The 142,784-nt window shown below is 34.7% G+C and overlaps 12 protein-coding genes and 1 long non-coding RNA gene across 17 annotated transcripts in view; 6 read left to right on the top strand and 7 right to left on the bottom strand.

Annotated features, from left to right (window-relative positions):
• Nucleotides 1-3,527: 3,527 nt before the first annotated feature.
• Nucleotides 3,528-13,240, bottom strand: LOC146162883 (E3 ubiquitin-protein ligase TRIM71-like). Its single transcript, XM_083384293.1, has 13 exons — nt 12,899-13,240; nt 11,778-11,956; nt 10,862-10,999; nt 10,087-10,199; nt 9,281-9,455; nt 8,768-8,891; nt 8,048-8,285; nt 6,917-7,059; nt 6,246-6,433; nt 5,528-5,710; nt 4,767-4,962; nt 4,079-4,251; nt 3,528-3,818 (listed from the first exon to the last, which is right to left on the bottom strand). The coding sequence occupies exons 1-13, from the start codon at nt 13,101-13,103 to the stop codon at nt 3,609-3,611; spliced, it is 2,265 nt and encodes a 754-aa protein (XP_083240419.1). The 5' UTR covers nt 13,104-13,240; the 3' UTR covers nt 3,528-3,608.
• A 1,525-nt stretch (nt 13,241-14,765) lies between these two features.
• On the top strand, nt 14,766-22,681 carry LOC146162884 (hatching enzyme 1.2-like). Its single transcript, XM_083385349.1, has 10 exons — nt 14,766-14,879; nt 15,332-15,406; nt 15,662-15,757; nt 16,916-17,071; nt 17,748-17,873; nt 19,296-19,459; nt 19,931-20,066; nt 20,540-20,672; nt 21,530-21,630; nt 22,100-22,681. The coding sequence occupies exons 1-10, from the start codon at nt 14,834-14,836 to the stop codon at nt 22,117-22,119; spliced, it is 1,053 nt and encodes a 350-aa protein (XP_083241475.1). The 5' UTR covers nt 14,766-14,833; the 3' UTR covers nt 22,120-22,681.
• A 7,304-nt stretch (nt 22,682-29,985) lies between these two features.
• Nucleotides 29,986-31,254, top strand: LOC146162885 (uncharacterized). Its single transcript, XR_014494647.1, has 3 exons — nt 29,986-30,057; nt 30,323-30,383; nt 31,188-31,254. It is a non-coding gene; the product is annotated as an uncharacterized LOC146162885 (long non-coding RNA).
• On the bottom strand, nt 30,449-40,963 carry LOC146162886 (uncharacterized). 4 transcript variants are annotated; one of them, XM_083383858.1, is made up of 17 exons: nt 40,822-40,963; nt 40,148-40,226; nt 39,831-39,931; nt 37,814-37,905; nt 37,542-37,745; nt 37,235-37,479; nt 37,086-37,124; nt 36,733-36,801; nt 36,365-36,412; nt 34,479-34,609; nt 33,803-33,919; nt 33,080-33,171; nt 32,814-33,014; nt 32,512-32,756; nt 32,400-32,435; nt 31,551-31,592; nt 30,449-31,333 (listed from the first exon to the last, which is right to left on the bottom strand). In XM_083383858.1, exons 2-17 carry the CDS (start codon nt 40,161-40,163, stop codon nt 30,561-30,563), a joined length of 2,451 nt encoding a protein of 816 aa, XP_083239984.1. In that variant the 5' UTR covers nt 40,164-40,226; nt 40,822-40,963; the 3' UTR covers nt 30,449-30,560. The 4 variants fall into 4 exon arrangements, with proteins under 4 accessions (XP_083239984.1, XP_083239982.1, XP_083239981.1 ...); XM_083383856.1 differs by lacking the exon at nt 40,822-40,963 and adding an exon at nt 40,529-40,616 and having other exon boundaries at nt 37,235-37,476; XM_083383855.1 differs by lacking the exon at nt 40,822-40,963 and adding an exon at nt 40,529-40,616.
• A 7,783-nt stretch (nt 40,964-48,746) lies between these two features.
• LOC146162887 (phosducin-like protein 3) lies at nt 48,747-52,747 on the bottom strand. Its single transcript, XM_083383376.1, has 7 exons — nt 52,691-52,747; nt 52,200-52,308; nt 51,801-51,882; nt 51,551-51,694; nt 50,647-50,855; nt 49,861-50,029; nt 48,747-49,441 (listed from the first exon to the last, which is right to left on the bottom strand). The coding sequence occupies exons 1-6, from the start codon at nt 52,694-52,696 to the stop codon at nt 49,878-49,880; spliced, it is 702 nt and encodes a 233-aa protein (XP_083239502.1). The 5' UTR covers nt 52,697-52,747; the 3' UTR covers nt 48,747-49,441; nt 49,861-49,877.
• On the bottom strand, nt 52,747-54,355 carry LOC146162888 (cyclin-C-like). The gene has a single exon (XM_083383375.1). It carries the CDS (start codon nt 54,308-54,310, stop codon nt 53,456-53,458), a length of 855 nt encoding a protein of 284 aa, XP_083239501.1. The 5' UTR covers nt 54,311-54,355; the 3' UTR covers nt 52,747-53,455.
• Nucleotides 54,356-55,636: 1,281 nt separating this feature from the next.
• On the top strand, nt 55,637-65,330 carry LOC146162889 (polyadenylate-binding protein 1-B-like). Of its 2 annotated transcripts, none has more exons than XM_083385593.1 (12): nt 55,637-55,805; nt 56,228-56,426; nt 56,984-57,177; nt 57,730-57,813; nt 58,009-58,173; nt 58,442-58,577; nt 59,154-59,359; nt 59,786-60,001; nt 60,589-60,732; nt 62,111-62,242; nt 62,802-62,985; nt 64,557-65,330. In XM_083385593.1, the coding sequence occupies exons 2-12, from the start codon at nt 56,234-56,236 to the stop codon at nt 64,841-64,843; spliced, it is 1,941 nt and encodes a 646-aa protein (XP_083241719.1). In that variant the 5' UTR covers nt 55,637-55,805; nt 56,228-56,233; the 3' UTR covers nt 64,844-65,330. The 2 variants fall into 2 exon arrangements, with proteins under 2 accessions (XP_083241719.1, XP_083241720.1); XM_083385594.1 differs by having other exon boundaries at nt 59,786-59,995.
• A 1,292-nt stretch (nt 65,331-66,622) lies between these two features.
• LOC146162890 (peroxiredoxin-2-like) lies at nt 66,623-67,805 on the top strand. Its single transcript, XM_083385596.1, has 2 exons — nt 66,623-67,023; nt 67,416-67,805. Exons 1-2 carry the CDS (start codon nt 66,644-66,646, stop codon nt 67,627-67,629), a joined length of 594 nt encoding a protein of 197 aa, XP_083241722.1. The 5' UTR covers nt 66,623-66,643; the 3' UTR covers nt 67,630-67,805.
• A 1,084-nt stretch (nt 67,806-68,889) lies between these two features.
• LOC146162891 (centrosomal protein of 152 kDa-like) lies at nt 68,890-90,819 on the bottom strand. The gene is made up of 29 exons (XM_083384499.1): nt 90,671-90,819; nt 88,191-88,302; nt 87,728-87,837; nt 86,980-87,096; nt 85,688-85,978; nt 85,188-85,266; nt 84,426-84,584; nt 83,834-83,973; nt 83,290-83,490; nt 82,205-82,336; nt 81,203-81,304; nt 80,012-80,185; nt 79,447-79,545; nt 78,836-78,925; nt 78,116-78,315; nt 77,379-77,507; nt 76,661-76,784; nt 75,444-75,569; nt 74,677-74,777; nt 74,458-74,551; nt 73,945-74,058; nt 73,180-73,320; nt 72,568-72,680; nt 72,360-72,477; nt 71,680-71,768; nt 71,119-71,264; nt 70,769-70,894; nt 70,161-70,335; nt 68,890-69,357 (listed from the first exon to the last, which is right to left on the bottom strand). The coding sequence occupies exons 1-29, from the start codon at nt 90,773-90,775 to the stop codon at nt 69,273-69,275; spliced, it is 3,792 nt and encodes a 1,263-aa protein (XP_083240625.1). The 5' UTR covers nt 90,776-90,819; the 3' UTR covers nt 68,890-69,272.
• Nucleotides 90,820-113,367: 22,548 nt separating this feature from the next.
• LOC146162892 (ribosome biogenesis regulatory protein homolog) lies at nt 113,368-119,591 on the bottom strand. The gene is made up of 13 exons (XM_083385394.1): nt 119,431-119,591; nt 118,396-118,468; nt 118,207-118,245; nt 117,978-118,016; nt 117,647-117,697; nt 117,373-117,423; nt 117,144-117,222; nt 116,614-116,774; nt 116,098-116,163; nt 115,625-115,666; nt 114,719-114,811; nt 114,028-114,062; nt 113,368-113,951 (listed from the first exon to the last, which is right to left on the bottom strand). The coding sequence occupies exons 1-13, from the start codon at nt 119,583-119,585 to the stop codon at nt 113,876-113,878; spliced, it is 960 nt and encodes a 319-aa protein (XP_083241520.1). The 5' UTR covers nt 119,586-119,591; the 3' UTR covers nt 113,368-113,875.
• Nucleotides 119,592-121,356: 1,765 nt separating this feature from the next.
• LOC146162893 (dual specificity protein phosphatase 22-like) lies at nt 121,357-128,708 on the bottom strand. Its single transcript, XM_083383749.1, has 8 exons — nt 127,036-128,708; nt 126,136-126,169; nt 125,727-125,809; nt 125,149-125,198; nt 124,985-125,029; nt 124,541-124,570; nt 123,704-123,875; nt 121,357-123,272 (listed from the first exon to the last, which is right to left on the bottom strand). The coding sequence occupies exons 1-8, from the start codon at nt 127,054-127,056 to the stop codon at nt 123,021-123,023; spliced, it is 687 nt and encodes a 228-aa protein (XP_083239875.1). The 5' UTR covers nt 127,057-128,708; the 3' UTR covers nt 121,357-123,020.
• Nucleotides 128,709-140,233: 11,525 nt separating this feature from the next.
• Nucleotides 140,234-141,700, top strand: LOC146162894 (deoxyribonuclease TATDN1-like). The gene has a single exon (XM_083384637.1). The coding sequence runs from the start codon at nt 140,280-140,282 to the stop codon at nt 141,195-141,197; it is 918 nt and encodes a 305-aa protein (XP_083240763.1). The 5' UTR covers nt 140,234-140,279; the 3' UTR covers nt 141,198-141,700.
• LOC146162895 (5'-AMP-activated protein kinase subunit gamma-1-like) overlaps nt 141,698-142,784 on the top strand; it is a 10,505-nt gene continuing 9,418 nt past the window's right edge. The window contains exon 1 of the mRNA XM_083384634.1: nt 141,698-141,761. The gene's annotated coding sequence lies outside the window, so the exon portion shown is untranslated. The remainder of the gene's footprint in view (nt 141,762-142,784) is intronic.

Below are 142,784 nucleotides of genomic sequence, written 5' to 3' on the forward strand. Positions count from 1 at the left end.
TAAAAAAATTCATTTCGTTAGACATTTTTGTTCTTCTGACTGTTGTAATTGTAAGCTGCAGTTAATTTTTTTGTGCAACTTACGTTTTTTCACATTAACCCTGTCGGCCTTGTAAAACACTCGCACGAAACACACCAAACGTTGCCGACGTTTTATTGCGCGCACATCGTTCGTATCTTTACTACGTCATAATACAAATTATGCGTCACGTCAAGCCTGAGAATTAGTTCGTGACGTCATACAAGAGTTTGAAGCTGGAAAAAAACGAAATTGGTGTTTTTAAAAAGTAAAAATCCGTTTTACAAGTCCAAAGTTTAGGTGTTTCAGATCTAACAAATAATATCACAATGTGGAAAGATTTTAACAACATTTTGGAAATAAACGTTTGTTGGGTCACCCTGAGATGACGTCAGACGGTGCTTCTCAACCCTTTGAGATTGAAAAGATTGATTAAAAATTTAAGAAAATTGCGGAAGCCGTCGAAGACATGGATCATAATAAATAAATTAGAACTAATTTTAGCTGGGTTATTTCGGTAACAAAAGCATCAATAAAGAGCATTGAGTCGCCAAAGCTTGGCTGTTTAAAAAGGTTGAGAATCACTGATGTAAGAGAACCGGGTTAGAGCATTTTTCAGATTTTTTTGTATTTTTAGGGTTTTCCCCGGAGGTAATTCCCCAGCAAGCAGGACGACTGGAACTTGGTAAAGTTTGGAACTGTACAAAGGAGATACGCGGGTGGTTGGAAGCGGTCAAGCACAGGTCGTTTGTACATGCTGAGGTATGCGATCACACGAAGAGCTACAATAAAGCACGCCCCAACAAGGATGACGTCACGCTACCACGCGAGCTACTTTCGGCTTTCTTTGTCGTAAAAGTAGAGAAAAAAATTACAAGGTCGTCGCGAATTAAATCAAAATTTTAGTTTCATTCTGTGTAAAAAAACAACTAAAAAAGACGAATTTTACAAATTAATTTGATCCTTATACGCGAAAACGTAACTGTAGGTGCGTGATGCTACGTAAATACGTTACGTACGCATGCGTAACGCAAAGTCATCCTCGTAAGAAGCAAATAATTCCGCCAATGTTTCAGTAAAATGTACAAGAAATGCGTTTATACAGCGACACAAATAACGCGAGAAAGTAAGCTGCTTGAAATCTAACAACGGAGCTACGATAAATTTGATCAACCAAATCAGCTGCTTTGAAAACAATCAACTCACACATAAAAAATCATTAAAGGTTTCGTCCAGTTCTATTGCCTACTAAAAATTCCGATGAAAAAACACCAAAAACTTGATAAAAAGGTGTCATAAAGCAGTAGTTATGATAGTTTGTCGGTTAAGAAGTCTTATGGGCGCAAAAAAGGTGTTTTTTTTTCTCGAGGTAGACGAACAATTGAGTTTTTGAGCCAGGCTGAGAAACAAGATGGTTAATTAAAGTGACTTTGTCACGTTCTTTCGCCAGAAAAGAGATCGGCATTTATTCCGCTGAGGTATAGTTATTCGTTGAGATCAGGCCCTTTGAGGACCGCTGGTCGTATGAGGTATTGTGGATAGCGCCGTGATATGACGAGGTAGACGACAACGCACTTCGCTTGAGATTTCGGTTAAAAAGCTTTTGTTTGTCTTGGACAAAGTCGGACAACTTTCCTGTTGAATTCCGTTTTTTTTCCACTTTGTGGTCAATTTTAAGCGCGGGACATTTTTTGCAAAAAAATGCGTTTTTTTTACAGATGACGCAACAGCTTAAGTTTTTTATAGATTTCTTAAAAATGCCACATTTTTCCTGCGATAAAATGAAACACCTTAAATCATAGAAAGGTGCAATTCGACATTTCTTGATTAGCGACCAAAAAGCGGTTTACAAGCCCTTTAAAGGCAATTTGGCGATTGGTAGATTAGTATTGCGCCGAAAGCTGATTTTGTACAAATACAACGATTATTTGACTGTTTTCAACAAAAAGTTCAGTCGCACGCGAATAAAAGCGACAGATTTTGCCCTGAGAGCAAAATGCAACTTGGGATTTGAAAAGAAACAGCATCACGACACAATTCGCTCAAGTTGGAACATTCCACCGGCAAACAGTGCCGCTTCGACATTCTCATGTAGGTGTACTAATAAGTCGAGACAGTTAAACTGAAATATTTAACTTGGAACTTGAAAGAAATCGATTACAGAAGCACACGGCTATTTACATTTACGCCAAGTCGACATATTTGAGCAGTTTTACAAAAAGCGTCTTCAGAAAACAAAAAAATCATTTTTTTGGAAAAACCTAAAATCTTTATACAAAAAATATTTTTTTTTGTTGTTTTCAATTCTAATCTATTCGTCAAAAGCAAATTCCGAGTTTAATAAATATTTTCAGGAATGGAACTTCTATTAATTGTTTTACAACATACAAGAAAATATTAGGAGACTAACTTCGATTAAAAAAGTATCTACAGTGACATAATTGACCTTCTTCGACCTTTTAAAGGCGTTTTTTCTCTGTTTAACAATAAAAACATCTTATGTAAAGATAAAAGCTCGTAGCAAACAAAAAATCGTCGCAAATTAACAGTTATGGTGTAAAAACAAAAATCTTTATTTTTGGCTGTTTTCTTGTTTCACTTCGGAAAAGTAACATTTTGCACAAAGTGCTTATCAGCTGTTCTCAGTTAGTTTTTGTTTAATTTGCCGAAACGGCAAAAAGAATATTTGGCGTCACATTAAAAGATTCACATTTATCGCATTTTGTCTAAACTTTTAACGTTTTTTTGTGAGTTTACAAATAAATAAAGATTGCCAGGAATTTAGAAAACTTTTGGGTTTACTGAGGTTTTTAATCAAGTTGAGGTAGAAAAGAAACAGGTCATAAAATAAAAGTTGTGTTGTTTGTCGCATAAGTTTAAGTTTAATGGTAATTGATGAAACTTGTTAAAAATATACCTAAATTTGGTTCAATTTTTCGGGCAAATATTTTTTTTCACTATCAGCATTGCTGTGGTTATTTTGTCAATAAGGGCGAAGTAGAACTTTTTTACAACAGAAAAAACTTAGTTTGTTTAAAGCCATCTATTTTACTTTGGGGTTTTGGAACCTATTTTCTTAGAAATTGAATATGGTCAGGAATGGGCACAAACAAATAAATAAACAAAAATTACATCTTTAGCATTAAGCGTGCACCATCGCCATCAACTTGTGATAAGGGACAAAATTAAGCCTCAAAAATGTGAAATGTTGTACTTTATCTTTTGCTGTTGACAAATTAAAGATTAAGGCGAAATATTATACAAAAAACATATATCTCAATTTTTTTGAGTCTACAATGGCGACCCTACTTACGATTGGCTGAAGGTTCTACAAAGTAAGAATGTCCGATAATATCGGGTCGCAGCCGATATCGTGTAAGTATCGCTATTCGGCCGATAAGAACGAATTGCGTCTAAAACATAACTAAGGTATTTTGGGTGCGACCTATTGTTCGCAGCATATTTATATGACCTTCTGGTTAAAACATTGACTTCACTTTAATTTTTGGCGCAAAAAAAAAGAAATATCTAAATCAAACACGCGGTGTCGCTAGAGTGCTAGCGAGCACAGAGGTAGGGGAATAACCGGATCAGAGAACAACGACCCTATTGTTGCCGAAATCGACGACAGCGATGCGCCCCTGGGGGGTCACGACCACCCCCGAGGGACGGTCCATCTGGAAGGGGGAGATTTGCCCCCCGAAGACGGCCAGGAGGCCACCAGAGGGCGTAAACACCTGCAATCTGTGGTTGCGTGAGTCGGCGACGATTATGTTGCCTTCCTCGTCGATCGTTACTCCCTGCCAATAAATATTACACATAAATTTATTTGGTCAAATATACGCAGAAATAATAAAGTTAGTTACATTTTGAAATTACCACGTTCTTAGTTTAAAAATTTTTCTACGTATTGGTAAAAAACTTAAAAATAAAATTGGTTGAACGATTTAAATAAAAACAAAAACAAAAAAGAAATGTTTTGTAACGACTTTTTTTAATCAAAAAAATATATTTCGAATTTTCGCGATTTTTTAAATTTCCACTAAAAAGTTGCACTGACCTGCGGCCTGAGGAACTGCAGCGCTTGGCTTCCTTCCGAGCCCAGGTACCTGGCTGACGTCATATCCGGTTCGATGATGACGAGGCGGTGATTGTTGAAGTCGGTGACGATGAGACGACCTTCGGGGGAGAAGACACAACCGCGGGGGGAGTCGAAGTGCTTCCACATTGAGCCTGTCACGGTCAGAACAAACATAAGTGGCTTTGCCATAGTTGTCTTAAAAATAAAATAACACTTTTAGGGGAATTTCAAGTACATCTCGTTTAAATACTGTTGGGAAGACTTCACCTAAAATGACAAAATGATTTAAAACTTGAAAGAACCTTCAAGCTAATTTTTAAATCTGAAATTATTTTTTCTATATACCGCAACTTTTAAACGAAACTGCAAAGCCCTGAGATTCTTCAGGCACCTAAAAATAACCACGAAATTTGTTGTAAATGATGTCTACACTGCAGCCATATACAAGCATAAAAAATTGGCACCCGTGGTAGCCACTTTTACTGTTACAACTTTTATTTATGTAGAACAATTAGCCGAAACATAAAATATTTTAAAACATCATATCGTTATGCAGCACTTTGTCGCGAACGAAGTATTTTTATAGATTTTTTTAAACAGTAATGCTATGAAATACTTTTTTCTGTCAAGCATTATTTGATCACAGATTTTTAAACCAAGCTTTTACCTTCGAATCCGTACTTTGCGAGGAAGACGCCGTCGTAGTTGAAGATCTGCACGCGGTGGTTCCTGGTGTCGCTCACCGCGATCACCTGCTGCTGCTGCTTGCACAAGACCGCCACGTCCCACGGGTAGTTGAACTGGCCGCTCTTCGAACCTCGCTCGCCGAACGCGCGGATGAAAGTTCCCTCCAAACTCAAGATCTGGAGGATTTAAACAAAACATTAACACAGATTGTAAACCACCTTGAATATTTTGAGTACTCCTTTTTTATTGCAGTGGTTAAAACATTGGCATCAATTTATTTTTTTGCGCAAAAAATGTTTGTTTAAAAAACTCAAACACGCGATGTCGCTAAAGAGCAAGTAGTAGGCTAGGGGAATAACCGGATCATAGAACATATATTTTTTTAATTTAGATAATTAAAATTAGTAATTGGATTTTATAATTAAAACTTCTGACAGAACTTGAATTTAAAACAAGTTTTTTTTTAATTTAAAAAAAAAAAGTCAGACAAAATATTTTTAAGCTAATATTTTTGCACCCTTTACGTTAAACAAACTATTCCAAACAGACTTTATGGGAAAAGTGGGTTTGGAGTTAGAGACTGAAGTTTTTTTAAACCCAATTGCTAATCAAAAGTGAAAAACTGAACACATCATAAAAAATGCAGAATTTTGATTGATTCATCGAATATTTTTCTAAAAGTGTAAAAACTAAACAAACTCTTAAAATTTAAAAAACTTTAAAACAAACATTCTTTTCCACCTGTATCCTGTGGTTGTCCTTGTCAGCGACGATAATATTTCCATGGTTGTCAATAGCAACACCGGCGGGCCGGTCAAACTGGCCGTGTCTCTGTCCGTGTGTGCCGAACTTGTGGTGGAAGGTTCCGTCGGGCCGGAACACCTGGATCCGGTTGTTGCTTCGGTCGGCCACGATAAACCGGCCCTGGAAAAAAACTGATGTTTAGAAGCGTTTAACAGAAGAAAAAATTTTTCTTTGTTAGTGTTACTTTTTTGCCTAAATCGTTTAAAGATAAAATTGTTGTCAAAAAACAAATAACACTTTAAAAAAATAAAAGTATTTAGCACAAAAAATGTTGAATTCTTTCTTTGTTTGTTGATGCGACCTTGAAATGATAAATAAGTAAAGCACACCAAGATTAAAGAAGAAAATGCAAAGTTACTTGAAAGACTGAAACATTTTTCTGTGAAAATATTAAAAGCACAAGATTGCACAAATCTTCATGAGGTAAAATCATTCCAAAAAGAAAAACATTTTGGTTAAAACCACATTGGTTTTAAATCAAAATGACTTATTATATGGAAAAAAGTTACCAAGTTTCCCTGCAGCAAATGCAAAAATTAATATTTCAAATTAAATATAAAAATATATCCTGTAATTGACTTGGGTTTTAAAAGAAAGTTAATTAGTTGTAAATTAATACAGTTAATTAATTACTCGTAAGCACTCCTATTTTTACCTGTGCGTCACAACAGATGCCCCAGGGTCTACACAGCTCCCCATTCTTGTCACCCTCCTTCCCGAACACGAGGCTCGGGCTGCCAGCGCTGGCCCGTGTCGCGTAGTTCACCCCCGGTTTCACCCGCACCACATAGGGGCTCTCACACACTGGCACACCGTTGAACTGCGCCGATATCACGTACTGACCTGTCATATAATGGATATAGTTCAGCAATTTAAACGAAATCTATAAAATATGTTTTTAGGTTTGCAGAATTGTTTGGGGGAGAAAGTTTGGTTTGATTCAGCGAAAAAAGTTTAAAAATAATGTCTACTTTTACCATGAGTGTACAATACAAAACCTAAAAAAATAAATAAAATAAACTTAGATTTTAATAAATAAAATAAACTTACATAAACTTTTTATTTGACCAAATGGGTAAAAAGTTTTACAGAAATTTGGTTTTATGCACTTAAAGAAAAATTCCTTAAGTTTAAAAGTGAATTTTTTACCAAATGAAATCACAAAAATAACTAAAAAAATAAACTGAGCATGTTTTTTTCCTTAGCCTAAAAATGTGCTTACAAGGGTTTAAATTACTGTATAATGTTTGGTTTGAATCCATTAGCATCAAAACCATGCACAACTTAGAACAAATACTAAAATTGAAAAGAACCAATAGCACGAACCTTCGGCTACAAACTGGACGTGGAAGTGATACCTTCCATCCCCTGAATCGTTAGTTTTGACGCGATAAGTTGTGTTGTCTGGTCGTTTCACCAACACTTCGAACAGATCACCCCCGGTTTGCTTTACGGTGCCGCTGTGATCTCTACGAGAAAGTTAAAAAAAATATTTAAAATTTTGCCAACAGGCATAATATTAATCAAATGGAATTGCATTGTATTATGATGCTACAGTGAAATTCACTTTGAAAAAGGCGACTTGAATAGGTTGCTGTAATGTCGGAGAACAAATAATTACCAGAGGAGAAATTTTAATAAAAAAATAAAATTGCTTGTTAATGAGCAAAAATTTTAACTTTTGTTTTAAAAAAATTATCTTATGTGTAGAACATAGTGGACACAAAAACGTCTTATGATGTTTGTAGAATTTTTGCCGAAAGATCGGTAATTCAGGTTTCTCAGCTTTATTTTGATAAGATAAATCAGGAAAATGTTTTAATATTCCCGGACATGAAGGCATAATAAAAAAGGTGTTAACAAAACCTACAGTATTATATAATATCAAAGTGCTGACTTCTGGAAGTGTTAAGCTCTGTAATTTTATTAGTTTTACTAAATACACTTAATTTTGCATTTATAAAACATTATGGGAGGAGACCTAAATTATTTTATTATGTAAACCTAGAATACAAAAACTATAAACTTTGTTTTTAAAGAGCAGTAGATTTAATTTAAAAATGCATTCCATATTGGCTTGCTAAAATGTATTTTTTTTATTAATTTTTTTAATTGGATATATTGTAGCATTTTTTTTATTTGTGTATTGCATTGAATCTGCAACAAAAAGTTTTAAATCTGCTAAAAAATTATTCATTTTTAAATTAAATTCATTAAACCTTGATGTAATAGTGTGTTTTTTTTACCTAAACTCACCTTGTGTGTATTAGAAAAATACATTATTAAATTCTACATTAAATTCATTGAATCTTTATTTAGCAGCCTGTTTCATATATAATTATACACAATGTGCAATGTGCATCCTTTAATCAAGCCCTTCTGGAGTCGTACTGACAACGGTAGGCATCTGTACTATATAGTTTGTGTAGCAGCATGTTAGTTTTCACTTCAACCCACCTTGCATGTATAATGAATGCAGCGTTGCTCCCACAAAGTGCAGTGTGCGAAGCCGAACCCTCTCTACTGAGCAGTGATTGGGGGGCACAAGCGCTAGACTTAACGTCACCCATCCCTGCTATGGCGTGGAATAGGGGGAGGTCTGGGGGGGCGAACAGCATCCGGTCGTCCTCATGGGGGAGCGCACTTGACGTCAGGCTGGCCGAGGCCGCAACAAGAGACTGGAGCTTTTCTTTGGCTAAAAAATTTAAGTTTAACATGTATACTAAAAACAGTTGGATTTTAAATAAACTAAAAAAAACCCTAATAAAACAAAAGCATATTTTTAACAAAAACATGTTTTTGCACACTTTTTAAAAAAGCAACAACTTATAATAAAATTAATCAAAAATAAAATAATAATAATAATTAAAGGCAAACTTCAAGGCACAATTTTTTTACCTAAAAATTTGAAATTTGAGCAATTATTTTACAAAAAAACTCATTTGTACAGTTTGTCTCAGTAATTTTACTGGTCCTTACCTAAAAAAAATAATTTATTTTTATCATATTAGATAGATAGATATGTTTATTGTTTGGGAAGCAGATTCCCAGGGAGCAGCGAAAGACCGTTAGGTCATCAAAGTCAGCCACTCCATATTACGATACCGAGAATATGCTTGGAAGACAAATCACAAAAAGGTTATGTTTTTAACAAATATTTCAAAATAAAAAATGCACCTTTAATAATCTCCAGGTCAGAATTAGAGTGAAATGCGTTCTTGGAATCTTCCATTGACGTCTTGAGGAGGTTCGCGGATTGCTGGAGGGAAGTTAGTTGCGAACTTAAGATCTGACATTTCACCTGCAAGAAAAGATTAAGTATTTCAAATTTTTGTGGTATTGTTTAACTTTTTGATAAAAATAGGGAAAACAAAATCTTCATTTGGTTGTTTGATCACAAAAAAATATTTTTGTTTTTTTAAACTGGCAGTATTGCAAAATTAAAGCCAATAATGTTAAACTATAAGAGCATAATGGCTGGAGGTTGTAGTAAGACGTAATAAGAATATCAAAACCCATAGAAGTAGATTGCATTTTGTAAAAGTTTCAGATAAGTTTTAAATATTTTTAACATAGTTTATGTTTAAAATGAATTAACAAATATATATTCAAAGCGTACAAAATGATACTTACTTCTGTATGGGCTTTGATAATTCTTAAACTGTTAAAAATTATTCCAGAACACTGCACCTGTCTAATTTGATCGACTTTTCCGACAAGATCGCGTTCCCTCTGCTCTAGCGCCATCATGTGCTTCTGAACAGTGGCGTGAATCTCGGACTTCACAACTTTGCTCCGAGTGACGACTCGTTCGGCCATTTGTTGGATGTTAACGATGCTTTTCTCCAACGCTTGATAATTGTCCCTGTTTATAAATAACTGTGTGAATAAACAGTTTGGGATTTAAATTAAAGGTAGACCATATTACTATGTTTGGTGTTAAGTTGTGAATAAAAAACTATCATAAATAAAAAATTATAAAAAAAACATTGCAACATTTTAATTGTTAAATTTTATGAAAACAAACAGGGTATTTATTAGGCAGGAACTTATGACTTAGCAAAAGTTAAATACACTACATTTGCTGTTTTTGATAAAGTTAGCATAGACAAGAATAATCCATACCAAGTTTTTACATTTTTTTCTAATTTCTATACTAACTAACAAGGCAATTCTTTGTAGACTGTTTGTGAAAGCAGTTAATGGGTTTTTAATGGAACCTAATTTACATCTTCATTAAACTATACATTATTAAAATGATATTGGAAGACTAACAACGATTCAATGCCACAAAGAAATGTTTGCGACTTTCCTGTTAAAACTACGATATATACATACATTTTGGCAACAAGTGTAGACAAGAATCATTTATACCACGTTTTTATTATTTTTTTTATTTTATGGATTTTTGCAATAATTCTTTATTAAATATTTTTCTTAAACAATATTGAAGTTTAATACGGATTGAATGGTTTAAATGAATATTTACGGCTTACCTGGCTTCAGCGAGCAATGTTGAAGACACAGTTTTACTGCTTTCAGCTACTGATTGTAAATATTGGAAGTTGTGGCCGTTGTGCTCGAACATTGTACACTGGGTGCAAATCGCCTGCAATTAATTCAAGAATTTAATAATATTAACACAATGATGTATCCTTTGTGGCCAATAAAATACCAATACATGCATCATTCACACATACTGAGAAAACCGCATTAAAAACAAAACAATTTTTGTAAGAAGATAAACCCTAAAAAATAATTTTCTGATGCACACAATAACAACGTATATACCTTGGCGTTTTTTACTTAACCTGGTGCAGGGATTTTTAAACAAATCACAGTATTTGCTACATATATGTGACCGCTAAACATAAGATAAATTACTACATTAATTCCTACTTGCATTTAAATTAATTAATGCTTTATGCCCTTTTTAAGATATAGGTATTTTTACAACTGGTTATTCAATGAGTTAAACCAGTGGTTCTCAAATATTTTTTCTTTAAAATTATTTTTTTTCTTTCTTAATATTTTTTTCTTTTCTTTGCAAAACTCTGTTGGACTTTGGAAGCACTAAACTATAAAAATTTCTTAAAAAAGCTAATAAATTTATTTGTTTGTTTCTGACAATTGTAAGGAATTTTCTGCAAATTTATTTTGTAACAATAAGTTCAAATACACATTGTAAGGATTAATAATATTGGTAAGCAGATATAACCACAATTAAGTTTAAGATCCTCAGATTTAGGCATCTTTTCACAACTTGCTTACCTTGGAGCAGTTTTCACAGAAGAATTGATATACTTGGTTTGAGTGGACGTTGCAGAAGGTCTTTTGGTTGTTGACGGGAGGAGGTAGTAGGTAGGGCAAAGTGCGACTGTGTGACTCGCTCAGCAGAGAGTTGTCACACTGCAACAAACACATAAATAACACTTAATAAGAATATCAAAGCCCATACAGAAGTAGGTATCATCTTGAACGTTTCGAATAACTCTTTATTGATTTTCAACATAGATAAATAACACTAAACAAGTGTTTTAGCAAATTAGTAATGCATATGTTTGTATACTGAGGAAACTTAAAAGCAATGTTTAAAAATCTATACAAATATAAACAGAAAGGTTATTTTTAAAGTGGTTTGTGAAATTTTACAAAAATGATTTTCATATTTAAAAAAACGTGTTTAATTATCCACAAACAAAATAGAATCAAAACAACACACAAACATAATTTATTAGAAAGGTAACAAAAGTTTTCAGTAACCAGTTATGAAAATGGGTAACAAGACAATTTCAAGCCAGAGCTGCAGAGTCTTATTCAAGGCTCAACTAACATGGTTTATTTAGTCCAAGTCAGGACTAGAGTAATTCTACCAGAAACCAATAACATTTATAGTTGAATATTTTCCACCAACCTATTGTGAGTGGATAAGTTATATGACCACCCCTATTATGAGTCGATTGCTCAATATCCACCGTATTTTAATTAGGAAAATAAGTGAAATACAGGTTGTAGAGTCGGAGCTGGACTCCACTCAATGGTTGGCAATTCAGGTCAGTGTCAGACTCAACGTTTTTTTAACCAGAGTTGGGTTTTTTCTAACCAACTCGGTCTTGTTTTAAACTATGGGTTACCAACAAATACAAGTTTGCCAAAGAGTTTTGTATTATTAATAAATTACACTCACCTTAACAATGACGTGGTCCTTTGTGAGAGTTACTCGGTAGTGGGCCGACACGCACCTCGCACACAAGTGCTCCTTGCAATCGTGGCAGTAAGAATCGGCTTTTATCCCCTCATTGCAGGTGCACGAGCGGTTGGAAGGATCCTTGATGTCGTCCTGCATTGACATCGCAAGAATGTTGCCTGCAAAATATTTTTACAATCGTATCTCCATACCATAAAATCTAAAAAGAACCACCAAGGTTCAAAACAGTGATGCTCAAACTGTGTGCCAAACCTTTTTGTAATTTTGGAAAATAAGTTATTTGTATTAGCAAAAGTCCTACAGTAACATGCAAGCTTTTCAGACTTATATCTGCACTATCCATAACAAATAATAATATTGAGACACTTGCATATAGTTTGTTCTGAGTTAAGGGCGATAGTAAGGTTACTATATTGTTGTTCTGTAAAGAGTGTGTCGTGAAAAAATAATGAAGATCTTTTTTTGTGTGCCACAAGCTAAAAAGTTTAAGAACCACTGGTTTAAAAATATAAAAAAGTATATTATTTAAGGGACACAAATATCACTGGGAAACATTAAGCGACATCATTAGACTGTCAAAAAGCTGATAAATACAATTGCATAAAATAAAATATTGAAATGAAACCTTTACATGTTGAATGTAAACTCGATACTATGGAAAATAAACAAAACTAAATTCAATTGGTTGCCTGCTTCATTTGTGATTTAAATACAACGCAAAATTACTTGTTTTTCGCAAATACACAACAAACAGGATTGATCGATAAAAGCTTAACAACAGTTTATAGATATGTAGGTGTTGCCGTTAGGATGCGAATGAATATTTAAAAGGCAATATATAAAAAAAACTAGAAAAACATTTTGCTACTAGCCTTAAATAAATATTAAGATAAACAATGGGCAAAAATAATTAAAATTACATGCAAAACAATTAAAATTAAATGATAGAAGGTTAACTATAAACTGATAATAAATTCCAAAGCCAAAAGGAGTGGAAATCCTATTGGTGTTTTAAATTTATTTTCAAGCTACTTTACAGATCCGTGTACTTAACCATGATATATAAATATAATAACAAAACTATGCAGTTGGTAACTCACCGAGAATTGATGTCAATGTTGCATCGTTTGCCGAGTTAGAGGCAACGGAGGTTGAAGGTGGCAGAAATAGGGACGATGAGCTAGCTAGAGGTTCGTGGATGGAATTAACTGGGCTGAGAATGGAGGTAGAGGGGGGACTTGACGTACGTTCTGAGAACGAACCAAGCAACGATCCATTGCGGACCAAACTGTATGGGTCGCTCATGTTTTTTGTTGGCGTACAACAGACGGTTACATAATATAAGGGCCGGCTTTTCAGCTAAAGTTTATTTCAACCAGGTTGAATGCTGTACACCACTTGGTGGCGCAAGCAACAATAAACAAACCCATAATTTTGAGGTAGAAAATGATCTGCAAAATACAGCGGTAAAATATTACTTTGAAATTTATAATACCCTGTCCATATATGTTTAAAAACAAAAACATTAAATATTCATAATGGTGTAGGTTAGGAAGAAGCACATTACAAAACAAAGTTTCAATTTGTGCATTTTATTGCAGCCACTAAATAGTCCTGTTTACAGAATTTCATACAAATCTGCATTATTTAATTAACCTTAGGTAGGGGGTCTCTTTATGGTTTAATCAAATCTGAAACTAGTAATGGAAAGAGAATTATTTATTTAAATGATAATGTGAATCTTAGCCACATTGTTTTTGTTTAAAACAGTTTGTTCATAAAAAAATATATTTAATTAGTTTATATTCTAAATAATACCGGACATAATATTAATCTATGTTTGCTGAGGTCTGTGACTTAACTGGAATCAAACCCCAGAACGTGTAAACAATTTTGGAACTGGTCTAGAATCCTACCACAGTATTACAAATCATTTGACACGTTCTAGGGTTTGATTCCAGAAAGCAACGCACAATATTTGGGTCAGGGTGTCGTTTAGTGTTTGGGTGAGGGTGGTTCAAGTATTATTATTTAATAATATTGATTAACCTACCCAAACCCAAATACTAAGCCGCACCCTAACCCAAAATATGTTCGTTGTGTTAGGAATCTAGACCAGCGCCATTTTTATCTATTATTCCACTTTTTAAGTAATTAGGCTCAGTCTTATATTACTATAATTTTTGGAAAATATTAACAAATCATAGAAATGTTGGAGATTGTAAACAGGACGAATGACATATGAGCATCTGTCAGAAGAGCATACATTATTTATAATTAAACAAAACTAAACCACATTGTTATTTAGAAAAAAACAAAAACATTTCCAATGGACCAACGTGAATCAACAAAATATTTTTCAGACGTTCATTAACTAAAAACACAATTAACAAGAAAACGAAAAAGTGATTAATAGTGACATGTTGTCATAACAAGGATTTTTTTATTCTTTAATGTTCACTCAAGTAATAAATAAATTAAAGTTTTTCCAAAAAAACGTTCTTCGAAAAGTTTCTCAAAAGTCGGAAAAGTTTTTGCAGCAAACGTTATTTTCACACGAGGCGCTTTTATAAAATTATTCAACTGGGGAAACTTTCGGCAAAACGCGAAATAAGAAATCCCGATCATATCTTTGCGTTAATTCCCAGTTTGTCGTTCCTAATCATTTCGACAGGTTGAGTCATCAAAATTGTTGATTGTAGCTCTTGCATGCTTACCGAATTTTTCAATACGGGTTATCTTACTGCGTTTGAAAAGGAAATCTTGAAGTTTGATTGAAACGTCCGCATGTTAACGAACTAATGTTGCCGACCATGGAAAAGGGAAACGTCAGTTTTGATTTAAACAGAAACTGCCTTATTTGCAATCTTACATGAAAAAGGATTGTTTTTGTGGAGTGAGCTTGTAGGAAGTAGGAAATCATATATAGCGTCTTGTTGTGATCAAATAATCATTCAGTGTCCAGCAACTTGCCTGATAGGGTTTATTTCAAGCGAGAATTAAAATCCCGTCGGGTGCTGCAAAGAAAAAGTGAAATGAAGGTTTTTCTGGTCGCAGCGCTGCTGACTTTCAGCCTTTGCGGTAAAAGTTGCTTTAGTTTCTTTAATTTGCCGAGTTTGCATTGTATAGCTGGTTTGTTTTTGTCAGAAATTATATGAATAATTTTGAAGTGCAACTATCGACAAAAAAATACTCATGGTAGAGAAGATTCATTTTAATCGATTTTTTGATATAAGTTAAACTATATGATAGGTTTTTATAAGCGTTTTATAATTTATATATGCGTTAAGATAAAATTTGACAGATTTTTCTGTTTTGCGTGGTTTTGGGTGTTTGAAATAAATCTATTATGCCAAGAAATATTTGCGCAAACCCATTAAAAACACGTTTGCTGTTTTTATGTTTCCTCTATTATTTTTTCGCGAGGAATCCTACATTGAAACGTACACAGAGAAAGATTGACAACTGTACAGCAAATGGACGATACATGTTTCAACCAAATGATGATTTGTCGTGTTTTATTTTTTTCACAGATGCGAGACCATCTTCATACGAAATGGAGGATTTAAAAGAGGAACTTCTCAGACTTTTGACACACAAAGTTGTGGGTAGGACACATTTTTAGCAATCCTTATAAAGATATACCTTAAATAAACAGCCACTTTCTGAAAACAACTTTATTATTTAAAATGCAAATTTAAAGAGAGAAATTGCACAAAATATGCCAATTAAACATTCTAGAAGCAGGCCGTATTTTCAACCACCTAATCGCCATACACAGCTAAAATATTAGGCACAATCTGTATGACCCAGTCCAAACTAACTACATAGCTTAAATTATCAGCTATATAACAGACAATTAGTGTTTGCAGAGCCGATGTGTAAGATTGCGGATCCACTTGACTTAAATGTGGATAGCAGCGAAGCTCCTAACGCCCTGGAGATCAACGAATGTACAGGTAAGTTTGCTAGATACAAAATGGCAGTCAAAATGTAGAATTTACATAAACAATGCGATGGCTTTTGGCGTTAGATAAACAATTAGTAAATTGTAATCAGTTTTGAATAAATTTAAACTGCCAGGTCTTGAAGTAAAGTTAAAATTCTGCAAAATAAGGTTATTCACTAAAGATACTATTTAAATACTTAAGTTGTAATGAAGAAACCCTAAGTGGCTTTCTTATAACTATAGTTCGGTAAGTTTCTATGAGTTTTACCTGCTTAACGAACCAAACCAGTATCATGCACCAGGTTGGAAAGTTTGGCCTGGATAAATGCCCCGCGCAGTAGCACTTTCAGCCGCGGTCACAGCCGCGCATTTTATAGAAAATGTGTTGAGCCGCGCAAATCTGACTCGAGCAAACGCGCAAAACTTCAGCCGCACAAACTTCCGTATGAAACTTAACAAGCACAAAAAAAATTGGCGGGCCGCATACTGAAGTTGAATAACATTTTTTAACGCTAGTTTATAAGACGTATATAATATAATGCATCATATAGAATCCCCTGCGAAACACTAAAAACGCACAGTTCTGCGTTTTGGTCACGCATCAGTGGACTACGGTCACGTGTATAGTGACGTCAAATTAGGCAATATCGAGTAATATTGCATATTAAATGCCATATCAAACTTTTTAAATATTTAGCTGCGCCCGCACACCAAACAAAAATTGCGCAAAAGTATTCTATGAACGCTGTAAGTTTAATATAATTTCGCAATTTACAACTTTCGGTAGCCTGATGGTTTATTTTCAGCCGCGCAAGTTCAAGTCGAAATTTTATTTTCAGCCGCGCATTTTTTCAGCTGCAAAACATCTCCCCCGCGCAATATCCAAAGTTTCCAATCTGGTGCATATAGGCACTGATAAAAGCAAGTTAGTTTTTAATTAGTCATCGCCACTGTTTTATAGCATGAACAATTAAAGTTTCTAAGTAAAATGTCACCAACGTATAATCTCACAAACAAGAGCATTTAGCTCAGTTTTAATAAGTGTTTTTAGTTCGGACAAATCGAAAACATTTCTTAAGTTTCTAGAATTGCAACACATTTTTAATTGGACAAATTCAAGCGTGTATTAGTTGTTTTTCTAAGCTAAAATATCCCAATTTTTTTACAGAAAAGCTCGCGGCGTCGAAGAAGGGATGCGCCGACTTCGATGTTTCTCGATGTGGGGAGGATTGTCTCCTAGGTTACGAAACAAACGACGATGGTTGCGTCATAAGCTGCAATTGCAAAACCGAGGGATTGTTCGATGGTGACGTCATGATGACTGGTGAGGTCACGTTTCTTTTTTCGGGGGGGTCGTTTTATTTTTAGTTTGACATTAAAACGCTGGAAATAAAACCATTACGTCTACATTTAAAATGTATTGCCATTTGTGTGCTAGGGTTTTAATAGGTTGGTAAAATAAAAACCTTCGCAGGGTTGTTTAATATTGGCACTAAAATCATTTTGTAAATTGTTTTTACAACGCACAAAATGTATTTATCTTATAATGTAAAACACCCGTTTCGAGGAATCTTTGCAGTTTTTTTCGGTGTTCATACGCATTGGAAACTACTATTCTCATTAAAATCAAATATAAAGCGCCTAACATGACGGAATTCTGTAAGTTCAAATCGAAAATTTATAACTCGATAATCCCAAGCTGTGTTCATGAGCAAAAATTAGCCCACATGTAGGCCTAGTTGGTGGGTTGTATGATACCACTGGATAGAAATGTAGTCTACTGTACAATCCACCCTATTTTGGTTGAGGGGATAGGTGAAATATACTGTAGGGCATGAATTTGAAGGCAGGCCTCGACGAAATCGGGTAATTTGACTGGAGCCTTAGTCAGGTTTACATTTTCGAACTTAGCCCTGATTTCTACTAAATCTGGTAATGCCACAGAATTTGCCTTAAGGTAGTGATAACAGCTTTCTGAACTTGTAGTTGTCTTGTTTCAGCGGAGGATGTAGCAAGTTACACAGGATCATCTGACAAAGCTGCGTCTCGTTGGTTGAGAAGATGGGACAACAACCAGCAGGCTGACGGGACGTACAGCGTGCCTTACGTGCTAGACTCCTCCATTCGTGAGTGTTGCTTACATAATTATGTAACTGCTCAATTGTTTATATAAGAAGTTAAAGTCTACATAAGTTCTCTATTTTAGCATCGGGTTTTACCTTAGTGTAGAAAGGTGGCAAAGAGCATACATTTGAGCAAAGCGCAGACTGAATGTTAATAGCATATCGGCTCGCCTTTTGCGAAGCTGCTTGTATTGGTCGGTTTCCAGTGTTGTAAACAAGTCATTTGAAAAATAACTTAAGTCCAAGTCAAGTCTTTTGCAAAAATAGCAAGTCAAGTCCCAGTCCAAGTCATTGGTTGCCCAAGTCAAGTCCCAGTCAAGTCATTATGAGAGCAAGTCAATTTCAAGTCATGTCATTGACATAAAAGTAAATTATTAAACTATTAAAATTGGTAAACTCGTCCGATTACAAGCAAAAATTTAACTAAAAAAACACACAAACGCAATATACAGCAATAAGAGTGTTTAATGTGCAAAACTTAAAATAAATTTTAATGAAAAACATTTAATTTACTCCCAAGTTATTTGCCAAAATGACTTAAGTCAAGTCAAGTCATTTGAAAACAGTGACTTAAGTGCACTTAAGTGAAGTCATTGACTTAAGTCATTACAACACTGTCGGTTTCTCACCGGAGCATGTTTGAGTGCATTTATCACACTTTACTAACTTCAAAAACACAAGAAGAAACTAGACTTTCTTTGCTTACACTATAATCCTGATAAAGCTGGCTGATTTCGGTAAGCTTTTTCGAAGGCCAGTACGACTCAAGAAAGACTAAGTTGCGTAATATACGCAAGACGCAAGTGCATGGTCATTTTTTTTTCTAAAGGCCTAATACAGAAATTAATTAAATCCCGTGACAAATAACAAAACAGAGATAAGAGCGCCTCTTGAAAGACGAAAACGCACAAAATTATCAAATTACAAAATAGGAAAGCTCTCATGCAACTAACGACCATTCACTTTTGTGTATTTTTAAAGCCGAATATTGCTCGGAAGTTCGCACAGAAGATAGCATCGCGAAAAATCGTACCATAGTCTGTGACACTTTCGGCACATTTATATTGATAAATAACATACCTGCTGTGAGCGTTCTGATAATTTCGACCCTAACACACGGACCTATTGTTACGTGCTTAATTAGCACTACAAAATTATCACCGGTTGCTAATTACGCCGACTGTTAATTCTAACGTTCATTATTAATTTAGCGCCTTGGTTTTTAAATGTAGGGCTAGGAATTAGGTTTTCGCATTTCGAGACATGTATAATTGTATATTAACGCAATATTCTTGTGCGCTGTGGTGTTCGCCGTTAATTGGACTTTAGACATGTTTTTTCTAACACGTATAGCAGAAGTGTCCACATGCGGCCAAAAATGTGTTAACATTGGAGTACTTTAGGTAACTTATGTTACGCTCCCAGATCGCAATCCACGTGCTGCTGCGGCCATATCAGCAGCTATGGGGGCTTACAGTGAGCAGACGTGCCTCAGGTTCAAACCCCGCACCATTGAGAGGGATTATCTTTACTTCTACCAAGGTCCTGGATGCTGGTCGTACATCGGGAGGAGGTTCGGTAAACAACAGGTAAAGTTAGGCGCGATACAAACATGTTTATTATTACAGTATTGGGGTGGTTAAAGTTTCATTATTTTTGTAAGTTTTTTGTTTATATTGGCGTACTGGTGAGGGAAAAAGGGTATAATTCACGAATTTAAAATTTTTTACCCGCGCAATAAACTACATTTTTCATGAAGAAATCCATTTTTGCACTTATTTGTTTTGTTTTTCGAAGTTTATATATTTTTTGTCTTTACAATTTATTACCTTTCTTTCGGCCTTTTCTATTTTTTATTTTCGTTTTTGAAATTTTTATTTGTTTTTATAATTTTTGTTTTGTATTTTAAACTTAATTGGCGTTTTAAACTTTATATCGTTTTTATACTCGTTTTTCGTGGTAGATTTTATATTATGATGTTTTTATGCTTTTTTGTCTTCATTTCCATATTCTTTGTTTTTTACTTGTATTTCTTATTTTTATAACTTTTATGGTGGCAGGTGTCGATAGGGCGGGGGTGCGAGTGGAAGGGGATCGCGATGCACGAGATGATGCACGCCATGGGATTCTACCACGAGCAGTCGAGGCCGGATCGAGACGAGTTTGTCGAAATCAAGTTCGAGAACGTGAGGAGAGGTGAGGGAGTCCATAACGTGTCCCTGAAGTCCACAACTAGTCCTGTCCCTGGCATCTAGTGGTGTCTTTAGAGTCCACAACTAGTCATGTCCCCGGCATCTAGTGGTGTCTTTAAAGTCCATATCGTGTCACCTTCTCGCCATCTATTCCTTGGTGTCCATATTTGGTAGTGTTTATATATAGTCCATATCTAGATGTGACCTAGAAGTCCATATTTGGTCGTATCCTTTCAGTCCACAATTGGTCATGTCCTCAGAGTCCTTATAAAATAATGTCATTGAATTTCATATCTATAATCATCTCATTTAATCAATTAACTCAAGTAGGGTAAAGTAATTTCGCTTAGAAAACTCAAGTAATCCAAAAACACTTTAAGCCAAGTCATTTGTCCGAAATACTTAACCCAAGTCATTGCAACACCCATGAAATATTTTTATGACGTAACAAGTACCAAGTGACGTCATTGTTTGCAGGTAGGGAGGGCAACTTCAGAAAGCAGCCCGCCTCGTCGATTGACTCGATGAATTCACCTTACGACTTCGGGTCAGTGATGCATTACGGAGGTTATTCGTTCACCAAGAACAGGCAACCGACTATCGTGAACAGGTATAATACTACTTTGCAAATGTTAACTCAACATTAAATACTATTTTTCAATGTCTAACTAGGGATGTCCGATAATATCGAATCGATGTCAATATTCAATGTCAACTAATAATATCAATACTCCGACAGTAGGGTGGTATCGGGGCCTAATGTCTGAGCAAAAAGCCCAAAAATCATTATCATTGCACTTATCCATTTGATTAATTTGGATTTTTTAACATAGTAAAGACTTCAATTGGTAATTAATGACTTATCTGGCTGTTTAACACTAATTTAATTAGCATTGAAATGGACTAAAGCCTAAGTGTCATTGCTTTAATTTCTAAATAGTTACGCCAAACTTAAAAATAAAACATATTTTGTCATCTTTAATTTATTTTTAAGTTGTTCTGTGTTAATATTTTCACCATAATGTTTAAAATTAATAAAAAATTGTAAAAGTTCATACTCCTGCCCGCGACATCTGAAGCACCATGGAACAAAATATCTTGTTTGTAGCAGGGGAGTATTGGCCACAGGTTAAAGTAGGCCGGTGCGGTCCGCAATAATTTTTAGGGTACTCCCACCAATATATAAAAAAATGTTATCGATTAACTAAGGGAAAATACCTGCTAAAGTAAAATGCACCAGAATTGGGGATGCGAGCATTGTTTTAAATGTGTGCGAAAATAAAACGCCTTTAAAAATGTGCGCACAATTTGAGATAATTGATGCGGGCACAACAACTCTAAGTACAACTTAAAAAATAAGCGCACTTTTTTTGCAAATTTTTTCGCACATCGCCAACGCCTTCTGGGGGGGGGGGGGTTGGCGTAATTTTGCGACCTCTCCTCTAAACAAACTGACTTCCACCACAGGAAGACTGGCTTACCAGTGAAATCTCAACGTAAGGGATTCTCAGAGGAAGACGCAAAGCAGCTCAACTCAATGTACAAGTGCCGATCGAAGTCAATGAGCGGTGAGTGAAGTTTGTGAACCATAGGCTGAAGGCGGGGTCAAGGAGGCCCCCCTAGCTTGTTGCCAAATTTCGAAAACGGAGATCCTTAATGAAATCAGACTCCAAAAGACTGAAATTAAAACAAAAAAACGTTGCAAAAAAGCCTAACTTTCTGAATGTGCTTAAGATAGCACCTTAACGGCGCCATTTAAACTAGGGCGCCCAAACGTCGACACCAACACGGCCGATGCCAGACAGGTGTCTCCCGATCGCCCCATACGCTCTATCTACAGTTTTCAAGCATTTTCGAATATTAATCTGTTGATGGTATTACTGTGTATTTGGCTTTATTATGTCGTCGGTCTAATACTTTGGATTATTCAGCTTTAGATATTGTTGTTTTGTGGTTACTATTGTGTGCCACTGGAATCATCTATTTACAATTAATTCGAATGTTATTTGCTTTTAGTTTAATTTTATTTCTTTACAGAAAGCAACGAACTCGAATAGACTCAACAGCGACCCCCATCGGACAGATCTACCACGACACGATTTTTGCCCCTTTTTACTTCTTTGTTTTTTTTTTGTATCATTCGCGTTAAAAAAGAGTCGTGGCAGCAAACAAACATTCCATGGCGTTGTCATTTCAAAAAGACACTAAAACGATGACGTAACAACTGATTGTCGTGCACCTTAATTAAAAGTTACGCCATACTTTTATATTCAGTGGCAAAAAATGCCAAAATGAAGCGTGTGAACAAAATCAAAAACATAATTTTTTTAAGAAAAACATAAACTGCAAGATACAAAACCTGGGACCAATATATATGTATTTTAGCAATTTAATCTTTCCAATAAACTGTTAAGGCGGTAATATTAATTATTCGAAGTTTTGGCAGAAAGTTTAAAAAGAAAACATCATAAAGCGGACTGTTTTGCGAATTTTGCTGTTTTAAATGAATGAAGTATTTTTTTACTTTTTGCACCAAATAAATCGCAAACTAGCACCTTTGTACCTTAAGTTGTTGCGTGTAAGTTTACGAAACAAGTATTTTAAATAAACGACTGCACGACAAAACGGATCTGATGTGTTGTTTTTAGTCAGCAATTTAAAATACTGTTTAGAGAGCAAATAAATGTTAAAAACATGGCAATATCTAAACAAATAATCGCAATGATATTAAATGTAAGTTTAGTTATTTCAAGGAAATGTTATATGTTTTGTTACAATTCTTTACAAGAGTTCTTACGAGCCGTTGAGGTGCAGGCAACGACCATGCCAAAAACGTTATACGAAATACAGTTTGCCTAAAGGGAACCAAACAAACACAATCCACCAAAAGATACATTTACGATTCAAGAATTTAGACCAGGGGTTGGCAATCTACGGCCCGCGGGCCGGATCCGGCTCGCCGATGTAATTCATCCGGCCCGCCGCCTTTTTAAAAAAAAGTATTAAAACAAAAACAAAAAAAAAAACTATTAAAAAATATTGGATATATATTTTTAAACATTTTTCTATTTTATGTAATAAAAACTTGCCAAAAATTTAAAGGAAATACCGGTCTATCAAAAAAAATCGCGCTTGCTTCGCTCGCCAGGTTTGCCTTGACTTGAAACAGTTAACAAACACTGAGCTACATTAACTTTAAATGTTATCGCGTTCCCTCAAAGTAGTTTTATTACACTTTTCATCCGCTTTTCGTCAACACTTTGCTGCCTCTATAAATGAAATTAAACACGTTAGATGATCGATGGTGCCGGTATAACAGAGGTCGTAAGTTCGAACCCCACCACCGCCTAGTTTTACGAGCAGGATTCAGTCGGCAACGGTGCTATGGTTATTTTGCGACTCGCTCCTCTGTAGCTCTGTCGGTAAAAACGACGGTCCCGGTATGACTGAGGTCGTAAGTTCGTTTCTGCGAAAAAAAAGCATTTAATGTATAGTACATTATGACGTGAGCAAGAATTTATCAACATTTAGCAGAAGCCAGCAATAAGTGACGAGCACCTTCAAATAAAGTGAGGATTCCAAGAAATACAATCGGTATGACCGGGCCCAAAGTAATTCAACAGAGTAGAATGCGAAGAAAACAACTGAACTAAATTTTTGATCACCAAAATATAAATTGCGCGTATCAAAACGGACCTTGGAGTAAATAGAAGAGCCAAAAAACGTGGAACGGTTTTTCGGTAGCGCCGAAAAACAAATTATAAAAATTGTTGGATAGGTTCAAAGGATTGTGGCAGAATCTCAACTTACAAATAACCGACGTTATTTCCGAGTTCTTTCCGCATAGGTGGTATACGTATTAACTAATTTATAGAAAAATTGACGTTTAACATTTGTTTAAGTATTTATACGTTTGATGCTCGTAATTCCCATGGAAGACTTTTCCAGAGTCATATCGCCCTGCAAATAAACGAGTTACACATCATTTAGGTTTTAAAGCAGAATAACGTGTTTTGTTAATCGGTAATCATACATTCATTAGTTGGCAAAATTGTCCCCAAATGTTTTTTTGTTTTCATTCCTCGCTTCGACTCGATTGTTCACTTTCCAAGTTTTCTTTGCATATTCTCAAGTTGTTTTTTTTTTGTATATTTCTCCTGAATATGATTTTAGTCTTTTTTCTCAATTCAACGAAAAAATAAATTGGTTCTCAAATGATTAACAAATTTCTGTAGAAAGATAATTATTAGTACTATGACAAAATTAATTATTGTATTAAATTTAGGGAAGTCGCGCTGGGAAAGTATCTTTTTTTAAAAAAAATTTGATAACGGTACCGCATCTTTATATTTTGTTGTTTTCTAGTTGCCTTTCAAGTGCTTGCAAAAATCAAAGAGCGCTGATTGTTGAAGTACGACAACTTAACGCCTGCTAGAATAGTTTATATTTCTTAATGGAAGCATATAAATTCATAAAAAACATACAACACAAAAGTACTAAGAACTAGGCAGCTAGCGAACCAACCTACAAAATCTCGCCCTACAATTTAATTGGCAAAATTAACATATTTGTTCAGTACTGTATTTAGAAAAAAAGACGCTGGTCTAGAATCCTACCACAGCGTTCAAACAGTTATTCAATTGACGCACAATACTTGGGTTAGGGCAGTGGTTCTCAACCTTTTTGTTCTCGCGACCCCCCAATTATAGTGTATGATAAATAAACCTGAGTAAATAAAAAACACATTTTAAAATTAGGATTTGGAACACTATATACGGATCTGTTCATAAGTTTAATGGTGAAAATAACGGCCCAAATAAACGTTAAAAGCGACATGCTTTATTTTCAAACGTTTCGGCAATTTCTAATGATCACTGATGATGGCATTAGAAATTGCCGAAACGTTTGAACAATAAAGCATGTTGCTTTTCACGTCTATTTGGGCCGTTATTTTCACCATTAAAATTAAGATTGTATCAAAATTAGGCTAAAATGTGCTATGCACAACAAGCTAAAGTTACGGTGTGAGCCAGGGTTGCCAGAGATTGACATTTTAGGTCAAATAATATTTAGCATGAACCTAGTGTGAGACTAAAGGTAATCAATGGAGGTCCTGTTCTTGGTGAGCAGCTATGAATTCCTTACAAATTTACAAAACGGTTAGTCGTTAACAGCAGTGCAATAATAAAGCTGTCTGTAAATTCTATTCCTCTTTGCCAAAACGGCAAGACCAAAATTTTATTACAGGTATTCTGTGGATGTTTTGGAAAAGGCTATTTAAAATGTTATGATACCGCTGAAAAGTAGAAATACTTTGCCTGTAACCTATTGTAAACCTAGCACAAATTTTATTGTTACTTGGCCTTAATTTCAATTTGGAACTAAAGCACCTATACTACAGTTGACGCTTTTGTACTGCAGAAAATTATTGCAGAAATACGCATCAAAATCAATTTTTCAATTTACGTTGTTAAAGTTCGTATAAACAAAGTTTGTAGGCCTCGTGAGCCCATGGTTTTACTTCATCCCACAATGTTTGGTTTTACTTCATCCCACCGTCGGACACAGCAGTTAAATTAGGACAATTTATTGTTTTTGGTTCAAATTTTGGGCCTTCTGGCAATCCTGGTTTGAGCGTCCAATCATTTTTATTAGACATCGTTTGACTGAAGCTAGGTTTGATTCCTTAATTGAAAAGTGTAATGGTGACGTCATAAACGCGACAGGTTCACTGCTGCAAAAGCCGCACAAAGACTAATGTTAGACCGGCGGTTATTTTGCTCCTTCTAAACTGCTAGACTGTTAGTTCCTATTGCCTAATTCTTATGATTATTTCCTTAATGAAATTGTTCATGGCGACCTCCCCAGACAGCCCTTTGCGACCCCCTTCACGACCCCCAGGTTGAGAACCACTGGGTTAGGGTGTCGGTTAGCATTTGAGTGTGGGTTGGTCAACTATTATTATATTTATTATTTATTAATAATACTTGGCCTACCCAAACGCTCTTCCGCGCCCTAACCCAAATAATGTCCGTTGTGGAAGGATTCTAGATCAGCACCAAAAAAAGTTATCCTCACACTAAGACTGGTCTAAATTTTATTAATTTAAAAAAATTAGAAAAAATATTAATATTCGCTAAATATTACAAGATAAAAACATTTGCTGACTGTTTAACCAACAAATTGGGATAGGCCTTAATCTCACCTTTCCAACAATGCTACACATGATGCCAATGAATGGGGGATACAAATTATTTCCTTATAAATTTCAGAAACATATTTTTCACTTTTATGCCGAGAAACAGTATCATTATAAATAAAATTTGCATTAATATATATTTTTTTTCATTAAACGGTAAAGTTATGTTTACAATAACATGAAAAAGAGAGATAAAACATGTTGTTATAAAATTCAATATTTTTTCAGGAATTGATAAAGTGCTCCCTATTATGTTAGGAGATGTAACACAAATCATTCTTCTAATAAAAAATTGAGTAAAATCAAGATTACCAACCAAGTTTCAACACTTTTTAAAAAAAGATATTTTTGTGCGAATTACTTGGCTTGTTCTGCCTTAGGTAGGGACTTTAATTATGGTGTTCTGGATTTCATTAAAATATTTTAATTTGATTTGCTGTTGTATTCAGCGGTAATGCACATTTATTACTTTTTTTTATTGAATAGAGTATTTTGATCAGGGCTGTGGAGTCGGTTAAAATAAACCCGAGTCCGACTCCGGCCAAATGTCGAACTATTTTTTCATGTTTTATTTAATTGGATAACAGGCTAGCAACAGGACACTCAAACTTTTTCGCGCAAATCAATAATGTTTTTGCAATATTGCTGCTGTTGTTGTGTGTTATCACATCTTTTGAAACACGATAACGCAAAGTTTAATTTTTGCGCTTGCTTTTTTATTTGCGCTGACATCGCAGCCTTACAACTGTGAGTGAATGCCCTCACGACACGTTTGTCAAAATCAACTCGTGCACGAGCAATTTGTTGTGTGCCCAATCCTAAAAGCCTCCTGAATTTACAGTTTAGCGCCAATTAAACCCAATGTTTTTCGCGTTTTCGCGACCGACGACAAACGTCACTATTTTCAAGTTGTCTCAGTGATATTTAATTAAAAATGCCAAAGTGCTTTTCGTAGAGAGGGGGGACGCAAGGCATGGGAAAATTACCAAGGGGGACACGGCTGAAAAAAAGTAGGAACCACTTTGTCTGACATCAGGTGGTTCTCAGCAGACGCTTTCTTCAAATTAAGACAGCAATAAAGCAAAATATAAGCTATACATTATAATGCTAAAAAGGAAAACTCTGTTTATTGATGAGCTACGCCAGAAGTATCCGTGTTTCAGAAACTGACTTTTTTTTTCGTATTACACTTTTACAACTTACATTTTGCCGCCTTAACAGTTTTAAAATTTGATACTGCGCATGCGCACCTCGGACTCGGGACTCGGGTAGTTTTACGTGGTCTTACCCGAGTCCCGAGTCCGACTCCGGCAAAACAAACCGACTCCGTCGAGTCCCGAGTCCGACTCCGCAGCCCTGATTTTGATTAGGATTGAAATATATATATATATATCAGAGTTTCCCAAACTTTTTGGACCACGGACCACTATTTGTAAATCTTTGTTTTGGCGGACTGCAATACAAAGCAAAAAATAAATAAAACCAAATTTTATACATTAACAAAACTGACAACATCAATTGGACGGATGGGATTGCTTCCCTCAGCTTAAATCATCAATTCATCATAAATTTGTAAGATTTACGATACTGGGCAGCAAAAGCTTTTGAAATCAATAAGTTGTGAATAACTGCGGCAATTTAATTATCTTTGGAAGAGTACACATACTGTACAACAGTGGTCGACAACCTTTTTCTAGTCGCGGGCTAAATCCAAACTGAGAAAGGTCTCTGCGGACCACACAAAATATTCACTAACAATTATGTTAGAACAACTGTAAATCAGGAAGGCTTCGCATGTTTTTGCACTTAAAAACGGGTTTAGTTACTTTTAAGGAGGCTGTAAAGTGTTGGCGCAAAGCGCAAAAAAAGCGTTTGTTTGGTTTAAAATTCAAGTCCACACGCCAATATTCATATTGAAAAGCGTAATAAAACCAACGTGATTGCTTAATGGGTAATCTAGTTTAGTGTTTGATAACCTACTCAAGTGTGGGCGCACCTGGCGAGCGCGATTTTTTGGGGGTATATCGGCATTTCACTCAAATTTCTTGCAAGTTTTTATTACATTTCAGAAATAAAAACTAAAAATGTATGTCCAATATTTTTATACATTTCTGTTTGTACGCGACGCACTTTGGCACTTGGCATTCGGTCTTCCACAGCGCAAGAAGCGCTAATCTATAGTTCATTCATGGACACTGGACAGCATCATAGCGTAAACAAACCTGATGTATAAGGATCGTTAACGCAAAGCGCGAACATTTTTCGCACTTACATAGTTAAAATAGTCAAAAAGTATGAGAAATAGAAAAAAATGGACTCGTGTCTAGTTTGTCAAAGAGGCTGCGAGTCGGATAAATTACATTCGGGCTGTAGGTTGTCGACCCCTGCTGTACAACGTAGACTATATGTGTAACTTTTTAATTTCATGTCATATCGCCACGGACCACATGTGCAGTCGTCCACAGTTTGGGAAAACCCTGATATATATAATACATTTGCACAGCCTATATATAGTTATCTTTCTTTCACATTTATTTTAGTGGCCGATACATGCACATGCAATTTAATTCCTACAGTTTTTAGTATTATGCAAAAAATCTTATTTTTAGCCTTTGACAGTTACAAGAGGCTACTTTTAGTATCATACTTTTTTACCTATTATTTTTCAGACCAAGAAGTGTTCTGTGTTTAACTAGCTCTCATGGAGTTTGCTTTGTGTTTAGCTTATGTTATCTAAATCTTGGTTTGTCCTTCACTTTGCATTTGTACTTTAATCAGTAAGGAGCTCTAGACTTTGTACCATAGCTTGCTAGTCTTTCAGTTACAGTGCTAATATGTTTATTAATATTATTATTCTGTATACTTGTTTTGTATAACATTGTTGTTTTATATTCTATTTGAACTAAAATAAGATGCACATGTTACTGGTGTATAAATTAATGTGATTTTAACAGATAATGACTTCTGTTTGTTTGTGATTAAACTAGATTAACATCTGGATTGTGAGGTAATACTGATAAAAAGAGTTGCCATTATCAAACAAATTGTGAATAGAGCATATTAAAACATGTTTTCTTAATTACCGGTCGAGGTTTAATGAGTTGCTGTTATATTTCAATTCTCAAAGTGCGTGGATGGGTTGTGCACGTTATCAATTGCGCTGTTTTGATTTAGATAGATTGTTATGAACAATTCTTAAATGTCAGGCTTGGGTTAAATTCTAAAATGAGCATTTGCATCTATCGACAGGGTTGCGGAGTTGATTAAACAACAAACAGTTTGACTTCAGCAGAAAAGGGTAAGTGTGATGCTAAATTTGTTAAATCTATCGAGTAGGTGTACAGTCTGTATTTAATTTTTTTACCCACATAGGCTGGATATAAAGCAATCTCATTATAGGGGTGTCTTATAACTCATGCCCCAACCTATCGATTTACTGTGTTCAGCCTGATCAGTTTTACATCCTGAGCATTCGAGGGTCAGACTCGGGTGGTCTTACGGAGTCCCTAGTCCAACTTCGCAGCCTTGCCAGGCTACTTTTCTTGCTAGCATATGTCTTGAAAGTAAATGCAAGATTGTATATAAAACAGTATTATTATTTGATTAAACTAAGTTTGTATACATTTAACCAATTAATTTGTGTTATTAAAGTGAATATTGGTGAGTGCTGTTTTTGTGAAGACAATGAATACAGCGGAGCTCAACATCATACAGATTTGCAGAACGATAACCAACTAAGTTACAACACTTTTGGAAAACAGATATTTCTGTGCGAACTTGGCTTGTTCTGACCGAGGTAGGGACTTTAATAATCATGTTGTTCTTGATTTCATTAAAATGTTTAGTTTGATTTGCTGTTGTATATAGCTGTAATGCACTTCTAATATTTTTTTATTGAACGGAGTATTTTTATTAGGATTAAAATATATTTGTAATACATTTGTATAGCCTATATATAATAATCTTTGTTTAACATTCGTTTTAGTTGATGATACCTGTACATGCAATTTGCTAAATTCCTACAGTATTTAGTATTATGCAAAAAATCTTACTTTTGACAGTTACAAGAAGCTACTTTTGTTATCAAACTTTTCTAACAAGAAAAAGTTGAACCTAGAAAATGTAAGTTTTTATCTTTAAACTGCTAAAAACTAAATAAATATTTGCTTGCAAAAATCAAATAAGTTTCCACAAATATTTATTAATTTGTAAATAAACAATATTTATATTTTAAAATCACACATCGACAAATTTTAATCGACTATATTTACAAAATTGTCGCCAAATGTTTTTTTGTTTTTATTCCTCGCTTCGACTCGATTGTTCACTTTCCAAGTTTTCTTTGCATCTTCTCAAATAGTTTTCAGTTGTTTCAATAAATTTCTTCTTTACTTCTTCACTTGGATCCTCGACTTTCTTGTAAGCTTCCAGAGCTCGTTTGAAATATTTCACCGCATCAGTGATCCGCGAGGTTCGCTCACACACAAAACCGAGGTTGTGTAAACAAATTGCGTAAACTTGATGCTTGGAAGCTTCGACGCCGAAAGTTGTTTCCATTAAAGAAATTGCTTTTTTTAAATTTAGCTCCCGACTTTCTTGATTACCGATTAAATATTCGATCCATTCGATGTAATGCAAACACCAAACCAAGTTTAAAACCCGAAACTTCTCATCGACGTTTTTGTGGATATTTTTGTTTTCATCAATCTGGAGTCGGATGTCGCGCATCAGTGGAAGCACGTGATCGCGCACAATGGGCTTCATTGTGACGTCACTTTCAATCATCTTTATGTTTGTGTCCCTCAACCCCTCAGCACAAAACCGAACACCCTCAACTGCTTCCTCAGGATCCCAGTCATTTGCGAAAATAATTGAAGATATTTGAAAAACTAAAATGGATTCCAAATATTTATTCTCTTCTTTCAGTTTAATTCCAAGTTGTCGAAAATCTTCCGCTGTCGTACCTTGGGCGATTTGCCGAAGGTCACCCGCGACGCGATTTGCTCGAAGAAAGTTTTCCTCCTTCACAGAGGTCACGTATTGTCGGATGAGCGCAAGTGCAGTTTCCCTTTCTTAAAGAAAATTATTTAAGGAAAAATTCTGTGTTTGTTTATTTGGCGTTTAATAAAATATTTCAATACAAATTAGTTTATTTTAAGGGTTTAGATTAGAATTAGATGACATAATAATAAAATACGTAATTAAGTTTATTATGAAAGTAAATTAAAATATTTTTTTAAGGCACTATGATTGCTTTAACAAAATAACGAAAAAACACTTCAATCTTACTATGTGAGTCAAAATAATCTTCAATTGAGTTTATTTTGCCACCTGCAACGTGAAAATACAAATTTTTTTATAATTTTATTTGTATAACATGACGTCATTCCGTGAAAAAAAAAAAACTTCCTGAAATAGGAGATTTGTTGCTTGTATGTGCTTTAATAACGTTACGCTATGTGGGTAATACCTTGTCAAATTTAAATTTAGTTTTTAATTTCAAATATAAGTATTTTTACATTATATTAATTTAATTAAAAAAAATATTTAAAAAATTCATTTGTAAAAAATGTAAGTATTCTATATGTGTGTTATTCTGTCGAATAATTGAGTTTAAGAACTTAGTTTCGTTGCTAGGCAAATCAGAGCTGGAATTCCAAAAGTTAAATAAACTTTATTGAAAAATATATAGACAAGAGATATTTTTACTTTGTTTTGGATCTATTAATTATCTCAACCTTAGAATCACGAACATGTGAGTCAAAGTAAAATTCTATATAAAATAAATAATGTGACATGACTTTGCAAGACGACTGAAAGCTAATTTAATTAGCCTCAGGTGCCTGGTGGATTAAGTGTTAAACCTCTGGTATACAATTAATTATTATTTTAGTTTTCACGGCGCACTCATTCAGGAAAATATATTTTTTTTGAACAGCCTTAGGCCTACAGTACCCTTAATCCGGCCCTGGTTGCAACCAGTAATTTAATCTTGCAACTATAATATTCTCCTGTGCCATTCCAGTTTGCAAGCCAAAAAAAGCGCGGGGCCCGTGGCAGCTGCTCCATCTGCTACTATGTTAATCTGACCCTACCTGTATTATTGTTAAGTACAAGTAACACAAAAAAGCATCTTACCTGAGGTTTTAGACATATTTGGAATTGGAGGTTCACCTTTAAATCACATCAAAAAACAGCTTAATTTTTTTTAGCTAACTTATAAACAGCATCTGCAACAGATCAAAGTTACCTGAATCCAATAAAATATAATTTTGCGTTAACTTTTCGTCTTTGTCATCAATAACAAAATATTCAAGAATGGTAGAAATTTTGTTTTTGTTTGAAACTGGTTCCTCAGAAATATTCAAAAATATTTGGTTCCAAGGAGAATCAAAGGCATCTTCAAGCTCATGGCTTTCACAATCAAGTTTAAATTTTGATTTTAAATCTGGATCTTGTTTCACTTTTAGCTTGACAATTATTTTGTCACATTTTCTAAAAAACACATACTACTATTAACATCACTAACATTTTAAGTGAAATAGAATATACCTTAGTTTTAGTGTTTCCATATTGTAAACCTTTTCGTCAGAACCTTTTAAATGGTCAATGCCAGGACAAAAGTCAACAAGTATAAGAGAAAGACGTATTGCATTTTTTCTACTGTTATTCACCCATTGTGGCTTTGTGAAAATCAATGACTTTTGCTTTAGAATCTTCATTTGCAGAAAGTTTTCGCAGATAACTTTAAAGCTAGATAGCAAACCTTTTTTAAGATATTTGTTTGGTTGGTATATCTACAATTCAAGAAAACTTACAACGAAAAGTGCTCGGTTTCAAATCTGATCTCAGAATCGTTTTCATAAATCACCTCATCGTGTTCAGTCCATGTTTTGCCATTTTCACTGGTCTGTGGATAAAATTTTTTTAACAACAAATTTATAGGAATATAAACATTAATGTTTGTTGTGGTTTACTAGACCATAATAATACAGGTAAATATCCTTTTCCGTCTGAACTTGTGCCAACCATTTTTTATCTATACATATATATATTACTTTTGTACAATGTACAACAATTAAGCAAACAAACCATACAAAAGAAAATCTTTAATTAGCTAATTTTACGTTATCCAGCATGGTGGTATATTCAAGTTTTGTGGCCTAAGAATATTATAAAAATTTTAAAATTAAAGTTCTATCTTTACCAATTAGCAAGCTTAACAAATAAAGATTTAATGAAACGAAAATGAGGAATTGAGGAAACATAATACTGTTATGACACTAAGCAGGATTGAGAGTTTGATGGTCATAGGCGGAACTCACTGAAATCTACAACTACTGTAAATTAGTGGCATATATACTTTGTAATACAAACTTTTTGTATACCTTGTAATCCAGCAATTGAGCTCTGCTCAAAATTTTTTTCGATTCTAATGGCTTATTTGGCAATAATTGCGATATAAAAACAAATGAAATTTTAAGTAAAAAATACAAAACACTAGCTTTATTCTAACAAATCTGTTTAAAATTTGTACTTACCATAACTTTAACAGGCGTACTGCTCTCGGTAATATAGCAAGTTGGTAAAGTTATTTCAATAGGTTTGTCAAACTTCAAACCATGAGGTAGGCATTCCAATGTTGGAGTCATTGTATCCTTTAAAGTAAACAACAAAACTACGCATTTTTATAGGCATAAACTTTAATTAGTAAACTAAATAATGTACCAAGCAAACATCTCTATTTTTGATTTAACGTGTTTGTTGAGCATATTTAGAAGAAACCTATGATCAACCTAGCTCTTCCATACTTCCTTATCCCCTTGCATTTGCGGAAGTCAGTAACTGACCAGTTAATCCCCAATAAGTCGCTTTTGAGCTAGATAGTTCAATGCAGCTGCTTAACAAACTCATCCATTTATTGCAATACTAACAGATGTGTATTGCTGTGCTGTTGTAAACTGTATTTAATAGAAGTTGAGCTAGACTGGATTTTTGAATATACATTATGTTTCGCTATCTGACAATGTGCTGGCTAAATTGTTTGTTTAGTTGCGAATTTATGGAGTCAAATCCTTGTTAAAAAAAGTAAACATGTTTATTTCCATTTAAACAGTTTTTTAAATTCGCATCTAGAAAAAAAAGATTCTGTTATTCTCATTGCTGAAGCAAACTGATTCAATACTGAATAACGTTTTGTTTCAAACTAAAACTTACGGATTGTCCCACATCTCTTGGATGAGATCGGAAATTAAGCTGAGTTGGGCGGTTCAAAGCATTTTGTGGAAATTTGACCTTGCCTCCACCAACTTTTAATGTTTCTTCATTTACCCAAGGTGTAAAAGGTGCTAAAGAATGGAAAAAACAAATTTATTTTTTTATGTTATTATAAGGGCGATTATACTCTGACTTGTCAAAAAAGTAAAAATTTTGCAAATTAGGTCAAAATTTATACATTTGTAAAAATTTGTTAAAATCGTTTACAAAATTAACAAATGCTGTAGTGAGCTATTCAAAATTGTTGTTCAGTTTATTATTTTATCAAATTTAGTTTTAAATTGCATTCAACAACATTTTAACTGCATAACATCTTCATAAGATTAATATAGCCTATGGTATATACAAGGCCGGCAGAATTAATCATGCAGGCCAGGTTAATTGCAACAAATGCATTAAACAGTATTACTGTGTCTTTTTTCGGTGGTAATTTGCCATTATTTCCTATTTTGAATAATATGCTAGGTCATGAGTTTTTAGTAATTATTTTACAATGTATTTCAACCAAACTGTTTACTCAACAATTTTCGCAAAAACACAACGTCTTAATTGTTTTTCCTAGGCATTTATGTAGTGCACGTGATAAATTACGGTTTAAGTGCTTTTGTGTTTATGGTTCGTTTTATGATGTATTGCTTATGTCAATAATTGTCTATATGGCTATGCGAAGCATCGCCAACTCACGCCCAAGTGTTAAATGCTGAGTGGCCTGTTCTGCCATTAACTGACAGTCAGCAGTTTAATTGTCTGTTACTTTTTAAGACGGCTTGTAAAAGGGCTCTTTCTTTTGTTATCGTCTTGCTGGTTGTTCGTTTATCATCTAATACAGTTAATAATTTTCAATAGCTTTGTGGTTGGCAAACGAGTTTACACACGCAACCTTAAAACGAGAGTCAAAGTCTTTTACAATCAATCACATGCCCCACACTTATATAGTTGTTTGTCTTTTTGACCTGCCCATAATATTAATTAAGCATTTTCAAAAGCTTTGCATAAACCCCAAAAAATAACTTAATTGTGAACCTCCGGTCAACAGTAAAACATCAAAAAAAATGACTGATGACCCCAAAATGCGAATACAATACTTCTGTACAACAAACCATTGTTTAAATTAATATATTCCTGATAGGTCAAAATTTTGTCAAAATAAATTATTTTTGGGTCAAAATTTGTCAAAAATTTAATTTTTTAGGTCAGAATTTCTTATTTTTTAGTTTAAAAAATAATTGCCCTAGTTATTATATATCAGTTATTATATATTACAGGCAACAGAAGTTAAATATATTTTATTGATGTTGTAACATCCCATGTATAAAGTGAAATAGTTCATACTTTCGACCAGCGCTGCCTAAACGGTAAGCCATGGAAGGCTGCCAGGTGCACTGCAGGCAAATGGAAAACTTGTTCATAATATGAGACATATATTTATTTAACACCCATTTTAACAACCAAATGTAACTAACGACCCCCTTCCAAAGAGTCTAAAGCTGCTAAATCAGTACAGTTAATTTTGTATGGTAATAATAGGCATCTTGTAATAATGATTGGTATTTAATTGTCGTCTTTGCGACCCCCAGAGAAAAGGCAAACGACCCACCCGGGGGTTGCGACCCCAGGTTGAAAACCACTGTTCTAGGGTCATTGAGAATACAGTACTTTATGCAACTATGAAGCCTATGAAATAAAAACTTGACAAAAATTCAAAAGAAAAAATTGTATATAAAATAATTGCGCATGCCGTGTTCTCCGGCACATATTTGGAAGTTTGCAAGTGTGACTCTTTAAAATGGTTTAGAAACACTACTTTAGACTGTGGCTTTTCTTACCATAACAGTTGATGTTAATTATGTCATTCCCAGCTTGCTGACCTTGATCTGAATAAATGTAAGATAAAACAATTTCAGTTAAACTAACTTGTAATCATATTCTGTATTAAGCGAATCAGCAGGTGTGTTTTAATTTCTACCTCTGCTGGTGTAATTTTACATTATTTGGAAGTTGCTTGTATTAACACAAAGTAGCAATCATTGCATATGATTGTTTCTCCACTTGCTCCTCTCTGAGCCTGTGTAGCTAAGTTGGTAGAACGACGGTCCCGGTATGACAATGGTCGTGAGTTTGAATCTCACTGCAGGCGAGTTTTTTTGTAGCCTGCTTTGTTTGCATCAGATTTGTTAAGTCTACTTTTGTTAACCTCTCGATTGCATTGAAATCCTTGGACTTTGGTGACCTTCAGCTTGACTTGCAGGCTGGTTGTCCAAGTCTAAATATTAAAGTTTCACTTTTATCCTAACCACTAAGCTCAAAATGCTGTTTTTGATTCAACAAATTGTGAAAAAGAATTAACTAAATAAAGTAAGTTAGATTGTCAAACATCAAATTGCAATAATTAAAATTAGAAAAGCTACTAAACTGATTAGTATCTTCTAAATAAAATTTCCATTGAGTTTAACTCCTTTATTCCAAAATAGTTATACACGACGATTTTTGAAGGAGAAGTTGATTGGTTGGGTGAATATAAATGTGAGGGGGCCTAATTTTTCTTACCTGGAATTTGAGATGAAATGTTTGTTTTTAAAGGCGGACCTATTAAACATAAAATCAGGTGGTGAGACAAAGTTTAACTTTAGGCAGCAAAATTTTTTATAAAAGACAGCAAAGTGATAATGACAAAAGCTTTTGCAAACTGATCTCACCTGACTCCACTTCAAAACAATGATGCTTTATCCTTATTTCATCCCCATCCTCAACCAAATATCCAAGAGTGGTGCAAATTTCATTTTTGTGTGAAGGGGGCACCTCATTGATGGTAATCATGATTTGATTCATTGGCGAATCAAAGGCATCGTTTATCTCATTAACTTCGGGGTGAATTTTGAACTTTGACTCTAATTCTGGGTCTTGTTCGACATTTAGTGTAATAAGCAATTGACTGCATCTTCTGCAAGAAAATGTATTCTAGCTATCCAAATTCTAATCTTACAATTCAAGTAAAATATTTACCGAAGCTTTATTGATGCCTTGTAATCCCATTTTTCATCGAAGCCTTCTAGATGATTAAATCCAGGATTATAGTTCTCAAGAAGAAAAAGTGAAAGCCTGATAGCATGCTTTCGCATGCTAGACACCCATTTTGGTTTTGTAAAAATTAAAGTCATATTTTTAATATCACTTCTTTGTCCAACCATTTTGTCCACCACTTTCAAGCTATTTGAATAAAATGTTTTCTAAACAATTTGTTTTTAAAGAATTTTTCAATTAAAAATTAAACTTACCAGGGGTGATTTGTTTGAAAGGATATTGTGGAATCGGTGTATGTCACTTCATTGTGCTTTGTCCATTGAATACCGTCTTGACTGGTCTGCACCTAAAATTCAGCAAGGAGCAGATTTGGTCAAAATTTGATAAAAAGAATAAACCTGTGTTGTAACAAAGAGCCAAAATAAAAATCTTTGCCAAACCAACTTTGAGCCAGGAAAACCGCATTGGTCAAACTGTGTTCCAACTAGGACTGTGGAGGCGGTTAAAAATAAAGTCCAACTCCGGCGAAATGTGCAATTTAATCGAGTCCTGAGTCTGGCTTTGACTTTACTGTCTGTATTTTACCAATTTACATAACTAAATTAAGGGGGATTCAGTTATAGTTTACGGCCTTATCAGTTTCAAAATTTGGTACTACGCATGACACGTTGGACTCCGATAGTTTAAGTCAGACTCTGAAACCCTGGTTCTTACCCTGCTAAAATAGTACTGACCACCATTATGGGATACTCTAATGATATACAAAGTGCCTTTAAAGGAACTCATGTGGGTCCTAAATTGGTCGACTGATTTGTTGGTCTACCGAAGGCTTCCAGGTTACTATGATATGTAAAAGCGTTTATCAAATAGAAGATTTCACCAGGGATATTATGTTGTGCACATATTTGTTTGTTTGTTTCAAAATTTTAACAGGGGAGAATATTAAGAAATTACCACAACAAAAATGATACATGTGTTGAAAGTAACGATAGAATTTTACTACAGCTCCTGCATCTGCCAAATAAATGGTTAATAGTTAACTCTGCATATGGTTTCCTTTTGCAGCTGTTCTGTGTGAGTGTACAAATATTCTAATTATAAATGATGTTATTCTAATATTAAATGATGTTGAAACATTAGACCAGCGTTTCCCAACTGGTGCGCCAGGAAATTTTTCACATAGATGCACTTGCTCTCTTTGCTTTACCTGACAGCAAAACTTTATTTTTTTTAAATATATAAACGCAAATTTTATCTTGCTATGCGCGAATGTTTAATGGTAAAATTAGTAACGGTATATTTTGAATATGTCATGAAAATACATGAAGGCCTGTAATACTTTTACATTTTTTTATGTGTCGACAGTCGAGCGCTGTATTGCCTTGGACTCGGTGCAAACTGAAATTTCTTTTAAAGTATCGGGTTACTGCACCTTCCTTACACATTCGCAATATGTCCATTGCATCGTAAGTAACACCTATTTAAGTCTCAAATGACAAAGTGCATTTCATGCAAACTTTTTACATGGTTACCGTTTAGCCATTTAGGTGTGGAGATAATATAGTGCTAAAAGTTTTAAAAAATAGACGTTTGTAAAGAATACATGAATTCTGACATAATTGTGATGTCACATGTCCTCTGCCAACTAAAATTCAGATATGCCATTCCATCTTTAGCCCGCCATATGAATTGAATTGCTTCTGTTGGCCCGCGACAAAATATGGTTGGACCATGCTGTTTTACATAATTCCAATGCCTTCCTAACTTCACCACTTACTTCCCCAAAAATCCACTCTAAACAAATTCCACCCATATCATAACCAAAGCTCCACCAAGAGCAAAGAGTTAGGTGTCAACACAGCATCCCTTAATGGCCACATGGATCTTATACCAAAAATGCATTATTTAGGTTTTATTATGGAGTTGGGCTTATTAATATGGTATTACCCTTAGTAATTTTTTTGAATTTGAATTCTAGAATTCAAAATTAAAGTATTTAAATGACACATTCCAACATTTGAATAATTAAAAGTTGTCAATACAGAATAAAAATGAAAACATTCTTTCATTCACAGATAGTTTTAAAAAAAATAGGAATTCGGAGAAGGAAAGTTGAATTAAGCGTTTCGGAGATGAATCTTCAACCTTTCATTAAAATCCCGTTGGCTGATGTTGGCTCTTCGCTAACAGAGGAAGAGGGATAGCCAACATATTTAGCAGGACTCCTGCCATATTGGGTATAATAAATAAAACATAAAAATTTTACTATACCTCAACTTGATTGGGTTCAGTATGCGAAGTTGGTAAGTTAATGCAAACTTTTCTTGGTTTTATTTCTGGCGACAAATCAACTTGTGCGGGAATATTTGCATCTGAGATCAATAAATAAATGAGTACTTCATTCCTTTGTATCACTAAACAACTATGTTTGTACAAAAATATGTAAAAAATCTACTATCTGCTTTGTATCACAAACTAAACTAAAATATTGGTCTGATTAGTTTTTTTTGAAAGTATTAAAAGAAAACAATGTCAAAAACACTCATAACACAAAAGATATATGCCAGCAACAGAGAAGGGTATTATACCTTGGGGTTCCATCATTGGCTGCGAACCAACGCCTGCAAGATTGTTTTCAGTGCTCCTATTTATCTCAATTCCTCTTATCTGTTGCAACACAAAGTGTGTTTTGAAGAAATGCAGTTCTCATATTGTTTTAAAAAAGCCTATTTTTGTTTTGAAAATGATATTCAAAGATTGGCAAACTAATTTTAAAGGTATTATGTTAACTACCTGCTATGTAACAAATGCGTATACATACAATTTATAAATATATAGTTATATTTGTTACTAACTAAAATTGACAAAGCTGTAGTAACAATAATATTCAATACAAAATCAGCAATGTCAACAGTTTCCAGTATACTTTTAGGTTCATCAAAATTATAGTTCAGGTATTTTATACTTACAAGGTTCCTATTTTCCATATTAAACTAATAAAAAAACGGCGCTGGTCTAGAATCCTACCACAACGCGCATTATTTGGGTTAGGTTGCGGGTTAGCGTTTGGGTTAAGGTGGGTCAAGTATTATTATTAAATAAAGAATACAATAATACTTGACCCACCCACACCCAAACGCTAACCAGCACCCTAACTCAAATTTTGTGCGTTGATTTCATAACTGTGGTAGGATTCTAGACCAGCGCCAAAAAAACTTCACAAGGCAAATGTAAAATTCATCCCTGGTGTATTTTTTGTTACCTGCCTCAAAGTAAAGAGGAACTACTTCTGAATAGTTTTGTTTGTGTGTTCAGACCTTACAACTCGGTCACACCTCAATGAAAATTTCTTTCAGCCATTCATTGTTACAACTGATCGTGACAGGGAAATTTGAGACAGCACTGTATATGTTATCCATTCTATTTGATAATATGTACTGAAAATTTGGCGCTGGTCTAGAATCCTACCACTTTTTTTTTTTTTTTTTTTTTTTTAGCGGCAGAAGGTACAGTACCAAAATTTAGTTTTTATAATTTAAATTCCAAAGGTTAAAGTATAGCTGGTTAGGCTGGTCATATTTTTCCCAAAGGTGAAAGCATTTTTCCTATAAATTTGTACAGGGGGATATTATCTTGCAAGTGGCGACACCTGGCGTATTTTATTGAAGGTTCACGGTCATTTATGTTTGCATTTTGCCCGAATTTAGAATTGTGTAGCTGCCCTTGTGCTGGGTCTACCCTAATGATAAACACGCCGTCACAAAGAGCCAACCCTCTTCTGTACAGCAAGAGAAAAAATAAACCCCTATATGCATGGTGCGACGCCTAGCGGAACTCTTAGCGTACCCTATATTATAAAATACTTGTCACTAGGTGGCAGCAGAGAAACTCTGGTCGAGTCTTGGGGTAGCCTTATTCTATTCCTAAAGCGTAACTATAAGTGTTTAGTGCATTAGCCTTTCTTGACAGAGTCCATTCTTTGAGGGTAATTTTGCTGGAATATCTACGGCCGCCTAGCATACGAAATTGCATTGACGTGCGCAAGTCTAGAATCCTACCACAATATTTCGGCTTTTTGCCCGAATTTAGAATTGTGTAGTTGCCCTTGTGCTGGGTCTACCCTAATGATAAACACACCGCCAGAAAGAGCCAACCCTCTTCTGTACAGCGAGAGCAAAAATAAACCCCCATATGCATGGTGCGACGCCTAGCGGAACTCTTAGCGCACCCTATATTACAAAATACTTGTCACTAGGTGGCAGCACAGAAACTCTGGTCGAGTCTTGGGGTAGCCTTATTCTATTCCTAAAACGTAACTATGAGTGCTTAGTGCAATAGCCTTTGTGTACTAGCCCTTGTGCTGGGTCTGCCCTAATGATGAACACGCCGTCATAAAGAAGCCATGATCGGACATATTTGGTAAACACACCACCGGCCACGAGGACACATTGGTATCCGTGGCGTGTTGAAGTTATTGGTCCAATGATGTCGATTTCTACCCTTTCTACCGGGTTCTTCGCAAGATCGTTCCAAGGGGGCTTTTGGTGTTTTTGAGGGTTTCTTATTTAATCTGTACAATACCGTTCAGTCTCAGACGTGTCGTTCCACGACCTTGGCACATTTTTTTACGAATCCCCAGGTGACCACCGCCTAGCTTTGTATCGTGAAGTAAAACAAGGATTTTGAGCCTAAGTTCATGCGGTGTTACAAGTCCTAAAAGTGTTTTATCATGGTTGTAGAAATGAATTAAACCGTCGCCAAAATGACTCCATAGGTACCTGATCATACGTGAGGTATTTGACACTGTGTTAAATGGGGGGTCTATGCCCTTGCCTTAACCATTGGAAAGCTGGAGCTATTTCTTGGTCTTGCTCCTGTGCTTGCGCAGTCTCACCCATTGTCAAGCAATCCACTAGAGCAGGGATGAGCAACTTATTTTACTGCAGGCCGCATGAGGAACTTAAAATGTTGTGGCGAGTCGGTTAAAAATAGGATCTCAAATACAATCAATATGACGTCATATTACGATGCTATAAAACAAATAAGCTAATTAACTTGTTATTATAGGTTAGGGGTTGTGCGTCGCTCTTATAAGAAGGAAAAAATTGCGAATATAGGCTATTTGTTTTAAAAAGCAAACTTTAATTTAGACAGAGAGCAAGACGTCGAACATCGAACACAAAATCAATGTACATTACCGATATATTAGCGTTTGAAAAATTGTGGGTCGGTGACCCAAAAATTAAGTTTAAATACGTAAATATTTCGCACAAAAACTTGCAGTGTGTTTTGCTTTTGAAAATTTAGTTACCAACGTGTTACTTGCGGTACAATTGCAAAGACGATAAATCGAGTGAAACGTACAACATGACAATAAATAAATTAGGTTGACAAAATTTGAATCGGTATGTTTAACAGTTTAGAAAACGGCCGATATTTCGTTCATGTTTAAAAGACGGAATACGGTACATTCAACTGAAACTCAAAAAATAAATATTCGGCTAAGTTTGTTAAATTTTCGTCGGGGAGTAGGCCACAGAGCAGGCAATGTCAATTTTAGTATTTAAAACAGGCTAAAAATAAAGGGTTAACGACTAAATCCGTCCCCGGAAAGAGTGTGTACGATATAACCGACGATATAACCTAGTAGCAACTTTCGGCGCGTCGGTCAACTGCTCTTCGCCTATTCATCTAAGAGCATCTGCATTTTTATGTTTGACATCCGGACGATGTATTAGATTAAAATCGTGTTGCGACAGGTGCTGGACCGATCGTGCATACTGGTCATAGAGGTCCTTGGACTGATATGGTCAGTCCGCAAAGTAAAACTTTGGCCTAGGAGGTAGCAGCGAAATAACTTGGTGGCATGAACGACCGCTAATAATTTTTTGCGCTTGGTGGAATATTTTCGTCCTGTTTTAGTTCTGCTGCCATAGGCTATAACGTGTTCTTTTCCCTCTTTCCACTGCGCTAACACGCATCCAATGGCAAAATAACACGCGTCGGTGTCTAATACGAAAGGCTTCTGGAAATCAGGGTAGCGAAGGACTGGTGATCTTATCAAAAATGATTTCAGTTTGGCAAAGCATGTCTGACACTCGTCCGACCTTGCAATGGCTTCGACTTTTCTTTTAGACGGTGAAGCGGCGCAGCTAAGTTGGCAGAATCACGTATGAACTTAATAAGACGTTAAACCAACGAACTGTCGTACTTGCTTTGTATTCTTCGGGGCCGGCCATGATTTTACTGCAGCAATTTTTTCGGAGTCACACAAAACACCATTCGACAGAAACAATGTGGCCTAAATATAAATTTACCAGAGGAGCTGTTTTTGATTTATATGTGGCCTAAAAACTTTACCTCTTTCTTGAAAAGAGCGCACTTCTTGGGCTTGAGTGTCAGGCCCGCGTCGATCGTTTTGATATCATCAGAAATAAGCGAGTACTTCTTGCCGTTCTATGCCATTCAAAACAATACGCATTAGTCGCTGGAAACCAGCAGCGGAATTGCAAAGACCCATTGGCATCACATTGAACTCGAACATACCCATGTGGCTCGCGAAAGCGGTCCTTTTCGCGGGAAGTCTTATCCATAGGAATTTGCCAATACCCAGATTTTAAATAGTGTAGGCTACTAAAATAGGTGGAGTTAGATAAAATATCGAAGCTTCTACTGTAGCTGTTTTTCTTTGTCACCTCATTTAGGCAAAAACGAGTTTCATCTGACTTGAGGCCTTTGACCAGATGCGATTTGTACGATAGACTGTTTAGGTAAATCACCGAGGTCAAACCTGCTAGCGTCCTGGTCCAGTGGCTGGTAATAGCCGGAGCGAAGGTCGGCTACCTCTTGTCGTAAATGGTCGATCGTTTCCATAAAATCCCCTATTTGGCGTTGGATTTCCTTTCGGAAAGCTAATAAGACGGGGTCTGCAGCAACACTCTCCGTCGTAGCATAATTGCTAATTTGGTCTACATTCTGTGAGGGCTGGCACGCAATGGTCACGTTTATCAACGCTTTGGTAAAGCAAGTTCAATTATAGCGCACCGTATGTCATGCCACGGGTGTTGGCTTCAAGTGACGTACTGCCTCTGAATAGCTGCAAGGGTGGGGTGCCACATACCAGTTCTGCCGACGACGTGTGTAGGTCCTTATTTGGAGCGGTCCGTATGCCCAGTAGCACCCATATGGAAGTTGATCAACCAAGTTGAGTCCGTTTAGGCGAGCCAGCAACGCAGACTTTAGATGGCGCTGGAATCTCTCGACGAGTCCATTTGACTAGGGATGATAAGAAGTGATGCGATAAATTTTCACACCGAGCGTGTTAATTATACTTAACTATAATGGTGAAGTGAACTGGTGGCGCCACGATCTGATGTAATGTCCGCGGGAACCCCGAAGCGGCTTACCCAGTTGCTAATAATACACGTGTACAAGTAACGGTCGTTGCGTCTGGCATCAGAACAACTTCCGGCGAACGTTTAAATCTATCCACCATTGTTAATAGAAAGCTGTAAACTTGACATGAAGCAGGGGACCAACAATATATATGTTCACATGATCGAAACACTTACCTGGATCTGCGTACCTTACCAGCGGAGCTGCATTTCTTCGCCCACCAACCGACTTGTTTGTGGAGGCCGTGCCGAACATATTTTGAGGATATGATTTTTCTAGTGGTCCGAATAGACGAGTTCGATAAGCCATGTTTGACGTCAAAAGTTTGCTCTAAAAAGGTTGTAGTATAATGGGACGATGATATCCGGTGGACGTATCACGTAATAAAACAACTCTTGGCGAGCCAAGCGGAATCTGTTCTATATATAGGCCATAGATAGTTGTTGTGTAAGCTTCAACTTCCGGACATTTTTGTTCCGCAGCTAAAGATGCGTAATCGATGTTAAGTACATCATTTTGACGATTTTCACTAATGGACGACAAGCGAGAAAGTGAATCAGTCACACAGTTTTTTTTACAAATATGCTGTACATCAATTACAGAAATATGTCGTTGTTGCCGCGCAGACCATGGGTATGATGCTTTTGCAAACGCGAAGTTTAAAGGTTTGTGGCCGGTAAATGCGGTAAACCTACGCCCTTCTAAAAAGTTCCGAAAATATCAGACCGCCTGGTTAAGGGCAACTAGTTCCCTGTCGAACATGCTGTACCTCGTTTCTGGTGGCCGCAAATAACGACTGAAAAATGCTGTTTTTGGTTTTCCAGCCAGAGCTTCATAAATTGGTTTCATAACTTTGGCTGCAGGCGGTATAAAAGCGATGATAAAACTGGTTCATTCCCGCTAAGTCTTGCAGTCCCTTGATGGTAGATAGTGCAGGACATTATCTGATGATTTATACCTTTTGAGGAAGTGGTGCTGCTTCATTCTTGTTGATATGATGCCTTCAAAAGTCACTTTCTGCGACTCCGAATATGCCATTGTTTGCGTTAATACCTAACCCATGTTGAACTAAACGGCGAAACAGTTGTCGCAAATTCTGCCTGTGCTCTTGGACAGATGAGCTGGCCACAAGTATATCATCAATGTAGACGAAGACAAATGTCAGGTCTTGGCAAACCGTATCCATAAGACGCTGAAATGCCTGCGCTGCGTTCTTGATCCCGAAAGGCATTCGTATGAATTCAAATTAGCCAAATGGGCTTATGTTTGCGGTCTTGGGAATATCTTTTTGTGCCACTGTGCCACTTCAACCTGGTGATACCAGCGTACTAGATCAACTTTTGAAAATACATTTGCGCCAGACAGGAGCGCAGAAAAATCTTGTATATGGAATTGCGTAGCGATCTGGTTCTGTGACTGCATTAAGTCGACGATAATCGCCACAAGGTCAAGGGTGATTAATAACCAACAGCTTGTGGAACGCCGAATAAAATCCATTTCCAACATTTTGCTGAATTCAGCTTTTGTAAGTTGCAATTTTTCTGGTGGCAGTCTTCGTGCTCTTGCGTGAATCGAAGGTCCTGCGGTAAGAATATGAAGTTCACACCATGTTTCGTCAAAGTTCGCAAAAAGCTTGTACAGGAAATCTGAGGAAACTCCATGATTATGTAATTGTAGCGACTTTTCAACTTTGCTACTGTGTACAATCCTTGAGGCGCTTGTGATGCTGTGTGCAAGGCGATGCTAGTGAACGACATAGCATTTACAAGGCGTCGGCGCCGCAGTTCCCCCAATAATGAGTGAGCTCTGAGAAAATCAACGCCAAAGAGGGGGCAGGAGCCATTCGCTAAAATAAATTTCCAACAAAGTGTGCCTGAAACCAGCTTGAGGAAAACAACACAAATCAGGTCCTTGTTGTTGTGCTCGCCGTTCCTTTTTCGTTGCTGGCAGAACGCAACCAGAAATTTGCAGCCAGATGGCTTGTCAAAAACATAAAAAAGGTTTTGCGGCTTGACGGCCGCCAAAGTTACCAGGGGCGATTTTTTTTAGGTGCGACCGGCTTGATCGTTTCCCTAAAATGTACAAGGCGGGCAGCATTATCGGGCTTTATCTCCAAAGCGGCGGTGGTAAAAGCACAGCCATCCACTTTTTTTGTCAGGTTTATGCCATGTTTGACGGCGAGATGGCTCTTTTTACAGCAGATAGCCACTGTGATGGAATGCGTGCCATCCTTAAAGTATCTGCGCGTTGCGTCGACGAGCGCGGGTCAGTGAAATCTCTGTTGCACGAACAACGCGCATATAGTTTCTAGAAAAACGTGATAAAAAGAAAACATTTTGTGTGCCTTTCAAGCAAACTTGGCATGTCATTATTGTCATCCATTAATGCGAATGGCTTGCGGTCGCCGAGTTCTGGCATGTTGATCAATTTCGCTGCTCTTTCGTGACTGGACATGAAAGAAATCGATAGCAAGCGCCTTTTTAGATAATCGTATTTGTGATGATCTTGGTCTTTTTTCGAAAGATCGATAACTCTTCGGGCTGTTTCTTGATCTAACGCGGACACGACGTAGTAATGCTTTGTGTCATCAGCAGTTATTCGTTTCAGAGCGAAGTGTGCTTCGGTCTGCTGAAACCACACGCGCGGTTTGAAGTCCAAAAAATTGGTAGTTTTAAAGAAACAGCGTTTTGTTATTTGGGCAAAAAGCCGAAATATTGTGGTAGGATTCTAGACTTGCGCACGTCAATGCAATTTCCTATGCTAGGCGGCCGTAGATATTCCAGCAAAATTACCCTCAAAGAATGGACTCTGTCAAGAAAGGCTAATGCACTAAGAACTCATAATTACGCTTTAGGAATAGAATAAGGCTTCCCCAAGACTCGACCAGAGTTTCTGTGCTGCCACCTAGTGGCAAGTATTTTATAATATAGGGTACGCTAAGAGTTCCGCTAGGCGTCGCACCATGCATATAGGGGTTTATTTTTTCTCTCTCTGTACAGAAGAGGGTTGGCTCTTTCTGACGGCGTGTTTATCATTAGGGTAGACCCAGCACAACGGCAACTTCACTATTTTAAATTCGGGCAAAAAGCCGAAATATTGTGGTAGGATTCTAGACTTGCGCACGTCAATGCAATTTCCTATGCTAGGCGGCCGTAGATATTCCAGCCAAATTACCCTCAAAGAATGGACTCTGTCAAGAAAGGCTAATGCACTAAGAACTCATAGTTATGCTTTAGGAATAGAATAAGGCTACCCCAAGACTCGACCAGAGTTTCTGTGCTGCCACCTAGTGACAAGTATTTTATAATATAGGGTACGCTAAGAGTTCCACTAGGCGTCGCACCATGCATATAGGGGTTTATTTTGGCTCTCGCTGTACAGAAGAGGGTTGGCTCTTTCTGACGGCGTGTTTATCATTAAGGTAGACCCAGCACAAGGGCAGCTACACAAATCTAAATTCGGGCAAAATGCAAACATAAATGACCGTGACCTTCAATAAAATACGCCAGGTGTCGCCACTTGCAAGATAATATCCCCCTGTACAAATTTATAGGAAAAATGCTTTCACCTTCGGGAAAAATATGACCAGCCTAACCAGCTATACTTTAACCTTTGGATTTTAAATTATAAAAACTAAATTTTGGTACTGTACCTTTTTCCGCTCAAAAAAAAAAAAAAAAAAAAAAAACAGTGGTAGGATTCTAATTTTGATGTTTAAGTATTGGGTTATATTAACAATTGTGGTTTTTATTTGCAACTTCATTATTAAAAAAAAACTTTAAAATATTTTAAATACTTTTTATTGCGAATGAAAACGTGCAAGGTGACACTAAAACAAATAGGAATTCTTCTATAACTGAAAACTTTAATTTCCACATACAAACACCAGAGTACTTCATTTACATGCATGAATAGAAATACATTATATTTCTCAAATAGGCAATGATTACACCTAATCAACAATAAGGACAACAAATGTTTAACAATGTTTAAAAAAACGCTTTGAGTTTAATTATCATGCATAGTCTGCAAAATCAGTGAATATTTTGTCTTGACCAGTATAAAACAAATTTACCATGAATACCAGGATGCCATATTAAAACATTTTCATGATAAAGTCACAGTTTTGATTTTCTATTTTTTTAAAAAGTTATTCACAATAAGTAGACCATTTAGTTCCCAACATACAAATATAAAAACCTTAAAAAGGATAAATATTAACCAGGAATATTTGATCGTTGCCAATACATGATTCCAGGCCATGGCAACATTTGTCATTTAATAGCTGGTACCTTAAAAAATTAAAAATAAATATTCGTTGTCGGCAGGATTCGAACCTACGCGGGCACTGCCAAACCAGAAATAAAATGAAATCTTGGGTAATAAAGTTCGCGGTGCAATCTGTTTTCTGATGAAGACATTCAAGTAAGTCAAGAGACATTCCACAAATCCACTTTACTGCAGTGTCATCAAATGTTTATAAAAATCTAAAAAAACAGAAAAATTTAAGGGTTTGAAAGACCTAAAATTACTTAACATGTGTTGAACATAATTCGAAAACAAACAGTACGAACATCATGGTCAACACAATAAATAACAACTATATTTTAGCAATGTGTTTTAGCAACGCATTTGCTAAGCACATTACATCAGCTGGACATACAATAAATTCAAAGACAAAACATGGGTTTTAAAGACTTCTTTGACATTTAATGGCTTTTTGGCAATCCTGTAAAACTAATCAAGATGCTTTTCGCAATTTGTGTTAAATAAGAATTTTGCTGAACATAAAAAAAATACTATAAAATCCATATAATTGCACTTGTCAATTCTGAATAGGGGTATGTATTTATTTATTTTTTTTTAATAGAGTTATTTATAAAATTATTTAAAAAAAATATCTTACCTTCTGCCATCGTGTGGTCAGTATTCTTCGTCTGAGCTTTCAACTTTTTTCGACCCACTCGTGTATGACGATCTGATTGATGATGTCATAATGTCGTGAACTTTTGGGGTCGGGTCTTCTTCCAACGAACTCGAAACAACTCCGAGCTGATGAAGTCGCCATTCAAGCGCTGGTAAAAATATTGAAAAAAATTATCAATAAATAACGTTGTAAATTCTACACCTGTATTGTAAATTAAAAAATATTTGTATTATTTTTTTTTTACAAATTTGACCTTCGCTAGTAAGGCTCCACAACAGTGGTAATTACATATTTGTCGTGTGGTGTTAGCTTTTTTGCAATGTTTTATTCTTATACTGACTTTAATGCCAAATGCATGATATGAAGTAGAAGTCACAGAACTAATGTGAAAAAGAAAACTTAAGAACACAATGCTCTTATGAATACATTGACTTAAAGATAAAAAAATCACTGAAAATTTAGAGAAAAAGTGTTGCATTAAGCTCACAAAAAATTGCGCACATTTCTCAATATATCCATTTTTAAGATGATTTTGACGAAACAAATTGTGGTGCAAAAATAAAAGTTTTATTAAAACTGAGTCGCTGCCCTTGTTTGTCCAAGCTTTCTAATTTGTATAATTATTGTTACTAGGGGTGTCTGTTACTTTGACATGGCTAAAATACCTCTATTAAATTATGATCGATCGGCACCGATATCACCCTAGTATCGGACGAGTACAAATACTCAATATTATTGAATATCCTTAATTGTTAGCACACTCACCATCTTGCTTTAGGTTCATTCCACCTAACGACATTGGACCGATCCATTGCGCAACCATCTCCGAGTCTTTGTAAATGAAGATCGTGGGGACGTTTTTGTCTGGGTAATTTGGGATACAGGTCGTCGCAATACTTTTCAGGAACTTTACCATCGGAAATTTAGCGGCTAACCGGCTCAGGTGTTGGTTGATCAAGGCACATTGAGGAATTCTGCATAAAAATTGTCAATAAAAAAAAAAGTTGGATTAAACAAAAATTAAAATCTCAAATGTTTAAAACTGCCATTATTAATATAATTAAATTAAATATGCTTAAACTTATAAAAAAATACGACTACTACCCACAGTATCAATTCAATATTCCCTGTCAATCTGGTTTTAAAATTAATAATAATAGCAAGGTAGTTTAGCAAACAACTGCAAAGACTTTAAAACATTCAACCAGAAAAAAAAGAAACTGGCAAAATAGGCAGTACACCGAATCTGTTGATCTATGCAAATAGGCAGTTAATTATTTTAGCCCTTAGTTAGACATTTAATAGTCAAGCTAAATAAAATTAGATTTTTTTTAAATGAATTTTTTGTTACTCTTGCAAATTAATGAAAGATGCATAGTGCCTTAACATACAACCATATATGTACAACAGCTGTGATTTAGCCCTTCAGAAGTTGTTGCTTGATCAATAACAATGGCTTAAATATTGTATTACAACGAAAGCATTTAACAGATTAAATATTGTTCATGCAAGCCATACGTTGTTTTTCTAGCATGGCTTGCATGAATATTTTGCAAATAAAGTGAATTTTTCTTCTAATTCCTTTTTAAAAAAATAATAAATAACGAAACAAATAACAACAACATCCTTAACTGTGGAACATTACACAGAAATCAAACAATTTCCTCACCCCTGATTATAAAGATGAAGCACGACCCAGATCCCATCGCCCGCTTTATTGACTTCTTGTACGTAATCAACAGCAGAAATTTCACCGACTTCACCAAACTTAGATTTTGCCTGGAGAGCCATCATCTCAGCAATACGTTTCTGCCTGCAAAAACAATAAGGTTTTTTATCAAGCAAGATGATTTTATAAAAATAAAGCTCATTTTCTACTTAACCTTATTTGCATCTCTCTTATTAAGATAGTAGCTCACCTGTACATCTGCATCACTCTTTCATCTTCTTCGTCCTCAAACTCATCAAGTTCGTCCATGTCCATTTCATCGTAGTTGTTAACTGAACAGGAAAAAATACATTTACACCCACAATACAAGCCAGTCAGTGAAAGAAACTCTTTTTTTAGTTGAACACAAAAGATAGCAGCAAGAAAATGGCTTAAAACTATCATCGCTTTAATTGCAAAACTACTTGAATTTTATTTCAATATGCATACACAAACAATTGGTAAAAAAAAAAAAAAGCATATATACTCGAAATGAATATTCTAGATTCATTATATAGTCTATATTTAAAATCTATTATTCTAGAATCTAGAATATCTAGGTAACTTTTGAACATATCTGAAATACCACAATAAAAAGTTTATTACTTACCGACAACAGTCTGGTCAACCTCCTCGGGTGGTGGGGCTGGTTTCTCTTTTTTCGGGAGAATTCCGTGTTTTCTCAGTGCATCGTTCCATTCTGTGTCTTGGTGAATATCCTGTTAAATATTTTCAGTTCAAAGTATTAACCAAGATAAACATTTGCTTGATAAACCAATTAGGTAATGTCAAATTCACAGCAAACTTCTTGTTCATAAAGTTTAGTCGAAAGTATTTATAAAAATTTTTAAATGTAGCTGGCTTTTAAGATTACAAAACTTAAAATTTGTTTAACACACTTTGAATAATATTCTTTAATATTTACTTGTGACAGCCCCTAATACTTAAATAAAAAAAGAACAATTAGGGATTTATCTACAATTTAAAAACGTGTTAAACAATTTAAAATTCATGTTTAAAAAACATAATTATAAAATAGATGAGAAGCAACAATTTAAAAATAGTTTTAACCAAACAGATACAAGAATAAACGCAACAAACCTGCATTTTTTAAGGTTGTGAAGTTGACAGTTAGTAATATTATTTTGCTACTAGTCTGCAAAGAAGAAACAAACGCTTAAGAATCTCAAAGGTGTGAAAATTTCCACAAAAAAGTGCAACAATTCACACTAATTATGGGACAGTTGGCTGGGAATAGACAAAGTGCAAAGAAACACAAAACAGTTTGGTACTTTCTTTTGTAGTTGTGCTATATTCAGGGCTACCATAGCTCTAATATCAAAAATGAGAAAGCCGAGAACAACCATGAGCGAACAATCTGTTGAAATTGTGGATATTATGAGTAGATTTGCATTCACAATTCTTGGTTTGTTAAAAAACAGGCCAAAAAGAAAGAAAGTCACATTTTTTAGAAATAAGAACAAATAATTTTTGTAAGCTTGACTAATGAAAACCTTAGAAATAAGGCTTATATAGCAACCCTTGGTTGTAATGGTAAATCCACCCGGCGAGACAGTTTTGCCCTAAAACATATGAGTTAAAATAAACTTCTTTTGCTACATTTGTTTGCAAGACTTGAAAAAAAATTCCAACATTTACTTGATTTCTACATTCTTTTAATGAAGTGGTATTATTCAGTGTAAAAAGGAAATTGCAAATTATGAAAAAGGATTTTTTTTTAAATTCATGTTGTATTCAATTTCATTTCCACACTATAAATAATTTTACAACTAAGAACAGAATAAAGAGAAAAACATTTTTATCCGAAGAGAAATGACAGTTTTAAAAACAAAAATCAGATGAGTATTATTTCCCACCCATTTGTGAGTTTTTATTTGTGTCCATGTTTTCATCCCGCGGTGGAATTGGATTTGCTTTCGGCATTTTCCTTAAAATCATTCCGATTTCTCCTTTCTCCTCGTCGAAACCCTTCCACAGTTCGTACAACTTTAGAATAATCCTTGTGATTTCTATGATTTTGTCCATGTCAACATTAAGCTCGGCAAACCACTGTTTTGTGTGATTTTCCTGGTTTTGAATTACGCAAGCCATATGAAGACAGGCAAGTGCAATCTGGAAAGGAGGGTAGAGTAGAATGACATCAGTTCTGTAGCTGTCGTTCACAATCTTCCAAGCAATAGGAAGCAGGGTTTCGCTGAGTCCGATATCGTTGCAATACTGCACAAGCGGTCTGTAGGGATGATAAACCACCAGGCAACAGTCCATTAGCTCAAGCAAGTAAAATTCACACTCCCAAACCTGGTTGATCCTGTATTTAAAATCATGCTCGAACGCATAATTAAACTTGCTCTTTATCACTGTGGCAACAGCGGTTATGAGTCTCGTGTTTGAAATCGGTCCGAACTCCTCGACTTTCGACGCAAGGAAAACGCAGGTCGGAGCAAGAAGTAAAGGGTCGCAACTTTTCAGGGAATGTTTCGAGTAGAATCGCTTGAAATAAACTGTTGCTGTCGCGATAACTTGCTGACGTACTTTCAGTTGTTCACCGATCGCTTGCATAACGTTGGCAAAAAACAACATGATCTTCTGATATTCCGTTTCGCTCACAACTTGAAAGTCTTTGTGTCTTTCGCGGATCAGCGCTTCGGACGTCAAAAGCCATTGCTTGAAATGGGAACTTTGCCAAAAGTTGCCGGCCATTTTGTAGAATATATAAAATATAGTGTGCTTTTGTAACTTTTAATATTTTTCACTAAACTTGACCTAATAATTACAGATATTTTTAGTTAAATTTAAATTAGTTATGTTTTTACCTTTATCCCCATATTAATTAAATATTATTGTCAACAAAATAAAGTTTGTTATAGTAATAAAATTTACATAGATTTAACCCCTCTTTATTACTTCTTATTCTTAGAATAATAAAACCAATATTGCTCTATTCCAAAGAAAACATTAGTTTGGTTAGAACGACTTTTTTAAAATACGTAAAATAACGCACCAAAGTTATAATACTATGCAACAAATCTTCAATTTTTAGAGTTAAATTGGCTTTTGTTAACTAGATATGTAAATGAACAGCTGTCCTAATATAGTTGGGCAATAAACTAAGTTGAGCATCCAACGTGTGCATTTGGTTTTATTTTTGCAACATTTTATGTCATGAATTTGTTACAAGAATAAACTAGTTAAATTTAGGCAACTAGTTTTAAGGATTCGAAAATAAAAGACAAAATTAATTTGGGAAAAATATTTTTCGATGTTAAAGTTGTTATTGATTAATTTATTAGAAACAAACAATTCTTTATACTAGACAATAAATGGAAGTTCGTTAAACTTTAGAAATCCGAATTGAGTTGCCGGCAATTTTGGGTGATTTCCCTAAGTTGGTCATCACTACAAAACTCCAAATAAGGTTATGCTATTTGTTAACCTTAGTGTTTAATTTTATTTAAACACTGCTCTTAGTGGCGCGCTTTGCCTAGAGCATGTACGTGTTTGATTACGAAATATTGGCCAAACAAAACCTATTATATTAGTAATCATTTTCGGACAAAATATATTTTTTATATTTTAGTTCATTTAGAGTTGAACTTTTAGTAATGAAGGATGGACTTTATTTTCAAGCTCATTAAGAAACGTATGTCGGAAATGTTAAGAGGTCTATATAAAAGAACATTATAGACGCTATAATATATAGCATTCGCTTATCGCTTGACAATTTATGCATATTTATGGCCTTGGGAACTAACTAGTTGCATATAGTTGCTTTGCAAACAACGTTTTTTAAAGGACACATTTTTATGCCGTATATATATATATACGTATGCGGGAAATGACAAGGTTGTCAGATGTGTTAAGCTCAACATCATACTTGAATATAATTTGGTTGTTTCTTTTAAACTAATCAGTTGCCTTTATGCTTCCCAGTTTGTTTCGTTTTCGTTTTTCACGAAACTAGAAACTTCTTAGCGCGACTGCGTCTGCTTGGAGACTAAAAATGACGCAACTTCTTTATGACGTCGTTCCTCGTGTTAGTGTTCGGGATAAAGCTTGTCTCAAACACTTATCATTAGCGTCTCTGAAAAAAACCAAAAAAAATTTAAAAATCCGTACGAAAACGTACAAAAAAATTACAAAATCTAAGAAAATCTTTGTATTCTTTATCTTATTGTGAAGATCGAATACGAAATAGGTAAGTTTATCAGTTATTTTAGAGTAATTATCAGAAGAATAATATTTTACTGAAAACGGTGTTTTAGTTTAACTTAAACTTCAAGCAGTTTTTTAGCGTCAAAGTAATTTTGGAAACTGTTAAATTTACATTCTTTTTTAATATTATATTTAAAGATATAAAATTATTGAAAAGAAACCTAAATGGTGTAAAACGGTTGCACAACTACAACCAAGCCATTATGCTTCAAAGGTTACAAAGTAAATATTCAAATCATTCCTAATCTTTATGTTTTTATACTAAAAAACTGGATTCATGATAAAAGTGTTCATTTAAAGATCTTTAATAGATGTTCCATTTTAATATTATTTGTCAAATATTTTACACAATCATTCAAAAAGCTAAAATTGCTACAAATTGTTTTATTTTTTCTATATTTGCAGTAAAAAATGAATAGTTCTACTACCACTTACCCGATGGCCTCTCTTTACGTTGGTGATTTGCACCCCGATGTTACGGAGGCGATGTTGTACGAGAAGTTCTCCCAGTCCGGCCCCGTCCTTTCCATCCGGGTTTGTCGCGATGTTATCACCCGAAGATCGCTCGGATACGCTTACGTCAACTTTCAGCAACCAGCTGATGGTAAAAAAATCATCTTATTTATTATTTTTTTGTTTTGTATATGCATGGTTTTATGTTGTTTGTTGCGTTACTAGTTTGTACCATTGTTCCCTGATTTTACACACAGGTGCCAAAAATCAGTGCGCACTGAAAAATGGGAACCTTGTCATTCTTTTATTGTTAACAAATCTTGTAGATGCCCAAAATTTCACAATTTTTTTTTTTTTAAATAATGTGTCTAGCGGAAACACTTGTTTTAATAAAGATCACAGTTTTTTAGGCCTGCGTTTGCAAAATGTAACAAAACTTTGCATCCTCTTTTTAACACCTAAAAGAAAATAAAAACTTTAAGTTAACTTCTTTATAATTCAGAAACACTTGATTGTACATTTCTTGTTATAAATGAACTCCCAATAAAAAACATTACATCTTACTCGACCATTATTCGAATTACAAATCCTGTTTGTAGCCGAGCAGACAGAATCTCATATTGCATTGACTTTTCCACCCATGCTAAAAAACTCGTCATAAAACCATGACACTTCCATCATTTTTTACATTGTTAATGATGTTTTTAGCTGAGCGGGCTTTGGACACGATGAACTACGACCCGATCAAGGGCAAGCCCATCCGTATTATGTGGAGCCAACGCGACCCATCTCTCCGCAAATCTGGTGTCGGCAACATTTTCATCAAGAACTTGGACAAGTCGATCGACAACAAAGCCCTCTACGACACTTTCTCTGCTTTCGGGAATATTCTTTCTTGCAAGGTTAGCTTTTAGATTAAAATTAATTTAAAGCCTATTCCGCAGTTAATTAATTGTTAGAATTTGATAAAACATATCCTGATGTTTAAAGTGTTGAATGCGGACCTCCAGTTAAAAAATGTACTTTGCATACTTTTAAACCTTGTGCCTAAATTCTGCCGTAATATATTATATATACACAAATATGATATTTTCTACTAAAAATTTATAAGGCTTTGTATATAAATGGCTTGGTTTTTGTCAAGTATTCCTCGCCAAAGATCTTAGACAGCAAGGGATTGGCATGCAATTGGGCTTTGCGGTACGATTAGATATTATTTTTAAGCAACTGTAAAAGAGACAATATTCTAGTATCTATAAAACACCTTCATTCTGAGATGTGCATTTTAAAATATTTCACTTTATTGGCCAGGCCTTTGATTTTTGTACTTTGGTATCTGGACCTCTGCCAATATTAGTAAAGTATCCCCTCTATATTCTATGCTATTTAGCATCAATACATAATTAAACAATTTGTTAATATCGGTGTGTAGTAAAAATATGTATACTTTCTAGGTGTCTTGCCACGATGGTGTCTCAAAAGGATATGGTTTTGTCCATTTTGAAACTGAGGAAGCAGCTTTGAGGGCTATTGACAAGGTATTTTGTAAATTTGTGGATCAATTAAGAAACGATACCTTTGTTCCTAGTTACAGATATAAACAACGTCTAGCTAAAGTACAAAAAAATATACTTTATCGTTTGAAAAATCTCGTTTAATTTATTTGTCTCACTTAACTTTGTTCTAATTTTGTCTTAATAAAACAAAGCCTAACCATTCACTGTTGTCTCAAGGTGAATGGAATGTTGTTAAACGACAAGAAAGTGTTTGTCGGAAAGTTTTTGACTCGCTCTGAACGTGTCAAGAAGATGGGCGAGCGCGTTCGTCAGTTCACAAACGTTTACATCAAGAACTTTGGTGACAAGCTCGACGATGAAGCTTTGAAAGAACTTTTCGAGGTAAATAAGTAAATAACAGCTAAAGGTTTATCATTATGTTGAATGTCACTGAGGGCAAAAGAAAACAATAATTTTTTGGCCTTGCTGAAAACAGTATTAATTGTTTTATAGATAATATACTTAGTTATTAAAAAACATATGCTTTTATGTTTTTGTAAAAATATAATACAACCAAAAGTATTGGCTGGAAATGCTAAATAAAATCTTAAATCTCTGTAGAATTATGTTCTTAAAAGTTAACGGATTGTTTTTTATGATGTCATTGCAGAAACACGGAAGTGTTAAAAGTGTTGCTGTTATGAAAGACCCGAACGGCAATTCACGTGGTTTCGGTTTTGTGGCTTACGAGACTCACGAGGAAGCGCAGCGTGCCGTCGACAACCTCAATGGAATGGACATTGAAGGTAGAAGAAATTTAAAATAAAACCCGTTTTCTTGTTGCGTTAATTGTTTTTAGTCTTATTGCTTTAATATTTAGTTTTAATAAAAAATAGATATCTAAAATTTTACTGTATAAACCATTCAGTATTGTAATTATGTTGTGTTTTATTTTTTCATTAACTTAATCTATACAGTACTCCGAAGTAACTTCACGAACAGTCAATATATGTCAATCTGGCAACTTGTAGCAAATTGACTCAGCTTTTACTAGATTACTTCAAACAAAGCTGATAACTTGAATAACTTTTGTTTCACTTTATAATACTAATTTCTTATTTCAGACTATATCTTGACTTATGGGTAAAATGACTGTAAGATTGATGGCCATAGGCTTGATTTAAAACTTAGATTATCGTTAGAGAAGGAAATAACTATGCAACAAAAACTCCTAGAGAGCTTCAATAAATTGTCCTTCAGTTTAACATATTATCAAAGTTTGGGACATTTCAAAATTCTGACTCAACAGCATTAGCCCACTGGCAGTGCCTTGCTTATTGATCACCCCTCCTATAAATAAACATTGCTTTATTTTACACCAGGTTCAGCCGAAGTGTTGTACGTTGGTCGCGCTCAAAAGAAGACCGAGCGTCAAAACGAGCTCCGAAGTCAGTTCGAGCAACAAAAGCAAGATCGCATCCAGCGATTCCAGGGAGTGAACCTTTACGTGAAGAACCTCGATGATAATATCACTGAGGAAGATTTACGGGAGGCCTTCACCGCATATGGGACCATCACTTCAGCAAAGGTATTAGATGGATGGTGAATTAATGTAAACAATTTTAAGGCTGTAAATTACTTTTAAAGCCTAAATGGCGTGACTGGTGTCCATGATTTGAAGAGCTTTGCTGAAAGTGAAGTTCAAAGTATATTTTTGTTGTTTTAGGAGTTTTTTTCATGTAAATGATATTTAATGGGCATGGATTTATAAAGATTGGATATGTCTTTAAATTTAAGAAAATAACTAGATTTGTAAATTCCTTAAGGCAACATGTTTAGTTTTTACAAAAAAAATGTAATACAAAGCGTATATTTTACAAGCAGACTTTTCTTATTTTAAAAGTTTCTTGCATTTTTTATTTCCCTTTTTATTTTATGTTGTTTCAAGTTTCTTTACTCCCTTATATAGTAACTTGTATTAATTATTTTTAAAAATAAACTTAAACATTCACAGATCATGTACGAAGCCGACCGATCTCGTGGTTTCGGTTTCGTCTGCTTCAGTTCTCCTGAGGAAGCCACGAAAGCTGTGACGGAGATGAACGGACGCATCGTCGGCTCGAAACCACTCTACGTTGCACTTGCTCAGCGTCGCGAGGATAGAAAGGCTCACCTGACTGCACAATACATGCAGAGGATGACCAGCAGTATGGGAGTCAGGATGGCTACTGTGAGTGTTGGCCTATTATTTTACATTTTATTTTGATAATTCATATAATAACTTGTTTTAAATGACCTTACTGTATCATTTTTCCTTTTCATTTTAAAAATACCTTATTGGTATATGCAGCTGTTTTTAACAACCTCAGCCTATTTTTTGTTTTAAATCAACTTTTTGAAATGTTATTTTGATCTGGACAAGCTTTACTTAGTTAACCACAAATTCTACCATGTATATATTTACAAAGATCAATTTTGTCACTATTTTAGGCTGTTTGATTTTATTGGTGTTCTTAAAATGTTTGTTAATTTAATAGATTGAGGTGTTTGAAGGTCGTTAGCCTTTATAATTTGTTTAGCTGCAAGTACTATTCTGTAAATTTTTTAAAACCTTTTTCAAATTTATAGATTCTTGATTAAGACATTTTAGCTACATCATTGTAATCAATTTGTTTTTACCAAAAACAATTTATGTTTTAAAAACTTCACAGAATACATTTTTTTCAGTTTTTTTATCCAACATTCTTACCCAACTAGGATTTAATCGGTGTTTCTTTCATGCTTATCATGAAATCTGACCATAATATGTATTTCCAGCCGAACCAGCTGATGGGCCAGTCGTTCCAAGCTGCCGGTGCCCCCGGGTACTTCATGCCGTTCCAAGGAGCTCAACGAACTTACATGCCGAGTCTGATCCGAGCAACTCCTCGGTGGAACAGCCCCGCCCAAGCAAGCTTCCAGGTAGTTTAGTCTTTAAGTTAGGAAACCAAATTGGTTGCCCAGTTTGTAATAAAATGTGAGGTTCTTTGAGATATGTTGGTTTCAGTCACTTCAGATGATTACCCTATATATTTTGTTTTGATTTTCTTTACTTTCTCTTTTTGATTTTCCAAAATATTTTTTAAAATTACCTATCTTTCATAACTATTCTTGTCAGTACAACTCTAAAGGGGAAAATAATTTAATCTCAAACAGCCTGTAAAAGTTGTAATGGTGTATTTTTGTTAAACTTGGACAAATTACCATTTTTCCTAGGAGCCCTTTCTTGTATTTGTTAAGTTGTAAATTTCCTATAGTGCTGTAGCAAATAATCTTAAGGTTTTCGTCTTTCCAAATAGGACAGATCCTCTTGTTTGAGACTCCGCACTTATTTGCCAAACAGCTGGTGTTGTTTGAACACTGAATAGTAGCACAGGAAGTTATGACTCATACTATAATACATGGCAAACGTGGCATGACCATCATGTCTAACACCGTTGACAGTTTTTTGGTAAATAGTGAACATCTTTTCTGTGAACTGGAAGCCTGTGGGGATTAAACAAAATCAATAGGTCTGGCATATTTAACTTCAAAATGATTAGATCGTAGTTAAACACTTGTGTATAGTATTGCTTTGAAGCAATTTATTTATAATATTCGTTTATTATCAGGTCACCCTAAAAGTTACTCTAAAATTTTTTTTACTTATTTTACCAACACAGAAAAAATGAATCAATAAAAATCAACCAAATTACACAAAAGAAGTTTTTTCATGAACTCTGCACAGTGGAGCTGGCATTAAATAGTGAATAGTTGTGGAACGCCCAATGTTGACATATGGACCTTTTACCACCAAACTATTTTCCCGTACTTTGTTATTTTACAATTGTCCTTACTGATATGGAAGAGATTAATTGTTCTTCCACATTTGATGCCCAAGGGCATAACAACTTCAACACATGTGATTTCTGTACAGACTGTTTTCCTTTTACAATTACCACTCTTCAGTTGTTTTAAATTATAACAATTAAAAAACAAGAGCTTATTACACATTTATTTCTTCTATTAATTGTTATGTATTTGGGCAACACAGACAGGCTAAAATGATGTGTTGCTCAATTAGATGGATAGTTTTCATTGATCATAAAATAAGATTCTGTACATTGCTATAAAGTGGCCTGCACAGAAACGAGCGAGATAAGTTTAATCATAAAAAAATATTTTTATAAATTGAAACATCGATATTCCTTTTTATAATTTCAATATTTCAATAGAATTGGAAATGTGCTTGTTTTCAAGTTAAGAAGCTTATTTTGCGACCATCATTTTAAATTTTTTTAATTAATGACTGTTATTGCAGATGGCTGGTGACATGCGCACAGTTGGACCTCGTGGCCCGTCCGGCCCTGCTATCCGACCGATGACTACCCCTGTGGGTACACGGGGTGCACTACACCCATCGCAACACGTCATGCAACAACCAATCATGCAGGTGACACATTGACCTATATTGCCACAAAATATGGAATTTGAATTTGAATGAATAAATGACCGAACGTGATCCAAGACGAGAAAGTCTAACGAATATTTGATACCTCATGTAACTCATTCAGTTTGCCTTTTTAAAGAGTTCTGTAATCTTAACATATATTGTATAAGTATGTTAGACACTCTTTTTGGTTTATTGATTTGTTTTGCCATTCATTTAAGACGAATTGCGTTGCTCTACATAAAACCCTGGTTTCAAATCATGTGGCAAATAACAAGACCTCTTTAGACTTATACCCTAAAAAGGCCTTAATAATCTGCTGTTTTAACACTGTAAAGAGTTCATGTCCAAACAGGATTGGGGACCAACTAGTTAAAAACGTAAAACAAAAATCAGCGTCAAGAGTTAATATTACAAAATCAGTGTAATATGTTTATATTTATTCTTAAATCACAAGCTGATATTATTAATTTGTTACAACATGCAGGCCGATTTGACAAATTTCATTTTAAAGCCAAAGCAACCAGGTTTTTTCTAACTCCCTAAGCCTTATTTGTTGCAGCCGTTCAAGTACACCCAGAGTGTTCGCAACCCAAGCATGGCCGGCTACCCACAAGGGGGCCAGTCACAGGGTCAGCAACAAGCAGAGTCCAACATCCAACAAGCTGTGCACGTTCAGGGCCAGGAACCACTAACATCAAGTATGCTGGCTGCAGCCCAACCTCAAGAACAAAAGCAGATGCTGGGTAAGTAAAATATATAAATAGGCCTGATTTGAAATGAATATTTAGAAACTGTTAAAATGCTGGGCAAAGAAACTTCAAAGTGCAAAACTTCCAGCCATACTATTTTTTTTTTTGTGAACATATTTTAGCAATTCTTTAAGTTGGATGAAAAAGTTCATAAGGTTTTATGGTTTGATAAGCCTTTGGATAGAAGCATGACCTTGGTGCCAAAATAAAAACACTTGCGTATGTGTGTTTGATGACCTTGTGACAAAAAATGTTTGAGAATACTTTTCTAATCTTACAAAAGTCGAATAAAATGCCAAAACTGTTGTTTTTTTATTGTCAACCATTATTTAATTTTTATATATGCCAAATAGTTTTAAGCTTACAATATCTATAAATAAAACATTTTAAATTGTAGACTTCACAGATTTTATTGAAAGTTGCATATAAGTCTGGTTTTAATAGAGAGATATAGCGATTCCAACTTGCATATTTGCCACTTTTTTCAATACGTTATATTAGTTGGCGTCTGCTTAAGCTGAAAACAGGAAATATACAGCAATCATCCATTTAACTTGCTTCCTAATGCTACTGCATTGATTTAGCTCAAGCCCATAGTTGCACATAAATAACATGGTGAGCAAGTGCATATATGCTTCCAGCCAACTTTGCAAAATACTGCCTAAAGTCCTTAGTGGCTTAATTAATTGATTTTAAGCACAATTTTTCAATGTTTTTCAATGTTAAGGCTACCTGGCATCACTTTAAACTTATGATACATCATACAAACTTGTCAACAGTCAAAATATTTAGGAGTAGCTTATTGAGAACGTAATTTTAGTGGCATTTTTAATAACAATATTTAAAATAAAACACTTTTAAAACAGTCTTTAAACAAGTAAACAAGTGCTGTGTGACAACCCTGTGCTTAAATACGCTTTTAACCAAGTAAGCCTTGATTAAGAACCTTATTTCATTGACAAGTACTTTAAATAAATAAAAAACATCAATTTTTGTAAACCACTACTTTCTATTTAGTCACCTGTGTATACTGTTAATTATGCTTACAAACAGACTTAAAAAATACATAAAAAAAATCAAAGTTTAACAGTGAGTGTTTCTGACTTTGCAAGCCCTGTAACATAATTACAAGTTCTTAAAATGGAAAATAACACCAATATTTAATCACCTGTCGACTGTTGTGCTTACAAACCAACTTAAACATATGTTAAAAATTAAAACTGAACTCAGTTTACTAACTTGCATCTCATGATGCCATGAAGTTCCCATCAGTTGTGTGTAATGTTTAGTTTTTTTTATTGATTTAACGACAATCAGGTGGCAGTCTTACGACTGAAGAAAACCTTTTGTTGTGACACCAAACTGTTTTAAGCAACAACACGTAATAACTCAATATTAGAAACTGAAATTTATGCACACCGTTAAATAAAGTGAGAGATTCCGTGAAAATAAATCCGGATGTTTAGTTGTAGCTTCTTTTTCCTCCCTCAAATTTTATATTCATTAACAATGTAAAGTTGTACTCCCAGTTTACCAACCTCAATATAAACCTTCTTTTTTTTCAGGTGAGCGTCTCTACCCACTTATCGAGTCGAGTCATCCGGACCTCGCCTCCAAGATCACCGGGATGTTGCTCGAGATCGACAACTCTGAGCTCCTCCACATGCTTGAGTCGCGCGAATCACTCAAAGCTAAGGTCGAGGAGGCGGTTGCGGTGCTCCAGGCTCATCAGCACAAGGTACAAGCGGCCCAGGTGGCCAGACAGGCCCGTCCGGCCCAAGCGGCACCGGCTCCAGTGGCCCAGGATGTCCCGACCCCGGTTCCAGTGGCTGTTGGTGGAGCCCAGGAGTAAATGTCCCTTCGATGTCGTCAAAATATCAAAATCTGGTGTCCTTTCTTTTATCTGTTGCTACACCATTCTCAAATTATTTTCCTTTTTTTTTCGGCGTATAGGAAGTAAGGCTGCTTAATTTTTTTTTCGAAAGCTTATTTTTAGTTTAAAAAAATAAAAAATTGAAATATTTTACTCTAAAAAAAAAAACTATAAAAAATTAGTTTCACGAAACGAGATGCTAAACTCGCCTGACAAGGACAAAATTTGCTTTTGTAAATATCTTTGTTTGGCTTTGTTCGTGTTCAAGTTTTTGCCAACCCTGGTCCTATATCCTGTAAATAGACCTTGGTTTGTTAGTTAGAGGAAAAAACAAAGAAAAAATCGCAAACTTTGGTTTCAAAACGATGATTGTTGTTTGATATTGTGTTGAAAGTTGCTTTTCGGTGTTGGTTGATTTCATTTGCTTTGCGGATTCGGGAATAAAAGTGGAGCTTCATTCATTCAACTTCGCTGCTTTTGTTAAATTTTTAACTCTAAAAAAATCAGCTTCTGGGTTATTTCGTAGAAACAAGTTTGGTTGAAAATTCTGTCATAATGTAACATGACATGATTCCAAAGCCGGTGGTTATTACATGTGCCTGCAACTTTTTCCAATTTAAAAAACGTGTAAGTTTTTTTAGTTAAATGGGAAGGATTATATTCAGGGCCGGATTGGCGGTACTCGAATTCAAACATTTGCGGTAAAATATAATGCTATTGCGTTAGATTAAACTTTTGATAATGCGAAGAAAATAGAAAAAAACAGTAATTCTAAATTTATTTTATTTTCATTTTTTTAAAGGTATGAAAAAAAACTGCGTGGAAACGGTAAAAAGTTATCTCAAAATGTGACGTCATAAAGTTACGTCAAACGTAACGCACTTTTATATTACGAAGTCGAAAAACACCCGCTTGCAGCGCGAAAATGCCTTTGAAAAGTTCAAGCTGCTTAAATTCAATTTCAAACAAGGGCGCGCTGAGACGCACGGCGACATAGGGCTAAAATAGACCTATACTGTTCATTTATAGCAAAAATGGCACAATTTGAGTTATTTGGAAGGCCCATGGCCATATGCCCTCTGGATCCGCCCCTACGAGTGGACATTTATGTGAAAAAATACACTTTTGCGCAAAATACACAGATCGAGTCTCAACCCAGTTTGCAAAACGTGATTTTTTAAAAATAAAATTCAGATTGCAAACCGTTCTTCACATTATTTGTTGGCACATTTCGTTCAACAGAGAAGACCGACAGCTGTGAGTTAAGGAAGCCGCGGATGTGGTTTACTTCCTGAGGCTGGGCACGAAATAACCTTGAATCAAGCTTTGGTGGGAATAATCGATGGAAACGCGCCTTTAACTTTTGTGCGTGCTTAGAATTGAGAGAAAAATGCTTTTCTGGTGGAGACAAATTGTGTTAAAAACTATAAACTGAATGTTTTAGCCCGTTCGAACAAATATTTTGAGTTGTAAGTATGTTGATAATTTTGAACAACAGTTGTTTAAATAGCGGTTTGCTGGCCTGCTAAAATTGATGTTTTAAGTTGCAAACCACTGGTGTATTAAAATATACCGCTTTTATAAACGGTTCATTTCAGTCCAAGAGCTGCATTTAAGTATGTTTTACATTTGTTTATATTGTGAATTACTTAGATATAGGAGGAACTAAAATCTTGTAGGTGCTTAAGCCATCTAAAGAGGTAAAAACGACCCTTCTCTAATTACGTTGTTTACAATCCCACAGAACCTAGCCTTAAGATAAACCCAAAACGAAGCAAAATGTCTTCTGGTAAAGCTTGTATCCAAAACCCAGCCCCCGCATTCGTGGGTCAAGCAGTCGTGGATGGATCATTCAAGGAAGTAAGCCTTAAAAGCTACCGAGGAAAGTACGTGGTGCTGTTCTTCTACCCACTCGACTTCACCTTCGTCTGCCCTACTGAGCTTATAGCGTTCAGCGACCGAGCGGACGAGTTTCGTGAGACCAACTGCGAGTTGATTGCTTGCTCCTGCGACTCGGAGTTCAGCCACCTCGCCTGGACCAAGGTGCCTCGTAAGGAAGGTGGTATTGGGGAGATCAACATTCCAATGCTCGCTGATAAATCGATGCAGATCTCAAGGGACTACGGGGTCTTGAAGGAAGATGAAGGCATTTCATTCAGGTGGGTTTGATTTGTAATGGTAACAACTAAAATGTTTTGTTTGTGATAAAACTAAGCATGTGCATAAAGTCATTAAGTCTATTATTTCGACAATTTATAAAAATCTATCAATTTATAAGCAATATAGTTCTGATCAAGAATATAGTGAGTGGTCCAGGAGTTTTGCCAAAACGTTGGAAAACAAAGTTAGAAAACAAAACTATAATCCTAGTGTACAGCAAGTCCTGTATGCTTTACTATATGCATTTTTGTGTTGCAAATAGGTTATTTTCCAAAATTTAAAAGTTCCCCGTCTCTCTTTAGTGTCGCGGACCACAGTTTGAGCATTACTGATCCAATTCAAAGGTACTAATTTAGTTTACTAGGTTCTAACTATACGTTTTCCATTCCAGGGGCCTGTTTATCATCGATACCGATGGAGTTCTACGTAACATCGCAGTGAACGACATGCCGGTCGGTCGTTGTGTGGACGAGGTGCTTCGCTTGGTTAAAGCTTACCAGTTCACCGACAAGTATGGCGAGGTTTGTCCGGCAAACTGGAAACCTGGACGTGAAACGATCAAACCTGGGGTTACAGAAAGCCAGGAATACTTCAGCAAGCAGTAGAGGGTACTCAACTGTTGCAACACATTTGTGTTAAACTGCTTGGCCAACCTGATTTCTCGTCTATATCTTGTATTTATTTATTGCTTCTGCAAGACAGACCAACTTTTGGAACCATTAAGTCAAAATCATTGTTGATTTTAAACGCTACTTTAATATTCACTTAATGTAAAGCTTTATCTGCCAAATTTCATTTAAAGAAATGTGCTGTAATACTTTGATCAATATCATTATTGGTGTAGAGTTATTTTGAAGACGTCGTTGATTTGTTTGCTTGGATTTTTCTTGGTGCCGCTGTATGTTTAAACTTGAAGTTGTTATGTTGCAAGAATACATCAAAACCACTCAAACATTGTGTTTCCAAATTGTGCTTGTCGTAGACATTATAGTTCCGTTATATATTTAAATACATAGGCTATAGCCGAGAAAACTTGGTCTGCGATAAGATATACCTCAAAAAATAGTTTACACACACTATTTCTGTAATGCTTTGCCATTTTGGAATATTGTTGGAAAACCACTTATGAGTCAATTTAACCTAATTGTTTATTGCCTTTTTGTATTTTTAATATTTTTTCAATATTCCAATTTCAATTCGGAATTTAAATGATTTTCGTTGAGCAACCGGTTAAAACCGCCTTAAACTAGTTCAGACCAGAATTTTAGGCAATTTTGAGCATAAAAGTTTTTGAGTGAATTTTGAAAATTTGGAAAGGCTATAATAGTCTTGCCTTTTTTAAATTTTTTAAATATTCCAATTTCAATTCGGAACTAAAATGATTTTTGTTGAGCAACCAGTTTAAACCGCCTCAAACTAGTTTAGACCAGAATTTTAGGCAATTTTGAGTGAATTTTGAAAATTTGGCAAGGCTCTTGCCTTGTTTATATTTTATGAATTTTTTAACCTTAAACAGGTTTTGGGTTTTAAATTCACAAATATTTAGAGATATTTAAAATTTGACCAGGCTAAAGGAAATTTTATTGTACTTACCGTTTTGAAATGTAATTTTTAAGTAATTTACTTTTTAAGGACAACTTAATAATTTTTTTTCAGTAACATTTCTATATTAATAAAAAAATTATTTAGATATGACACCTAGTAGGTACCATTAAGCAGGTATATTATCAAAAAATGTTTTTAATTAGCAAGAAACTACTTTCTGATAATGGGCCAACATTTAAAAATTAACATATTTCATAAAGTTTTAAAAAAATTGCAAGAGGTGATGGTTTTTATTCGAATAATAAAGGCACAGTAAAATAAACAATCAAGAAACGACGTCATGGAGAAATGTGACGTAATAAAGGCATCGATAAATAATTGGAATGTATTTCATTCGCAAATGTGCTAAAGTGCAGATTAAAATGAACTTTTTGGATAAAATTATTTTTGTTAACTCAATCCGTCCAAAACTCAGTTTTCTGAAGTTATATGTTACGTCATAAAGGTATTTATTGAAATGTTTTGTTTTAAAATCAACCACAAGTCTAAGCGAGCTCATTTGCAAAAAATTTACAAAAACGTATAAAAACTGCTACGAGTAACAAAATACGAAGAAAAAGGGATTTTAAAATAGAAAACACGAAATGCCAGTGGTAAGAAAGGTTTGGCGTCATCATTATGACGTAACAACAACTTAATTACGTCACGGGTTCAAGTTGCTTCTTTCCCACGATCGCCCCCTAGCGGAGGTGTGTGACGTAATCGGTTGATGACGTAGTTCGGGGATTCTGGAAATCATAAAAAGTATAAAGAAAAGTGAAATTGGTAAACTACCCTGAAATTTATTACGTCGTATAACTGATTTTACTCAAAAATTTAATTTTTATTCAGCAACCGGTTCAAACCGTCTCAAACTATTTAGAATTTTACTAAATTTTGGGCATAAATCTTTTGAGTAAAATTTGAAAGTCTATAGTCTGTCTTTTTTTAAATATTCAATTTTTCAACCAGTTTAAACCGCTTCAAACTAGTTTAGGCCGGAATATTACGCAATTTTGAGCATAAAAGTTTTTATGTGAAATTTGAAAATTTTACAAGGCTATTATACTATTTCCATTTTTATTTTTAGCAGTAAGAATGTAAAAACCTAAAACCATTCATTATTTGCCAAACATTGCCTGAATAAATTTAATTTTGAAAACTATGCCTACATTTAAAAAAACAATATTGTTGTCAAATAAACCAAAAAAGATGCGCAAAACTTGAAAGTTTAACTATTACTTTAAATTTAAATAAAATGAACGACACTCTAACTACATGGTTACTCAAGGGTGATAACATTTTTTTTTACCGGGATGATTAAAAAATAAAAAAAATCCTTTACAAAGTTACGTCATCACGAAACGTCAAAAAGAATCTTACAAAATAATTTTAAAACAACAATAAAAATAATAAGATAAGTTAAAAAACCTTCACATTTAACGATAAACTTCAAAATAGCAATATTTTTGTCAAATAAACTGAAAAAATGCGCAAAACTTTAAAAGTGTGACTTTAAATTTAAATGAGAAAAATGTTAAAAAAACTTCACCTGTCGGTTGACCTTGACCTTGGCTCGGCCAGAAACGAGGGAAGTACGTTTGTGACGTCACTCTGATGACGTGTGCGCAGCTTCTCGAATATTCGCAGTCGTTCTTTCTCACTTTCTTTTTTAATGGCGGCCATTGTTTGTGCGCGGCCACTGCGGGCGTAAGAGAGCATCTCGTCTAAAAAGATAAAAAATGGGATTTTAAAATTTTTTTGTATGAGAGTTAAAAAAAAAAAATTAAAAAATAAAAAGAACAAAAATATAAGTTAGTTTTACGGTGCCTTGTATTTTTATTAAAGAAAAAATATCGACCTGCAATAATTAAAGATATCAGCACAAAATTCGATATTTTTTCAAGGACTGTCATATTTCAAAGATCTCTTTAACAATCAACCAATAACACATGCAGTTTCGGAAGGTGTTGGATATTTTATGTAAAACACATCCGGACCAAAATATATTGTTTATTTTAAACCTGGTATGAACAGGATTTTAATTGACGATGGTATTATTGCCTTTTGTTTAGACCAACTTTAAAGAACAGCGGAAAAAGTTGCTTAATTATGAAGTTACTCAAAAATCGCCACGTCATCAAACTATAGTTGCGTCACCTTTAATGCATCCCAATGTGGTGACGTATATGTGACGTAATTGCTCCATTTCCTCAGCATTCCTGCCACAAGTGGGCGTGCGTGATTTGAGCAGGGAGCGTTCTTTCTTCCAACGTCGATATTCATCTGCACAAAAAATTGTCACAATAAAAGGTATTGTTGACGTAACAACAGATAAAACAATTGCTGATTTTTAAAGTGATAGTGAATGCTGCAAACTTTTTTACAGTTTGCTTTCCAAAAAATCAATTAAGAAATCCAAAATCTGCCCCAATTAAACCATTTTGTTCTAAATTACATTTAAAATACATTGTATCCACATGACGTCACACTTTGATGACGTCACTCACCCCTCATCCTGCTTTTGAGTCTTTCCATCTCGTCGTTGTGTTTTTTCTCCAAAGCTTCGATCTGCGTCGACGTGGGGGGAGTCTTCTGCATTATGACGTCATAAGCGGAAGACAATCGCTGGATCTCGACTTTGTATTCTTTACACCTGTCACGTGATCAACATTTGTAAAATAAATAAAAATAATTCGAAAAACTTTTAAAATGAAATATTTCTATGCCTGATGGAATCAACTTATTAGCACATTTGTCAAACTAAAGAATTAATTTATAAATGATATATTTTTGTTATCTGCGATTCTGAATGGCAACAAATCAACAATATTACAATAATAATAAAGTTATTACCGGTCAGTTGTAATAAAAACGCCTAATTAGCTCTTTATTATTTATTTGCTCATAGTTGCTGGGGATGTACGATAATATCGGATCGGAGGCGATACCCGATACCAAGTGGTAGTATCGCACATGCGTAATAATAAAACACCTGGCCGAGAACGACGTTTAAAGTGAAACCTTTGACCCGAGTTTGACCTTTGACTCATGGATGACCTTTGACCTACCTGTTTTCATGAATCTGCTTGAGGTTGTCTAGCTCCCTCTTGTGGTTGGAAATGATGAGATTTCTCTCCTCTGCAAAGTTGTTTTGATCCTGGATGAAGATGCAAGTGTTAGGGGAAGCACCTAATGGCTTATCACGAGGAATCAGGCTTTGATTAAAATTATTTAAAAAGGGGGATTATGTACAACCGAATAGTCAAGATTAAGATACAAATAAATTCAATTGTTTTTCGTTGTCTAATTTTATTCTACTGTTTATTGAATAACGGTGGACGAATATGAAAAACTTGTAAATGAGTCATTCACAAATTGCAGATGGAGATTTAACGTAACAACCTATCCCAAGGTTAACAACGACAACGTAAGCCATTAAAAAATAAACGTGTTTTCCATCAAAGTTTTATCTAAATTTTCTCCAAAATTCTCTCTTATTTTTTTTCTCTTACACTCAATTTTATTTTTTATTTTCTCTCGAAATTTTTACATTTTTTTTTTAATATCCTTTTAAAACTTTATACAAAAGTTTCTCAAAAGATTCTTCAACAGCAGCTATAGTTATTTTTAAATAATTAGTTGAAAAGCTTTTCTTAGAATTTCGTAATGTTCACCAAAAGTGTAGAAACCTTGGTTGACCTATTGCTTAGCTTTGTATAAAAATATTACAAGTTGGATGATTTCTCACCACTCTTTCCTCCTGCTCCTCTTTCCTCCTCCTCCGCTCCTCCCGGAGGAGTTTATCGAGCGAAGATTTGTGATCTTGGGTGAACTTCTCAAGATCGCTCACGTGCTTTGATTCCAACCTGCGATAAAGAATTGAGTTGTGAGACTTTATTCTGCGTAAATTTCACCGCAAATATGTCGTTTTTTTTCTTTTTCACATTGCAACTTACTTTTGGAGCTCGCTCCTCATCTGCTCCTCTTTCCTCTTGAGCTGCTCCTCTCTCACTTCCTCCCACTCTCTCCTCATTCTCTCGATCGAGGAGGAATGCTCCTCCTGAAGAGCCTGAGTGATAATCAGAGTCGTTCGTTTGTTGTCACACTACTGACGTCACATTCTAATATCGCCACGTCACTTTTGTAAGCATGACGTCACAGCCTTAAATTGCAAGTTGCCTTGAGGCCTTTTAAAAATATTTAAAAGGTACATAAATAAGTAGAATAATATAAGCATCGTAAAATGGATAAATGGGCCTAAAAATACTTTTCCAGGAATACGATGGAATTCACTTTGCATTTGTGAAAGTTTTAACCAATTGCAATCATTTTAAAGTGAAAATTGTTATGACAAAACAGGCGAGCGAATGATTGACGGAAACTTACAACAATAGATGAACAACTAAGCCAAGTTCGAAACCACCAATACTGGTATAAAAAATAAACTATGCAAGAAATACAACGAATAATTTTGAGGAATTGGTAGTTTTTTTAATGTATTTCCCAAACAAAAATTGAAAAACAACCGAAACCGCATCAATAAACCATAGCAACTTAGTGTAGCTCACTTGTATTTGCTCCCCCAAGTGGCGAGAGTTTTCCTCCACAGCTTGCCGCACGAGGGCGCTATGCTCTTCCTTCCAAGCTGACCTCGCTTCTTCTAACGCGCTTTGCACTCGAAGTCGTTCGCTCTCTTCACTCTTGCTTTGCTGGAGTTGGAAATGAAACGTCAGTCGCAGACACAAAAAAATATGATGGGCCCCATAGTAAGCTTTTTTGGGGGGGTTTTAAATGACCCTCATTTAGTTGATAGGTATTACCATATAGCTTGTAATTACTTATAAACTTATGTAGGTGTGTCGGCTACCTATACTTTGCTGTATTCACTGGTTAGTCAAACTGTTTTATGTGTGGTCATCAGTGTTGTTTTATTTGAATTGAAATTAAGTGTTTGCATTATTTTTTTTATAAAATTGGGTTATTTATATGGACTTCTGCACGTTAAACAATTTGCCTGTTGTTCATTTATTTTACAAATGACTTGACAGTGACTTTAGTTATTTCAAAATGACTTGTTGTTTAAAAGATACAGCTTAACTATAAGCTTATCACAGGTCATTAAACTTGCACAATTAATGAAGGGCCATATTTTACAATAATTATAATACACACATTTTGAAAGTTCGACAAATATAGAGCTGTTCGGTAAAAAACGTTTCTTCTCGAAAAATTGACCAAAAAGTCATCTACGGTTTGTTATTGACCCACAAAAATCCATAGATTGTTGTGACATTTATTTCGATTTTTAAGGTGTCAAGTAACAAGTCTCCCACCTGGCTTGTAATCCAGTTGAGTTGTGCGATCGATGTTGCCGTGGTAACAGCTGTCTTCTCACGATCCTTCATCTCATCGTAAAGTTCATCCATCCGCAATTCTATCTCTTTCTCCTGGAATAATGTGGGAAAATGGTAAAAATAAAAAAAATGGTAAAAAACAAAAGCTTTCGAGAATTTTAAGAAAAGTCGACAAAAAAGTTTATTAATAAAAAACGCGCTTTTTATAAAGGTTGTTAAGTGTTCTAAATATTCATACGAAAAAAAACGACGAAGTACAAAAAAAGGTAATTTACATATTAGTGTTTTAAAGTTTATAGAAAAATAGGTTAAAAAACACTTTGTTAATGGGATTCTAAATTTGAAAGGTTCCAGAGCAGCAAAATACATGAATCGCTAAAAATCTGTATCTTTATTTTGTTTATACCCTTAAGGGGTGGGTGCTTTTTTGTAACATTTGTGCGTTAAAGTGAGATTTCTGTATTTACGCCATGAAATCCTAAGCGGCAGAACCTTATTCTCTTCCCATGCCTTCTTCTCTTTTGCGATTTCGACTTCTCTCTCTTTTTCAAGTTCGCTTCGAATTTCTTCTTCAAATTTGTCCAACCTTGAAAAAGGTAACAAAGATTATACAATAAAATCTACGAAGCAATTATTTAAAATTCCTAGCTTTATAAACTTTTAAGGAGCGAGTTGGTGGTTGCAACTTACAAATCGTATTTCTCAACTAACCTTAGTTGAAATTCTTTTTCTTTTTCAGCAACCATTTTTTCGCTATTTTCTTTCTCCAATATGTTCCTTTCTTTTTCCCAGGCTGATTTTTCTTCTTTCAACTAAAATTCAACAATTTATTTTAGAAATTTAAAAAACAAAGTACCCCACAAAACGGTGGTAATGCGTATAAATAACAGAATTTTTGTTGCTGTTAAACAGTCAAATAAGCAGTTTGTTGTAGCAGTACTGAAAAAATATAACGTAATTTAAAAAAATGCAAGTTAATTTTCCCAAATTAAAGTAATTAGGTAATAAATAACTATTACTTGACAGTTTTATCACGAATATAAAGTGGGGTTTAAACAAAACTTTTTCATGAAGGGCCATGATTATAAAAACAGGCGATTGCCACCCGAATTTAAATTTTTTTATTGACTTCAACCTTACAACCAGTATAATGTTCGCAATATTCTTTAAATTTATGTCGCCTTTTGCCTAGTTAATTTTTCGTTCTCGAAAACCTTTAACACTAAACGAGCTTTTTCCTCAAGGCAGAATTAAAATAAACTCGCGGGCTGTAGTTTGGTGACCCATGGTTTAAACCAGTGATTCCCAAACTGTGGTGAACGTAAAATTTCTCTATTGTTGCTCTGTTAAAAGTGTGCCGCGAAATATTTAAGATTTTTTAGTTTGTCGAGAGCCAACAAAGTTTGGGAACCACTGGACTAAAGCTTTAAAAACAATATTTTTAGTTAAACGTCGCATTTGAATGCAATCGTTGCCACCTTCTCCTCCACAACCCTCTCTCGCTCCTTCTCCCACTCTTGCTCCTCGCTCCTCCTCACTTTCTCCCACTCCTCTCGGATTTCTCTTTTCTCCTCCTCGTGTCGCGCAAGGAGAGCTTCCTTCTCCTGGAAGAAATCGTTGATTGTTATAGGATAATTTCATGTCAATAAAAATAGTAAGAGCAATGATATTCGATAAAATCGACATTTCGCAATTGACAGACGTTCCAGCAATACCTAATGCCATCATCAGTGTAAAAATCATTGCTGAAACGTCTGTAAATTGCAAAATGTCGATTTTATCGAATATCATTGCTCTAAAATTTTGATTAAAATTACTAAAAAAACGTGTATAATGTTCCAAAGGTTTTACGTGATTTTTTAAAAGAAAATTTTTTAAGTTCTGCACGTTTATGTAATTCCATTCCCCAATTTATTATTTTAAACAGGTGATTGACGGCCTGCAGTAAGACTTTCTATTAAGGGTGATGGCGCAATTTTTTTCGCCCAAAATATCGGAAAAAAGCATCGCAACTACTTTACTAATTTGACTAGAGCAGTGGTTTCCAACCTTTTGTTCTTTCATGGCTCATTTTCGTTGCACAAATATTCTGTGGCCCGGTAAATTTTGATGAAAGAAAAAAAAAGGTATAAACTAGCTAGCACAAACAGAAACAGGGCATATTTTAAAACAGAGTACATATTTAACCGGGCATACACAATAATGTGCACGTTAACTTGGATACTTTGACGCTTTTCAGCCTGTATATCCAGAAGTGCCAACTACTAGTTTCGCTTTCGCTTGGGTGATCCAATCGCACGTCAACCACTCGTGTTTACCTTGCCACGTTTTATCTCGAATAGCTTTAACGCAGTAAACATCACGCCACTTTTTAGGCATTGTGACGTAACACGAACAGTTAGTCGTAAACATCAAAAACAAGTTTAACGCATATAGGAACAATGTTAAATACAACCGTTAGAAACTAATTTGGAACAGACACAAATGAAACTAAATTCTTAAATAAATCTAGCTTTTTTAATTTGGTCTATGGCCCATCTCAAATGTTTCCATGGCCCACTGGCTGAGAACCGCTGGACTAGAGCAACCAAATTATCAAATCTATGACACACAAAAAATCGAGTTTTAGGATAAATTAAGTAACTGACATCTTCCCAATAAGTCCAACTCCGTTATCCAAAAGTTTGAACCAAACCTGCTCAAATTCCTTGATGATCTCTTCCCTGAATCTTTCCTCCAGTCGATCTTTCTCGGCGCAAACGTGGACGTAACTCTGCTTCACTTCCGACAACTCGCCACTGAGGTCCGACATCTCGAGTCTGATCATTGGAAGAATAATAACTTGGTGGCATGTTTCAAAATAAGAATGATTTTATAAAATAAGGAAAAACGCGTCGGTAGAGATCACAGGAGATTATCTTGATGTTTTGAAAAGTTACCGTTTATCGTATAAATTTAATTATTAATTTAACTTCAACAAAAAAGAGGTTCCAAGTCGGCAGAGAGATTTTTTTTTACTTTTTTATATCAGTAGTAACGCAATGTGTTACTTGATTCCACAGCTTTTATGACTTCCGCATAGGGGTCATACCTTTATGGCCCAAAACAGAAGTCACGAATCCCTTATAAATGTTTATTGTTTACTTTTATTGGTTTGTTGATGGCTGCGCTCTGATTTTATTTATTTGTACTCTTAAAGGAACTGATGATGCCACTTTGGCGAAATAAATTTTCCTTTTAAACAAAACGTCTGATCCTGTTTTTACTCATTTTTTTAACTATGAATTTTACTTGTTAATATACGCGTCAGCGGGGCAGTGATCGACAAGCAGAAACCTGCCGCCAATGGTTTTGGATTCTAAAACGATACACCCTAATGTCTTATAAAACCCCAAAAACTTCTATACACCCACCTCAGTTGTTGTAGTTGTTGATCGTGTTCGAGTGAAGCCTCGTAGCATCTTTGCTCATGTTCTGCAACAAGTTCGTCTCTTATCGCTCGTTTGGCGTCTTCATGAAGCTGCATACAAGCTCGTTCGCATCTGGAAAGTGAGGTGGTGGGTTATAATCGAGAAAAGGTAATGGAAGTTAGTATAAAGACACCCAACGTAGTTCTGTCGACCAGTTCAAGTGCGTCATTTCTTAAGCGAGTACAATTCGATCCGGTAAGTAATAATACATTTTCAAAACTTTGTGCATCACCCATCTATCCACGACCACCTATAAGCTTAGTAATACTTTTTACCCATACTATCGTGGTATACTATAGAACTATAGAATGTCAAGTATTGGATACCACTAATTTTGACCCCAGGAATTTTCAAGGCTTAGTTTAGTAATATTTTTATGGCACACATGTTCATGACAATAATACTCCTTAACCCCATATATTCACCCACCCATCGACAAAACAGAAATTTTCAACTCATGGTTTAATACTTTTAAACCTTGATTTAAAGTTTAGACTACAAACCTCACATAACCTTCACCCCTACACCAAGATTTCCTTCCAATCTACTAAATTTTTTTTAATTTAAAAAAAAAAAATGTTCACCTTCCATTTTGCCAACCCAATCCACTAATTTTTACCCCCTAATATTTGCTCCGCACCCCATTTAACCTCCAAGATAACCACCCTTTATCCACCCACCTATCAACCGCCTCTTGTTTATTTGCGTCATGCTCCTCCACCAACTCGCTCATCTGTTGTTTGACGTCACGGCAGCTCTCCTCCAATCGCATCGCTCGATTCTCCGCAACCTCTACACGCTCCAGTGCTTCCCGCAGCTCACCGTCGTCGCTACGCCCACTAGCGGATGATGTTGTACGGGTGTGGCTGGTGATTCCAAGCTATTGGGGGCAAACATTGGTTTAGGGGGCAGTTTCGTTACTCGGGGGTAAATAGGGTTATTTAGGGGTAATTGTTTAAAAGCGAACAGGGTTAAAATGATGCAAAACTTAATAAAATTGGCAAACTGGTGGATGTCCTTTCCGGAAATGGTTAATGGTTAAGTGGGTTGAGTAATTGTGCAAATAAGTATTCGATCTATAAATGTAAGATCATTCAAATCGTTCCAAAAGTGTCTAAGATTGCATATTTTTAACAAAATAGCGGTGTTAAATGGGCAACCAAATACAACTATCAGCGTTAAATAATGTAGAAAGAGTTAGTCGTATTAGAAACTGCCAAAACAATTAATTAGGTTTTGTAATAATGGTGTGTAAATTTTAAATTAAAAAAATATTAAAAAATCATAATAACGAATTTTCGTCATATCTCTGATCAAGTATAATGAAAGAAAAAGCGAATTTGCAACAAAATATAAGCAACAAGGTTTAACTTTAAAAATGTAATGCTACAGCGACCGACCTTAACTTTTTTATCCAACTCGTCGGCGCGCGCCCTCCAGTGGTTGGATTCCCCGTTAAGATCCTTGATTTGCTTCTGGAGTTCACTTATCTGGAGAATAAGTGAGCAAAAAGGATTAAAGTAGGATAAAGTTAAAATTCGAGAAAAAAACGAAAAAAAAAAACGTAATAAAAGATAATAAATAGGATTCATTTAGCGACGAGTTGCATTATTTTCAGGAGTTCGTACGTTATATTTGGAAAGCTACTAACACTTTATAAAGTAATAACACCACTTCAATTACGATCAATACTGGCCAACCAAAGAAATTTCAAGTATTTGAAATCTAAAAAAAGTATTTCCGCTTTCCATATTTACTCCCTTTATTATTGAAAAGTATTCATGCAAAGAGTATATAAGTTAAACTATTCCAGTATTTAAGTATTTAAATATTTAAGTATTTATATTTACGATTTTAATGTGTTTAATACTGTAAGATTATTTCTTGTAATAAGAGAACACTTTATTTTAAACAGTTATGTTTTTGTATTTGGTTCAAACGAAGTTGAAAGTCGACTTTTAAATTTCTTGCTAAAAACAACTTTTCAGTGCAAACAACATAGAAATCATACTTGGTCGCGTTTCTCCTTGTTGCTCTTTAGCGCCCTCTCGAGTTCCTGACGCAAACTTCCGACGAGATCGCCGCCACTAGGTGGCTTCTGGGATGGGAGCTGCAATAATAGAAATCAAACACAATGTTAATGGTGGATTAGTTTTCAACAGTGAGTGTTGTTCAACTTATAAAAATATCTTTAAAGGAAAAGTCATTCGTGCCGGGTGCGTCTGATAATTAATAAGCCAAATCCGGTTGGTCTTGTTTTCAAAACACCGTAGACAACGAAAGGTATTTTTTTTAGAAATTTAGTTGTAAAACCTGAAAGTTTCCCCGTACCTTGTATTCCCTAAATTTAACGATCAAAAGTTCGATTTAATTTTTTATCAGTCGGCGGCATTCAGACCTACAGCTATCCGGGTTTTTATAAAAACAGCACTAATAAAAACTATCGTACTTTTGAATCGGGGGATACCTTTCCAAATATATTTTTGGGCATAAAACCAAAATATTTAAAAAATATTAGCGTTTCTGACCCGTTTTTATAATAAAAGGCGTTTATATTATGACATTACAAACTGCACCTTAGGAGTTTTCCAGTCGATGTTTCTCCTCACAGCTCCTCCCATGAGCTCGGAGTAGGAGTCGGCCATTGTTCCCATTGCTCCCTCCCTATTGTTGGGAGGAGCAGGAGTTGCTCCCAGGAGGAACGCGCTCTCGTACATCCGCAAATGATCCACGGTTTGTGATAATTCGCGCTGTTGGAAAATAAATGTATAATGTTTTATAAAAAATGGTGATTTCCATAAATAGTTTGTTAGTTAGCATTTGGAAATGTAACTTTTACAGATTAAAAATGACAAAAAATGCTTTTTAATAAAAAATCAATAAACAAATTTAAAAAATGAAACTATTTTAAAAATAAATAAAACTGACAGAATTGTTTTTATTTTAAATTCGTAAATCAAGATGAGGTTCAAAAGGGATATTTACTTAAGTATGTTTTTAGTGTGTTGACAAAGAGCAAAAGATTAATTGGATTAAAATGATCGAGGTTTGTGTTGAATCGCGCAGTGGGAGTGATGTTTTTGTGATGTGATGTTTTTCTACAAAATGTGGCTATTCTATAAATAGCTATTCAAATAATAGTAAAAAATAACTTTTTTCAGTTTAAAATAAAAAAAAGCTTTTTAAATTTAATAATAATAAAATAATACGATCTTAGAAAAAGAAATAAAATGCAGAAATGGGGCCTAATCAGTGAAAATGTGGATGTTTTGCAAATTAAAATACCATAAATTCAACTGTTTATCTAGAAAGGCCAAAACTTCCAAAAATACAACTAATGCTACAATAACAAAAAATTTATAAATAGGGCGAATATTTTTTGACCAAAAAAATAGGAAATTTTGACATTTTTTGACAAGTCAAAAAATATTCGCCTTACTAATAAAACACATTCAATGCAGCTTCCACGCCGCATAAACTAACAATTATAACCAACAGCATAATATTGCCACTTGCAGGTTAGAGATTCTTCATAATTAACATGGATTGTTAATTCCCAAGCCCCTCGACCGCCCCCTACCCGCAGGTTGCCCTAAGAACATGGTGTTGTTTGACTGTGCCGGTGTGTACGTGTCGCGCCGAAGCATGTCTTGTGCCTTTATATGTGTTTTGTGGAACAGAAAAATAATTTTCGTGTTTTACAAGGCAAAGAAAACGCTGGTGTTGGGCCCGGTAATTTACAACGACCAACATCCTAATATCGCCACCTGCAGACTTCTAGCTTGTTCCTCTGCGTCCATCTTCTCCTTGGTGATGTTGGAGATTTGTTGCTGGAGAAAAGTTGCTTCACCGCTTCCAGCAAGAAGCGTCTAAAAAAATCGGAAGCGAATAATAGCAAAGAGCAACAATCATCACGAACTTTAATTCACACAATGTTTATTAGAGATTCCATATATTGCGTGTGGATTTTCAAACATAAAAAGTAAAGTCTTTTTAAAACATGTTAATTTATTTGTTATCCTCAAATGCAAAAGGAATAACAAATAAATAACATCTCAGGACCAAAAAACCAAATAACAGTTCGGGGATTGACTTTACAATATTCGACAAAGTTTCGACAAACCAGATGGATTTTCTGCAAATTAGGTCGCCGCAAAGTAAACAATATTATAGAATATGGTTCTCAATTTTTTCCAGGTATATGCTAAATAAAAATAAGTAGTAAACAGAAAAAATACAAATTTGTTCGCGTGAGAAATATATTATGTAATTGAAGGGCCGGGTCAAAAATATGGCGTTGAATACGCTCCAGTGTTGTATGACTTAAGTCCAAGTCAAGTTTCTTAGAAAAAAATAAAAACTCAAGTCCAGTTGTAAACAAGTAATTTTTGAACAAATTTAGTTATAAATAAATAAAAAACACATTGCATCAAAGTCAAGCCGTTATTAGAGCCAGCCAACTATTAAGATTGGTAAACTCGTTAGCTTATAAGAGAAATTAATCGTTCTTTAAAATGCAATAGTCTTAAGGTTTATTATGATTCTAAAATAAACTTTGAATTGGTTAATTTTTTAGCGTGCACAATTTATATCTTAATTATTGATATTGAATAAAAAAATAAAATTTGTACCAAGTCAAGTAGATTTCATATAATATTACGATAGTTTAAATTTTTTCTGCTATTTAAAAAAGCACATTCTTCACATAAACCTATATTTAAATAAATGGAAAGTAGTGGATTGTTTGTATTGTTACGTCACACACGCACCTGACACTGGTTCTGTGCGTCCTCGAGATTACGCGAGAGCTTGTTTATGACGTCACTTTTCTCGAGCAGCAAATCCTCAGACTCCTTTAGCGCCACCTTGAGACGTGATCGGAGCTGGTCGGATTCTTCAGTCTGTGAAAAAAATAAACAAGTTCAAATAATCTATATATAATAGCTTTTTTAAAGTTTGGTAAAATTTGTTGGATTTTTACATTCTTTAATTCTTCAGTCTGCCAAAAATATGTTTTAAGTTTAATTTCGAATTGTATTCAATAAAATGTTTTTGCGCTTTTTTTAAATTACCAGCTAGAACTTTCTGGAAAATTATTCTGAATTTGTTTCGAAATTAAAAGCTAAAAAACTTGTGTCGAATGTTTCACCGGCTTTTTTCGCAATTAATGAAAAGTTTCATGTGAAATTTTTTGGCATGTGTTCATACGTTTTTTCGTGAGTGAAATTGCGAAGCAAGATTAATACAAAATCTTTATTTTACGTTTTCTTTAGTTTGCTTTAATTTTATTTTCACCTCTTTTCGTTTATTAGAAAGGTTTTATGTTAAAGAATGCCAAGAAATTTGTTTTACAACTTTTAAAATTGTTTAATTTAAATTTCAAAAACAGAAGATTTTAATAATTAAATTTTTCGGAAAATTTAATTTTACGATAATAAAAAAAAAACGTTAAATATTTTAAATATATCTAAATTGCGTTTTTTTTTCTTCCTTATTAAATTTTTGAAAACTTATTTTTTAACTATAATTAATCAAAACAACAAACTAAAAAAGCTTTTTACGACGCTTTGTAAAATATAAACTTTCCATAATAATTCCACCTTAGTATGGGCGACCAATATATTAAAACAAACAGTTCCTAAAATTATCTTAGCGCCAGCCAGTCAGCCACCCTCCTTCTTTTGTGAATTTTTGAGCTAATGACGACATTTGGTATTAGATACTAATGACGTCATTTGGTATTAGATCGAACCTAGATATTTTTTTCAAAACATCGAGTACTTGAATTTCAAGTATTTGTTAAAACAAACTAAAACAAGCAGTTCTTAAAATACATATTTTTTTTCTAACCCACCTTAGCGTCAGCGACCCTCCTGACTTGGTCCAACATTGAGCTCACTTCAAGCAGCTGCTGTGCGTTCCTCTCATCCGATGCTGCGAGTGCTGCGTCATGCTGATGCCGTGCTCGCTCAAGCGCATCGGATCGTTGGAGCATGACGACCTCCTGCTGGAGGTTTTCGATCGTTCGCTCGCTGATCCCTGCCTTCTTGACGTACTACAACGTATTGCGAAGAGAAGCTTTAGTATAACTTTGAGTCCAAATTGCAATTCTTTTAAAATAAAATAAGTTTGAAAACTATTTTGAACTTGAAATATGGTATGCTATATTCTTGATGTATATTTCTTGAGGTAAAATACTTAGTTTAAATGTTTTGTTGAATAAGAAGTGCTTAAAATAGAATTAGGGATGTTCAATAACGTCAGATCGGGGCTGATGCCCGACGCCAAGTGGTAGTGGTACCAGAAAATGCATGATTGGAATATATTCAGTATAAATTATGTCAGCTGCTGATACTTATTTCAAGCCCTGAATATACTTTTGTCTAAATCCAACTTACTTCTGTTTTAGCTGACTTGAGTGAATCCACCTCAACCTTGAGTGAGTTTATTTTCGCCTCACACTCATTTATGAGTCGATCTTTATCGGAAAGAAGTCGCTGGCATTCCTCCAGGCTTCCAGACATCCCGTTCTTCTCGTCTGAAAGTGATAACAAATATTATAAATTATACTACAAATTAACGAAATAATATGAACAGGGGTACGGAATATTTTAGGTGTAGCCAGATGAAACTTGGGAAAGGCGATCTAAAATACACATAATATGAAGTGTGATTTTATTAAAAAAGAAACTTGTAAAAGTTGGCGGTTCAAATTGGACTTTAATATTTTTTTAGAATTGCTCCACAAGGTACGTAATATTGTAACGCTATAAAATAAGAAATCTTAAGAAACTTACATTTGCGTTGGAAGTCTACATGTGAATAAAATATGAGCGAATAATTGATAGCAGACTATCTGTACTTAAATTCTGGCTAATTTTGCTACTTTTCCCAAAAAATCGGCCATACATCGCCCAGCAAATATATCACCTAAAGATCGAAAACTATACACTTGCTCAAAAGTAAATATGCCGAATTTACAAGGCCCACCGTTTGCCATGTTGAGCTGGTGTGTTAGAATCCTCTTCTCACGACCCGCGTCTTGCTCCATGCTCTCTACCTGCCTTGTAAGTTTGTCAATCTTCTTTCCACGAGCTTCGTAAAGGATTCGAAGTTGTGTGACGTCACGACCCAACTCACTAGACGATTCTGGGGTCAAAGTTGGAGGAATTTTTAGGTTTTAGTAAATATAGGCCATTGTTTCTCAACCCATGGGTCAGCGACCCAAAATTAAGTCGTCTTTGGTTTAGTTTGGTCGCCGACTGCAGTAGTTTTACACGGTTAGATTTATTGAGATTGATTTTGTGTAAGATTTATAAAAAAATTCTAATTTATTTTGTTTTCTTGCTTACAAAACGCTCAGTGACAATACTTGTGTAGCTGCGAAAAAAGTTTAAGAAGCACTAAAAAGTGCATTTTTGGTATTTTAAGTATTGAAGGACGAAATCAAAATTGACTGGCCCGAAGGAATGCCCTGCTAGAAGGGTTGTGAATGTTTGCAGATCATTTTATTGTGTTTTGTTATTGTTTTCATTAAATTATAATCGTTAATTACTAAGTATTACGACCTTAGTTGTACAGACGCCGAAGTTTCTCAATTTTAAGGATTTTCGATTATCTTCTAAATGTACCGATGATAAAATACTTTTTAAAAAAAACACATTTTTAGTGGATTATAGATATGAATAGCAGCTAGAATGGATAAAAAGGGTTTATTATATGGGATAGAACATGTAAAGTTGTTTATTCTACCTGGAGTGTTTTGATCAGATGCATCAACATAATCTGATCCAAGGCTGTCATCAGCTTTGTTGTTCTCTTGCCGGTTTATCTGAATTCAAAAATATACAAAATTATTTAGCCGAAAACAGGATACCACTATCAAATGATTATTACAAGTTAGTAATAATAACAACAAACTTTAAAACTAATTTTATTTATTTTAATAAAATTAATATTAATGAAGCGAATTATAATTTGCAGTAATCTTATGTTTTTTAAACGGCTGGATCACATGAAATAGCTAAAGTGATTTTAAATTATATATTAAGAAAATTATCATGGCTTTAAATTCAAAAATATTAATTTTTACTTTTCGAGCCAAAAAATGCGTACTTTTAAAATAAATTTCTGCAACTTAATTTGCATTCATTAAAAAAAAAAATCAAAACTCACGGAATCTAAACTAAAAAAAAAAAAAAAAAATTTCGGTCAAAACAACACGTGTCCAAAAAATTGTTTTTTTAACTTACGGAGTCTGAACTGTGGTAGTGCTGCTGGTTATTCCCCCTGTACTTGACCCCACCCCCGTACCCATAGGGTGAAGTTGGGGCCGAAAAGGCGTCGAACCTCACGCTTTTCCCGGGAGTGGTGTGCCCCCCCTGGGAGGGGAGAGTGCTCGAAAGTCGATTGTTGTCGTAATAAGCGTCGAAGTCCTCACTACCTTCTGCTTCGCGTCTTTCAGCGAAACCGTAAACCTCGTTTTCCGAGATAGCTGGTGGGTTGTTGCCATGGTAACCGTAACCCCCTACTCCGTTGTCGCGCTGAAATAAATAAAGTGTTTTTTTTTAACAATATACATTTCTTTGGTTAAGATGTGCAATAAATGTATGTGGGAAAAATTTGTTTTTTAATTAATGATTAATTTGGGTGCATTGTGTAGATGTTCCAAAACAACAACAGACACTAATGACATCACAATGATTGCTGGGTTGTTGTTGCCATAACCGCAGCCCCCTACTCCGTTGTCGCGCTAAAGTAAAAAAACTAATTTTATTTATTTGAATATTTTATTTTTTTTTTGTTAAAATGTGCAGTTTAGTGCTCGTAATGAATTTAGCCAATGCTAAAACTTGTGACATTGTGTGAATGTTCCAAAACAACAATGGACACTTATTTATGACATCACACTGGTTAACTTTGTTGTCATTAAAGTAAAAAGTAAATATTTATTTTTTTGTTGGTAAATGGTGAAATTGCATGAAGGTGTATGATTACAAAAAACGCAAATATATGTTTGTATATATTGCAAATAAATTAGAACTAATTTTTAGTTAAAAATAATATTATGAATGAATTAAATATAGTATTATCATATTATAGCATGTACGCACGATACACGCTAGCGATAACATTGGTTGCATTGTGTGCGCGTTTTTATAGAATAATTAACACCAATGACATCACAATGGATCAATGTTACAGTCTAATGTTGAATAAATGTTTTTTAAGCAATACATACGCCCTAATAGACGTAAATTCAAGTAAAGCATTGTATAAATATTTAGCAGTGTTTAACATTTTAAACTGTTTAACACAAAAAGTAGTTAAATAAAAAAAAACATGTCTAACTATAGAACAATATACTTTAATATTTGATTGCTGTTTATACACATATTATAGAAAACTAAAGCTTTTCCTCCTGAACGGTTCTTTTAGCAGGAATAATTAATACACTAGTTAAGTACATTGAAATAGCGGTACATATTTGAATATATGATACACTGTAGGATGTCTTGCAGTATAATAAAGTTAAACTCACGACAGGTGTTTGGAAGTTTTGTTTCTGAAATGGAAACCTTCGTTGCTGCATTTGCCATTTCTCTGCGTCAGTGAAAGATCTCTCCAGGGTCTGGTTCGGACCGTAGGGGTTGTACTCGTTCTACACACAACAGTGGAAATTAAGGGAGGGTTTACTAATGGGACAACACATTATGTAGTTCGGAGCATAATCATTGAAATGAATAAAGAGTTATGAAATGAATAAAGAGTTATTCGAAACGTTCAAAATAATACCTCCTTTTGTATGGGCTTTGGTATTCATATTACATTATGTATTAGGTTTTTAAGGTTTTTGAGCATAATTTCCTATTGCTGCAGTAAACAAATAACTTTCCTATTGCTGCATCAAACAATACAAGTTTAAAAAAACTAATTGTACAAAGAATTAAGGAAAATATTTTAAAAAGTTTTACCTACTTTTGTGTTTTTTAAATTATTACTAATACTGAGTTGTTGACCGAAATGCAATGACCACACACTTCTATCAAACACCTACATTTTTTCCGACTATTATAAGCTGTTTTAAGTGTTTTAATTATTAATAACTTTTTGTTTATGATCTTTATATCAAACATAAAGTCTAGGTTTGGAAGGCAGCAAACATCATATTGCGCATATTAATAAAAATTCATAATAATTAATCCAAAATGTTTTTTTTTAAGGTGAGAGTTGAAAATTTACTTAAACAACAAATAAAGTTTGATTCGTTTAAACAAAAAAAACTTTTTTACTTGTGTCTGATATGGAACGGGTTGGTTCGGTGGTTGATTAAAGAATTGACCTTCAGATGACCTTCCTGTCTGAGGGGATTCCCCTGCAAGGGAATGGTCCCAAGATTTTCCTGAAAAGAAAAAATTGAAATAAGAAAATGCTATTTGTATAACATTAATAAAAAAGGAAGAGGTTTATTATTTTTTCAGTCAATTTTTGTATAATTATTTTTAAACCAATCAAATTTGGTGGTTTGGTTTTCAACAAAATCAAATTTAATTTTTTTATGTATTTTATTTTTGTGTAATTTTTAAAAAGCATAAAAAAAAATTGTTAAAGGCAATAATACTTAGTTACTACTATGTGAACAATTATGGACTGATTTGTTCTACTTTTTCTTTTATTTCGAATATATAATTTTTGGTAAACATTATAAAAAAGGTCTAAAAATAATTTATAAGAGGAATATAGTTATGTAGTTACCACTGTGTGAGTGATCGTGATACGACTCATGATCACGTGAAACAGATGGACTTTCTTCACATGATTCCTCCAGCAGATCATCCGGCAACTCGGCCGACAATAGTTCGTGAAGCTGACATAAAATGCAATGTGATGCAATAAAATACATTTGCAACCTAAAAATATTTAAAAAAAAAAAAATAAATAACAAGACTCGTTTTTTTTAATTTGGCGATGAATTTATTTCACCCAAATAGAAAGCTTTATAAGCTTAACTTAAGGAAATTGTTATTATCCTTCTAGCAAGCTTCAAAGTTGTGTTGTTATCAGTATCCTAAGTGTAATCATATTAAAATCAAAAAAAGTTTAATTTAAAAAGTTACAATCACTCAACAGTCACTATATATAATTAATATAATATTATGAAAATAAAATAAAATATATTTCCAGTTTTTAAAAAGTGAACTAACTGATGCCAAAAACACAATACATAATAGTGTCAGCCGCCAGGCAAATATTTGTTTAACCACATTATTTAAAACACACACAATAAAAATAACATCTTTCTCACAAAACCTACTTGCTTTAAACTGCTTTTAATCGACAAACATTCATCTAGAGCCGCGTCCATAAACCCAAGCACTTGTAATCATGCACAACCCAACTAAACTACAGCTGGTATAAAGCATAATTCCCTTGTACTTTGTGTAAATGTTTATAAGCCCAGCTTAGGAGCTTCCATTGTTTAGCGGTTTGGTGAATGTTAAATAGGACCACTCGGTAAACTGAAGAGGCCATTCAATGGATACTGGTGTCAAATATTCCTTTGTTGGAAAGAACGTTTGTGGTAGATTGCTAGAGAAAGGGAATTATTCAATTTTCCGACTGCGCTTGTTTTATTAATAAATAATCATGAATGCATAACAAAAGGTGTTTTCTTTTAAACTGGCATTCATGGCAAATACATTGTTATGATTTTTTTTAAATTACATCATTTAAAAGGGTTAATTTTCAAATTTATGATAAATGGAAAAAAATGAATTTGATTTGATATTTAAGTTGTGTTGTATATAGAATTAAAACTAAATTAAAAAAAAATAATATTTTAAATAATTTTTTAGTGTATGTTAGAAATATTGAGCACGTAGATCTTAAAGCTACTGTTTCAATACAAAAATTGTATCGTGGGAGCCTTATATAATTTCAAAAAACAACCATATTTCGTATTTGGGTTTAATCAATAAACCAGGCTGTGCAACTCACATTGCATTTTTAACCTGTGATTAAAGTGTGTGCGGTAGCGGTATGTAATAAATTTTTATTCAATTTTTGTACAAGATCAACTTATAGGTAATTAATGCATATCATATTTTTGGACAAACAGTAATAGCTGACAACAACATGCCTTTGGTACATAAATCACAGATAATATTTGACCTCACTAGAAACAGTGCACTTTACTAATATTAATAGTGTTACAAGTGGTTCATAGCAATCTTCATCAGTCTATAACTGCTAAAACATTCCATCTTTTACTTGCATTTATGAGGATAAGGCTATTTCTGTACCAAAGTGCTTCATCAGTTATCGTACTTAAAAAAAAAACTGGTTATGCATTCTATGACATGTAACGTCATGCAAACTTATTAAGTCTAGAAAAGTGCAATTTTTAAAAATAAAACTATAAATGCTGGTACTTTGACCATTATGCCTTTCTTTTATGTACCAAATGCGTCACGTATCTTTTTTGCCTAATGCGTCTCATACCTCAAAATAAACTTTTTTTTCTGGTTATTTTTAGCTGCAATATGCGCAGGGGTTGCTTGAGATCAACAATTGTTTTTTTTTTTAGATTAATTGTTGACGTTCTGTCATGGTGTAATTTTGTAACGTCATTTCAAAATTTCTCATAGCCCATAACCTAAAAACCCTAACAAAAATATATTTTTAACCAAAGAACAATAAGTTTTTAATGCAGTATGTCTAATAAAGATTTTAACAACTATACTTATGTTATTACCATATTTGTCACCAAAAATATTTGTTAGGTTAATTTTCCAGTTTTAGTAGGCCAAAATTGGCGGAGGTTTAGTTACCTCAAGCTGTTAACCAACTATATTTTAAAAACTCAACCTTTCAAGGTAGAATCGCTGCGATGGATCAGAAGCCGTTATTAAATTTCAAATTGTTACGGATCGGCACCGTTACTGCTCTAGCATTGGACACCTACAGATACTACCACTTGGCATCGAATATCGCCTCCGATGCAATATTTTTGGACATACCTTTTAAAGTGTTTCAAGCATTATCTTTATCAGCCCATACTTATATTTTCCTAGTAACAATAACCAACTTCTGTGTTAATTTTTAAGCCAAAAACAAAAATATTGTGTTTTATTCTGTCATGACAATATGGCAAGCTTCCTTTTACAATGAAAGTATAACTAACTGTTGGCTTGACCAATCTAAATTACTTTTTTTTAACATATTTTTCCACCAACCTCTTGTTGTTGCTTGATGTCCTCGGCTCGTATCTCGTCTTCGTCAGTTCGCTGAAGGTCGGCTCCGTCAAAGTTTAAACTCGCTCCAGGGTGAATCATAGACATCTTACTACTTTATTCTTAGATAAATTCAATCCATCACAAATTCTACAAAGTTTTGAAGCTGTTTTTCAAACAACATAGATTAAAATTTAGTTTCCAGTTAAAAAAGAAAAGTGAGTTTTTGAAAAAAAAGTCTGAATGTGATTTAAACACAAAACCAATGAAAGTAATGATTCTGGGCCATTTATGTAAAAAAAATTAGTTTATCTAATCAGTAGGTTTGTTGCAAAAACATCACATGTGAAACAGATAACTATTTGACTAGGAAATAATAACTGAAAAATATTATGATCATTTAACACAGATTTGTTATCAGTTTGGCTGCAAGGCGGTATGGATTCTGTTTCTACCCAAACACAAATTAGTAAATTGCAACCAAATTTTTTTTATGAGTTTGTATCTCTGACTAAATTTTGGCTGAATTCTACACTATTCGGTGTGCATACAACTTTGATTGCACAACTTAACTTTTGGTGTTGCACACCCAAGGTCATGTGCGGAAAGTGCCATAAAATACAGACTGTGCTGACTGGATAATTTATTAGTCTTTTGCAAGCCCTCTGGGAATTAAACACTTTTGTTTTATTTGTTAAGTTTCACACAATTATACTGCGGTTACAAAATAAAGTTTAAATCAAATAATCAATTGCTAACAAGATGCACAACCAAAAATTAGCTTATTGATTTTGGTAAACTGCGCCAGACCGGAAACTTTAGATATTGGTCGACAAGATGTTGAACACTATATACGGATCTGTTCATAAGTTTAATGGTGAAAATAACGGCCCAAATAGACGTTAAAAGCGACATGCTTTATTTTCAAACGTTTCGGCAATTTCTAATGCCATCATCAGTAATTTCTAATGCCATCAAGATGTTGAAGTTGTTTAAAATAGCATGGCTTCAGTTACTCCTAAAGTTTGCGCAGCTATCATAAATTTCATTTCCATAAAATATGTGGGGCAGTAAATTAAATACTTTAATAATAAGACTGAAGGCTGATTGACTTTTGGGGACTGGAAACTTTGAATATTGCGAGGGGGGTGGGTTGTTTTAAGGGGGTGGGGGTGTTTTAAAGCAGTTGCCTGGCCGTGATTCACATTTATTTTTTAACAAAACTTGCTCAACAACAAACTATAATAATTACGAAAACTGTTTGTGCAGGCTATTTCAAAAAAACTAAGAGTTAATGGTGTCTGCTTAAGAACTTCTAAGCTTTTCTTAAATAAATAAAAAAGTGCTTTCAAAGTGAAATTACATGGCTTCATATTTTTTCGCAGGTACACTGCAATTCAATTTTACACTTTTCCCAATACAAGCTAAAACCAATGATTATCCTGTCAATTAAGCGTCTGAAACTTTGCAATGAATAATAATTATTATAAACAGGCTTATTATTCTAATTTCAAACAATAAATATTTCTAAAATAATGAAAAATATATAAAAACCTAAAAATGTACGTTTCCAATATTTGGAAATAACCGCTTTAAGATCTCGCGCCGGCTGGGGTCAGGGGTCAAACGTAAATCAAGCGGTTAAATTAATTGAGCATCGGTGTCATAGAATACTTACAACTGTTACCAAAACTGCCTAAACCAGGGCCCGGCAACCTACGGTCCGCGGGACGGATCCTTTTTTGACTATTTTAACTATGTAAGTGCAAAAAATTTTAGGGCTTCGCGCGAATCATCTTTGTGCGTCCGGTTCGTTTACGTTTTGAGGCTGTCTTTTTAACTCTTCTTTACAGTTGCGCCGTGAAAGACTGTCAAGTGCGTCGCGGACAAACGAAAAGCGTATTCAAAAATATTGGGCATATATTTTTAGTTTGTTTTTTTCTTTTGGCAATGTAATAAAAACTTACACGAAATTTAAAAGAAATGTCCGTATAGCAAAAAAATCGCGATAGCTTCGCTTGCCAGGTGGACACAGAAAGGTCAATAAACACTGAACTAGATTAACTATTAAGGTTATCGTGTTTCCTCAAAGTAGTTTTATTATACTTTTCATTATAGTATGGATGAAAACGTGTGAACTCGAATTTCAAACCAAACAAACGCTTTATTCGCGCTTTGCGCCAACACTTTACTGCCACTTAAATGTAATTAAACACGTTTTTAAGTGAAAAAAAACGATCCGAGGTCCGCCTGATTCACAGTTCTTCTAACATTTTAATCACACAACTCTTAGTTAGCGTTTTGTGTGGCCCGCAGTGACCTTTCTGAGTTCGGTATGGCCCGCGACTAAAAAAAGGTTGCCGACCTCTGACCTAAACCCTAAATCAGGGCTTCCAAATTTCTAGGATGCGAACCTTTTTTAATTAAAACTTAACGCGACCCTATTCAATGAAACATTCACACATATGTGTGTTAATAGCTGAGATCTAGCCCTTCGAAGCTGCTTTTTGACCAACGATTACGGCTTACGTATAATTAGTACACTGAAAGCCATCGCAGACTCACCGAATCTGTCGATCTATTATGCAATGGCTTTCAGTGTACTTAACGCGACCCTTTACGACTTACGTCAGTGTTAAATCTAAAAATCGCTTCATGTCTGATTCTGCGCGCTTTTGTTAAGTAATGTAAATTTTAAAGGTTTTGTTTTGCTTTTCCATTTGCATATTTCAAGGACGACAAAGTACATTTATATAGATATAATACTTGTGTATATTGATGTAGACCTACTCTTGACCCCAAACACTTTTTCTTGCCAACATTTAACTCCTATTCATATTCGAAAACTATTCATATTCGAAAGTAAGCACAATAAGCTTGATTTGTTTTACGTGATTGTATTAAATACCAACAGAAATGTTAAAAAGTGAAATGATGTAAAGTAAATAATAGTTTGAATATCTTGAATATTGATGCAAAAAAGTAAAACATTTTAACATAAAAATACAACCTGAATTGGCAACCAATGGTGGAAATATGTACAAGTAAAACATGTTTGCAAAAAAAACAGCATTCATGCATTTTTAACCACGGATGTCGCTGCGGAGCCAACTTGTACAGCGGCAGAAATCGGTTGAGCCACCGGAGCCAGGGCCACTTTGGCCGACTTTCCAACCAAAGTGCCGATCAAATTGACGGCCTTGTCGCTCGTATCGCTCCCATCGGCGGTGTCGCTTCCATCGTCCATATCCAGGGCAACTTTAACCGATTTAACAGCGATTTTTCCAGTAATTTCGGCTCCAAGTCTTGCGTGCTTCTTTAGATCTTTCTTGTTTAAGGCCTTGATGCCCCCAGAGTCAGCCTTGGTGTTCCCGGCTGCTTCTGATGCGACTGCCACGAGACTAGAGAGGTCGTTCCCGCCATTTCCCCCCAAAGCTGCCTGGGCTGACTTTAAAGCTATTTTACTGGCGATGTCCTTAAATTTATTTTTTCCATCTTTTTCCTTTAACTTTTTTTCAGTTTCTTGGCAACAGTTTTCGGTTCCGGTTAATTCCCCTGACGCCTGGTCCCTTTGGCCTTGCTCGAACTCGTTCTGACCAGTTTCATGGTCGTATTCAGCATTTTTAACGCTCAGTTTTGCGACCGAGTCTGCAATTTCCGCGATTCCGCTTTCCTTCCGTGTTTCATTCCCGATCCGCTTTTCACTTTCCTTTGATACGCTCAACTTCCGTATTTTCCTCACAATGTTCGCGAACTTTCCTTTCTTCCCGAACTTTTTTGACGGGCTTTTTATAACTTCACTCATCTTTTAAGTTTTTTACAGCTTTGTGACGCAACAGTTTAACTTGCTTGTGTAATGACGCCGAACAATTGACCATTGTTTCGAGTTGTTGATGTTTGAATCGAGGCGGAAATGAAAAGCTTTTCTTTCTCTTTTGTCCCGATTCTGTCACGCATCAATCAAACGTCGCGATTAGTTTGTTACGTCATAGTTGGTTTCTCCAGTATACAAATCTTTGTGCAATTTAGTTTTTGCTTCCGTGTGAAAATAGTTGTTTTTAAAAAGTATTATAACTTACGATCAAATAAACGTTTGATTGACAATGTTAAAATCAAAAAAAAATGTTTGGTTTTTCTTCGTTTTCCTGGTTAAGTGATGTTTTTAAATAATATTTTTTTATAGAGCATGAATTCGCACAAACTAATTCTGTTCAAACTGTGTTCGATACATATCGATATATTTTGGACAAAGTATATCGCGATTCGATCAAATGACGTCATTACTAAGCTCAAACAAGAAAAATAGATGAAATTGAAGCGTTTAATGGTATTTTTTTCCAGGTTGTCAAACTTTGCTTTCTCGTTAAGAAGTTTAACCTCCAGGTGTTAACCTACTATTGTTTGATAGATTTGATGCACCAAGCAATATTAAATTTACTATTTTTAATAAAATTTGTACACTGTAGCGACTTTTTAGTTATGTTGAGAAACTTATGGTAGTATCCTATATTCGTTTAATAAGTAACAAAACCTAAAGTCGCTAAGTGAGTTCTATCCGGGTAATTATAAATTCTATTCTGTCCTTAGGAATAATCAAACAACACAAATATATCTCTTTAGTATATATTGGGTTAAGTGTAAAAGATGAGCGTTAATAACTATCACAAACAAGAGTTAGCATTAATATCGGCATTACACAAATCTACTTACAATATTATTGTCAAATCATAACATGTTACTGCAATAACCACGAATCAAAAACTGGCATATTAGAACCGAATCGTTCTCAAATATATAGCACAAAATGCAATACAATTTAGCAAAGTCATCACGCTAACAATTCTACTTCTGGTCAAGTTGGTAATTTAGAAACACAAAAAGTTTATCAGTCGTTCAAAGACCTGCAGACTAGGCCAGCAGGAATTTTCTAAGATAAACAGTACGCTGGACTTGGCGCCCACTTATCTCGCCCGAGTGGCCATCGCTTCGGGCAGCGAATGTCGCTCGCACGCACAGGCTACATTAACATTGTATGCTCTAAATGACCGAAATAAAGTCGTGGTAATGTACACCTGAAAAAGATAGAAAGAAACAGACAATAACTACATTAATTTCGAAATACAAAAACACTTTAGAATTATCGCCGTCTTAAAACCTATTTAACAATTCGTAATAACTCCTAATGATAGTGGAACTTTGAGATTATATGCTTGTGACATTAACAAGTTTAGGTGTTTACTGTGTTGATACACACGTAACATACACAAAAGGCAATTAATTAATTATTTGTATGTTAAAGAAAATCATAGTTTATTTGCGTCAGAAACGAAACGAAAATATCTCGCTACGCCCTTGAAAGTAAAACGACGAACAGTTTGAAAGACTATGTATTAAATATTTTCTTTAATTTGATTAGTCGAAGTATAAAATGTATTTTATTTCACCAAGAACGAGATTATTTTGGTGAATTCGTCACATCTCGCGTCGACAACAAACACGATTGTGATCTTACAGGAAACTGACAATCGTCTTTATTACGTCACAACTCGCAATGCAGACGCCAGTCGTTTCATTCGAACAGCGCCGCGTTTTCAAAACAATGACGCCCATTTGTTACGTCACTTCGCTACGAGTATCAATAGTATTAAATAAACTTTATTTAGGTGAGAGGTCACCAAACTAAGGTGCGGGCCAGACCCGACAGGAAATTTAACCGACCAGTGGCATATGTTTATTGAATTAGGATAAAGTATGGTTGAATGCTTCGGGATGCAGTTTCAAACTAAATTTTGATGGATTGTTTTAACTGAACGACAATTTGTTAAGGCTCGCTACAGTTTTTATGGCATAGTTATTGATATTTCCTTTCTTTAAATATAATCAAGGTTCGACATTTTTTGTTATCCAGCCAGCGAATGCAAATCCTAACAGTTTCCAGACCTTAATTAAAAAGTTTTGTGGCCCCTGGTTAAGACAAAAATGTCGGGAAGTTTTTGTTTTTGACGCTATTTTAATCTTTTTTTATCCGGATTATTTCTGTTAAACAAATTTCCTTACTTTTTCATTTATATCTTGACATTGTTACCGACATATGACCCACCGAACCAATGTCTTGGAGTTGCAAGGTGGTCTCCGTTTATTAAGATAAGACCAAACACCTTGTCTTTCACATTACAAAAACCAAACACCTTCGATTTGTTCTTTTCCCAGTGACTTCATTTTGAACCCATCGACGTCATCTGTTATAAACATGTATTATGAAATTATTTTATGAAAACATGTATTATGATTTTTGAAACATGTATTATGAAAATCAGAGATGCACCGCAGAAAATTTCCCAGGGTCATAAATTAACCCCGCCAGTAGCATCTGCTGTGTAGGCCGTAGTTTTGTCGCCTCTACACTAAAGCTTACGTCAATTGTGGCTAGCACCGTTCTATTATGATGTAAAAATGCTAGCTGTGTTCGTTACAAACATAAGCTGCTGATTGCAGCAAGCACATTGGTAAGTTAAACCCCAGTTACCCCATTCTGACTTATTTTGAACCTCAACTAACCCAACTAACCCTTTGATGACCCAATATATCCGAACCCCTCAAATGACCCTTCAACCTCGTTCGGGGTAATTTAACCCCAAATGAGCATTTACGACCTCAGACGCATTTTTTGCATTTTACGTCAATTAACAAAAAAACGCAAATTAACGCCACGAACAACTCTTTCAAACTTTGTTAAATTTTCAACTTGCTACAAAAGTTTGAAAAGTAATGCAATTGCCCACTTTACCATTTTTTGTAATGTTTTTAAAACTTAAATCCACCTTGTCATTTAACCACTTTTCATGCACATTGTGACATATTTAGTTTACTTACTTCCAACTTAACTTACTTTGTCTTTGCTATTTCACAATCAAGTGGTATTAAAGATTTGTGAATTCAATTAATCTTGCCATTTTCAGCCTAAATTAGTTTAAAATTATTTTAACAGGTTTCTCACAATATATAACTAAACTGACCTTTCGACCTGTTTGGGGTATTGTTACGTCACACGGCGTATTTTAAAAGATGCATCGTATTCTTGCGAACCTTCTTGCCCATTTACGCGTTAATATCTGGGTTATTTGAGGCTTTTGCGTGACAAGAAGTAGTAAAAGGTACTACGCATGTGAGGCTATATTATGGAGCTAGACCCGGCGAATTTCAACAAACGGATGAACGCAGTAGCCGAGTGAGATTGCTGCAAAAGCTGAGATGTCTGCCGCCGAAATCATCAATTCGAGTGAAAATTTAAACACATCCAGTCAATTTGCTGGTAATTTAAGTGAAATTGTTGAAAATTCAGTAGAAAATATTGAAAATTCAAAAGAAAATATTGAAAATTCAACAGAAAATATTGAAAATTCAACAGAAAATATTGAAAATTCAACAGAAAATAATGAAAATTCAACAGAAAATATTGAAAATTCAACAGAAAATATTGAAAATTCAAGTGAAACTGATGAAAAATCAGATGAAAGCATTAGTGATGAAGACAGTAAAGAATCTAAGGCATCGAAAAATTGGGGAATCATAAGGAAAGCTAAACTTGGTTCCTCTGTGAAAAAAATGTCTGAGAAAAGAAAAGCAGTCACGGATTTGGCGGGAAAAGCTGCCAAAGCTGCGCGGAAAAGCGCTGTGATGTCACAATCAGTAGATATGGTGGGAAGAACTGCTAAAGTTGCTCTGGGATTGGAAGTTGAAGACGATGAAAATACTTCAAAGTTGGTCAAAGTGGCCTCGGGGATTCTGGGAATGTCGGCCAAGTTGGCCATGACGGCCACGATGGGCCCTGGCGCCACGGCCGCTGTCGGGAACCTGGTCGGCGCCGGTCTGGAGGGAAAAAAGGCGCTCGACAAAAAAATGGCGAAAAATACCAAAGCATTGGGGGAAATGGCGGGAAATACCAATAATTTGGAGGAAATGGCGGGAGATGAGTCGTTGAAGGAATATTTGGCGCGAAAAGTGGGCGAGGCGGAGAATTTCAAAGAAGTGATTTCGTTGGTTGAAAAAATGGCGGGAAAAGCTCTGGACGCGGGAAATGTCGATGAAGTTACTTCGTTGGCGAGATTTTTGGCGGGAAAACTTATAGACGCGGGAAAATTGGACGAAATGACTTCGGTAGTAGGCATTTTGGCGGGAAAAGCGATAGAGGCGGGAAACGATGATGGGGTCACTTTGATGGCGAGGTTTTTGGCGGGAAAGATTCTCGACGCGGGAAAAGTTGATGAAATTTTGTTGCTAGTCACAGAATTGGCGGGAAAAGCTATTGAAGCGGGAAATATTGATGGAGTTCTTTCTATGGCGAGATATTTGTCAGAAAAAGCCATGAAGGCGGGAAACATAAAAGAAGTAGCTTTGATTGCTCAGGCTTTGACGAATAAAAAGAAAAAGATGATCATAATATATTAAAGTAAAACATCACAATAGTTGTATAGTTTGTATATTTTGATTTTTTCTTTCAATATCTATGAAATGATAATACTTTTATTGCTTTTTAAAGAAAAAAAATGTTATGTATAACGTGGTTTTTCTCTTGTAAAAATGAAAAGATTAGGTTCAAATAAAGTTTAAGATTTAACAGAAAGTTAGTAATGTGACGTCACTGTCGAATTTATAACTAAAAGCCGGAATAATTTTTTCGTGTAAAATACACGATCAATCTTATACATTACTTGATATAAATAGCATTTATTAATGATACCTAAATTAGACTACGAGGTAAAAGCCCAGTGGTTCCCAAACTTCTATGGCTTACAGTACCCCTAAAAACAACAAATAGAATCTTGCACCCCTTAGAAGTTAGGTAAATCACTGAAATATCACAATCAGTAACCGGAACACAGCTCTACACAATGTAGAAAATTTAGATTTGCTGCACTTTAATCGTACACAATTAAAGCATACTTATTATGTAAGTAAAATAGGTAAAACTATAGTTGCTGTGAAAAAGGAGGTGAAAGTTTAAATCGACAACCATAAATACCAATTACAAGAAGATTCATCAATTTAAAACATAACAAAAAAAACAAGAAGTACGCGATAAAAACTTAAACCAACTGTTCTAGGCAAGTGGTGCACACGCAAGCCGCAACTGCTGCAACTAAATGACGATGCTGTCGGTAAAGTGACGTAACAACTAAAAACATAGATAAAAGCGCGCCATGATGTGGAAATAAAAAAGAGGGCAAAATGATGGAAAAAAAATAAAACAGCATTTAATGAGAGATAAATTTATTTTTTGGATATCAATGTTAGCATTTATACAGTTAAACCATTTATCTTTGGAGAAATACCAGACATCACATGCTTAAACAATTACGAGGGCTTTATTTATAAGAAATAAAAAGGAGGCAAATTAATAGAGAAAAACAATATGAGGCCACAGATGCGAGAAAATCTAATAAATTGCTACTTTCAAACACAATTTAAAGCGGGGTTTAGCGTCTTTGCGTCAAACTACGCTTCTTCTATTTATTGCAAATTACGCGTTTTACCAATTGTGACGTAACACGCGCACGCGGTTTCCGCAACGAAATTCAGCGAAATATTTGAGGCTGAACAGAAACCGGTTCGAAACGACAAAAAGCGCTTCGAGGCGTGCTATTGTTACACAACAATTGAAATATGAGTTTCACGAACAGCGTCGGGGTTCCGCAATTGTCGCCGAAAAATTACGCAAAGTATTTGAAAAAGACTAAAAAAGTTGCCAAGTCGGCAGGTTTGGCTTTGAAGGAGAAAGCGGCTGAAGTAAATGTTGGATCTGCAGTTGGAGGTTTGACTGGGAGTGGTTCCCATGGAGAGGAAGTGGTTTATGTCGCACAAGATCTGGCCAGGAATGTTCTCAGAAAAGGAAATGTTGATTGGAGTGAAGAAAAATTGGCTGAAAATCCTATAAATGAAGGGGTTGGTAATTTCATTGAAGAAAAGTTAAATTTAAATAATAATGAAAAATTGGTCGAAAATATTGAAGAAAAATTAAATAAAAATCCTCCAAATAAAGAAGACGCTGTTTCGGCTGAAGAAGAAATCATTGAAAATGCTACAATTAAAAGAGATGTTGTTTCAATTGAAAAAAAAGTAATTCAAGGTACTTCTAAAGAAGAAGATATTGTTTTAGCTCAAAATGAATTTGCTGAAAATGTTCTCAGTGAAGATAATAATGTCCAAGAAGAAATCATTGAAAATGCTACAAAAGAAATAAATGCTGTTTCAGTTGTCGAAGAATCAGCTAAAAATGCTACAAACGAAGAAAATAATGTTTCTAATGAACAAGGTTCAGTTGAAAAAGAAAAAAATAAACAACACACTGTTTTGGCAAAAGAAAATTTAGCGAAAAAGAAAGAAAATTGTGTTTCGGATGAGAACGACCTCGCTGAAAGTTCTCCAGTTGATAAAGTTGAAAATTCTACTGAGGCAGAATTATCGGAAAAAGCTTCTAATGACGAAACGTCCAGTTCAGATAAAGAAGAATAAATGAAAAGCCTTCAAATGAAGAGAATTTTGTTTCAAGTGAACAAGAAATTGTTGAAAGTTCGCTTTAGGCCGATTTCATTTATTTGTCATTTGTTAGAAATATATTTATTTTTTAAACACACGTTCACTTGTTTGTATATGGCGTATCGTACATCTTTTGCAAAATACATTATTTAAATAGTCTTGTTCTTGGGTTAAAAAACACACAATTGGATTTTCAGCAAAAGCAATAAAATAAAATAACAAAAAGAGGTTATGAAAGATCAGGTTATGAAATTTACGGAAAAACTGTATCTTTATGTATCATGCATAAAGAGACGGTTTTCCGTAAATATATATATATATAAACAATGTTGCTCAAAGTTTATTAAGTCTTGCAATTGTTAGTGCTCAAAAATCCTGGTTTTCACATACTTTTTTAAAAGATCAGAAGCAGCTTTCGAATTGTAGGCTAATTATTAAATGATTTAGATTATATCAGTGATTTGCAAAAATATTTTAAACCAATGGGACAAACGCATTTCCCACCGAAGATCAACCTTTTAGCTTTGTGACTAAAAAGTCCATTGGCCAAACGTTCATTTTAGTAAGTACTGCTCAAAAAGGGCATTTCGTGTACTCTTTAATTTGGAGGAAAGCTGAACCAAAGTACAATATGTACATAATGGCTAATTTTACAGCGGGAGTACGAACATTAAATAGAATTTATGCTCTGGTTCTTGGTAAATTAACTGTGTGAAACACGTTTAATATAAATAGACTATAAAACTACTTATCAAAACACTACTGTGTGCTACATATTTTTGCTCTGTGGGTTATTAGAAAAGTATTTTAGGGAAAAAGCTGATTATTTGTGTCCTCCTGCCCCTGTATGTTTCGACAATCTAATAATCCGCGGGAAACATTAAAATAAACAGAATAACACAAAAAAACATTTCAAACAGTGGGCGTTATTATCTCGGAACACTGGACGTATTATATAGGAACGCGTTTATTTACAATTATGACATCACAGTTATGCAAAACATTTATGACATCACAGATGCATGCAAAACCACGAATTTGACGCGATTCTTACACGCAAATATAATCACATGTCTCGAGTTACGCAAGCTACCATCTGTATACAACTGTATACAAAGATATTACAAACATTTTTTTAATTCAGACAAACTTACCAAGATAAATTCAATTGCAAGACACAAGGATGTTAGGTGAGTTAATGTCAAGCAAACTCCCGACTGTTGTGTGCAAACTCACACGGGGTTTGATCCTTTTTTAGGTTCAGCTTGACTGCTTACAAGTTTTGAAGAATCGCAATTTACATTCGAGACTAACCGACTTAAACTCTATACTGTAGTTACGCAAGTAGGCTATGCTTAGAGGCCGCCATTATTCCATCTAAATATGTACAATTCCGAAATCTTTAGTTATAGAAGTAGGTTATATTGCAAAAGTTAAGAAATTCTCAAAAACACCTGAAAACAGACAAAAAGGAAAAACGTAATGTTATTACCAAAATCAAAACAGGGAAAGCGTTAACGATTCGCTTTTTTCACACGAATTATTATTGCGTTAAGTAAATCTGCGCTAAAAACAACTTTTGTGCGTTATTCTTAAACCTAAACCGGGACCTAAAAAACATTGTACATTATACGTCTAACCGCAAAAGGACCGTAATATTCATCCGAGACTAACTGACTAATCCTTTACTGTAGTTCAAGAAGCAAGAGACGGCCGCCTTTATTTCTTCTAACCATGTAAACATAATCAAATATGTAGTTATGTTTTATAAAACCGTTTGTGAAATTCGAAAGGTAGGTTTGCCTGGAAAACTCTTTGGAGATGGAAAATCCAAAAAAGAAAAAAGTAATGTTATAACCACATTAAAAACAAAACAATGAAAAGTAGACGATTCGCCTTCACCAACTGTCTTGTCCAACCTCTTGTGCTTAATTTTAATAAGACTTGCTTTTTAATTGCATTAAATAGATCTTCAACAAACACCATTTTGCGCTGTATTGCTAACTAGGAATGTTTTATCACTTAGAGCAGTTTCTCCGCAACCGGTGTGACGCGACGTTCCCGTACGGTTTTACTTAAGGGTAGTTTTTATTAATTAAGATAATTAACACGATAATTACTTGGACATCAAGACAGGCAATTCGCCCTTATGCAATAATCCAAGTGTAACTTTATGAACTTTCAAAAAACCTATATGTTACGTTTAAGTATTAGGTAACCAGCATTTTTTTTAAACTTTACACCAGTGTGAGATTTTTCTATAAGCTTGAAAAACATGAAATATTATTGTAAATGTATTTTTGTCGTTATGGTATTGTTTTATAAATTGGGCAAACAATCCAAAGCACAATTTTTAGGTTTCATTATTTCCAAGCTGTTGAATCTTTACCTTTTGGCTGGCATTTATTTTTAAAAGCACAAAATTTGAGGATTTGGTTTTACCACCGGTGAAAAATAATATGTTCCATTATGTTTTTCTTTATTGTTTGACTTCTTTATATATTTTTCGACCATCATCATTGCCCTCATGAAGATTTCCTGCATAGTTTATCGAAAGTTAATCCACTTAGTTTCGATGTTCTCTGATCCGCTATTTCAGGGGGGTGGTATTTTCAGGACTTTGTCCGGCTTAAGATGTTTTAGGAAGACAGTAAAACGGGCAAAATCAGAAGATGAAATCATGTAATTCGTCTAATTCAGGGGTTCTTAAACATTTTTTACCGCGGACCCCTAAAATTTTTCTTTCATGTCACGTGGACCAGTGGAGGCCAAAAAAAAGGACGTCACGGTACAAATGGACTTCACAAATTTGCTGATTTTGGTCCAAAAATGTGAAAGTGAAATGGAGTCTAAATACATTCAGTGCAAAACCTTTTTATTTTTAAATAAATTGTTTTCTTTAATAGATTAATTACTGCTTAAAAAACATTTGGTTTTACTTTGGTAAAAACACTTAATGCTGAAACATAGAAATTATATTCCAATACAAGAGATAGCGCAGACAAAAATAAAAAGTTAATGTAATTAACTAAAATCAATTGCAGCATTAACAATTCGCGTTTTCCAAATGAATTTTTATCGCGTTAAATATATCTGCGCTAAAAACACCATTAGTTTTTTTTGTTAACCCCTGCCTAGGACCGCTTTATCTCTCAATAGAGGACGTTTCGCTTTATTTTGGGTAAAATATTAGATGTCGAAACATAAAAGATATTTGCCCGTAAATACACCACTCGTAGAACAAATAAAGTTTTCTTTTTATTGTACGATTACCCAACCAACAACATGAAGCACAAAAATACTTTCAGAGCAGAACTCGCAACTTTAACATGTAAATTTAATAGGCAACACGTTTTGTATAACTTCTATCTTACACGAAACAAAAAAAGAAATACGTTAAAAATGTTCAGATTGCGTGCCGTTAAATGCTTGGAGCAATCATTAACTTTCTTGGCTACAAAACATTTGTATCACTTACACATTTGCATGTAGGCCTAAAAAGAAATCCAGTTCGACGCACTTACATCGTAATAAAATGTTACAAACACATACTAGTACAACCACTGTGAACCAGTGCTCTTCAACCGGTGGTCATAATGCACTCTAGGGTGCACAAAAATATGCATGGGGCGCACCAGTACGAAAGGGTATAGAAGGGTGCATTACAATTTTTTAATTAAATAATAATATTATGCTGTTGTATGACATGCATTATTACTCGCAAGCAGCCTGCAGCCATAATCGAACTCTCACCGACAGTGTGTAAAACTGCGGCAGCTCCGTTCGGTTTAATTGACATTATGATATTGATATGCATGATATTTTTCGTATCGCTTTTTTGGGTTCACCAAACGAAAAAAAAGGTTGAAGAGCACTGATGTAGATCAATTGAGAGTCGCGTAACGAGTATAAGAGGTCACCGACTGAAAAGTTTGGAAAACCCTGATGTAGCTCTTCTAAAGCCTTGTTTTGCATCTTATATTTATTGTTGATTTCTGTAATATCTATTGGTTGCTGTCACTAGATGCGACCTCCTGATATTTTTTATTGGAATCCAAACTTTAAAAAAATGCTAACACACACCGAAGCGCAGAAGGACAATTCAAAAGACAAACTCACAAGCGCGGTCACCTAAAGCCCAGAAACAGGAGTGTACGTTACAAAAGCAGGAGTGTACGTTACAAAAAGTGATTATTTTGCCTTTACTTCTGACTTGGAAAAACATTCATTGAAGTGGCTTAAAAGAAATTATTCAGGCGGTTCGACTTTAAGTAAAAGAAATAGTAACAGTTTCATCTTAAATATTTGAAAATGTTGCCGCTTTTCTAATTTGTGTCCACACATACAGAAACACAGAGGAACAGATGGACAAATAAATTCACAAACCTCACACTAACAGCTACTAACAACTCCATCCCTTTTACTCGCATCACTTATGACGACAGAATCACATCCCTCTCCCCCCGCGGTTGCAGATGACGTCGCGGCTCGTCGCTTTGCCCCCTCGGCCTTGAGTTTCCTGGCCACTTTGGCCGCTTTTCCGGCCCCTCGAGCCACGGGCCAGGCCACCACCCTTGCAGACTTCCCAATAACAGCCAAGGGGACGCGCAGGCCCACTGGCAGTTTGACGTCACAATGGTTGACGCGACGCCCGGCCGCTTTCATCGCGGTTTGTTTTGCGAATTCGACCGAGTAGAGGGCTCCCGTAGAAATCACTAGTTCCGCCGCGTTTTTGGCTCTGTGGAGCGGGCTTCCTGATTGGCTGGATGCAGGAGGGCGGGTCGGGGGCGTGGTCGCATCTGATTGGCTGCTTGAAGTGGCTTCTGGTTGAACCTCGGCATCTGATTGGTCATCTGCTGTTGGGGTTGCATCGGCCATTATACGGTGCTTTGAATAATTCTTTTTTTAATTCTCGTTTTCCAAAAATAAAAGGTTTTCCGGCTTTATTCAGTTATTTTGTTATTTTGATTGCTTAGGTGAAGCGGCAAGGGTTCTGTACACAAAGCAAAGTCCATTTTACAACAAATTAAATTAATTACAAGAAATCGTTTCTAATTTCAATGAAATGTGAAATACTTCCTTGACTGGTTTGTCTAGGCCTAGATCAATTATCCTACTTCTAGTGCACAAAATCTAAAAACAAGATTTCTCCTCGCCCTTACATAAAAACGACGACAATAAGCAAAATCCTTTAGACCTTTATGTCTCGATCAAAGTCAGTTATAAGTTCAAAAGAATAAAATATTTCGCCACAAAATAAGGCATCCTCAGTCTCTTAACATTCGAATGTATTAGGCTAATGACGTCTGTATACAACTTATAACTGACCTTGATTAAGACAGAGGAGTCTACACAATATGCTGCTAGTGAATAGGCTGTTGCTACCAAACATAGTACTTAGTACCAGTGGTCCTCAACCTTTCTTCACTGCATTCCACCTCGAGCTTCTATGATCTTGTTGCGTACCAACAAAATGTCGAAAAACTCAACTTTACTCAAAATGTATATAGGATTATTAACATGGGCGGATTAGCTAATTAGTTAGCCCGGAATTTTTAAAACATACGCGGCCCATTAATCTCGAAAAGTTTCCCTTTTTTAACTTGCAAGATACTTGTGAGGGCTCTCACAAATGAAAACCAGAAAATCCCTAAAGCTATGTAAAAAAATCCCTAGATGGCATAAAAAATCCCTAAAACATAATTAGCGCATTATAATATTAATTACTATGTGATCACATTACCTCAAAGATGGCTAGTAGGGGTACACACATATATACAAATGAGAAACAAATTAACCTTGCTTACATGCCAAAAGCGAGCTGTAGTTTTCCTATATTTTTTTAAATAACTGCATTGTGTAGCCCAGCGTGGTCCAAGTTTGAGCATCACGTGCCACAATATTTCTTGCATATATATTTTGCAGGACACATAAAGTAGGCTGCATGCGTACCAGGGGAGGATCAACGATTTTGTTTGGTCGGGGCACAAAGTGGTTAAAATGACGTCACAAAGCATCGTCACATGCATATAAGCTCCAGAAAATTGCTTCTATCGTCAAACATGTGCGCAAATGAAATCGAGTGTTATAAGACTGGGAAGATGGTGCGCACGAAGCGCGAAAAATTTGCGTATTTGACAAAACTTTTAATTCAGATGACTGCATTTTATAAGCGTAGAATATTTGCGGAAACCATGCGTATTTATCAAAATGAGGTGTTGCAAACTACACAATCGCTAAATTACAAAAAAATTATCGCGCAAAAACTGGTTTATTTAATGGTATAACCGAAAAAATGTAATCATATTCAAACAATTGCAGTATGCTTACTGTTCGTTGGTCACTTAGAGTTCTTTGATTCAACTCTCAATCATGCGCATGCAATAATTCAACATTGCTTCGCGGCCGCGAACAATGACGTCACATGTGGCGTGCGGGCCTGGGTTTGGACCACCCTGGTGCTAGACTACTATTGTCCATTATGTCCAGCTACTCATTTGAGAAGCAATGTGTTGACATACTTTACCACCTGGAGCGATAATAATTAAAATTATATTTTTCACCTGACCACATTAAGACAAAAAAATTGACTAAGCTAGTATAATGCATAACGTCCAATAACGCAACAATCAACAAATTCATGCCAGGTTTTATAGGCTAAGCAGTTTCAGTTATTCTTTAAAATTTCATGTAAACTTCCAAATGAACAGAAACAAGTAGGCTAGCATATTCTAAACCTGTTTTTTTTCAAAACTGCAATTCAGTTACATTTACTAGTTAACAAATTATACAATACAATTTGCAAAAATATGGCGAAAAATCCCTAAATCATCAACATCCCCAGATTTGTCCCTAAAAGAGGCCTAAAGTCCCAATTTGGAACTAAATCCCTAAAAGTGAGAGCACTGATACTGGTAGTCAAGTTTTGTGATTCTTTGTTGTTTTGCTATGATGTCATAAAAGAAATTTGCATAGATGTTCCGGAAAGATAATAGTTCCTATAGTTAAAGAAGCATAAAATATTGAACTATACAATCATTACGATGAAGGTATAGTTTATTACAATAAAAAAGATGCTCAACCTTTTGGTAAAACTGTAATTTTGCTTAAAAACATACTGCGTACAGCGTACCACCGAAAATGACTTCGCGTACCACAGGTTGAGAACAACTGACTTAAAAGAAGCTCTTCCAATTCTTGTTTTTCCCAACGTTCCAGCTTCCAGCTACATATAAAGGATGCCTTAATCAGGGAATGCAACAACACACCGGGTGAAACTGGCCTATATTTTAAAAATACCTAAATTACCACAAAAAGATCTCAGTTGCATTCCCTGGTGAAGGCATCCTGCGTTTGTAACCCACCGTTGGATATAATAAATGAGCAGCGGACCTTCCTTTTAATATGTTGCGAGATCAGTTGAATGCTTGTTTTAAAACCTTCCCTCGTTTAAGGCTTTCAGTAGACACACCTTGAGAACTTTGCTACTTGTTTTAAAAGACTTGTTGTACATATAAGAACCTTCTACGTACGAAGATATTCTTGGCTCGGAAGTGTGATGTTAAATAAGTTTGCATTTAAGAATGACGAGCGTTCATGTTTGCATTTAAGCAATATGATGATTAAGATGGTTAAATTGGTTGGGACACCACAAAGCGATAAAAAGAATGTGTTTTATGAGAAGAAAATTTTAACAAAAGAGTAATTTGGTGGACCTATTTAAAACTTATTAGGAATTTATAGCAAGTTGCGTACTTTATTTAACATAAAAGTAAGGTTCCAAGAAAATGTAGCCTGGTTGATTTTAACCAAACCAGTCGAAAAAATCAACACAAACACGTAATTTCAACGATTTTTGCGTCATTTCCGCTGTTAATGGCGACGTAGCGGCTCCGTTTTGTGTATAAGATGACGCTTATATAGTGATGTTAACAGCTGTTATATAATTCCAGCAGCCCCTCATGTACAATGTATAAAAACTATTTAAACTATTCAGTTTGAAATTTTAGTTGTAAGCAAACTTTACAATAACCCCTTAATGAAATATAACTGAGAAAAACTGATGGCCATATTTAAGTTTAAAAATAAATTCCTATTTAAATTACTGTTACTGAGAATGTCATAAGATACACCACTGGTTCTCAACCTTTATCGTGGCCCACTTACGTTGCAAAAAAAATCTGTGGTCCAATACATTTTTATGAAAGAAAAAAATGAAAATTATTAGGTTTAGAACAAAACACAGCAGAACATATTTCAAAACAAATTATTTAGTCAACCGTGCATTAGTGAGATAATTGCGGCTAAACCACAAATTTTGCCATTATTCCTGTAAAATGAAATATAGTCACACAAATGAAACTAAATGTAGCTTTATAAAATTGATGTGTGGCCCACCTCAAGTGTTCTTATGGCCCACCAATGAGCCATGGCCAACTGGTTGAGAACCGCTGGGCTACACAGTCCTTATTTTTGAGTTATTTTAAATCTGTTTCTTTTGCGTAACAATTTTGCGTCGATGTTTTTTAAACCGAGTGAATAGAATTAGAAATAGCTGATGAGCTTCTTACAATTCTAACATTTAGCAAGGTGCTTTTTACGGTTTTGAAACGCCGAGGACATTTGATGACAGACTTTATCAGCAGGACCTTCTATTGAGTTTTAATGGAACCATTTAAAAGCACACTAAGTTGTTCGTATTGCTGGTTATTTGAATGTTAACGTTTGTTTTTGTGCAAAATTTTTTATTTTTTTGTTATAAATTGCTTGGGCCCTCTATTATTTCAAGAAAGCAGATGCCTGTGAACTTTTTTCGATCGCAGATAAGTTTTTAGTTACACATGAAACTAGTTGAAACCTATTAAACGCAAAGACACTAAAATTAAACTAGACCTGACTTTATTCTGAATACACAAAAATATTTCCGGATATAAAAGTAAAACATCGCGAAGAATCCACAAAAAAGCAAATCACAGAAGAATTTCCCAAACGTGAACAAAACAGGTTTTAAGACAAAATCAATTTTGTGACGTCATTATAGAATTTGTTGAAAGTTTGAAGTTATGACGTCCTAAAAGCTACCCAAAAATTTTAAAAGCTGTGACGTCATGTTATTTAGTTTTTTTCAAGTTAAGCGTATTTTAAAAATTTTACATTACAAAACTTTGTAGTTTTATAAAATCCAATAGACTTTGCAGCCGTCCAAAATTTTATGACGTAACGATGACGTCACACTTAGCAGTAGTGACGTCGCTCAATGCTCCAGGATGACGCGTCGCATTTGTTGGTGAACTTGATGTTGCCGTCGACGTAGGAAAGGTATTTGTCGATCGCAACACTTCGGATCAAGTGACCTTCAGCTGTCTCCTCAAGGTCGAAAAACATGCCCGTGTGACGTGGCGTGATGCCATTGGCCGGATTTGGCGCGTGTTTAAGCGTGAGGACGTAGCAGAGGCCGGTTGTGTTGGAATATCTCGGCACTTCGTAGCCTGCCTTGAGGAACATGTTGCCGTACTTGAAGGGACACTTTGTGCTTATGAGGTAACAATCGCTCCCCCCCACATTCCAGATCCGCCACGCTTCCGGTTGGTTTGTGACGCGGATAATGACCCCCACGCGCTGCGTGCTGAGTCCTCTGCACTCGGATGTTAGGAGGAAGACCTCGCCGCTGGAGAAGACATTGGACGACTCGAGCCCGCAGTCGCTCATCACAACCTCGGTCTTCACTTCCTCGCATTCTTCAACGTTTGTTCCGCTTTCGTTGGTTGGCTCCTCTACAACATCGCACCTCGCAAGGACGAAGCAATCTTCGTCACTCTCTGACGTTTGATGGTCGGAAGAATCTTTTTCGCTTTCGCATTTTTCATCTTCGCTCGAAGAATCTTTTTCGCTTTCGCATTTTTCATCTTCGCTCGAAGAATCTTTTTCGCTTCCGCATTTTTCATCTTCGCTCGAAGAATCTTTTTCGCTTTCGCATTTTTCATCTTCGCTCGAAGAATCTTTTTCGCTTCCGCATTTTTCATCTTCGCTCGAAGAATCTTTTTCGCTTTCGCATTTTTCATCTTCGCTCGAAGAATCCTTTTCGCTTCCACATTTTTCATCTTCGCTTTCTGACTTTTCTCCGCTTTCGCAAGATTCGCTGTCAGATTCCTCATTTCCACTTCCGCATTCTTCTTCTGAAGAAGGCTCTTCTGTCGTAACCACGTAGATTACAGGAGGAGCTGGAGGTAGCTCACACTCTTCTGGAAGTTGCTCTTCACACTCTTCTGGAAGTTGTTCGCATTCCTCTTCAGTCTCAGATGGTTCTTTGCATTCTGTCGCAATCACGTAGATTACAGGAGTTGGTTGGCATTCTTCTGGAAGTTCTTCACACTCTTCAGGAAGTTGTTCTTCACAAACCTCTTCTTCAATCTCAGAAGGTTCTTTGCACTCTGGAACACACTTTTCCTCTTCCTGGCACGTTGCTAGGCAACCTGTCTCCTCTTGTTCTTGGCAGGGATCCTTGTGGCACGTGCTGGTGCACGGGTTGTCACTGCAACAAGTTCCTCCCTTGTTGAAGTTGAAGATGATCCTTCTGCATCCTCCCGACAAACGAATGAAGACATCCTTGGAGATGATCTCAACGTTACCATCTTTGCATGATGGCTTGCATGATGTTTCTGGTGGTGATGGACTCATATTTTTCAATGCTCCACACAATCCTCTTCTTGAGTTGTTCGCTTCGAGTAGTTTCTCGCAACGTTTGTTCTTCCTTCTAGAATCTCCCGTTTATATAGAATCTGTTCTGTGACGACATAGTTGTCATTGCTTCCCGTTGTTTTGAAGCAATTGTGACGCAGAAATCGTAATTCTCGTCGGCTTGTTTCGTCACGGAATGCAAAACAAAGGCTACAGTGACGTACAATCGTATTGTTTTGAATTAATACAAAACGGAGCAACACGCGTTTTTGGTCACATTTACAAACTGCTTATTCTTTTTAAATTACTGACACGAAATTTGTTTCGAAACGAGGGCAATTATTCGCAATTTATCAAATGTCGTCACGTCCTGTTCAAAACAAAAGCTTTAAACCACAATGAAAAGGACATTTAGGCGGTTTTATTTCGATGAATTTAGGACGTATTCCACTAGCTTTAGGTCTTGTTCAGACGATTTTTTTAATAATAACATCGCAACAAAGTTTGACTTCATGAACTTTTAGAAACATTCATTCAAAGATGCATAGCTTTTTAGAGTTTTACGCAGAATTCTATTTGGCCAAGTCCTGTGACTGTTTATATAACCCGTCGTAAAAGTCTTAGCTACAATACAATAATTAGTGTTAAAAACATAATATTGGGACTTGAAATTAGAATACCAAATACGTCGCGACAAACACAGTTGGTTTATCCAAAAATATACCAACACCAGGCCAAAAAAGACCTAAATGCCCAATGTGTTTTTAGCTAACCATGTCACCAACTAACCTATTATTTACACCTAACCTAAAATCTAATCCCATCAGTCTGGTGACAAAAAAGTGGCGTTGTAGATATTAATGCGTGTTTGGTTTAAATAAGTATGATACTCACGGAGTTAAAGTTATATAATAATTAAGCTTTAAGTATTTTTACTAAATGTTCTTATCGTGTGTTCTTTCCGATTACTTAACGAACAGCCGAACTGGGATTTACAAACACACCTATTCAAATCCACAGGCCTGTTAAGCAGCATATTAGAATCGTGAAGTACATTGTAGCTATATGTTGCACATATTTATCCACTTTGTGAACATATTGATTAGGAACTTTTTGGGGGGAAGTTGAAGTCAGTCTTGATGATCCTGGCAACTCGAAGTAAAAACCGCAGCGTGGTAAAAATGTCAGCTAGTGGTTCTCTTGCGACACCTTGCGACTGTTTTAAAGTTATTTGCAACCGCTTGTAGCAGTAGAGATACACCTTTGCTAATAAGTTGCACCCTACATGGCGCTTTGCACAGTTTGGATCGATTTCACACAACTGTTTCTCCTTAAGATGCACTTTTCACATTTATCAGGGTCAAAGTAGAAAAATTTTTCCACAATAACGATTACATTTTTTTAAATGGCGTGACAAAGTTACGTCATAACAAGACTTAATAAAAAAAGTGACCTTAATAAAGCGGAAGTTATAGTTTGATGTCGCGCACAAATGTGAAACTGAAAAAGTTCGTTTTTTTAACAGCATTCCGTTCCGATCCGTTTCGTCTTTCTTTCATCAGTAATCTGCATTTAGCAGTCAACCGCAGCCGTGTTTCGCATTATTCCAAAAAGAGCATCAGACCAGAACAAAAAAATAATTGGTCGCGAAAATCGTTACTTAAAGAAAAAAGTTTGGAAAGCTGTGGATAGAAAGATATTTTTTACCTCCAACAAAATCTTGTATTTTAAAGGGAGCGATTAAACAATCGACATTATGACGGCACAATTGTTTGTTTGTATTAAAGCTAGACTCATAAAAATTGAGGGTAATCCCCAATCACGCACCTGTATCCCGCGACTTTATTTTAACTAAAGTTACAAAAAGTAAAACACAACAGTTCTGCGTATTTCTCTGTTCTTAGATCGGAATGAAACAAAAAAGCGCCGACACGAAACCCACGTGACGTGCCATTACGTTGCTACCAGTTACGTCATAAGCATAGTATTATGACGTCATTTGCGCTTCCCCTTGCCGAATGTCTTGCCACCTTTTTGTTGAGAATTTCGCTTTTTAGCGGATTTTTGTTTTCTGTAAAGAAAAATACATTTTTTTATTGAAACAGTTTTTTTTTTTATTTTAGGTTTTTATTTGGATTTTCACTCACCGGACTTGAGTTTGGTTGATTTCTTGATTTACAGCCTGAAAACAAAAGTAAAGTGTTCAGGATGAAATTTCCCAGTAAACTACAATTGACATCAATGCAACGACGTTTATATTTTGTAGAAAATAGTTTTTTGAATTAACAAGAATAGTCATTTTTTATCAATTAAAAAGAACTGCCATTAGATCTTCAACAGAAAAAATGAGTTACTGCAGCGTAAAAAACGATTTTTTCAAAAGGTCTTTCAATATTTTAACTAGTTATATTTGCATACTTAAATGAAATAATTGCCGTCTCTAAAATTAGTAACCGTCCAAAACGCAAATACGTCACAAAATGCCGATTACCTCTTTTTTATTGCCAGAAAGTCACAGGGGCTAGAAAAAATAGGCGCCGATCTTAGAACTGTCACGTTTTGCTACCGAGTTAGTCGCAGTATCGCTTGTTTGTTTCCGATACACAGGTATACCAGGCCAAACCTCACTCAAACATCACTCATTTATACTATATTATTTTTAATGGTGTTTCTCCAACACCTCCTAATTTTTTACACAACTACATTATTTGATAAAATATCCCGCTATTTACAAATAGTTGTGGAGTTTTTAAGCTTCTATGCGGTCACAAAAGCTGCCCAGTGTCCATGCTAAATATTCATTTGTGCAAAGCAACATACAATTAAAAGTCTATTTACCTTATTAACGTTTATCTTTGGCGTATTTTTAAACATTTCGTTCACGATCTTCATTTGTTTCTCCTTCTCTGTTGAAGTCACCATAGGATCGAACTAAAATAAAGTTGAAATATTTGGAAACTAGGAAAAATAAAGCACTTTATTAGGTTCTGCTAGCAATATATTCAGTCTAACTATACAGTAACAGCAACAATAGATTCAGATACTATTTGATTAAGATATACTGACGATACCTTTGCTGGCGAAATATATATATATCTTTTAAAATCTTTTAATGTGTATGACCTGAATTGCTGTGCTTGAGTATTCTGCTCTTACTGATCAGGATTTAAGGTCGACATTTACCTTGCAAGGGTCAAGGTGATTTATATTATTCACATATTCAGTGCAACATTAACTATACAGTAGCATCAAGTTTGTGTGAATTGATTTAAAAACAAGACACTTTAGCTCCTTGGCTGTTTTTTTAGGTTTGTTTGAGGAATTTACGATATTATAGAATTGTAATCTACTCTATATACTAGGGCGAAGTGGTGGGTCCAGGATTATTTTTGGGGGGCACAGAATTTTTCAGGAATGACGACAAAGTTACGTAAAACAATAAATCTTAAAGATCTGTTGCTCTGTGTTTATTTGGCTTAAATTGGTAAAAATTTCAATTAGGAGCATAATGAGGTGAATTGGACACAAAACATTAAGTGGCATATTACTCGAAATAACGGAATTAATCTATTTTAACTGACACTGTACTTTAAGATTTATAAGTTACACGGCGCCACTAAAAATAATAAAATCAGAAAGAAAATCAGGAAATTCTTCCAAAGCGCGAATATTTTTTGTATTTACATGTCGGACACGTATAACTTGTTTGCAGTGTTGAAACCAAATAATTAAAATGTGACGAACCTTTCGTTTTTTGCCAAGATTCTTCGCAGGTTTCTCATTTTTCTGTAAAATAACATTTGTCAGAGCAAATGTTGATAAAAAGTGAATGTTTACATTTTTTACTTTAACAGCTGAAATCATCTGCACTTGTTGTAGCTCGCTAATGTAGATGTTGTTCTATTCCTATATCAAATATTCATAAAAATTATATTTTGGTAATACAGCATTATTTAAAGTTAATTAACTACATTTTGAATGAACAATTTGAGGTCTAAAGTTTCAATAAAAACGGGTACAACTTTTTATGAACATTTTTCTGCTTACATCTCTAGAAAAGTTAAATTAGCACAAAACAACTGCATTTACAGGGTTATTTGGCAAACCTACCATACGCATTTAAACTTCAATTGTTTGTTTGGTCACCAACCAATGTTTATTTTATATTTTTAATAAGTTTAGAGGTTACATGTTTTAATTTACAAGGCACCACTTACAAGATTGGATTCGAATCTTCCCAATGAAGCCGTTGATCTTTTAGCGTGGTGGAATGTGGTCTCCAACTGAAGAAAACACGGTTGAATATTAAACAGAAAATATGTACTTTAAATACAGAGCAAATTTCTATCGCCATTATGATAAATTTGGGTCAAAATAGTAGGTTGGTTTGTTAAAAATGTTTTAGCAATAAAGAACCCTTGTAGGCCGAAAGAAGTTCAGACTTTTTGCCAAAGATTTGTATTTTAATGAAAAAGTAGTTCAAAAAAAAAAAAAAGGAAGTAACAATAAAAAAGGTTCAAAATTTCAACTTTATTTTAACTATTAACAAATAAAAAGTCTTAAAAACTACAGAATATTTACACCTCTATCTTCAAATATAAAGTTTGCTTCATTTTAGTTTGATTTTAAGGTTATAAAACAATTAGATTGGTGGACGGTGGATCAAGAATGGAACTTTTCCCAATAAATGACGTTTCAAATGAAAATCAAAACAAAAAAATCTATTTTTTCACATCGTTTTTGTTCTGTTGTTGGTTTGGCAAACCGGTTGCTCCGATTCCGGGAACTTTTTTGCCTGATCGACGAGCGATATTGCGCAATCGCTGAAGCTCGTTCTTCGCAACTCGCTCCTGTTTATCTTTGTTGCGCTTCTCGAACTGATCGACGTTAGGATCTGGCAAAACATTCACAGTTAAAAAGATCACAGCATTTTAACCAAAATAAAGAAATGTGTTTTAATTAAAAACTTCTAAAAAAACAAAAATATAAAAAATTATTTTAAATTCACAAGTTAAAACCAAGTGAGTTTTGTACTTTGTCACTGCTTGTGCTATGGTATGCAGTGTAAATAACAGTAGAACTCATTTATTAACAACTTGGGTTAAATCTGTTTAATATTATTTTCTAGAAGTTAACCATGGTCCTAATGTCGCTAATAATCATGTTTTAATTGTAATTGTTAACCAACGTTTCAACAATCTATTCAAGTCGCCTTCTTCACCCCCCTGGCCTAGTAATAATCATGGATCATTTTTTGACTTACCTGCGTTCTGTGGGACTTCGATCACCCATTCCTTTGTGTCATCATTTGCCCTCTTGTAACCCCAACGTGGTTTCCATGACTACAACAACAACAAATAAACAGCTTGAAGTCAAATAGTTTAATTGTTTGTTTTTATAACAACAAGGTGTTAAAAGCAAGGTATGATATTTGATGCACGAAAAAAATACTTTTTTTTACAACATTAGAACTACAAAATAAGTAACATTACCTTAGACTTCTCATCGTAAACCATTCTGCTTTTCTTTCGATTTTGAATAGTCTGTGAAAAATCAATAAACATATTTGAATTTATGAAAGCATAGCAAATATTATTTTTTGTGTGAGATTGTTAACCTCTTTTAACAAACCTTTACTTTTATCATGTGCTTAAATATTTAAGCTATTAATTTGCCTTACTGCAAAATATAGTTGCTTTGTTCAAAATATCAACTCTCAGTAATGTAAAGTAGTTTCAAAGTATTTCAATAAAATTGTTTTGTCACCTTTAATTTTGCGTATTCTTGCCATTTTGTGGCCGGTTTCGCTTTTGGAATCTGGAATCAAAGAAATAATGATGAAAACAACAGCAAACAATAAAATACATCATTATTTTTAGTTTATTAATTAAAATACATTACTATTTTCTGTTTAAGAATTTAAAAACAATTTTATTTTCAGTCTGCGAACAAGTTTTGTCGACTATAAACAAAAAAAAGTGAAAAACATTGAAATACAGAAATTGTTTTAGTTTAATATTTAAAACACATTACTATTTTCTGTTTAATAATTTTGTTTCATTTTCAGTTTGTTAAGAAGTTTTTGTCAAACACTCACAGGTTTTTCTCGAGGAAGCGTCGTTTCAGGTTCAGGAAGCTAAAAAAAAAAAAAACATAACAAGTTTCATTGATTTGCAGAGAAAAGTATGTTTGCTTGTTAATACTCCATATGCCATATGTTATGTATGAGTTTTTCATGGAAAATCAGACAAGATCTTACAGCCACAATTTTTAATTTTACTTAACAAATAAAAATACACATTATTTTAAAACAGGAAGTTACTTACCTTTGCAATTATGGCATCTTCCATACGTTCTGTTTCCAACTAGAAAATCAAATAGAGTTTCTTACTTAAATACTAATATTAGGTATAACTGTTAAAAAAATAAACACCAATCTCGTGAGAAATTACAGAATATTTAGGTTAAAGTACACTTGTAACACTTTTTTTTTTTTTTTGTGCACAAGAACCCACCTGCCATATCTGATTTATAAGGAGTTGTGTGTTATCTCGAGCCAACTGCTTCAAGTAGGCATTCTTGGCATTCCTGAAAAAAATTTACATAAAGTTGTTATCTATAAATGTGTGTTGAAAAACAATAACATGTGTTGTTTTTCTAAATTTTTGTAGTAATATTCTTTCAACTGAAAATGAATTACATAATAAGTTTAACACAAGTCTGGTATTGTGTGAATGAAAATAATTTAGATGGGTCACTAAACTATTGCCAGCAGGACAGACGGGGTTGATTCTGCTGGCACTTCTGCCATCTGATATAAACGATATCATTAAGATATTCAAAAAATTTATTGAATCGAATTAGGCAAAGATAATTATCTACAGATTATGTTTCAGCGTTAGGCATTCTAAGCGTCTTTCAGTATTTTTTACTAAAATAAGGTTAAAATTGTTTATTATCTGAAATGTTTGTTGGATATAATTATTTTATGTTTTCTTCATTTATCAATAATGATTTGAAAAAAGTTTGACACAACTTTTACATTCATCCAGCGATCTTTAGTTCTTACAGTTATTGTTACGACCCTTTTTATCATAAAAGTTTAGCGACTGTTAATTAGAAGGGTTGCATTACAGATGTCTGTTCAATGCCACTGGTAAGTAAATAGGTTAAGTTGGTAAAAGGAAAGGCACATTAAAAAAAACTAATTTTTATTATTTAACCTATTTGTTAAAACAAATAATAGCTATTAATTTATAACAATGCGTCTTATATAACAATGCGTCTTATATAACAGGGATCAATAATTAAGCACAAAATATTTTTAATAATTTGATTATTATCAAACCAGCAATAAACTTTTATTTTGCTATTTACACGTAATAAGAATATCGAAGCCCATACAGAAGTAGGTGGAATTTTTAACGTTTCAAATTACTTTTATTCATAATGTTACCTACTTCTGTATGAGCTTAGATATGCTCACTAAAACCTCAAGCAATAATGCTCAAGTTTTACTTTTAGATTTTTCAGCAATAAAACAACCTTACTTTGCTTGCTTTACATCAACTGGGTTAAGATCGATCGCGAGAAGATTTCCCAAGTCGAACTTTAAATCAATATCTTTTTCAACACTTGTCGTTTTAAGTTTCAGTTCTTCATCTTTACGGATATTTTCCAGCAAAACTTCAGCTTTTATAGCCATATTAGTAAGCTTTTGTCAATGAAATAACATTCCAAATTAATAATAAAATTAAGTAGTTTGCCATTGCGGAAATTCTACATTAATTAAGGCCAGTCTAGATCACATTTCATGGCACTTTTACTTAGCAAATGATCAGAAATCTTGAGCCAAATTTTTAGGTGTGCAGATAAGATTTAGAAGAAGCCCGATACCAAAGCTATTCAAATTGACATATTATCACTAGCGGGTGCAAGCGTGAAAAAGTGATCTGGTCAAATAACCACTTCCTAAGATTTTAAACACAGTGGAGAAAATATTCACCACTGATTAACAAATGAGGTTTGTACACAGTTTAAAAAAAATTTTGTGTGGGCACTTGGAAACAAAGGATGTGAAACCTTCACAGCCTTTAGCAAAATAGAAGGCGCTGGTCACAATGAAAATTATTTTGGTTAGGATGCAGGTTAGCGTTTGATTTTGTATCACAGGTCAAGCATTATAATTTAATACCAAATGTAATAGAACTTGACCCACCCACACTCAAACACTAACCGACACCCTAAACCAAATATTATGCGTTGATTAAATAATTGTTTGCATCAGTGGATAAGCAAACTTAATGTAGTTCCAAATTAAAGAGGGAGGATTTTTATCTAGTTAATGACCTAGCTTTAACTAATTAAAAAGTTTACCTACACTCTACACAGATAAAATAAACTTTACGAACATTTGACATGTTATTCAACAACCTTTTTTTTCGACGGGCTGATAAAACACAGAAAAACTTAAAAATGTGTATGCTCAAGCTCAAGTATGAGTTTTTGTTATATCACAGGCAAGATATTGGTGAATTAATTCTGTTAAAAATTGAGTTAAATACTTATTTAAATTACCTAATGTTAAAATACAACCATTTTACCTTTTATTTTGTTCTAGCTAACACTGTGGTATACACGTGGTCAACCAAAACAAATATATCGAAACGATCGCCATTTTAAATCACTGTATAAAATCCAAGGCATTTGTGGCAACATTTGTTCAATATGTGCCATAAATACATGTAATCAGATAAAATGCATTCTATATTTGGTGAATGTCTGAGTTTTTTCAACTTAAAAGTGAATAAATGACTTTTGGTGTAATCTAATAGGATACAAAATGGCGGGTATTTTCCAGAAAGTGTGTAACAGCAAATATTAAGATGGTTCAGGCGTTCTTTATTCTTTAAGGTTTTAAAAAAAAAAGTTTGGTTCGCGTCCAGACTGGCATGAAATTGTTAGGCACGACATCATAACGTGACGTTATAAAACAAGTAGACTTTAAAAACCTTGTGTTTTTTGGTCCAAAAAAGGTGAAACTAAAATGGAATCTAAATAAATTCGAGAAGGCGCTAAAGTGTTTTTTTCATTAAACTCTTGTTTTTAAAAACCATTCAGTTCTCAATTACACACCAAGTTTGGCGCTGGTCTAGAATCCTACCACAACGTTGAAATAAATATTAAGCAATGCATAATATGTGGGTTAGGGTGTCGGTTAGTGTTTGGGTGTGGGTAGGTCAAGTAATATTGTTTAACACTATTACTGGACTCACCCAAACCTAAACGCTAACCGACACCCTAACCCAAATAATGTTCGTTGTGGTAGGATTCTAGACGAGCGCCCCAAGTTTCAATTAGACATATAAGTACCTCCTTAAACTAGCCAACGTGCCCCGGTTTAAGAGACCGTGAGATGGATCAAACTTCCTGTTTCACATAAAATCAACCATTTTTAGAACTTAAAAAACTCGAACTGCAAATTGATGAAAGGTGTATTTTTCACATGTTACGATATTGAGAACAAAAATTTTAGAACAACTTTTCAACAAAGGTTGTATCTTCAAACAATTGCTGTAGTCAATTCGTGTTTATATTATAGCATAGATATCAAGAATATTCTAGAAAAGTAATCAAACAAATTTAAAGTTACATTTATACCAAACACAATGAAAAATAATTATATTTAAGGAACTGCTGTCGCTAATTTAGGGAAATAAAAAATGAAATGAAAATAACTTTACAGTGGGCTATAATGAACTTTTTCTTCACAAAAGTGAAATCAAGTCCATTTGTGAACACTTGAAGCATACTTATTACACAGAAATAATATTTAGAGTGATTTTTAAATAAGTACAACATTAATTTTGTAAAGTTCATAATAAACACAAACCTTAATAGGGTTTTAAAATGTTCTCAACAGAAAGTGAACTTTTGGTAATTACATCGTAACAAAATGGTGATTGTGAAGCTTTATTTACACACACAGCACACTAAAAAAGTTTACCTGTAGTCCCCAAAAACACCAAAGATTTAAATTTAACAGTGCAATCTTTAGTTCACGGACTATACAAATGGAAAATAAATTCTTCCTATTAATAAGGAAATACAACCAAATATAATGTTTACTTTGTTTATCACATGTAAAAATAAATTAACGGTAAGAATGAAATTTCATCAAACTAAATTTTTCATTGACACATTTTTTGTTTAGAACTTCAATCATCAACTTGAGGTAGATAGAGTTAACATTCAATGGCCTAGTGTTGAGAAAAAAAGTGCTTTATGTGGAAAACAAATCATACTAATAGGCAATCGTTTTCGTATTACAACATACACAATAATATGAGCAATATTTTCTTAGTAGACTTGCAAGGTATTGAAACTATGCCACATTACAGACATGAAACTAAACAAAATGTGGTATACTATTGGCATGGACTACTCATAAGTTAAGATCAATGATTTACTAAAAAAAAGCGCTAAATTTTTCCGCAGAAAAATGAAACTATTACAAAGTTTGAATATGTTTAGTACTTAAAATTCAGCGATCCGATGTTTTGGGATGCAATTTTGTTGAAACAAAATAAGTGCATGAACTCGTAACGTTAAGGGTTAACTATATCTTGGGAACAACTGTGCAGTCAACATTAAATACAATTTGTGAACAGTGCCATTTCATAGAAGTGAGTGTGCTGGTAACAAGATAGAAAATCAAGGACTTGGGCACTGCCGCTGGTCTAGAATCCTACCACAGAGTTTAAAGAATTATTAAGTCAACGCACAATATTTGGGTGAGATTGGGTCAAGCATTAATATTTAATATTAATATTGCTTAACCTAACCAATCCAAAACACTAACGCGTTGTCACATTAAAAATTCAAGTTTAAAGAAACATTTATGGCAGAATCAATATAATAATAATACTCGACCCACCAAACCAAAATGCTAACTCCCAACCCAACCCAAAAATTTCCGTTGTGGTAGGATTCTAGATTAGCACCAGCACTCTTAATATTCAGGGTAAATTAAATCTTCCTTGAGAACAACTGTGCAGTCAACATTAAAAACAACTTTTCAATTAGTGCTAATTCATAAACCCCTAACAATTTTAACATCATAATCAAGAACTCCTAATACTCATGGCAAATTATCCTTGTCAAGTATAACAGCATTCCTTTTGTCGATCCAAGCAACATTTGTCGTGTCTTCTTGTTTATTGAGAGGAAGTCGGGAGGAGGAGTTGCTCCCACTCTCTCGTGGAGGGAGAGGAGGAGGAGCAGTTTGGGAGGTGGATTCCTCGGCACGGAGATAAGATTCGTGGAGAAGTTCGATCGCTTCTGCGTCTTTCAGAGGGTTCAGGCCAAATTTTTTATTGAACCAAATGCGTTCCTAAATCGCAAAAATTGTTTTTTTTTTCAGATAAATTGCCAGAAAACTAATACAAAATGTTTTGACTGTATTACTAACTCTTCATCAAATTGCTCTTAAACGAAAAATATTTTCCTAAATGACAGTTTTTGAAATTACAACAATTTTCGCAAATTTTTTAATTAATTTATGTTTTTCCCCATAATATGACATTTTTGCAATAACAACAATTTTCGCAAATTTTTTAATTAAATTTTTTTCCCCATATGACATTTTTGCTTTAGAAATTTTTGCTTTTTTTTTAACAGAAATTTTTTCTGGCAGTTAGTTTAGAATTTTACTCTTAAAAACTTATAAAAACTTTGCATATAGTGCACATGTTTGATCTAAAAGATCAACCTCTAAGTTACAACTCACTCTTATAGGGTTTAAAAACAATTGCACAAATTCACCTTTTCTAGAAGGTTATCTTGGAACTTTTGGAGTTGCATTTGAAAGCCGAAGTTGGGGTTAGCGACAGTCCTTGCTTGCCTCACTGCGTTAAGCGTGTCTCTGTATGTGTGGGGGGTGGCCGTCATGATGTACGCACATGATACCGTAACACTGCGTGATATTCCTGCCAAGCTGTAAATGAAACAAATACAAACACTTAACTTGTCCAATGCTTGAAAATTTTTCTGATACTTAATATTAGAGATCGACCGATATTACTTTTTTGACTTTTTTACCGATTTTTTTATATACCTGGGATGTGTTCAAAACATAAATTAATTGAAAATGAAATCCAAATAACGTTTTAGTTTATGTACCGGTACCTTTATTAGTTATTAAACAAGTATTTTGCATAATAACTTGGCGTGATGCTAAAACCCATTTTTTTATCAAGAAATGGTTGTTTGTTGTACAAGAAAAATTATATCATATTTTCGTACTAAAATATCGGCAAAAGTATCGGCCTACATTTACCGATACTGATATATCGATAGAAGCCAAATATCGGCCGGTATTATCGGTAAACTGATATCTCTACTTAATATTTCAGGCAAAATAACTGATAATAAAATATGTCATTATGGTCAAATAACCAAACGTTTAAAATTTAAACTTGCCATCAGAAATTCCATGCTCGTTTTGTAAAAAAAAAATGTTAATTACTATTACTACAACCTGGCATCTGATTTCTGCTCTGATTTAAAATTACTGTACATTTCTAATTAAACCTTAAAATTGAATACTTGCAATTGCAAAAATTTAACTGTATGGTTTGTTATGCGGTAAAAAAAACTTACCAATGAACTAGAACAGATCCTCCATCCAATCTAAAACAAAAGTGTGATAGTTTATTAGGTTTTGACATATTGCTTGATGTTATTAGGTAGTCCTGAATGAAAAACGTAGTTACCTCTAAAAAGGGCCGAGAACTATCCTCTTTGAAATTTATAAGAGCTAAATAACTAGTTGAGTTATAGAATGGTTCACACTGGTTTAGTGGTTTCTAATCAGTTTTTTTTAAGTTTTCATGTTTGCCTACAACCTGAAATTTCTAAATGCCTTAATAAGAATATCAAAGCCCATACAGAAGTAGGTATCATCTTGAACGTTTCGAATAACTCTTTTGGAAATGAATAAAGAGTTATTCGAAACGTTTAAAATGCTACCTACTTCTGTATGGGCTTTGATATTCTTACTACGTCTTACTACAACCTCAAGCCATCATGCTCCAAAATATTTACCTCGCTTTGTGGATGAATTTTGTGCACTTCCGGAAAAAACTCGTTCTGTTAAAAAACACAGAATTAATAAATTAAAATATGCAATTTTTGGTGTAAAATTCATTTTGAAGCTAAATATTTAATCTCTAATCCAAACCACGAACTTGTGAAATACATTCACTTACAGTTGTTGATCAGGCGTGTCGGCCGCTACAATGCACAGGTATTTCTTGTCCTGAATGAAATAAAATAAACATTAAAGTATTTTTTTTTCAATGTTAATTCTATTTTGAACCATGAACAATCACAACTAACGTTGCAACTGTCAAAACTTAAAAAAACTTAGAAATTACAATCTAAAAATATTTCTGTTAAATCAGTGTTTGCCAACCTGTGGGTTGCGATCCACAATTGGGTCGCAGACTGCAATAGTTTACATGGTTAGATTTATTGGAATTGGAGCAAGATTTCTTAAACATATTTATACTTCAAAAACTTGCAAGATACCGACATGGCACAGAAGATTTTAATTTGTACTTGTTTAATGTCTTATGTTTTATTTTACTCACAAAAAGTTCAATGAAAAAAAATGGTTGTCAAAGATTTGTTGTTATATATACTTAAGTTAAGTTTCTGGGTCACGCACAAAAATGGTTGGAAACACTGTGTTAAATGATAAAAAATAGTGACTTAATACAAATACCAGGGTGTAGAATTCAGAAAATATTTATATTGATCCACAAAACATTTAACAAATACTCACAGGCAGGACAGGAGCGGCTTTATCGTGGATCGATAAAATGTGGGTGATGTTGTTTTCATCGAGTTGTTTACGGTCCTTGGAATCTAAAAACAACAGAATTAGTTGAAATAAATGTTATTTTGAAACTTGTGACAAGCTACTTTAAACACTATAGTAAATGTAAACACTATTTGAACTGAAATGGATACGTTTCATGCACTACACATATAAAATATTCTGCATAATTTAAAACTATAAGGTCTCTGGAGAGTAGAAACTGCTTATATGTAAATGAGGTTTCTGTTGTTGAACTTTTTGCTTTGTTCATCAGGTTTATAAATTTTATTCAAGTTTTAAATGATGACAAAAGCTATATGAATAATTTGGATGCATACTAGGAAAAATAAAGTTTAATAAAAAACATAGTCACCTCTTATATTTCCAATGTATAGACCAGGCAATATCTGTTAAAAAACTTTTATTTAATATTAGAATGAAAGAATTTGTCATTAGAAACTGAATATTTTATCTGTGGGTGGTTATAGAACATAACAAATTTTTATGAAGGGCTATATAACAAAAAAATGTATCATATAAAAGCTTAAACAGTTCTGTTTTATTTCAGCAAAAAGTTTTTCTAATTTGTGATATTTATTATTTACTTAAGGCAGGCAAAATTAAAACTTTGCCAAAAGCTTGAAACTCAAATAAACAAGACCATGTTAGATTTTAGGGCTGGGCTGTGTCATATAATAGTAGAGTCAAGATTTTTGTGTAAATATTATTCGGCTAAATTAGTAAATAAAGGTTATAAATATGTAGAAAAATATATACTAGGTGTCTTAAATATGGCACCAAGTATTAGTGTCAAACAGTTTGGAAACTTTTGATAAATTGTACGGGGATACCTTTATGCAGCTTAAAATTTAGCAGCTGTAATAACATTATTTTAAACATTTTTATGGCTGATTGAATTTATGTCAATTTTATTTTATTTATTTTTTTTTTTTCACAAAAAATCAGCTATCGCCAGGTCTAAGCAACAACGATTTACCTCCCGGCCTAACTTTCCATTATTTCAGCTGTGATTTGTGATCTAAAAGCTAAAATAGTAGAATAACAACTAAAGTTAACCAAACACCTTAAAGCTAAAATAATTTGTCCGAATAAACTAAAAAAAATACATTAAAATGTTTCAACTTTTATCTATTTGTTTGTTTAAGCAACAGGGGAGTCATTTAGTGTCTGATCCTGTTACTTTTTGTACGAAAATTGTGTGTCAGTAACAGGAAATATACTTAAGCCACCACTTAAAATAATTGTTCCATACCTTGTTCATTCCATTTCCCATTGCAGAAGCAGCTTAATGATTGATGTTGGTCAAAAAATTCAAAAATTTATTACAAAACAAAAAAATGTGCAAACACTAATAATTCAAAAGAACAAGTTTATATTAATTATTGTAGATACATATGATTGTAACATAAAATATAACTTATAAAGGGGCAGAAAGACGGTAAGGTTTATAAGCCACTGAATTATTTAATATCAGGTAAAAAAAAGTACCGTATAATAAAACTAAATTTAAAGTCATGTGTTTTAATTTCGGTTTAATTGATTTTTACTAAAAAATGTTTTTTATCTTTGCAATAACATTTTGTTGCCTAAAAACATCTTGAAATCAGGGAGTCAAACCGTTTGACTTTTCCGGTTTAGCTCCGGAGCAATTAAAAAGTTCTCGTTCAGCTTCGGTTCGACTAAATTTATTTTTGAAACCGGTTCATAAAGTTCCGGTTCGTATACAATGATAGTTCCGTTCAACCTAAAAATGTTGGTCATGAATGCTCATTAATAAACTATCAAAAAAAATTAAAAGCAACGTTTTATTTAACAAACATTAATTTTTTTTCAAAAAAATTTTGACGATTGCATAACTTAGCTATGTAAATACGGGTTGTAACGTCATGCTGGAGTGAACCGCTTTTATGACAGGTTCGGGTTCAGTTAAGGTTCAGGTTGTTTCAAAATATGCGGTTCAGTTCCTTAAAATCTCATAAAAAAACAGGTTCAGGTTCGGTTACGGTTCACGAAAAAATAGCCCAAAACCGGTTCATAAGGTTCCGGTTTGGTTCCGGTTCGACTTCCTGCTTGAAATTAACATTACATCGCTTTTCGCTCTACTAATGAATAGTAAAATTCTAACATTCAGAAAACATGATAATAACAATAACCAGCATTTATTTTCAGCAAAACAACAATATTTCAAATTAAAACTGGAGTAAAATTTGGAAAATTAAACCTTTCCTGTCCTTCTTATACCTTTCCGAAAGGTTGACTATTTTATTTAAAACTTGACTCGCCCATCATGACTCATAACTTGCGATTGTTACGTAACCCAGCAATGAAAACTGGAATCGCGTGTCTCAATTGTGACGAAACAAGTGTTTTGCGATTGTAAACAGCAGTAGCAACTCGGGGAATCCCCCTAGTAAATAGGCTACTTTTCCGATTCTTAAACATTTTGAGTCAATTAAAAAAAGTCAAAGAGGCGTTGGGTTTTTAAGAAGACAATTTTGTGCAGATAATAACTCATTTATGTTGAATTTGAATGTAAACTAAAATGAAATGTATTTACCGTTTGTTTTGTAATAAATAAAAACTCTAGCGGTTGAAGGACATTTTGTTAGGGTCGAGCAGTTCACGCCAAACTTCGACTAGCTGTGTCAGAGGCGTAGCTAGGGGAGGGCGGTGGGGTACAAATGTCCCCGGGCGCCAAGGTAAAGGGGCGCCAAAATGAGGCTGCTTTTTCTTCAACTACAATGTTCTATTAAAGCTTGAATTGTTTTTCTGTATAAAGCAAGGTATATTATGTTAATGTAATAGAAAATGTGATTAACCATCGAAGAGGGGCGTGTAGAGCGCATAATTACCGACTAAGAGCTTTTGGTGTTTACGGTGCAATTTACGCTGCATCGGCTTATGCCCCAGATTTATTGTCTACTCGCACCAAAGTGTAAAGTGCTTACTGGCTTGCATTCTTTCTGTGCGGCCAGCACAGGGTTTTGTGTACTTAAGCCTGTTATCTGCTTGCAAACAAGCTCTTCTCAGATATCGTCCGGTGCTGTTGACAGCGCTGTGACAGTGTTGACAGTGTAACAGTGTTGATTGTCCGCCTTCTATAGTTTCAACTGGGTGTTTCGCTTATCAGATAATACAATTAATAATCACCAGAAGCATTGTGGTTGGCTAACGAGTTATACGCCCGCAACCTTCTAGTCAACTTAAAACGAGAGTCAGAAGCTTCAACAATTCAATTCGTGCCCCACAGGCGCCCATTTTATAGTTTGTTCCCGGACGCGTTTTTTCAAATAATCCGATAATTATGTTATATCTGCATGAAACATCGAAGTAAAATATGAAACATTTGTTTGGTTCACGACGCCCAACAAACGATTTAAGCAACCGGAATGTTTTAATGCTTTTTTGGAATGATTGTAAAATAAATAATGAACCGATTGTTGACAAGAGCTTTTGAATAATCCAGAGGTGGAACTAGAATCTATTTCTTGCAAGAACGATAAAAAATTTCTTAATTGAAACATGAAGACATTTGCTAATAGAACGATGAAATTTTTAGAAAGGAGGTTACAAAGTTACGTCATAACATGACGTCTAAAACCAACCTTAGGAAAGCTTGTTCGATGTCGTGCACAAAATTTTACATTAATTAAGGAACGCAAGCTTGAAAGTTGAAACAAAACTTAGAAGCACAGAATACACAAAAATATATTTTGAAACAAAACTTCAAAAGAAATTGCGAGGCTTGTATTAAAATTGAATACCCGAATTAATAAAATCTAAGCAGCACTTCATTGCCTACGAGTTCCACTTTTTATAAATTTTAACAAACAGAACTGATAATTTTAATAATCCAATAAACTAGGGAGGTCCGATAATATCGGATCGCACTCGATACCAAGTGGTAGTATCGGTACTCGTTTGAAAATATGAAGGCGTCGATCCGATAACAAATTAAATAAAATTATTCCACTTTTAATTTAAAGTTCTAAACTTGTTTGTTTGTACGTGTTTAGTTATTTTACAAGCGCTTCTCACTGATGTAGTGGCCTCCATTGCGACCAACATTGTGTTGTTTTATCGTCTTTATATTGGTTACCTGATCAATTATTTGTTCTTTTAAAACGTATACCTCTACACATGTATTCTGATGATATTGCGATCAGTGAGCGGCTGACTTTGATGACCTAACGGTCTTTCGCTGCTCCCTGGGAATCTACTTCCCAAACAATAAACATATCTATCTATCTATAATAACATTTTATCATTTGTTGCTATTATTCAAACTAAGTTTTATAACCCAACTTTATAACGTCACAGTTAGCCCTACATCACCCTTGCTTGAAGCTCAAACAACTTTACATAAATACAGCCCGTTTGTCTACAAAACAGACATTTAATATCGAGTTTTTGCGGTAAACCGTTAAATGGCGTTCATAGAAAGTTAATTATCAATTCCAAAACGACTGTTACAAAGCTTCGAAATGAACTTCTCCTCTTGAATTGTTAATTACCTCAAATTCTGGATAAAGTTGCTGAAATGCTGGTTTGAAAAATTCGAGCAAACACCGGCGTTGGTCTAGAATCCTAGCTATACATTTGGTCTGGGTGTTTAACAAAATTTGTGTTATACTGAAAGCTAGCACTTGGGTTCGGGTGGGTCGAGCATTATTATTATATTCTCTCATATTTAATTTTTCCTTGCAATTTTAATTTTGACAACTCGTTTGTTACTGTAAAACAAAATAATAGGATTCTAGACCTGCGCCCTAATTATTTTAACAAAATACCCAAAAGTAATGTTTAAAATCTTAACAACCTACAAACTGTACAACACAGTTGATATTTCTGCGGAGATTTGATCAACACCAGCTGGCAGGATAACCGCGCTTTCGAAACCGAAACTAGCTGAGGCTAGCCTTGTGACGTCACAGACAAACGCGCGCGTTGTTCCACGGTTCGCGGATGTCTGTTTGTTGTGCAACAAGCGCTCGCGCGAAAGTAAGTCACGCATATTGAACGAAAACGCATAATTTCAATCCAAGATATTTTACACAATGAAGTCCACATCAAGTCATTTTCCTAAAACGCTTAAGTTAGGTCATTTAAAAACAGTTACTTAAGTCAAGTCATTGCAACAATATTAAAGGGATAATTTATGTTATTAAACCTACGAAATTCACCCAAATCCCACTTAATATATGAAAATTACTCGCGTACTACCACCACATGCTGCACCGCTAGCCTTCGGAAAATACAGTTGTAACAAATTTTAGATTGCTAAGAACGGCAAAAATAGCGTCTCCTTGAATTTGTTTAAACTAAGATTAAAGTTCACAACGATCAAGTTTCCTAAGGTTACTTGTTTCAGAGACGTATTGCTTTGGCATAACTTTGCTATTACGCCTATGGCCTAGAAACACCATCTAAAAATAGTTTAACGTCTCACAACTTTAAATTTGCTTAAATGAGAAAAATTTATTGTTAAGTTATAGTTAATTATTGACAAAAGCAAAAGCAAAAGCGAAACCAAACAATTACAAACAAATGATTAAATGCAAACTAACAACGCTAAAATCCGAGCAACAATTACATTTCGTCTTATTATAATCAATTTAAATAAACCGCAGTTTATTGTCATGGCGATGTGACTGCCAAATTCGAACACTTAGAAATTGGTAAATTTCACCTGCATGGCTGAAAAAGTTTCGACTTACTGAAAAAACAAATTTAGACGAAGAAGCAGTTTTGGTAAAATTAGAAGTTTAACTAAAACTGAAATTATAGCACAAACAAAATACAAATTAGGTACACCATGCAACAATCTAAAATGTGGGCTTAACACAATGCCAAAGCCTAAAAGGTCGAGTGAATCGGCATCATATTAGAACATTAACTGAAGATGAATCGAACCGTCTCCTTTAAGTTTGTGTCGATTAACTCGACATTTTTGGCTCAGATATTCATTTTAAAGCTAAATTACAAATTAGATTACTATAACCAACAATACGCTCTGCGTCGAACTAGAATTACATAGTTAAGTGGTTCTTAAACTTTTTTTTACGACAAAATTAGAAAAGTTTGTTGACTTGCAAAGCACCCAGCGATAGACATTTTATGAGCTTTCACCAAATATCTACACCTCCAATTTATTTATTTATTTGTTGGTTTGTTTCTGAAGATCAAAATCAATTCATTTAATTAACAAAAATTTGCAAAGCATTTGTCATCAGGGAGTCATAATATCAGTGGTGAGTTGCAAGTTGCAACCGTCCGGACGGCTTACCGGTTAAATAAAATGTATTTTTTTACTGAGCAATGTCCATTTTAACCAGGCCACCCCGCCATTTGCTCGTATGTTATTAAACCAAGACTTCTGCTGCAATTTTGTGCACGACATCCATCGATAACCTCAGTGTTTTAGGCTTTAGATTTCCCGTCATGACGTAACTTTGTGACAAAATTCTTTAAAATTTTGTGCGTTTCGGTGAAAAAACAATTTCAATTTCACCCGGGAATAACATCTGTTGGTGTTTTTTTATCGCAATTGAGTTGGAATACCAAAATGGAATCTTTAGCAAAAAAAAAAACGACGTACCAGGTGCATCGCCACGCAAAGTTTAAGAAACCAATGATCTAGTTGTCCAATTTGGCATAAAAAAAGTTGTGCAAGTCAGACAAGGTGGTGCAGTTCTGCTCCTGGTATTCACCTGAGGTTGGCGACCAGCAAGTTCTTCCACTTAACTCTCCAGCTGTGGAAAACAAGCGAAACTGAGTTACGTAAAAAAAATCCCAGACGAGGCTTTCAAGCCAAACGAAAAATCTCTAAAAACGTTTTAATGCAAAATGTCTGTGTCTGTGCGAAAACAACTTATCCCTATTAAGTATGGCTGCAGCTGATTCCTGCCCATCAAAGTATTGCTTTATTGCTCGTAACCGCGAAGGAACTTACGTTTCTGCGGTCAAACAGTCCAGGCTTAACTCGCAATTTTCGGCGATGGCGAATGCCGTTCGCGGTGCGTCATATCGAATCCTAGGGCGATGCGATGACGTCAAAACGCCTACGTCACAGCCCGGAGGAGAAGTGAGAGGGAAGGAGAAAAAGAAAAAGGCAGCGAGAGCAATTAAAGTTGGTAAACTCGTTTGATTATAAGAAATAACTCAAGTAAAATTAACAAAAACCCAACATACGTCAAGCACAGTTTTGTGTGCAAAAATTAGGATAAATAACTCAACTTTATATAAAATGTTAAATTAAACCATTAAATTTTCACTTAAGTGATTTGACTTAAGTCGAGTCAAGTGATAATATCGAGAAACAAAACTATGATTCTTGCAAAACGAATGAAGGAGAATTTTACCGATTTACCCTGGTATGAAGTCAAGCAACTAATAAGCTCGACATTCCCACAATATCCTATTAAAGGTGAATTTGGTGAAACTAGTGTTTGCAACTTCGGGCGATATGATACAAAAAAACAAGAATCGCGAGTTCCACTCGCTGAAAAGCATACATTTGGCAGATTACAGAAATATCTCAACGTCGAGATATGAAGCAAATGCGGGCCGTAAAATGTAATTTAGCCGACGATGTTTTGAAATAATAAGCAGGTCTGCGGAGTTTTAAACGAATGTTTTTTTGAAACACAATACACTGCTTTTTTTAGTAATTTCAATAAAAATAAGAAAGCTTTTCATTAAAATCAACACTTTGTTGCTCATAAACGATTTTTCTGCTTTCTATATTTCCGCTTTTCCATGGTAGACGTACGCCCAACTCTGTAACTATCAGACTTAGAACCACTGAGTTAAATGAAAAGCCGGCAAAGTAAATAAATAAATAAATTTAACAAAAACATGGTAGACTTAGTGCAGTGGCATGTAGTGAAATTCAAGAAAGTTTTACAAAACCCTCATTTTCTCCAAGACAAAAAGAAACACACTCAGCGCCCTTACGTCACTCGCCTCCCTCGTTCAAGTTCATCGCCTCATCATAAACGACGACCCTGGTGACCTCGAGATCCGCGTGGAAGTTGAACTCGCCCGCTACGTACATGACCTTGGGGAGGGACAATAGGGGCTGGGGTTAGTTGGGTGGGTGCGAAATGGGGAATTAACCCTCGGACAGTAATTGCGTAAATTGAATTGTGTAGAGCCGCAAACTAACTACAAGTTTAACTGAAACCTATTATTTTATTTTGGGACAAATTTGTAGTGCTGTTCTAAAGGTAAGTTATTAATAACGTCACGTTTATATGCAACTCATGATTTAACGCTGTGATGTAAATTTGTGACGTCACCTTTCGACACAAATTGTGACGTTAAATTTCAACGTACGGTATCTATGTGACGTAACAGTTTGACGCAACTTTGTGAGGTCACATTTTTACGTAACTTTATATGATGCCACGTTATGACGTAACTTTGTGACGTCATTGTTACGCCCTACAAACAAAAACCGTGGACCCGCGTCAGACCTCGCATTGGTTGATGAAGATGTGCAGCTGGAGGACCGAAGTACATTGGTCGGCCTTGTTGGATAAACGAGGGATTGAAATGACCGGAGCCAAGTCCAACTGGCGGTGTTCCTCCAACAATTATACTCCGGCGTGGAACAGGCTCGTAGCGAATAACAGGCGACGGGAGGTTGGCTGTCAAGGAACGGAGTGTTTTGGTGATTTATGAAACTGCTCTCGAATGTAAACCATGAGCTGCTAATAGACAAACCGGATCAGTCGATCAAGGTACACAAGGCAGACCACAAAAATAACTAGTCTGTGGTGAGGTTCAAGTTTTAGTTTTTTAAGCCTGTGTAGCTCATTTGGTAAAGCGGCGGTCCCGATATGTCTGAGGTCGTGAGTTCGAATCTCACTGTAGACCATTTTTTTCTAGCTTTGATGAAAAAAAAAACGCCTGTAGTTCCTCAAAAACGACTTAAGATTAGGTTGTAAATCTTGGCATAGTTTCAAACTATAGGTAATTACCTGGTGTTTGCAGGTTGAAAGGAACCCTGCGACGTACTATGATTGCGCATCGAAGGGGTTCTTGGTCATCTTGGTCCCACTCTGCAGAACGTTCATCTGGAATGTATTCCTGGGGCGACTGGTCGGCCACAGGCCAACGCTGGGGTTCACGGTTTCCTTGCAAATTCAAAGACTGATTTGTCAATGGGTGTAGTGTCACTGTAGTATATTCTATCACATATTTTCTCATTTACAACAACACACCCATCTCATTAAACTTTGAAAATAAAACATTTCGTACCAGAGCCCAAGTTTAAATTGATATTGACGTCCCTTCCTGCTTGAATATTTCCATCTGAGAAAATAATAAGTAAATTTAAATATATAATCGATTCTTTGTCGCTTTTATAAACAAATAAACCCATAACACTATTTAACGCTATTTTCCATAACACTATTTTTGCACTATGAGTTAATGCTATTCGATTGTCTATATATTATGTTATATAGTAGATAAATGTTTGGTAGGTCTACTTGAATTAAATATATTACTGTGTTTCTTACATGACCTTTTCAAAATATATACCAGTAACTTTCCAATACAAACCATTACCTCTTGCTTGCAAAGCAGTTCCGCCCCTTTGATCGTAAATTTTGTTTTGGCTTTGTGGCTCTTTAGCTGGCAACTGAAATTAAAATTATAATTCCAAGCAATGAGAAAAACACCAAATAATTATAACTGTTGATATCCAACTGTAAAACCACAATAATACATATCTAGAAATGTTACACAATAAAAGTTGAAATCTGGATTTTTTTTGTGTGATTTTGGATACTTTTTTTTCTATGCTAAAGATATTTTGGATGCTTTAATTTATTAACAACTTTTCCATAAGCTACCAAACCAGTAATAAATGCACACAATGTCTTTGTTTAATAAATACTGTGAGACATTTTATGTTAAAATATATAAATATTGCAGTAATTTTAGACTAAATGTTTACTGGGTAACAACAAATATCACCTAGCTTGAGGCTTAAAAACAAGCCTTATAAACCAATTGCTATCCTACTCTTAGAGATATGCCACAAGTGGCAATAATGCAAATCCATATTTGAGAGTTATTGCAAAACAATTCATATATTTAAACTTACATTTATATCAATAATAAAACCGTAACGATTGTACTTACTGTGTATCTATCTGCCATATTTTTTCAACAAATTTGCAAAACTTGACTAAATACAGTTAAAATCAAAGTAAGTGCAATTTAATTTTTTTAACTAGATATGTCTCAAATACTTCCTCATACTAGATCTTCAGAGAGGAACTACTTTACAATACTGTGGATGTAGTACAGTTACAATCGCCATGAAAAGTTTTTCTTTCCTATTATTCACAAGCTTACCTTTTAAGCCAATAAAGCTTCAAGAGCACACACAATGTTTGAACAACAGAATTTACAACCCTTTAACTGTCGCAATCTGGAACGAATCAGAAAATCCTGTCTTGCTGCTCTTCTGGCAACAATAAGTATTTGCTAAAGTGAAAAATTATGAAATAAAGGTAATTTATCCATTATGGGCATAAAATATTAGAAGAAAGGAGTAGATTAGAAGTTATACAAAATAACAAAGTAAAAAAGTCACATTGAAAAAAATAAATAAAATTATTAAACAATAAAATTTTTATTGAATGTAACAATAAAAAAGTATTTTACATTAAATTTTCTCAATAACAGCAAAGGTAAAAATAACACTACTGACATTGTAAGTTGTCAAACGGTAGCAATTAAAGACAAACGTTCTGTAATTTCACTTCTAGATAAACATAGTTTTTATTTTAAATAGTTCATTACACATACCTACAAATTTATCATTTTAAAGCAAAAAACAATTTTGTTTTAAGATTTTGACAAGAGAAATACCAAATAAATCTACAAACCTTAAATATAAATATTAACTTACAGTCATTGAATTCTCTAACTTGCAAATCTTTGTTTGACAGAACCAGAACCAGATAAAAATCCACCGATCAAATGAGTGAGGTAATATCAGAAAAAACAAAATATATCACACCAAAACAGAAACGCCAAAAATTTGGGATGATTTCCGATTTTTCCGTTTAATCATGTTTTCATTTTGTGTTCAATTTACTAATTCAGGTGTGCACAAAGTCGTTGAAAAAGATTCTTTGGTGCACACAGAAAAATGGCTCTTCTGGGGGTTTAACATTGCATAGTTCTGGCGTGGAATTAGGGGCAAAAACATGTGGCGTAAATTTTGGGGCACAAATTATGGAAAGCAGTCCAGAATTATCGTGATGAGTTGTTTATTTTAATTTGCAATGTAGGTCTTTTAAGTAATTGGTTCGTGGCTTTGTTCATCCCTAAAACTAAACAGTTTAATTCCAAAGTTATTTTTACTTATTTACTTGATTGCTTTATTTCACTTTTTGTCGAACAATACGAAATTTGCTTCCGTGGGACATCCCCTAAATGACGTACATTTCTTAAAAAGCATTTCATTTTTGGCATTAAGTGTAATTTGTTTATTCGAGTATTTGTAATGGGGCCCTTGGCAGCAGGGCTGCGGAGATTCGGGACTCAAGTAAGACCACGTAAAACTCCCCTAGTCCCGAGTCCGACATGCGCATGCGCAGTAAGGGCCGTTTTCACTACAGCTGCGCTGAACCGACCTGGGCGTACAAATCGCTCCAAGCGTAACGTTTTTTTATAGCTGCACGGAGCTTGAGTTTAGCAACGCGTGAAACGCTCGCCACAATAGAATTTAAATGTAAATTACGCTTTGCGCAGTTTGGTGCAGCTGTAGTGTAAACGGGCCTTTATATGGCGGCAAACTAGAAATTGTAAAGGTGGAATATTGTATGGTGGAATATTTTCCAACCATGTGTTGTTAGTAAATAAATTATACGACACGCCTATGAGAGGATTGCCTAATATCCACGTTATTTTAGTTACCAGTACGTAAATTGGCGGAATACAGATTGTAGAGTGGGACTCGGGTTTATTTTTTTGCCCTGAGTCGAACTCGGGTTATTTTTAACCGCCTCCGCAGCCCTGCTTGACAGACGTTGATAAACGTTTAATTTAGGTACGGTATTGGCTTTATTAAGTGTGTTGTACATTAAATACTTCAGTGTTTTTTTGTATTGTGTAATCCATTTCCATTTATTTACATGTTTCCACGATTCAACTAAATACAACGTTAAAGCGTCACTTGTCGCTAAAAAGTTATTCTCGGGGCGAAAACGCAACAAGAAATATTATACAGAGCGATAAAGACGCACTAAATTACATTAAGCGCAGTTTTGCCACTTTCACCTGCAAAAACGACGCTTTACGTAAAAAGGTGCATATGAGCAGGTAAATGTAGTTGTAGCCTTTACCGAACAGTATTTATGTCTAACTTAGTTACAGGGCTGCGGAGTCGGAATCGGACTCGGGACTCGAGTAAGACCGCGTAAAACTACCCGAGTCCCGAGTCCGACATGCGCATGCGCAGTATCAAATTTTAAAACTGTTAAGGCGGCAAAATGTAAGTTGTAAAAGTGTAATAACAAATAGTGAAATATTTTTAAACCACGTAATGCGGGTGGATCAATTATGACACCAATATGAGTGGATTGCATAAAATCCACCTTAATTTAGTTGCGTAAATGGGTAAAATACAGGCTGTAGAGTCAGAGCTGGACTCGGGACTCGATAAAATCTTACATTTGGCCGGAGTCGGACTCGCGACTCGGGAGTCGGACTCGGGTTTTTTTTAACCGACTCCGCAGCCCTGCTTAGTTATATGTTTCACCTTACAATGCACACCTTCGTTTTGTGCAAGACTGCTCTAAGCCAATATAGTGTAACCCTCTGTTGCCTTTGGCGGTTATTTGTATTTGCATTGTTTTCCGCTAGAGGCGCTTTTGCATCCATTACTAAAAGACAATTAATGGGTACCGTGCCCCCTGGATCCGCCCCTGGTTTACAAATAACGTGTTATTTACTTTGTTAACGACAAAGAGCCAAACCTTACGTCTGAGATATGTTCTGGGTTTAATCCAAAATTTTCTTTAGCGTTAGGAAAGTCTATTTTGTTATTCTTTAAAAATGTACCTTTCAAGATTAATATCGCTACGTTGAATAGCAAATAATGAAATAAACCAACAAATTTGTTTTTGGATCGATTCCGATACCACCCTTTAAATAATTTTAGAAGTACCCAGTTGGTTATTATTACCTGACGACCTCTTGCTATTTTAACAAAGAAACCTAACTTTTTACGAAACCTAACGATAAATAGGGTTTCGATTATACTAAACGCATTTATATACAGAAAACTGGGGCCTTGCAATATTATTAGCACTAGTTAATCAAAAGGTTTAATTGCAAGGTTTTATGCTTGAAAAAAATCTTTGTTTATATTTGATACACCTCCGTGCACACCTGATGTGTTAATAATGTTCCGCATTTGGTGAAAAAACATTTTCTTGAGTAATTTGCGTTTTTTGTTGCAATCAGCGAAACTTTGCAGAGTTGAAGTTTGTTTCTGCAATCAAACATCTTTACGCATCAAAAAATACGCATTGTGCACGATTTAAATAATTATTGCTGTGCCTTTTTAAAATTGATGCCATCTCTTTACTTAACCAAACACTTACGGAACGTTTCATTTTTTGTTGAACTGCAGTTGGGTGTAAAATTTAAGGTTACAGTTATTTACATTATTGGCGCTGGTCTAGAATCCTACCACAGTTCTAAAATCAACGCACAAAATTTGAGTTAGGATGCGGGTTAGCGTTTGGGTGTGGGTGGGTCAAGTAATATTATATTCCTAATTTAATAATAATACTTGACCCACCTTAACCCAAACGCTAACCTGTGCCCTAACCCAAATGTTGTTTCGTTGTGGTAGGATTCTAGACCAGCGCCACATTATTTGCCAATTTGGGAGTTTTAGTTTGCAGACACCAAAGGTAAAAGTCTAGCAACGGAAAGTTTATATTTATGTTATAGTTTGTATATAATTGAATATTGACTTGTTGTTTTTTATTTTTTTGTGGTCATACAAATTTAAGTCACATTATTATAGATTATCTACTGGGCTTCAATTATAAAAAGATAAATAAAAACTTGGGAGAATTCAACTTAATAATTTTGTAATCACAGTGATCACACAAAAGCTGTTGAACTGTAAAGGTTTTAATTAACAGCCACTGTTTTTAAATGACATGTCCCAAATCGTTTATGCAAATGACTTATATTAATCTTGAGTGTTTGAAAAAAATGGAAAAGGTTTTTTTACCTTAACTTGTAGGAATAAAAAATGCGCTCGCTATTCACACATTTTGACTTGACTTTCAATTGACTTGCAAAACTAATAACTTGACATGATTGGACTTGACTTGTTATTTATGAAAATGACTTGACTTACAAACAAAAAGTTGCTGTTTTAAGAAGTAGAAAATCCATCTTCTGTTATTAAATTTAGGTTATTTTAGTGCTTGTCATGTTTTGATTTAAATGAAAATTTCCTGCATAAATTTTATTAATGTTTGTTCAATTATGGGAAGAAAATTTATTGACATCGGAGTAAATCTTACGGATCCTGTTTTTCGTGGAGTTTATCGAGGAAACAGAAAACATGACGATGATTTTGACAATGTTTTGGCTCGAGCTCGTGATGTTGGTGTCGATAAATTAATCGTAACCGGGGGTTCATTAAGTGAATCAACCGAAGCAATCAATTTGTGTTCGAAATGCGACTATTTGTTCGCAACTGTTGGCTGTCATCCAACAAGATGTGGAGAGTTTTTGCAAAATCCTGGCGAATATTTTGCGGGTTTAAAAAAACTTGTTACAAGTGAAAAAGTTGTTGCGATCGGCGAATGCGGACTCGATTATGATCGTTTGCATTTTTGTGATAAGGATGTTCAGGTGAAATACTTCGACAAACAGTTTGAACTCGCCAAAGAATCGAAGCTACCAATGTTTCTGCATTGCCGAAACTCGCATTCAGATTTTGTTGAAATAATGAAGCGTCATCGCTCGGAAATTAAGGGCGGAGTAGTTCATTCTTTCACCGGAACTTCTGAAGAAGCGGCTGCAATTTTATCGCTCGATTTGTTTATTGGAATTAACGGCTGCTCGTTGAAGACGAAAGAAAACCTGGAAACAATGAAATCAATTCCGAGCAATCGACTGATGATTGAAACTGACGCTCCGTGGTGTGAAATTCGACCAACTCACGCTGGTCATAAAGCGATAAAAACAACTTTTCCAACCAAGAAAAAATGGGAGAAGGGAAGTTGTGTGAAAAGTCGCAACGAACCGTGTCACATCGCACAGGTTCTGGAAGTTATGGCCGAAACAAGGGAAGAGGATCCTGAAATGTTGGCGGAAACTTTGTACCAAAACACAATTAACTTGTTCTTTCGATAAACCTCTTTAATTTGCAATCCAATCTAGTTTAAGAAATTTATGCACAGATGGATAAGATGCTGTGCTTATATAAAAATGTATTTTAGATTATATCTCACAGCACACTTTCGGGTTAGGGTTTAGGTTTCTCTAGCAAATGGTGCTATCAGAAAATATGATATAAAATTCCCACCAGTGATGTCTGATAGCATTGATCAAAGCTGATACTCGATGTCAAGTGATAGTATTGGTACTCATCCGATACTAGGGTGAACCCGACACTAAATTATTTTGTGCCCTACAGGCTACATGCAACAGCACACTTCATGGTTGGGGTTTGGGTTGTTTTCTAATTTAAACTTATAGGCGTGTCAATTGTATAGCTACATGCATTTCCTCCTTGCTTACTTACAATTGGAATTTTGATTGAAAATTGTTTTCCACCAATAGAAAATCAAATATTTAGTTTGTCTATCAAACCTTTTCATGCTGCCTTGTAGTTAAAAACATTTTCTTTTTACAGAGGGTAAATAATTTTTAAAAGTAGGAGCTTCTGTCATTGATCTGTTTAAAAGTTAATTCCAGGTAAGATTATTTCAAGTTTCAAGTTTTAAAGTTACACCTTCACTTTTTGTGCAAATTTTCATAACCTTAACTTCAATTTTTGCTATCAAATCTGATAAGTTTATATTAGGAATTCCTAAGTATCAGTATATTTTGGCCTATATCTTGGGCTATATTTGCTACAAAAATGGTATAATTTTCCTGAAAATCAAAAGTTTTTTTGTTATTAGTTTAATAAATATAGGTTGATAAAGTAAAGTGTTTGGATTTTCTTTGTGTGGTTAGTAACAGCAACAATGTTTGAATATATTAGGCTGTAGTATTTTCCATATTGGTTAAATTATTATAAGCTGGGCCACTTACCCCACCAATTTCACCAAACATACATTTTTCGGTCACTACAAATCATGTTAGCAGTCGTTGTCGTTGAGCAACATTGCTAGCGTATTTGAATGTGTCAGACTGTCGATCATAAACCCACTGTAAGATCTGTTTAATGTTAACCTTGCTGACAGTTTGATTAAGTGAGCTTACAGCAGTTGTGCCTTGTATTTCAAGAGTTTCCACATAATATACCAATTTATAACTAAATTTATAACACGGGTACAAAGCCAAAAAGGTCGATTATCAAAATAATGTCGATCTACTCGACCCTTTTTTTTATAACAGTTTTGGGATTTAATAAAAATAACCATATTTTTTACCTAAAACTTTAAAAGTTGTTATATTTTTAAATTTTATATGATTTTAAATGGTTTCAAACTATATATACCCCAGATACAAAGCTTTGTGATAGTGGTGTTGAATATCCTTACCCCAAACTCAGAATCCGTGATGAGAACATTTAATAAAATCAACTTATTTTTCCGTTTTTCATGCTCTTACAAAAACTGCCATAATAAGTGTAAAATGCAGTGAATATAAAACTGTATAAAGGAACAAAAATCCATTTACAGAGGGTTGGATTTTAAATTTTGATTTAAATGGCGAAACCTCCATATTGTGTCACATGAACTACAATATATTTGTAGATGGCTGTATTTG

The sequence above is a fragment of the Ascidiella aspersa genome, chromosome 3, assembly GCF_963924565.1.
Source record: "Ascidiella aspersa chromosome 3, kaAscAspe10.2, whole genome shotgun sequence".
Lineage (NCBI taxonomy): Eukaryota > Metazoa > Chordata > Ascidiacea > Phlebobranchia > Ascidiidae > Ascidiella > Ascidiella aspersa.

Bases quoted from the DNA above. Each gene is read 5' to 3' on its own strand.
- LOC146162883 (XM_083384293.1), bottom strand. From the start codon at position 13,103: ATGAGCGACCCATACAGTTTGGTCCGCAATGGATCGTTGCTTGGTTCG. The intron at 8,892-9,280 runs GTGCAGTGTTCT...CTTTTCTTGCAG, and splicing joins AAGTCGATCAAATTAGACAG to GTGAAATGTCAGATCTTAAG. The intron at 7,060-8,047 runs GTGGGTTGAAGT...ACTTTCTCGTAG, and splicing joins GCATTCATTATACATGCAAG to AGATCACAGCGGCACCGTAA.
- LOC146162884 (XM_083385349.1), top strand. From the start codon at position 14,834: ATGAAGGTTTTTCTGGTCGCAGCGCTGCTGACTTTCAGCCTTTGCG. The intron at 14,880-15,331 runs GTAAAAGTTGCT...TTTTTTTCACAG, and splicing joins GCTGACTTTCAGCCTTTGCG to ATGCGAGACCATCTTCATAC. The intron at 19,460-19,930 runs GTAAAGTTAGGC...TTATGGTGGCAG, and splicing joins GGAGGTTCGGTAAACAACAG to GTGTCGATAGGGCGGGGGTG.
- LOC146162886 (XM_083383855.1), bottom strand. The intron at 36,413-36,732 runs GTTAACAAAAGT...ACATTTATTCAG, and splicing joins GATTTCAATGCAATCGAGAG to ATCAAGGTCAGCAAGCTGGG. The intron at 32,436-32,511 runs GTAACTTTGATC...TGTGATTTAAAG, and splicing joins TTATATTTTATTGGATTCAG to GTGAACCTCCAATTCCAAAT.
- LOC146162887 (XM_083383376.1), bottom strand. The intron at 51,883-52,199 runs GTAAGTAATAAA...TTTCCTGTTCAG, and splicing joins GGTTGACCAGACTGTTGTCG to TTAACAACTACGATGAAATG. The intron at 50,030-50,646 runs GTGAGTGTGCTA...TATTTTTACCAG, and splicing joins AATGAACCTAAAGCAAGATG to CGCTTGAATGGCGACTTCAT.
- LOC146162888 (XM_083383375.1), bottom strand. From the start codon at position 54,310: ATGGCCGGCAACTTTTGGCAAAGTTCCCATTTCAAGCAATGGCTTTTG.
- LOC146162889 (XM_083385593.1), top strand. From the start codon at position 56,234: ATGAATAGTTCTACTACCACTTACCCGATGGCCTCTCTTTACGTTGGT. The intron at 56,427-56,983 runs GTAAAAAAATCA...TGATGTTTTTAG, and splicing joins CTTTCAGCAACCAGCTGATG to CTGAGCGGGCTTTGGACACG. The intron at 57,814-58,008 runs GTATTTTGTAAA...TGTTGTCTCAAG, and splicing joins CTTTGAGGGCTATTGACAAG to GTGAATGGAATGTTGTTAAA.
- LOC146162890 (XM_083385596.1), top strand. From the start codon at position 66,644: ATGTCTTCTGGTAAAGCTTGTATCCAAAACCCAGCCCCCGCATTCGTG. The intron at 67,024-67,415 runs GTGGGTTTGATT...TTTCCATTCCAG, and splicing joins GATGAAGGCATTTCATTCAG to GGGCCTGTTTATCATCGATA.
- LOC146162891 (XM_083384499.1), bottom strand. From the start codon at position 90,775: ATGTCTATGATTCACCCTGGAGCGAGTTTAAACTTTGACGGAGCCGAC. The intron at 79,546-80,011 runs GTGCAGTTTGTA...CTATTATTGCAG, and splicing joins TCGACTGGAAAACTCCTAAG to CTCCCATCCCAGAAGCCACC. The intron at 71,265-71,679 runs GTAGGTCAAAGG...ATCACGTGACAG, and splicing joins AAGCAGATTCATGAAAACAG to GTGTAAAGAATACAAAGTCG.
- LOC146162892 (XM_083385394.1), bottom strand. From the start codon at position 119,585: ATGGCTATAAAAGCTGAAGTTTTGCTGGAAAATATCCGTAAAGATGAA. The intron at 118,017-118,206 runs GTAAGTAACTTC...TTTTTTTTTTAG, and splicing joins AAGATGCCATAATTGCAAAG to CTTCCTGAACCTGAAACGAC. The intron at 116,164-116,613 runs GTGAAAAAATAG...TGTTTTCTTCAG, and splicing joins AACAACAGAACAAAAACGAT to TTGGAGACCACATTCCACCA.
- LOC146162893 (XM_083383749.1), bottom strand. From the start codon at position 127,056: ATGGGAAATGGAATGAACAAG. The intron at 125,199-125,726 runs GTGAGTATTTGT...TATTTCATTCAG, and splicing joins AAGCCGCTCCTGTCCTGCCT to GACAAGAAATACCTGTGCAT. The intron at 123,273-123,703 runs GTGAATTTGTGC...TTTGCGATTTAG, and splicing joins AAGATAACCTTCTAGAAAAG to GAACGCATTTGGTTCAATAA.
- LOC146162894 (XM_083384637.1), top strand. From the start codon at position 140,280: ATGAAAATTTCCTGCATAAATTTTATTAATGTTTGTTCAATTATGGGA.